This window comes from Myodes glareolus, chromosome 4 (assembly GCF_982192425.1).
Source record: "Myodes glareolus chromosome 4, mMyoGla1.1, whole genome shotgun sequence".
Lineage (NCBI taxonomy): Eukaryota > Metazoa > Chordata > Mammalia > Rodentia > Cricetidae > Myodes > Myodes glareolus.
In genome coordinates, this window is record NC_142029.1 from 94,776,638 (window position 1) to 94,907,200 (window position 130,563).

At 43.2% G+C, this 130,563-nt stretch overlaps 1 protein-coding gene and 1 long non-coding RNA gene across 5 annotated transcripts; both read left to right on the plus strand.

The window, feature by feature from the left end:
• The first annotated feature begins 7,003 nt into the window (after positions 1 to 7,003).
• LOC125416082 (uncharacterized) lies at positions 7,004 to 30,101 on the plus strand. Its single transcript, XR_007236772.3, has 3 exons — positions 7,004 to 7,597; positions 27,749 to 27,924; positions 29,649 to 30,101. It is a non-coding gene; the product is annotated as an uncharacterized LOC125416082 (long non-coding RNA).
• A 12,144-nt stretch (positions 30,102 to 42,245) lies between these two features.
• Aplp2 (amyloid beta precursor like protein 2) lies at positions 42,246 to 108,162 on the plus strand. 4 transcript variants are annotated; one of them, XM_085689771.2, is made up of 18 exons: positions 42,247 to 42,449; positions 78,021 to 78,194; positions 79,279 to 79,402; positions 82,776 to 82,888; positions 84,605 to 84,798; positions 86,632 to 86,843; positions 87,806 to 87,973; positions 90,669 to 90,799; positions 92,237 to 92,311; positions 93,616 to 93,774; positions 94,874 to 95,002; positions 98,532 to 98,631; positions 99,266 to 99,418; positions 100,833 to 100,868; positions 103,304 to 103,395; positions 104,617 to 104,691; positions 105,204 to 105,359; positions 106,728 to 108,162. In XM_085689771.2, exons 1-18 carry the CDS (start codon positions 42,345 to 42,347, stop codon positions 106,827 to 106,829), a joined length of 2,298 nt encoding a protein of 765 aa, XP_085545897.2. In that variant the 5' UTR covers positions 42,247 to 42,344; the 3' UTR covers positions 106,830 to 108,162. The 4 variants fall into 4 exon arrangements, with proteins under 4 accessions (XP_085545899.2, XP_085545900.2, XP_085545897.2 ...); XM_085689773.2 differs by lacking the exon at positions 87,806 to 87,973 and having other exon boundaries at positions 42,246 to 42,449; XM_085689772.2 differs by lacking the exon at positions 100,833 to 100,868.
• The last annotated feature ends 22,401 nt before the right edge of the window (positions 108,163 to 130,563 follow it).

A 130,563-nucleotide genomic window follows, 5' to 3' on the forward strand; every position in this document is an offset into this window, starting at 1 on the left:
TTGCAGTTCTGTCCTTCTAACATACTTAGCCACTCTCTGGAAGTTGGTGACTATTCAGCCATGCATTTTTAATACTTTCACCACGTAATATATTTATGCATGTGTGTGGTCCTGAGGAAAACATCATACTACTTGCATGCTTCAAACCTTTCATCTCTTGTTTCATACAATATATAGTCTACAAGTTGCCGTGTAGGCATATTTGTGGGGTTTGCCCTAGTTGGTTCCTATTTGCTACTTCATACCTCCTCACGTAAACATATAAAATTGCTCTTATTTTCTCTAATTATCTAATATTGAGGTTGTTTGAAACCAGAAGTAAAATTCTGATAAATATCTTTCAGCATACTGTATTTGTTCCTGATTTAAGATTATTCCCTAAGTATAGGAGTCAGAAAATTGTCACACCTTAGAAAACATTTTGCAACATTATGCTTTCCATAAAGATTGTGCAGCTTTTATGTTACACACACACACACACACACACAGAACACACATACACACTCAAGTTTTTCATTTTTAAAGATTTATTTTTTGGTTGTTTTGTGTATGTGTGTTCATGAGTGCAGGTGACCTTGAGGACAAAGGGTCCCCTGAAGCTAGAGTTAGTGTGGTTGTGGGTTTTGCAGTGTGGGTGCTGGGAACTGAATTCTGGTCCTCTGAAACAGCATAAGGTGCACTGAGACATCACTTTGTTTTTATTTTTTGAAACAGGGTCATCTATGCAGGCCTGGCTGAGCTAGAACTTGCTATGTAGACTAGGATAGCCTCGGATTCACAGCGATCCATCTACCCTGCTTCTTAAGTGCTGGAATTAAAGATGTCTACCACGGTGCCCAACTCCTGAGTTCCTCTTTTTTAAAAAATGCTATTATGTATTTTTGTGTCTGTGTTTGTGTGGTGTGTCTGTGTTAGAATGTAGCCATGCCACAGCACACTGTGGAGCTCAGAGGAACCCCTCAAGCATCAGTCCTCAGCTCCCTCAGTATTTTGAGGGGTGTCTTACTGACTGCATGTTGCTGCATGGCATACTCCAGAATAGCTGGCCTGAGAGCGTCTGTGGGATTCTGTCTCCACCTCTGAGCCTGCCATGGCATTTCTGGAATAATAGCATGCACTGTCAATCTGGTTTTGACGTAGGTCCCAGGGAAGTAAAGTCAAGCCATCAAGTAAAGGGTCACCTTGGTCCAGGCTCCTCACTTTGTCACATGTCACTGTGGGATGATATCACTAGCTTTGTTTTCTTTTTTGCTCACAAAAGACTGATACTTGGATTTGTGTTGATCTTTCCTACCGGGTTCTTTATTAATCATATTGCCTCTTTCCTGGTAGCATTTTCACTTCTTTGCCCAGCTCCCTCTAAAAGTTTCTAAGTTAACCCGTGGTCTAATTTGTTAACAATTGTTTTTCCTAGCTTTAAAGGAATGCTTTACAAAAAAAAAATGCTTTTATTTATTTACTTACTTACTTATTTATTTTGTTTTTTCTTTTAAAAACCTATTTATCTTTATGCTATGAGAACTGTGTTTTGCCAGCATGCATGTCTGTATGGTGATGATGGCAGGTCTGGAACTGGAGTTACACACAGCTGTGAGCTGCCATGTGGGTGCTGGGAATTGAACTCAGGTCCTCTGGAGGAACAGCCAGTGTTCTTAACCACAGAGCTATTTCTCCAGCCCCTGGTTTGTTTGCTTTTTTTAAAAATAATTTATTTAATTTTATTTTATGGGTATTAGTGTGAGGCACTGAGGTTCCCTGGAACTGGAGTTATAGACACTTGTGAGCTGCCATGTGGGTGCTGGTAATTGAACCCAAGTCCTCTAGAAGAGCAGCCAGAGCTTTTAACCAGTTAGCCATCTCTCCGGTCCCTATTTTCGCTTTTTGAGACAAGGTTTCTCTGTGTGACAGCCCTGGCTGTCTTGGAACTTGCTCTGTAGACCAGGCTGGCTTTGAACTCAGAGATCTGCCTGCCTCTGTCTCCCAAGTGCTGTGATCAAAGGTTTGTGCTACCACCACCCAGCTTCATTTTTTAAATAGTATACATCTTTTTGTAATTAAAGGGGGTTTAAATCCACTGGCTAACATGGCTGGTCATACACAATAGTATAGGACTTTATAATTATAAAACCATTAATACATTGTTAAATTTGCAGGTTGCATGCTAATCTGAAATGTCTTAAAATTTATAATTCTCATGGTTTCATCTCACCCATATTCTGGAATGTCATGGGTTGGTGGAACTGTTAAAGGTACATCCTTGTGATTTGTGAACTATAGGAAGCCTACCATATCCTATGGAGGCCTTTAAGGGCAATTTCCTGGGAGCTAGAGAGATGACTCAGCAATTAAGAGCACTTGTTGCTTTTGCGGAGGACCCCAGTTCAGTTCCTAGCACTCACAGAGGGCAGCTCACAATCACCTGAAAGTCCAGCTCCAGGGGATCTGGCACCCTCATCCAGCCTCCACAGGCACCAAATCTGTGTGTGTGTGTGTGTGTGTGTGTGTGTGTGTGTGTGTGTGTGCACCCACACCCACCAAACAAAGTCCTTTATGTTTCCTGACTTTGTCCTTTTTGTTGGGCACACAAAATGCCCATGTCTAAAACTTTAAAAGCATAAGAGATTTATTTGAGTTCATAGCTTTTAAGGCTAAAATGTCCAAGCTTGAGTAGCCAGATCTGGTGGGGACTTCTTAGTCGCTTGTGTGGTAACTACCACTAAATACCTAACAAAAGCTACATGAGGAAGGGGTTATTTTGCTTATGGTTCTAGAGGACACAGCCCACTGTGGCAAGGTGTGGCAGCAGAATCATATGGCGATTTCACATGGTGGGAGTGCGGGAGAAGGGGAGGGAGAGGGAGAGAGAAGCAACCTGTGCTCAGCTCAGTTTCTCCGTTGCATTCAGTCCAGAATTCCGGCCCCTGGAATACCATCACCCTCACTTCGGATGTGTCTCCCCATCTCAGCTAACTTAATCTCCATAGTCTTTCACAGACATGCCCACAGCCGTGTTTGGCGGCTGATTTGAAATGGCGTCAAGCTGACAGTCCAGATTAATCATCACAGACCTTGCACTGCACTGTGTCTTCAGAGAGTGTGACTGAGAGCTGGGACAGCGCCTTCAGAGGAACAAGCAGAGGTGTTGGTGGGGTGGGGGGTGTGGGTTCTTCACAGTAATCCACCTCTTGGTAACTAGTCCAGCCTCCCCAAGGTCTAACCAGTTCCCTCGGGATGGCGTTAATCCCTTCTAAAGTCAAGCCTCCAATGACCGCATTACTTCCTCCAGGCTACATATTTGAGGGATTTCTTCACCTTTCAGTACACTAAATACCGAGCACTCAGCCCGCAGCATATGAACCTTTGGGGGTCAGCCGTAGATCAAGAGTATAGCACTTACTCATTTTTTTTGTAGTATTTATCAGACTATACAGCCCTCGTGTGTACCAGACAAGGGCTCTGCCACTGATCTTAGCCCCAGCCCTTTCCTTTATTTATTTACAAACTGGAGATTGAACTCAGAGTCTTATGTGCGCTAGGCAAGCCTTCTGCAACTGAATTATACCGTCAGCTTTAATTTTTATATTTTCTTAAAACAATAACTAGCAAGACAGCCAGAGATACATAAAGAAATCTTGTCCGGAAAACCAAAACCAGCACTCCCCACCCCCCACAAAAAAAAAAAACAAAAACAAAAAACAAAAATGTGGTGGTACACGCCTTTAATTTCAGCACTCAGGAGGCAGAGGCAGGCAGACCTTTGTGAATTTGAGGCCAGCCTGATCTACAGAGTGAGTTCCAGGAAAGTCAGGGCTACACAGAGAAATGACCATTAATAATCTTTTAAGTTGGGCTGGGCATGGTGGTACACTTTTTTAACCCCAGCACCCAGGAAGCAGAGGTAGGCAAACCTCTGTGAGTTCCACTACAACCAGAGGGATATAGAGAAATTCTGTCTTAGAAAAAAAAAAAAAAACCAGCAACAACATTAATGAAGCCGCAGGGCGATCGGTAATGAAAAGTCCCCAGACTATCTTAATACAAAATATACAACTTTAATAAACAGAAGTAAGACTTACACCAGCTTACACCAGAATCCAAAGTATCCGTCCGGATGCAGGAGCCAAAGATCTGAGAAGGAAAATAATCTTACTCAAGCAGCCCGGAAGTACAAGCGGGAAACTTCCGAAATGTGCAACGAATGGAAAAGACAACTGAATACCTGGGCAATCACCCAAAGTCTCGTATGCAATGTTGAGTCAACCAATTTTGGCTAAGGCCTGATGTAACTGACATGCCATTTTTTAAAGGCAAGAAACCTTTTAGGACTCTCTCACCCTGTCTTGGCAAGATAAGACAATCCTGCTTTTATCCATTTACGGATATTTTGTAATTCTGTCAGTGGTCGAGGTATGGGCTTTTTCTTTGCCCAAAGGCCAGTTCTGCCAGGAAGAAGACAAGCTCCATGTGGAGTGTCTTTGGTGCTCAACGTTCTCTCGGGAGTAGAGCGGTGATGCCAGGATTGATTGTGTCTCACTACTATAGAACTATGAGTTAGATTAAAGGCCATTTTCCATAGCTCTTTGAAGAGGTTGAAGATTATACTATCTATACTAAGTATGTACCTAAATAACCTGATTAGCCTAAATATAATAAACATATATGACTATTGATTTTTATCTATCTAACTTGAAGACTAAGAGAATGAACAACTGTGCAATGAGTGAGGACAATGACCTCCAAAGGTAAACAATGTGTATAAATATCTTAATCAGAGGTAGGAATGTAAATATTGTATATATGTCAATACAAATAGAGGTAGAAGCATACTCACATACAATATTCAATATATCAATGTACAAAAATCAACACCAATACAATTTTCTAAAAACAATAACTCACAAATACCATCAATGTACAAAAATCAACACCAATACAATTTTCTAAAAACAATAACTCACAAATACCAATATATTATTATCCCATCACCAATCACATTAACAACAAAATCTTCCAAGTTACTTTCACCATACTGCCCAATATTATGAAAATTGGCACTTAATTTTTTTTTTCTGGTTTTTTGAGACAGGGATCCTCTGTAGCTTTGGAACCTGTCCTGGAACTCACTCTGTAGACCAGGCTAGTCTCAAACTCACAGAGATCCACCTGTCTCTGCCTTCCAAGTGCTGGGATTAAAGGCGTGCACCATCACTGCCTAGCCTGGTACTTAATTTTTATTTCACTTTTTTGTTATTGTTTTGTTTGGTTTGTGTTGTTTTGTTATTATTTGTTTGTTTGGTTTTGTTTTTCCAGACAGGGTGTCTCTGTGTAGCCTGGCTGTCCTGGAACTCACTATATAGACCAGGCTGGTCTTGAACCTGGAGATTCACTTTCCTCTGCCTCCCCAATGCTGGAATTAAAGGCATATGCTACCACTGTCTGACTTATTCACTTTCCCTTTTTTTTCTTTCTTCCTTCTTCTTTTTTTTTTTTTAACAAAAACAAAAAGACAAGGTCTTACTGTGTAGGACAGGCTAGCCTTGAATTTATAATTCTTCTGTTGCAGCCTCCCAAGTGCTAGGATTACAGGTGTGTACCACCATATCCAGCTTCCTTGTTATTTGTCAATGAATTTCTCCTGTTTTGAAGCATAGACACTTGTACTACCTTAAAATAAAGATGACCTTTAAAAAGCAGTCAAGATGTTGGCTGAATGAATCAGTGACTCCACTTGGGGAAGAGTAAAAATAATCATCCATTTGCCATCCTTATTCCTCCACCGCCTAGAATAAAGGCGGAGAATTTAGGAGAAATCTGGGAAGCCGTATTGAATGAGTTTTGTTCTTGACAGGCCAAAGCAGCCGTCAGTCTAACAAGAGGTCTGTGTTGAACCCTTGCTTCTCACTCAGGCCTGGAGCAGATGCTGGAGTGGATGAGGACGGAGCAATGGCCTTTCAAATGGAGGAGGAGGTGAGTAGTGAGACATCAAGCAGCAGGTTGTGAGTCAGGTCTCTTTGAATCTGCTACGGAAAGCGGGTTTTCTTGCACAGTAATTGACAGCCTCGAACTTTTTTTGTTTCTTCCCTTGGGTCAGCCCATAAGCCAGCAGCCATCTCGAAAATGCACAGATAGAGCCGGGGAAGTGTAGTTTAGTGGTAAAGTGCTAGTATAGTATGGATGAGGCCTGGGATTTAAATGCTAGCAGTATGGGTATAAAAATAAAGATTAGAAAAGATGCGTTTGAGACCAGGTAGAGTGGCATGTTTCTATAAAGCTGACACTCAGGAGGGAGCAGGAAAGTTAGGAGTTCAAGGACTGCCTAGGCTTCCCAGTGAGAGCCTGTCTCAAAACACGTAACACATACATAAAATACATACATACATACATAGATTAGGTAATTAAAATTATTATTATTATTATTGGTTTTTCAAGACAGGGTTTTCTCTGTAGCTTTGGAGCCCTTCCTGGAACTAGCTCTTGTAGACCAGGCTGGCCTCAAACTCACAAAGATCCGCCTGCCTCTACTTCCCGAGTGCTGGGATTAAAGGGATGTGCCACCACCACCCAGCTATTAAAATTATTTTTTAAAGACTGATTTACGACAAGGATTTAGCTCGGTAACCGGGTACTTCCTATCACATGCAATGGTCCCTGGATTTGATCCAAAGCCCTGCAAAAGTAAATAACCACACAGAAATGTATTGCTGTTGTCTTATTTGCAATGAAATGGCAAAACGCCATTTTTTCTTTAAGTTAGCAAAGAAAGCACATTAGACAGGTAATTAAGGAGGCAGCGTAGGCATCAAGCTGGATCAAGGAAAGGTGCGTAGAGAGCACCACCGCGAGACTGATTGATTGCCCTAGTTTAGGAATGCTGCGAGGGAGGTCTGACGTTACAAGGCATCACGCCATGCTCCGTGGGAGGACAAAGCTGGACGAGACACAGCCCCTGGTGTCAAGGATGAATGAGAGGAAATGCCAGGCTCTGTGCTTGCTTACCCTAGCATACCTCCCCTAGCGTCAGACAGGAATGAGACAAGACGGGCTTTTATTAAAAATCCTAGTACAGGCAAATCCAGAAAGCGAACATTTTTACTCCATCTTCTCAATCTGACGATGTCATTCCCCGTGTCTTAATAGACTCTGTCTGAATGCCCAGCTGCTGGTGTTTTGACAGATAATACACAACCAGGCGACGGGAGCAGCGCATGCAGAGGTCGCCTTGACTTGTTAGCAGATGTGATTTCAGAAACTACTTGCTGACTCAGAGGCAAGAAGGAAGTAAAAATCTCTGTGGCTGGCCAAAGAACTGCAAGGCTGTCAAAGTCTGAGTGACGCGGGCCTCTTAACAGCGGCCAGCTTGCTCATTTGCCACGTTCATTAAGTCTAGACTGAAGTCTCTACTCAAACTCGGAGAATGAATGAGTCACGTGAATCACTTCCGGGCCTCACACCCTGAACCGCGTGACAAAAGGACTAGCCGCTTTCCCTGGCCCGAGGACCCGTTATCCACCTGATTTGTTACAAGACCACAGTCTGGACTAGAAGAAAGGCCACTGCAGGATCCTCCCGTGCACCACGCCCATCTTTGTTCAAGAAGGTAAACACCCAACCAGAGCTCATCCTGTGGTAGAAAGGTAGAAATGGGCTGTGGAAGCAGGTTAGGTTGAAATGCTGGCTTTGTCAGGGCAGAGTGGCTGCCTGCGAGTTAGTTAACCTCTTACAGACACAAGTTTCTCACTTCCCAGATGAGCGCTCTCTCTCTCTCTCTCTCTCTCTCTCTCTCTCACACACACACACACACACACACACGTCTGCACAAAGAGTTGTGTGTGAATTTCCATGCCTATTCATAGCTAAGCAGCAGACATATGCTAAGTGAAAGAAACCAGACAAAGGAGAACAAACACCTCGAGAGTCTGTTTACATAGGAAAGACAACTTGACAGGGCTGAGGACAGAGAGTAACAGCGAATGCATTGCGGGATCATCCTAGGGAGATGGATGTGAAAGTATACCTTACTAAAAGTGGTGAGAGATTATGCTATATAAACTAGACTGTAATGAAGCCATTAAGGCCGCAGAGTCATCAGCGGGGTGAGGATTTTCCCCACCATGCTTCAGGACCTGAATTCTAGCTCCAGAATCTACACCGTGTGAGGAGAACTGACTCCTCGGAGTTGTTCTCTGACTTCCACATTTGTGCTGTGGAGATCAAAATAATAAAATGTTTTAAAAGAAAAATTAAAAATCTGCTGAGCAGTGGTGGTGCACACGTTTAATCCCAGCATTTGGGAGGCAGAGGCAGGCAGATTTCTGAGTTCGAGGTCTACAGAGAGAGTTTCAGGTTGGCCAGAGCTACACAAAGAAACCCAGCTCAAAAAAACCCTCAAAACAAAGAACTCACTAGTATGTAGTAAGTGCTTAGTACTATAGTGACTAGCCAACACGCTATGAGCATTTATTGGTAAGCAAGCATTACCTTAGCTAATTTTACCCCTCTCTCTTTTTTTCCTTTTCTCCCTTCCTCCCTCCCTTTCTTCCTTCTTTCTTGTGCTGGGACTTAGGGCATTCTAAGCCCATGAACTATACTACTTCAAAAAAATATATATATATAGTTTATATGTATTATTATAATATATAAGTTATATATAATTTTATATGTTATTTAAGTTTATATATTATTTTTATGTGTATGAATATTTTCCCCACACGTATAAGTGTACTTCCTACATGCCTAGCCCCTGTGGAGAACCTGGAACTGGAATTATGGAGAGTTGTAAGCTACCATGTGGATGCTAGAAACCAAACTCAGGTTCTCCGTCAAGAATGCCACATGCTCTCAACCTCTGAGCCATCTTTCCAGTCCCTTATGCTATCTCCTTCTAATTTTTGCCACTTTGGCTGTAATTATTTTAAATATACAAAGACTATTCATTTATTTCTACTTATTTAGTTTCAGATTCCGGAAAGACCAAGACTGTGGTGCTGGCAAATTCAGTGTCTGCTGAGGGTTGCTCTCTGCTTCGCCAATGTTGCCTTGAGGGCTCTGTCCTGACTAGAGAGGCAAAAGGGCCGCTTCTCTCTTTCCATAACCAAATATTTGCACGATCGTTAATCTGTATTTTGCTTGAAAGCACTATGCTTATTCATGAATTTACTAAGTTCAAAGTGCTGGAGGCAGGACTCATGCTGAGTCCTTAGGATCTCTTCCCTAGCGCTGTAAAAAATAAACAAGTGTAACCTAGTATCACCGTGGTAATAGAGAAACAGTAACATTTGCTGTAAGTTGCACATACTATGAAAGTGTATGTAAGATACCCAGAGGGCTAAAAGTTCCCACCGGACACTAAATGTGTTGTCTTGTAAAGGCTTGCTTCCTCTAAGTGACAATGACAGAGACTGGACTAAAGTCTCATGCAATAGCCAACTTTATTTAGAGCATCAAACAATTTATCCTCTGAGGATTCAGAACAGTCACCTGAGTAAAGTATATAATCACAAGGACAAGTCACATGTTACAAAAATGTATTTTTCCATAAAGGCATATGAACAAGTAACACTAGCCAGTTGTAATGAATAATCTAAAGTGGACTCACTCCTGTCTGAGACATCTGGGAGGGGCACTAGAGCACATTCCAAGAACAATTCTGTGTTTTGAAGACACTGAGGTCTCCAGACTCTTGTTTGCTTTGGGTTTTCTCACAAACACTTAGAATTCTCCTCACACGACTCTGCTCTTGGACCGTGTCCAGCAGTGGGTCCCTTGCCATCCTACCTTCCCCTCAGAGGCGAAAACAATAGAGGGGGGTGCCTGTGTAAAGCTTGTCACAAAAGCCGGAGGCCGCTTCTACTTTCTGTCACCAGCACCAGAAGTGTACCCCCCAGCCACTCAGGAGACTCAGGGTTCTGGCTCGTCAGACCTGGACAGGAGTGAGATAGCGTGACTTGGGGGTTCAGAGCTGAAAGTACGGACAGAAAGAAAGACACTGCTGCCTCAGTGAATGAGGTAAGGCCGAGGATGCTCGGTGTGAACCCCAAAGTTTGGATGTGTATATAATTCTATTTGTGGGCACTGGGAACTTAGGACAATTGGTATGTCCAAGCTAGGGTGATCCTCCCAGGTCAAGGAGTTATATGACGGTTAAAGGCCTTGTCCCAATACTTATGTTGGTACTTGTGGTGCCGTCTCAGTTAGGGTTTCTATTGCTGTGAAAAGACACCATGACCATAGCAACTCTTATAAGGAAAGCATTTAATTGGGGCTGGCTTACAGTTCAGAGGGTTAGTCTGTTATCATCATGGGGGGAAGCATGGCAGCATGCAGGTAACTAAGAGTTTTATATCTGGATCAGCATGCAGCAGAAAGTTACCAAGACACACTTCCTTCAGCAAGGCCACACCTCCTAATAGTATCACTCCCTATGAGCCTGTGGGGGCCATTTTCTTTCAAACCACCACAGATGCCTAAGACCAGAAAGGCATCAAGATTCACTAAGAGGGCCTGGAGAGATGACTCAGTGGTTAAGATCACTTGCTGATCTTGCAGAGGACCCAGGTTCAGTTCCCAGAACCTACAAGATGGCTCACAACCCTCTGTAACTCCAGTTTCAAGAGATTCAGTGCTTTCTTCTGGCCTCCACCCGCCCCACGCATGCATGTGGCGCCCACATAATGGCTTACAACCATTTGTTAACTCCAGTTCCAGGAGATTCAAAGCTCTCTTTAGGTTTCCAATGGCACCAGGCGTGCATGTGGTACCCATGCATATGCCCAGGCAAAACCCTCACACATATTAATAAAAATAAATGCATCTTTTTTTTTAAGCCAACGAGAGTGGGCAGGGGAAATCTCTCTGTTGGTAAAGTGTTTGCCACACAGCATGAGGACCTCAGATGAATCCCCAGCCTCATGTAAAAAGCTGGATGCTGTGGTGCTGGTCTGAAATCATTTGGGAATGGAAAGATTGGAGGATCCCTGTTACTTGCTCTGTGGCCAGTTCAGCCAATTGGTGAGCTCCAGGTTCAGTGAGAAACCTGTCTCCAAAAAAAAAAATACTAAGGTAGAGAACAGTAGAAGAGGATACCTAACACTGAATTCTAACCTTCAAATATATATTTATGTGTGTGTGTATATATGTATGTATATATGTATATATACACACACATATGCACACATTCAAATGAACATGAGAGAGGGGGAGAGGGAGAGGAAGAGAGAGAGGAGAGAGAGAGAGAGAGAGAAAGAGAAAGGAGAGAGAGAGGTATTATAGCCAGGAAAGGCCTCATGGCGCTTCTCTAACAAGATGAAATATTTATGGAGGGGATATATTTGTCCGTTTCATAGAAAAGAAACTAGAGAAATTGAGGAAAGCAAGAGACAAACTTTAATTTGTATGTGAGAGGTTAGGAGCCCAGCTCAGTGGTAGAACACTTTCTTAGCGCAAATAAAGCCCTGGACTCCATCTCCAGCACCGCCAACAGCACTGGTAGATTAGACTGGATTTCTTTTAAACATTTTGTTTGTTTGCTTCATTTTGTTTGTTTGAGACAGGTCTCTCTCTATAGTCTTAGCTAACCTGGAGCTTGGTATGTAGATCAGGTTGACATGAATTCATATGTACCCTCTTGCGTCTGTCTCTTGAGTCCTAGGGTCATAGTCATGCATCACCATATCAAACAATTGGCTTTTTTCTTTTAACTACAAGTGTCCTGACATTTATGACTCTGCCCAAGAGGTGACTAGGGAATATTTGCTTTTTCAAGTTAGTAGCATCCGATCAATAGAGAAAGCACCAGGAAACAGAATACTCTTTCCTTCTCAGGATAAAGGCGAGAGACTGAGGGCTACAGAGGCAACATGATGACTCAGGGACTTTTTGCCCTGTGCTTGATTCTGAATGTTCATTAAACTCAGTCAGTGAGGATTAAACGTTTTCAAAAGATCTCATTTTCTGACCCCAGCAGTCTGGTGGCTTCAGTGTTCTGGGACGCTGTCTTGGAATGTGAGGATCTGTTTGCAGACCCCTCCTCTAACCCTGAAGCTGCCAACTGGGGTATGAGAATATAACAGGTTGACCCCAGGCTTCCTCTCAATCTCCATAAACTCTGGTCTGTCTTTCCCAAACTGTGGACATCTGTACCTCCATATGCTTAGTCCAAATGGCCATTTTCTCTTAGTTTATCCTCCTTCCTACCCTCCCTCCTTTCTTTTCATTTGGTTTTTCAAAACAGGGTTTCCGGGAACTCTCTCTGTAGATTAGACTGGTCTGAAATTTCAAAATCTGCCTGCCTCTGCTTTCCAAGTGTTTGAGATTAAAAAGAGTGCACCAGCTAATTTGTCCTCCATTTCTGTTGCTTTTTCTTTTATTGTTTTGTTTTGTTTTTTGAGACAAGTCTCTCTTTGTAGCCCTGGCTGTCCTGGAACTTGCTCTGTAGACCAGGCTAGCCTCAAACTCACAGAGATCTGCCTGCCTCTGCCTCCTGAGTACTGGGATTAAAGGTGTGCACTACCACTACCCAACTCTCCATTTTTTCTTCTCACGCCCTATTTTCTTCTCGGTTACTTATTTTCTTTCTTTCTTTCTTTCCTTCTTTCTTTCTTTCTTTCTTTCTTTCTTTCTTTCTTTCTTTCTTTCAAGACAAGTTCTTGCTGTTTCAGAGGCTGTCCTCTGCCTCAACCTTTCCAGTAGTTGAGACCACGGGGAATTGCTATGTCAGGGTTCCTGCTCTCTTCCTCTTTTTTATTTTGTTTTTACTTTTATTCAGACAAACAAACAACAAAAATAACTACAGAGGCTCACCAAGTAGCCCTGGCAGGCCTCAAACTCAGAGCTCTGCCTGCCTCGCTTAAAAGTGTGTGCCACCATGCCTAGCCCCTAGCCCATTTCTTGACTCTTGCGTTTGTTCAGCGAGGAGTCATTCTGTCCAGCACTTTTGTTCTCTATTGAAGGCAGAAGGGTAAAATGAAAAGTCATAAGGGACTGCGAGGATAGCTCAGTCAGGAAAGGGCTTGCTTTGTGGTCCTGAGAATGACATACACACGTAACCCCAGCTCACGAGAAATGCAGACGAGTGGATCTCTGGGGTTCACTGGCCCACTACTAGACAAGTCCCAGGTCAGGAAGAGCTCCTGTCTCGAAAAATAGAAAACTGAAATGCCAGGTTGTCCTGTGGCCTCCACGTATACACATATGTGAACTCGCTCTGACTTCCTTTGTCTCTGTTTCTGTGTCTCTCACTCTCAGCATGAGTTACCCCAGGATACTGTGTAAGGCAATGTGTTGAGATGCACTGCCCAAACTGACTAGGAGGACAGCATTTGACTTCAGGTTCTGCTTTATGGCTTTAGCCTTGGACAAGCCCCCAAACTTTCCCCACCTTCACCTCATGGTGTTAGGGATAGAACCACGGACCCCATGCATGCTGGACAAATGATCTACCAATATATGTCTTTTACCCTTTTTGAAGCAGTCTGTGTTGCCGTAAACCACTACCATGAGTCTTTCCGTTTTCTGAAATCCATCCCTTATCTAAGTGGGGTTGGTAATATCTGCTCTCCCAGGTTACTGTGGACCTGGAATAGTATAATGTAAAAGAAAACACAGACACACACAGACACACACACACAGACACACACACAGAGACACACACACAGACACACACAGACACACACACAGACACACACACAGACACACACACAGACACACACACATACACACACAGACACACACACACAGACACACACAATGACACAGACACATACACACACATACACACACACATACACACAGACACACACACCATAGTGCTTCTCTCTCTCTCTCTCTCTCTCTCTCTCTCTTTCTCTGTCTCTCTGTCTCTCTTTCTTACCCACTTTGTGCTGGGGATCAAACCAGGGCTTTGCAAATGCTAGCCAAGTGTTCTCTGCCCAGCTAATCTTTTATCCCAAGAGAGTCCAAGAGAGTGCACTAAAAAGTCACCTTTTGTTATTGTCGGCATGGTTTGTTTTTATTTTATTCCTAAGTTGGTTTTTTTTTTTTTAACATTTGTTGACTCACCGCATGTGTGCACCCCACCATGTGTGTAGAGGCCAGAGGACAACCCGTGGGAGCGAGTGTCACTTCTTTCCTTCTACCATGTGGGACCCAGGAATTGAACCGGGTCTTCAGGTTTGGTGGCAAATGCCTTTACCCGCTGAGTCATCTCACTGGCTGGGGAGTGGATTTGATGGGGCACTTAAAAAATATATCCTAATGTATTTTAGCATCTTACAGATGAAAATTAAATGAAAAAGAGTAATTTGGTGGTACATACCAGCAATGTAAACAATAGAGAGAGGCAGGAGTCTCAGAAGTGTGAGGTCAGCCTGGGCTGTACACCACGACTCTCATCTCAAAACAACCCCCCAGCTCTCCAATGCAATGTGATTTATCGTGACTTTCAAAGCACACACATGTTCCCCAGATTGTTCACAGGTGCGTGCATATGTCAGAAGAAGCACTTAAAATGGGTAGAAAGCACCGTAATTCATGTTAATGGCTACTCCGGGAAGGAAGGGGCAAGTGGAGATGGACTGGGGACTTCAGCTAAGCTGAAGGAAGGAAGGGGCGGCGGGAGGCGGGGGGGGGGGGGGGGGAGGGAAGAAAGGGGTGGGGGAGAAGAGGGAAGGAAGGAAGAGGGAGGGAGAAAGAAAGAGGGGAATGTCAAAAGCAAATAAGACAAATGAGGATTTATTAATCCAGTTTGTGTGTGTTGAGTATTCACTGTATGAGCCTATTTTCTGCTCTTCTTGATAAAAAAATAGTATTCTATCCTCATGTGTATGCTCATATGGAAGTGGGACATGGATGTCTTCCTCTATTCTTCCCCACTTCATTGTCTGAGATAGAGTCTCTCACTGGACGTGGAGCTCACCAACTGGCTAGACTGTCTCCACAGCCCCAGCATTGGAATTACAGGTGTGTGCCACCATAACTGGCTTCTTTATTTATTTAATGTAGCTGCTGGGGATTTGGATTCTGGTCCTCATGTTTGTACAGCAAGCACTTTCCCCACTGAGGAGTCTTCATGGTCCACCCCCCCCTCCAGCCCACCTCCTCACAGCACCCCCATAAAAAGTGTTTCAAGGCTGGGCATGATGGTACACACCTGTAACAGTTGCCGTCTGTGGGCAGAAACAACAGCAAGTTCAAGGCTAGGGTTGGGTATTTTCAGAAGCTTTGTTTCAAGAAACAAAACCAAACGCATTTTAGCTCAGTGCTGAAAATCTGGAGGAAACACAGAGGGTTACCAATAGTAACAGCAACCGCCCAACCTAACAGCAATAATCACTGCCGGTGTGCTTGGCATATCCATTATCCATCCTTTTCTTCATTCGCAGACACAAATGCAGTTTTAAAACAGTTGGATGGCTTTATTTTGTGATCCTTGGGCTACCTGCTGGCAGCTGGGTTAGACTGCCTTTGGCCCAGGTGTCAAACAGCAGGCTTCAAACAAACAAAACAGTTTTCAACCCCTTTTATTATGGAAGTTTCTGGTTCGTAGACTTGCCCTTCACGAAAGATCTGCTGTGTAGTGTGTAAATATTTAATTTAATCCACATCCACTTAGGCCTTCTGGTGTTTGTTATTCATTTATATTTCACCATGCTACATAGTGCCAAATTTATCTGCCTATTCACTCCATTCCATTTCTTTGAAGAAAGGGAGGGAGGGAGGGAGGGAGGGAGGGAATCAGAGTGGTTTGTTGGTGGTGTAAGGATACCAAATATTCAGGCAATCAACTACTCTCTTTCTATTGTCTGCTTGGCTTACAATTAGATGTGCTTTTCCTCCTACCTAAATAATAAATGGGGATATATTTTTCTCTTTCCATTCTTTTGAGTTTTTAACAATCGACTTGCTTTTCTTTGAATGCAAATCCAAAGTTAAGTTTTGAAAACTCAGTCAAACAGCCTGGATTTGGCGCCTAACATGTGGGAACCTTCCCTGGCCAGGATAGTAGTCACTAGCTAGCGACTATGTAAATTGAAGCTCGTTAAGACTAGAGTTGCTGGCCCTGGTGGCACCCACCTTTAATCCCAGCACTCGGGAGGCAGAGGCAGGTGGATCTCTATGAGTTTGAGGCCAGCCTGGTCTACAGAGCAAGTTCCAGGACAGGCTCCAAAGCTACAGAGAAACCCTGTCTTGAAAAAAAAATAAATAAATAAAAGAAAAGAACCTGTCTCAAACAAACAAAACAAAACAAAACAAAAAACTCCAACAAAACAAAAAACCCCCGACAAAACCAAACAACAACAAACAGAGCTGAAGGTATAGTTCAGTGCTCAGTGGTGTTGTTTCTTGTCAGTATGCCAAAGAATTGGGTGTGACCGCTAGCACCCCAAAATGAATAAATGGGTGGAAGAATTAAGACAAAATTCAGCTCTAAACCACACTAACTAGTCCTACTTCCTTTTTTTTTTTTCTCTGTGTAGCTTTGGAGCCTGGAACTTGCTCTGTAGACCAGGCTGGCCTTGAACTCAGAGAGATCTACCTGCCTCTGCCTCCCAAGTGCACCACCACTGCTGGCTAGTTAATCCTACTGTTTTTCTTTCTTTCTTTTTTTCCCTCCTTTATTGGGATTGGTGCTAGGGATTGGCTGTTTCCAGGGCCTTGCACATGCTGACTACATGCTCTACATGAGCTGCCTCCCCAGAGCATTCAGCTTCCACCTCGCTTTGGAAACCTCTGCTGACTCACTGTGGTTGAAGAAGATGCAAGGAACGTGAGGGATGACGGCAGAGCCTACCGGAGTCCCCTCTGATCTTTCCTAGAGAAGGCTGTTTGTTGCTGTTGCTCTCTCTCTCTCTTTCTCTCTCTCTCTGTCTCTGGAGTGACACAGGATGCCAGACCTTGAGCATGGTAGTTAAGCACTCTACCTACCACTGAGCTAGATCCTGGGCCCATACTTTGAAATTCAGACTCTGATCTTTTCTCAAGCTAACAATTCATGGTGTGAATTTTCTCTTGTGAGTCTGGGCATCAGCAAGCAGCAGAGCAGAGTTCCTAGTCAGCCTGAGACCAGGAGAGGAAACCGCCAAACTCTGTTGTTTACCCTGCTAGGCAACATCATGTTATACATCATGTATATTAAACGCATGTTTGAGACAAGGTCTCACTATGTAGCAGAGGATGGATTTGAACTTGCGATCTTCCTGCCTTGCCTCCTGGACGCAAGGATTGTAAGCGCACCCCACCATACCTGCCTTTAAATGTGTTTCTCATTTTTTTAAAAAATTTGCTTATTTATTACGTATACAATATTCTGTCTACGTGTATGCCTTCAGACCAGAGAGGGCACTAGACCTTATTACAGATGGTTGTGAGCCACCATGTGGTTGCTGGGATTTGAACTCAGGACCTTCAGAAGAACAGGCAATGCTCTTAACCACTGAGCCATCTCTCCAGCCCCTGTGTTTCTCATTTTTGACATGTATTTAACTTAGAGTGCATGTACACGCATGCAGATGACTGGGCCTGGGCGGAGCTCTGAGGACAAGTTTCAGCCCTCAGGTCTCTCCTTCCAGCATGTGAATTCTGGGGATCAAATTCAACGCTGATGGCCAGGATTGGCAGCAGATATCCTTACCCTTAAGCCATCTTGCCCGTTTTTGATACACATCACTGTAGTCCTCACTGGCCTGGTACATGCTTCAGTCCAGGCTAACCTGGCTAACAAAGCACACTTCCTGCCTCAGTCTCCTGCGTACTGGGATTACAGCAGTGTGTCACTATGTCAGACACTAAATGGATTCATTGTTGCTATTTTTCCAAGCACAGTCTCAAGTAGTTTGAATGCCCAGGCTGTGTCTTGAACTACTTTTTGTTTATTTGTTTGGTTTTTTTTTTTTTTAAACAGGGCCCCACTATGTAGCCCTGGCTGGCCTCAGATTCACAGAGATCAGCTTGTCTCTGCCTCCCAGTGCTGGCATTAGGACATGTGCCACCATGCCCAGCTGGGTCTTGAAATCTTTTGTTTTTTGCTTTACAAGACAAGGTTTCTCTATGTAGCCTTAGCTGTCCTTGAACTTACCCTGTAACCAGGCTGGTCTCAAACTCACAGAGGTCTGCCTGCCTCTGCTTCCTGAGTGCTGGGATTAAAGGCATGCGTCTTGAAATTTTAGTCATCTGCTTCTACCTCCCAAGTATTAGGATTATAGGTGTGCACGGCCACACCTAGTCCTCTACGTGCACTTTTCACTTATGGGTAATTTGTTTGTATGTTTGTTTTTGTTTTTGCAGTTCTGGCTATCAAATTCAAGACCTCACAGACACTAGGCAAGCATATCACTATGGATATGCTTATCCATATCCACTATGGATGGATTTATATGCCTACCTGGTGTGGGAGAATTATCTGTATTCTGTCAATCATGTATTTTAATAAAACATTGATTGGCCAGGCAGGAAGTATAGGCAGGTCAACCAGACAGGAAGTAAAGGCAGCGTGATGAGAACAGGAGAAGGCTAGGAAGGAGGAAGCCCATTCTTCCCATTTCTGCCCAGATCACCAAGAAACAAGATGTAACCTGCCCAGTTGGAAAAGGTACTGAGCCACGTGGCTAACATAGATGAGAATAATGGGTTAATATAAGCTACAAGAGATAATAAGAAGACTGAGTTAATGGGCCAATCAGTTTATGACCTAATGTAGACTCTGTGTGATTTTCTTTGGGGCTTGCCGGCTTTGGGGTACTGGGCAGGACAGAAACCCCAACAAGCAGGCCCCTTCATGTTACACCTGCCCCAGATGAAACTTTCAGTTTATGTTGGAGTTATGGGGACACATATTGTCAAAGTGCATTTGTATTTCCTTTCTGAAAAATAAATGAGTGATTCTCATTAATGCAGTGTATAGAAAGCAGGAATTGTCCAGTAAGTGTTCCGTGGTTTTATACGGCCCGTACGTGGTTCTAGTACAAAATCATTCCTGGTAGGGCATGTGCTACTGAAAGAGGGTAGACATCTTGATAAATTAACACCTGCTAATCTTCGCATTGAGGAAAAAAAAAAGTAGCAAATGAAATTTCCAGTGAAAACGTCTTTCTAGAATTCAGGAGGGGTTGTAGTTGTAGCTCAGGGCTAGAAGGCTTGCCTAGCCAGCGTGAGGTCCTGGGCTCCATCGCTAATGCCTGGCAAAACCAAAACCAAACTAAAGCAAACTAAACTGCTGGCACTCCCTGTGACCTCTGTGAGGCGCTATTTAATGTTTTCATTCTCCTGTAATTTTCCGTCGGCTTTCACCAAGGTGGGCTGTGTTGCCATTTGTGAATGACTCAATATGCCATTTAAACCTTAAATCACCTCATTTTATTAGAACACCTACAAAGTTTTTATGATTTCAATTAATAAAAGTATATCCTTTGCAATAATTGCCTTGGACCGTAAGCGCCAAGTTAAAAACACTCAGGAAGTTATGTAAAACCGTAAGACCCTTCAGCAAATGACAAATGTGTGCGTTAGGCACTAAGCCATTTCAAATAATTTTAAAGTCACTTTCACAAAATACTCTCAGCCAGAGAGGTCAACTGAAGAAAGAAAATGCTGTGCCAAACTGTAGAAAAAGCCAGGCTGGGGCTCCACCAAGATTGGAGTGGAGAGGCAGTTGAGTAAACAAGGCTGTCCAGAGTGAGGCCTCGCTCTGTAAGGAGAACTCAGAGATGTAGGTAGGCGGTAGGCGTGCTCTCAAATCTCAGATGGCACAGGGCTGCAGCGGGAGACAGCAGTCACCGGGTAACAGAATCCCAAACCACCAAGGTCTCTAATTAGCATGGTCAACTTGTGAGGAAGAGAACAGGCAACTGCTTCTGACTGCCCACCACCACCCCACCACCCCGCCCCTGCACCCCCAAAGACACTTTAGTGCACACCTGCAGAGTTTCTGAGGTAAAGGAGAGAGATTCAATTGATGTAATACACGTCTTCCTCTGAACTGCACACCAACACTAGGGTGTGTGCCTCACCACGTCCTCCTCGCAGCCCTCTGGGGCTGATCATCACCAGCTCCTCACCTTTGCCTCTTTGTATTAGCAATAATGAGCTCGGGGAGCGCTTCTGAGAAGCTGTGCTGATTTTAATCAGCCACGCCGAGTCACTAGTCACAAATAATCTCATTGTGGAAGATATTTTTATGGCCGCACTCCGATCCCCCCAGTAAGAACGGTTGTGTGCTTATAAAAAGCACATTCCCAGGCCTCACCCAGGACCCAGTAATCAGAATCGTTACAGAGAGGCACCAGAAATCGGCATTTTAATAAGTTTTCTTTGTAATTCTTTATATACATTAAATTTTGAGATTGAATATATGGAAGTTTTTTGTTTGTATGTTTTTCTTTTTTCTTTTTCCTTTTCTTTTCTTTTCTTTTCTTTTTTTTCTTTTTCTTTTTTTCTTTCTTTTTTTTTTTTTTTTGCGACAGGGTTTCTCTGTGTAACAAGCCATAGCTGTCCTGGAACTAGCTCTGGAGACCAGGCTGGCCTCATACTCAAAGAGAGCCACCTGCCTCTGCCTCCTGAGTACTGGGATTAAAGGTAGGCACTACCACTGCCCAGCCTGTTTTTGTTTTTTTCCGAGACAGGGTTTCTTTGTGTAACCTAGCTGTCTTGGAACTCACTGTGCAGACCAGGCTGCCTCTGCTGTGCCCCACCCCCACCCCCACCAGTTCACATACACACACACCCCCACACACACACACATGAGCACGCACACGCATGCACGCACACACGTACCCTGCCCCTCCGCCCTTAGTGCTGACAGTAAATGCCACGACACCACCACCACCCGGCTGGATGACAGACATTTTAGAAAAGTTTTTTAATTTGCTTTTTACTCTATAGAATCAGGTTTGAAATTCAACAAAATCTCTGGATCAGAATAAAGAAAAAATAGTAATTATGCAACAGTTCAGGGCCAGAAACAGCAGCTGTAGGCACAGTTTAACAGTATAAGGACTTCTAGAGAGTTCAGGGAATTGGCAAGCCCTGGGCGATGATTTAGCTCTGATTTTCAAGCTAGCGGTAATTTCAAATCCCATATTCCATGGACTGAGGGTTGCTCAGTGGTACAGAACTTGCTTACTGTGAAGAAGGTCTGGGGCTCCATTCCTAGCACCACAAAACGAACACAACTGTGTTCTAGTAGTTGGAACTGTCGGTGAGTTTACATGTTTCCTTTGTGCATGTGTGAGTATATGTGCGTGAGTGTGTAGGTTTGCATGCCTGGCCATAGTATGACACTGAGTGTTTCTGTCTATCACTGTTTGCCTTGAGGTGGAGCCTCTTTTTTTGAGACAGGGTTTCTCTGTGTCGCTCTGGCTGTCCTGGAACTTGCTTTGTAGATCAGAAAATAGAAATTTCTATCCTATATACTACAGAATGGATTTTATATAGGTAGATTAAATGAGAACGCAGTTTATAAGCAATAAATTTACAATCATTAAGTCTAAGGAGTAGAAACTTGTATTGTTCTTCTACTGACTAATGCTTTATCTCAAAAAAAAAAACCCACAAAACAAAACAAAGCAAAAAAAACCCAAAAACATTCACTAATCCAATATTATCCTCTGTGAATTAGGGCCATGTCTGGGTCATGAGTGAACTCTACTGTGGAGCAATGCATTCATTTTCTTTGGATTGGGTTAACCATGTGGTGATTTCCAGTAATCGTGGCGTCTTCAGGACCATTCACAAGCACAGACACAACTGAAACTCCCGGCCCTCTTGCCGTTTGTTTTCTTGGTCTTTTGAGACAGGGTTTCTCTGTGCAGCCCTAGCTGTCCTGGAACTCACTCTGTAGACCATACTGGCCTCGAACTCACAGAGATCCTCCTGCCTCTGCCTCCTGAGTGCTGAGATTAAAGGCGTGTACTACTACCACCCAGCCTCTCTTGTCATTTTTCTTCACATTGTTTCTTTTCCGCTCTTCATTTAATGTTATTTATTCGGTTTTTGAATAAGTCATCCATTAGGAAATGTCAAAACATATACAAAGCTACAGAAGAGAACATCACTTTCTCTTTCTCCTGCCCATTTACCTAGTTCCCACCCCTACGGTTGGATTAGAAAATCCCTACGGTTGACTTCATGTGTATATTTTCCAACTTAACTTTATTTATACACAGACATAACTGCATATATTCTCCTATTTTTTATTTCTTCTCTCACACATGCTAAGCAAGGACTCTGCCACTGAGACTCATCTCCTAATTAAAAGTAGCTACTGCACTTACTTTGTTTTGTGCGTGTGAATGTGTAGAGGTCAGAGGTCAGCCTGTCAGAACTGATACTCCCCTTCAATCACATGGGTGGTAAGGATGAAACTCAGGTTATCAGGCTGACAAGAAGTAAAGAAGTCCCTTGTACCCAAAGCCACCTCACTGCTACTCCCCTTTCATCTTTTAACACAGTGGCAGCATCCTATATACAAGTTCTGTGCCTTTCTTGTTTCGTCTAACAATAAACCTTGGAGCTCTTTCTGTAATAGAACCTTCTAATGTTTTGAAGTAGGGTCTTGCTATGTAGATCAGGCTGGCCTTGAACTCTGGCTCTTCCTGTCTCAACCTCTAGACGTTGCTAGGAATGCAGATGTGTATGTTCCACTGTGCTCCTGCTCTTCAATCTTTTCTTAAAATTATATCTGAGGTGAGTTCATTATAGAGATGTGTCATCATTCGTGGAAGGCTTCCAGCCTTTTGCTTTCATTACAGAGCATGAGCTTCACTCATTAGGACTCATTGTGTGAGTGTGTCTGTAGGGTAAATCCCACCTGGCTTGTTTTCCAGCCTCTGAATAGTTTGGTTGAGGCTATCCCAAAGCTATGCACATCTTTCTCCTATCAGGAAGCAAAATTGTACACAGTACTCTACAAGCAATCTCTACAGTCCTGAATACAGGAAGATTACATTCCTGTCCTTTTGTTCTTACAAATCAGCTCTGCCAGAATTATAAAGCAATTTTAAAATGGCCTAATAACGACTCCAAACTAAGGCTTATTAAAAATAATGGCCTGCCGTTAATGGAAGGATATTACATTTCTGAACAAAGTGATTTTCAGTTTTCTTGGACCACTAAATTTTAGACTTCTTTTATTCTTTAACACATGTTCCTTTTATTGATCCCCTTCTTAGCGGAAGTGTTTGATTAAGGCCAAAATTGCTGAATACACAATAATAAAAGCAATTATAAACAAAGAGCATAATGGGAAATACTATAACTGTCAAGAACGCATGGTGGCTCAATGTTCTAATATAGAGCATTTCATCTCAGGCTGGAGAGATGGCTCAGTAGGTAAGAGTTCTGGATGATCTTCCAAAGGATCTGGGTTCTAGTCCCGCCGTCCAAAGGGTGGTTCAGAACCACCTGTAACTCCAGTTCCAAGAAATCTGAAGCTGCTTCTGGCTATGTAGTCACCAGGCATGAATGGTACACAGGCACGCATGCGGGTAAAACACCCATGCATAGAACATTTCTAAGTCTTTAAAATTTTCGTCCCAAGTGGGTGGAACAATGGCTCAGTAGTTAAGAGCATTTGTTGCTCTTGCAGAGGACCCAGGTTCTAGTCCCAGTACCTGCATCTTAGTTCACAAAGGTTTGTAACTCCAGTCCTTGGGTATCTGATACCCTTTTCTTGCCTTCACAGGCACCTGGCATGCATGTGGCACACATACATACATACATACATACATACATACATACAAAACACCCATACACATAAAATAACAGTAAATACATCTTAGAATATTTCATCGTATTATCAGATCATATCTTCCAATTTAAAGCTTTAAGAAATATAATCACAATAAAAATGTAGAATTTTTACTGTTATCTTTTGGAACAGAGTCTCACGGAATCCAGGCTGGCCTTGAACTTGCTGTGTAGTTGGGATGACCTTGAACTTCTGGTTCTCCTGCCTGCTACCTCCCAAATGCTGGGATTACAGGTGTATGGCAACATATTAGACATCAAATAGAGAATACTTTAGTCCCTGAAATAGTCTGTAATCTATCAACATCTAAGGCAGTGTTTCTCAACCTGTTGGTCTTGATCCCTTTGGCAAACCTCTCTCTCCAAAAATATTTACATTACAATTTATAATAGTAACAAAGTTGCAGTTATGAAGTAGCAATGAAAGTAATTTTATGTTTGAGGGTCATCACAACATGAGGAACTGTGTTAAAGGGTCGACGCATTAGGAAGGTTGGGAATCATTGGTCTAAGGTATCAGCAATTGCTTGAAAGTTTGAAAATTTCCAGTTTTTCTTAAAAAAAAAATTTTTTTTGGTGGTGTCTGGCTGACCTCAGATTCACACGCCTCTCACCTCAGTCTCCTGAGTGTAGTATCAGCTCTACTTTATTGCCAATTAATTCCCAATGATTCACTAAGCAGCAGAAAGAAATAAAACTAACTCTAAAGTCATTTTAAAGAATTTATGGGACCTTCTCAAAACAAACGCACTGATTTACTTTGCTAAGAAGCAGAACTTCCACTAGGCATGGTGATGCACTTCTTTAAACCCAGAATTTGAGAGGCTGAGGCAGAAGGATCTCTGAGTTCCAGGCCAACCTGGTCTACAAAATGAATTCCAGGAAAGCCAGGGTTACACAGAGAAATCCTGTCTCAAATAAATAAATAAATAAATAAATGAATAAATAAATAAATAAGTAAATAGGTAGAAATTCCTTAATGGAAAACCACAATCAACCTCCGATGTTCACTTTAATTAATTGTCTCGGTGTGACGTTCTCAGTTAGTACTGTGTGTTTCTTCTGTCATCAGGCCCAAATGACCTTTTACCATGATTGCTCCAACAGGAGTGAAATAAGACTTGGGGAAAAAGTATCTGCTGGCAGTTCCTCAAGGGAATGTCTAAAAAGAAGGTTAGTGGGTTGAGAAACTAAGGCAGAGTTCTTGAACAGCACGTAAAGTAGCTGGATGGTTGTGTTTTTGTCCATCCATTATAATCAACACAGAACACAATGCATGGAAAACAAGAGAACTGGAGACTGAACACCAGAGAACGGCTTATCAGGAATAAACAAATTGGGGTTGTAGATGAGGAACTGGATGGAAAGCCATTCTTTATCAATTTTTAAAGACATAAACCCTCCCATTTCTGACACTGCACCCTTTGTCACTGTAGGTTCAAGTCAATACCTAGGGAAGCAGCCAAGAGCCTGAGACGAAAACCCACACAAAAGAATAACCCCCCTTTGCAAGGATGGGCGACTGCCCCACACATCAATCTTTATGGCACAACGGTGCTAGAGCCTCATTTTCTCTGGTGACATTAACTTGGTCGTGAGAAATCCCACTACCACATATCTTCACCTAACGTGTGTAGTTCTCCGTATGAGTGACTCATTCTTTGTCTTTCTGCGCTCTGTGCAAATGAGTTTTACCAGATTTGAAAGGTGGCTCTTAAATCACTGGGGCGGTTTAAGAAGCAGCTATACATTCTAAACTACGTGTATTAAATTTTCACTTGTCTTCATTTCAAAGTCTCCCTCCCTCCTTTTCCTTCTCCCTGACCCCGCCCTGTGCATATGTGAATATATTGTTTATGTGTACGGGTAAGAACTCACAGAGGCCAGAAGATGTCAGGTGCCAGGTCTGTCAGTTGCCACCTTACTCTCTTGAGACAAAGGTCTCTCACTGAACCTGGAGCTAGGCAGGCAGTCAATAATCCATAATCCTCCTTTCCCCCCCACGCTCCCTCCAGCATGGGGGTTCTACTTTGTTTTTTGGTTTTCACTATGTAACCTTGACTGTCCTGGAACATACTATGTAGACCAGGCTGGCCTCAAACTCATAGAGATCTTTCTGCCTTTCTTTCTCTTGAGTGCTGGGGTTAAAGGCATGCACCACTAACCCAAGTACTTCATGCCCAGTTTTTTTATGTGGGGGCATGGACCTGCACTCAGGACCTTATGCTTGGACAATTAGTCCTAAACACTCAGCCATCTCCCCACACCTTTTTTTGTTTTTGTTTTGTTTTTTTTAAATTTTAAGATGCCCGTGAGTGAGCCCAGCACTGAACCATCTCCTCAGCTCCTCTCTGGCTCTTCTTCTTCTAAAGGCAACCTTTTACTTTTTATTTCCATTCTAAATGCTTTTTAATTTGCATCTCAAAAGCGGGGAAAGTATGTGGTGGTTTGAAGAAAATGGCCCTCCAAGGGAGAGGCACTAATGGCAGGTGTGCCCTTGTTGGATTAGATGTGGTCTTGTTGGAGGAAGTGTGTCACCGTGGAAGTGGGCTTGAAGGTCTCAAATAAACTCAAGCCACGCCCAGCAAGACAGTTCACTTCCTGCTGCCTGTCGGAACCCTCAGCTACTTCTCCAGAATCACTTCTGCCGGCACAATACCATGTCCCACCTTGATGATGATGGACTAAACCTCTGAGCTGCAAGCCACTACACTTAAACATTTTCCTTTATAAGAGTTGCCATGGTCATAGTGTCTCTTCACACAATAGAAATCCTAACTAAGACAAATTATTTTATCATGGAACTATAACACATTGTCTCTGCTAACAAAGTTCACGAACGTTCTTAGGGTGAGAATTGGGGAGATGGCTCAGCAGTTCAGAGTGTTTCCCAGCACCTACACCAGGTGCCTCACAGCTGCCTGAACTCCAGTTCCCGGGGATCTGATGGGTTCTTCTGACTTTTGCAAACACTATTACTCATATGCACAGTCATTCCCTCTACCACATACACATAATATTTTTTTTAATTCACAAGATGAGCATAGTAACTTAGATGTGAACATAAGCACCACACCTCTGCTTTGCTGACAATTTCTGGCAGAAGTCTAGACATCCCAAAATGAGCAATAGCCAAAGGCGTGATGGTAGTGTTAGTTACCATGTGGTTACCAATGCCTCTCCTAACCTACAGCTCACCTCTGTTGGAGCAAAATCCATCTTACTGTAGCTGAACTGGAAACAGCTTAAGCCTCTCCTGAAGCTCCACCGTGTACGACGCACCAGCAGATTTAAAAAGCTGACGTTGGAATATGTTCCTGGCCCACTGGATGCTGAACTCTTTTTATCTCAAAATAGTATAGCCACCATCAAAGCCTCTGTAGGGCAGGCATCCAGGGGCTGATCTGAGTGCTGCTGACTGTGTGTTTGAGGAGGTGTGCCAGAAAGCCTGATGCTGAAGCAGTTCTCCTCAGCAGTCAGTACACAGGGAGCCAAAGGAAGCCCCTCCCCCTGCTACCAGCATAGAAACCAGGCCACTGTTTAAGAGTAACACTGTAGCAGGGTGGTGGTGGTGCAAGCCTCTTTAATCCCTTCACTGGGGAGGCAGAGGCAGGTGAATCTCTCTGAGTTCAAAGTCAGCCTTGTCTACAGAGTGAGTTCAAGGCCAGCATGGTCTGCAAGAGTGAGTTCCAGGACAGTCAGGACTACACAGAGAAACCCAGTCTCGATAAAGTAAAAAGGGGGGAAAAAAAGGAAGAAAGAAAGGAAGGAAGGAAGGAAGGAAGGAAGGAAGGAAGGAAGGAAGGAAGGAAGGAAGAGGAAGAAAGACTAACACTAAGGAGGTTTAGAATAGGCTTTCATGGCTGATTTTGGTTGTCAGTTTGACGCCTGGGAAGAAGAAATCTCTAGTAAAGAATATTTTCCATCAGATTGGCCTGTGGGCTCATTTGTGGGATATTTTGACTGCTGACTGACATAGGAGGGCTGTGACGTGTTCTTCTGACACCTGCAGGCATCTGCACACATAGGACAGACAGACTTGGACTGCATTAAAGAACAAACCCAAACTGGCCGAGCAATATTCCTTCATGGTTTCCAATTCAGTTCCTGACTCCTGCTTTGAATTCCTGCCTCGAGACTCCTGCTTTGAATTCCTGCCCTGCCTCCCTCAAAGATGGTCTGAAACCTGTAAGCTGATATAAACCCTTTCTTTCTTCCCCAAGTTGTTTTTTTTTTAATCATGCTGTTTTTCACTGCAACAGAAAGCAAACGAGGATAGGCAGCAAGAGTCTAGTCTAATGTTTGAGAGGAGAGTTCTAGAGAGAGGCAGACCTGAGTTCAAATTCTGGGTTTCATTTACTTTCTATGTAATGGAGAACAAATTCTTTCATTTTTTTTTTAAAGCCTCAGAGCATTGTGTGAGTATGAAGTTTGCCATTAACATTTTGTCAGTTAGTTCAGGGGCTGGAGAGATGGCTCGGCAGCTAAGAACCATCCATATTTACTCACCTTGCAGAGGATGAGCGTTTGGTCCCCAGCACTCGCGTCTAGTGACTCACAACTGCCTGGAACTGCAGTTCCTTGGGCACCTACACTCACACATGAGCGTACTCCCTCAAAAAGCCACAGAGACGATTAAAAACACAAAAAATAGGGGGCTGGAGAGATGGTTTGGGATGAGACCACTTGCTGTTCTTGCGAAGGACCCAGGTCTCGTCCCAGCACCTACACTGTGGCAAAACACGCACACACATTAATAAGAATAAAATCTTCTAAAAATTCTAAAACAACTATTTCAAAAAGAAACTGGCAATTAATATTTCAGTTTCTCAGATACCTTGAGAATGAGGTGTTCGCCACGTGGGCCACTGTGAGCATTATGGCTCCAGAAATCTGTAACTCCACTGTGAGTTGATATGTGTCTTTAGTTCTTGATGACAAAATTACGTGTCTTGAGATTGTGCTTTTTATGTAGGTGTGGTGGTAATGAGATAAAATCACATGCTACCACAACAAACAAATAGCAAGAAAATCAAATTTGTGTGTACTAGGCTTTGTTTTCCTAGTGAACTATATTCCCAGTCTACGTCTGTATGTAACAGGAACTCACTATGTAGCCCAGAATGGCACTGAATTTATGACTCCTGAATCAGTCAAAGTGCTGGATTATAGTCATATGCCAACAGTCCTGGTCCAAAAGTATATTTAATAACCCCAAAGACAGGAGGATCACTGGCGTGGTAGAGGTAACTGATGTGTTTCTCTGGCCTATATATGTGTACATACCACACACACGCACACACACACACATACACACACACACACACACACACACACGCACACACACACAAACACGCAAGTAAAATTGGACTGGAGAGATGGCTAATTGGTTAAGAATGCTGGCTGCTCTTCCAGAGAACCTGGAAGTCAGCATCCATATGGTGACTCACAGCCATCTGTAACTTGAGTTCCAGAGGACCCAAAATCTTCTACTGGCCTCCAAGGGCATCAAGACCATGTACATAGTAAGAAGACATACATACTGCGGGCAAAACACCCATATACATACAATAACAACTAAAATGTACCTGCTGACCAATAGGCCAAATTAAAAAAAAATATGTACTGACCATTCTATGCTTTATCTTCAAGTGGAAGATTTACTAAGGTAATTTAAAGCCCGGGAGTTTTGTAAACTCTACTTAGTCCGTGTATATTCAATGATCACAGAATAAACTAAGAAATAAGGATCACAGGAGTGATCAGTTAGACTAATAAGTGCCAAATTAAAGGAACTATTGAGATAGTGTGAGGAACATGGTCTGTCGCCTACTTAGCATCCTTTCCCAAGGCATCCTTCCTGTTTGATAATTCATTCATTTATCTACCCTTCCCCCACACCATTCCTCCAGTTCCCAAGAGGACTTAGATGGCTTAAGACACGGAGTACATTTTATTTCCACCTTCTCCTCCTGCCCCAACCCCTGGATATCGATTGGGGTGAGCATGTGACCTAAATCGTTCAGCCAGAAAATCTTAGGACTTGTTCAGAAGGCTGTGAAGAAGCTCTCTTTTCTGCACAATGCCCTGTGAGGATACAGCACGGGACCTGAGCCCGCACACGGCCTGCCACACCAGGTGCTGCCCGTCACATCAGAATTACAAAGAGGATCCAATAAAGATGGAAATGGACGGCTGAGATGGCTCAGCAGGTAAAGGTGTTTACTGCCAAGCCTAACCCCTCAGTTTGGCTCAGGGACTCACATACTGGAAAGAGAGACCCGCTGGTGACCTTCACATGCCCACCATAAATGAGCATGTGCTCTCATGCATGTGCGCACACTGTAATAAAATATAGTCATCTATTCATTTGTGTACTTATTTAATGTATTTGAGTATTTTGCCTGGGTGTGCCTGGTGCCTGAAGAGGCCGAAAGAGGGCGTCAGATTCCCTCCAGAACTAGAGTTACAAATGATTGTGAGCTGCCATGTGACTGCTGGGCATTAAACCCGGGTCCCCTCTGAGAACAGCAGGTGCTTTTAAATGCTTAGCCGTTTCTCCAGTCCCTATAATAATTGTTTTTGATATGAAAAAAAGTCCTGATTGGGATCAAGCCTGGTTTCTTCCCCTTTAAGTAAGACTTTTCCAACAAGTATATGAATACTGTTTCTATCTCCTTTTTCCTAATACCAAGTGTTATGGTTTAAATAAAATGCTGCAGGTCCCCGAGTGGCAGCAGTGGGCAGTGGGTCCTGAGACCATAGCAGGGCCACGAAGGCAACCAGTCCCAGGCAGGGATCCCCTGAGTGGCCTGCGGACCATGAGGCAGGAGCCACAAGGTGGGTGAGAGACTGAGAGCAGCAAGTCCCAGTCAGGCAGCCTCCAGGCGGGTGAGAGACTGAGATGGATAGGCATGCCATGCAAAGTGAGGTTGGACATTTACTTAGTGGGCTATGGAAGGGAAGGGGAGAGGGAGGGAGAAGGGGGATGAGGAAAGAAACAGGAAGGGGGGAGAGGAGAGGAGCCACAGCAGCAGCTACCTCTTTGGGAAAAAGATGGAAAGGGAAGGGATTGGGCTGTAGGCAGGCAGGAAGATCTGGCTGCCTCAGCAGTGGACAGGGGAGGGAGTGGGCAGGGCTTGTCTCTTAAAGGGACAGGACAGACCATCACACTGAGGATTGAACCCGGAGTTAAACCAATGAGATGCACCTTAGCATGCATTCTTGTTTAAGTCAGTTTGAGTAGATCTTTCTGTTATTTATACTGAAACAGCTAATGAGACAGGGCTAGCTATCATCCTAATAAATTCATCCCAAAAGAGTTATAATGGCTGGCATGAGAAAGTTCCAGAAAGAGTTACAGCGAGTACATTGATGGCAGCATTAGTATTTTAAATGGAATTTATAGCAACTACCCTATGTACTTAGCAATGGATTGTTAATAAAACAAAGAGAAACAAAAGAGAAGAGATCCATCTCTCCCGATATTAAAAGAGTAATACGTGTTCATTATAGAAAATATAATATATCGAGGTGTCTAAAGCAACTGTTTATAATTTTACTATCTAGAAGATAATATGTTGGTTTATTTTCTTCTAGTCTACTTTAAATGCATAATTAAAAATACTCTATGTAGGCAATTTTCATTATGTTTTAAAATAGTTTATCATATCTCCTGGAGTCTGGTGACTCATTCCTGCAATCCTAGTACTAGGAGGCAGAAGCAGGAGGAACAGGAGTTTGAGGACAGCCTCACCTATACAGTAAGCTCAGAGACAGTCTGGGTACATGACTGTTATGCCCGGTCTGTGGGTACCCCAAAAGACCACTAGGGAGACCGACTCACCGAAATGCAAAAGTGGAGTTTATTGTATGCACGTTACAAGCCGGCAGGGACCTTGCCAGCACAGCAGCGAAGGGAGATACCCCACCCTTCTAGAGGGCACTATTTAGAGGCAAAATCCAGAAAAGTTATATTAGCTGGGTGTAAGGTGATGGGTTCAATACTGATTGGCTGACATTTGTCAAGGAGTGTCCTGGTGAAAAGCAATGGGTGTGTGCTGGCAGGTGATCCTATCTACAATTGGTTGGAACATTAGAAATTTCCTTTGGATGGTCTGTTCCTGGGTGGTGCCTGGGTAATCTCAGTTTGTGGTCTTTCTCAGAACCAGGTATTGCCTTATGGTGCGGTACAATTCTGTATTCTGTCAATTATGTTTTAAATAAACGCCGATTGGTCAGTAGCCAGGCAGGAAGTATAGGTGGGACAACCAGACAGGAAGTAGAGGTGGAGCAATGAGAACAGGAGTATTCTGGGAAGAAGGAAGCTCTTTTCCGAAGTCCTGTCTAGACATCAAAGAAGCAGGATGTGACCTGCCCTGCTGAAAAAGATACTGAGCCATGTAGCTAACATAGATAAGAATAATGGATTAATATATGTTATAAGAGCTACTACGAACCCTGAGCTAATGGGCCAAGCAGTGCTTTAATGAATACAGTTTCTGTGTGATTATTTTGGGGCTAAGCTAGCCAGGTGCCAGAGTAACAAGCAGACCCTCATGTTACAGCCTTAGGGTAAACTACTGAGACTCAGGCCTCTATTGAGCTTGTCATGGCTGGGTCCTACAATAACAGTACTTGTGTCTATGGAAACTAAGAACTAGGAAGAGAGTTTACTTTCATAGTGCTTGCCATGTCTGCAAGAGGCTCTGAACTCAGTCTTCTACTTCAAAAGAAGGAAGTAAATAACTAATCTCTCAAATGCATTTATTATTGAACATTTGTTCTCATCTTAGATTATTTTCTTAGGCTAGAGTCCTGGAAATGAAGTGAGTACAGGGTGCATATGGATATGAAACTACATAATGTATACAAAAGAAATCTGTAAATTGAAAATCACTGTTCAAAATGAGCTATTATTGATCTTTTGCCATCTCTGAACCCTAACTTTTTCTACTCTCCCAGACAATGATATATGACTTCCTGCCATCCTGTATCAAGCACTTACTAAGAACTGTGTACAGAGCTAACCGCTAGCTAAAATTCCTTCCCTTGGGTTGAGATAAACAAGGTCTACCCGGTAACAGTCTCCTCCTAGACTGAAACATTCCATCCTGCAGGGAAGCTTTTTAAGCAGCTCAAAATAGCTTCAGGAAGTCCCCGAAAGTGATCAGATTCACTAGGCCCCTCCCAGTCAGAATTGGGGGGGGCGTGGAAGCTGAGAGCCCCACCTCAGACAGAAAGAAGCTAAACCCAAAGGAGACTCCAAGATCAGCGCGCTGCCTGGAAGGGCTTTAGACCCACCCAGGTACCTCTCCAAACTGCTGAGCTGCTGGCAGGCTGTGCAGTGTGCTCCAGGTTCCCAGCTGTGTGAGCCATCACCCACGCTGGGTGGGGGGTGCATTAGTGAGGCTGCTATCTTGGAGTCATTTCTGCTCCTGTAAGTAACCTCTCACCCATACTCCTGTAAGTAATCCCAATTAACACTCATTGATTCATCAAATTGGACTTCGGTGATATACCCATACTTTGGTCTGTCATGGGTTCCCTATCTGGGGTAAGTAAATGTACATTGCGGTTTTTTTTTTTTTTCCCGGAAAAGGTATGTCATACAATACCTCCCTTCTTCCCCTTCTTCCCGTCTTCCTAGTCACTCTAACTCCTCTGCAAGGCCGTGTGCAATTAAGGCAGAGCTGAATAAACAGGAGGTAGGGAGTTGCTAGATATTCAAGGGAGGGTCGCCTGACCCTTTCCACCCTCCAGGAGGGGATGTAAACATTCAACAAAGGCAGCTAGATAATTCTTTTGCAAACTGACTTAGCAGAATTCCCCAAGATGGTAGTTGCTTGGTTAGGGTAGTTACACACAACAGCATAAGCACTTTCTCCATCATCATGTGTAATGTTTATGAAAGAAACCCTTGCTTAAAAGGTGATATCATGGGGCTGGAGAGATGGCTCAGCGGTTAAGAGCATTGCCTGCTCTTCCAAAGGTCCTGAGTTCAATTCCCTGCAACCACATGGTGGCTCACAACCATCTGTAATGAGGTCTGGTGCCCTCTTCTGGTCTTCAGACAAAATATTGTATACATAGTAAATAAATAAATAAATATATATATATATATATATATATATATATATATATATATATATAAAAGGTGATATCATTCTAGTTTCTAAAAACAAACATCACTTGGGAGGCAGAAGCAGAGACAGGAAGAGCTCTGTGAGTTCCAGGGCAGCCTGGTCTACAAAGTGAGTTTCAGGACAGCTAAGGCTGCACAGGGAAACCCTGTCTCAGTGTGGGTGGGGGGGAGAAAGAATGCCAACCTTGATTGAGATACATACAGCCAGGAATGACAGAGCAGGGACAGGGGTTCTGAACTGACCTGAATCTAAAGTTCATCTGCTGTCCCACTATGCATCACACAGCTCTCAGCTCACCTGAACACTTAGCCCTTGCATTTCTTCTGCATCCCCGAAGACACAGACTAAGGGCAGCTTCTAACTCCTGTCATTCCTGTCTCCACCCTGCTTCAGATTCCTATTACGTGGTCTCTAGGTTACAGCAATCTCTTGTGCAATCTCTCTAATCTGTTCTTTAGCACAGAATGATCTTTCTAAACTGCACATCTGACAGCCATTTAATGGTTTTCTATAGCTGTCAAAATTAAATGGTAAAATCTTTGTCCCTTGGGGTTCTTCTTCTCCTTCGTCCGCGTGTTGACACACTGCTTCATGTCCCGTGTCGATGCCTATACAGATGACTTTGTACTTTTTAAATTCCACATTTTAAGGTCATGATTAGAAGGTTAGAAAGTACGTAGAGGTATAAGGATAACCAGAGTATCTGGAGACATCGTCATGGTCAAAATAGTTAAAGAAGGGGTCATATTTATATACAAAGGAAAGGCTCTGAGAGTGAGGGGCACGTGGAGAATGACAGCGCCTTCGGAGGTATGAGGAACATCTGCTCAATAGAAAGACAAAAATTTGGAGGCTGGGCATGTAGAATACTTGATAGAAGACGTGCCTAACACCCACAAAACCCTTGGTTCAGGCCTCAGCACTACATAAACCAGGTATGGTAGCACAAACCTGTGGTGCCAGCCCTGAGATAATGCGGAGACAGGAAGATAAAAAGTTCAAGGTCATTCTCAGCTACATAATCAGTTTTAGCCAATTAAGGCCAAATGAGACCCTATCTCAAAATAAGAGACATATTTCAGTAGAACTGTGGGTTTTTTCACCTTTTCATTACATATGTTGTAGCTTCCTTGTTTTTCTTTAGAGACTGGGGTCTCAAGACATTACCCAGGAGAGTCTTGGACTTCTGGGGTCAAGTGATTCTCATCTCCCGGTCTCCCTTCTGACAAGATTCCCAGTGTTCACCTCTGAGCCCAGCTTCATTATGGATATTGTAGAAGGGATTTCTGCACCCGATTGAAAGATGGCCTAATGCTTTCAGTTAGGAATATTCTTAAGACGAGCCTCTCCACCGACGCAAGTAATTCCAATCAGACCAAATTAGACCGAATCGATGCCCACGTTTACTGCAGTGCTCCTGGGTGGCTGGGAAAGCGTGGTGGGGGAAAGAATAAAGGGGAGGGGGGACCACGCAAAACCCCAAACCACGCATTCTTTTTCTCGGCAGCCTAAAGAGCCTGTGGGAGTGGTCCTGACCCTCCCTGGGGATGGGTCAGTGCTTGACAGGCTTTTCTGGAGGTGGAGTCCAGACCAAGGCAACTCCTGGGGGAGGGGCCTCGAGATGGAGCTTTGTGCTCCATTGGCACCCCAAGGATGAATGCCAGGGGCTGGGGTGACGCTTTCAATCAATCACTTTCAAATTCTTTGATTTGGGTATCTCAAAGTGAGGGCCTTCAAGTGTCATATAGAGATGACCATTGATACCAATTTACGGTGGAGGCAGCTCCTGCCTTCGAGATTTTCATCAGCATTTTACATTTCTGCACTGGAGGCTGAAGATCATTCTAATTCTTAGAATTAGATCAAAAAAAGAACCCTAAGAAAATGACGTTATTATGGACAGCTGAGAAAAACAATCACAACACGGAGGTAGAACAAAGCAAGTAAAGTACAAGCTCACCTTCTTTCAAGGGGACTTGGGAGCAGCATCAGATGAAAGAAGCCAGTCAGGCTGGCTTACCCACATGGACCACCCCCCCCCCCATCACTAGCAGCTGGAGGCAGTTTTTCTGTAGAGCTCACAAACACTAAGCTTCGAGGCTGCCCTTTTGCCCCAGTCTTTTTTCTAAAGCATCAGTGAGAGCCCTAGCAATCTTGTCCAAGATGCCTTAAAACCCAACCCAAACCAAACCAAATCGTTTGCTTCAAGCCTGCAAGCCAGCATCTTAGTGGAACAAAACAGCACATTCATTGCATGTTTTAAGTGTTATTTATCTTCAGGCATTTGATCTTAGACATACCTACATATCTAGGATATATTTCGACTCTAATTAGTGCCAGCAATGTTATCGTTGAAAACAAACAATAGTCACATGTTTACTCTTGGGCCTCAAATTTGGGGCTATACCCTGATAAAGAGCACTTGCTATTTGTCTGGTTTGACAAATCCTTGTTCTAGTTTAGAACAGCAGGAATTAGAAGACAGGCTTTGTAAATTAAAATCGTCACATCCTAATTATCCACTCCTGTGGTAAAGCTGTGACTCACATAAGGCCAAACCTGCTAAGACCAAACCTGTTCTACTTCAAGTAGCTCCATTGTTTCCCCGAGAAGTAATTCCACCTACTGGGCCTAGTGGCAGAGCGAACACTGAAGCCTTCTAAGCTGGAGAGAAAGATAGGCTGGCTAGATAACTTTCGAACACCTCCCGAGTCACGTTTTTAATTAGCAGTAATCACTCCTGGGAGAAACCTCATTGGCTGTGATACCGTCAGTGTACAAAGCTCTGAGTCATCACTATAGAGGTTTCTCTGTTTATTATTAGAAGTGTGATTTTACAGGAGATCACAAAGCCGTATTCAAATGTGAGAGAAAAGAAAGGCAAGGCGTTGATAGATTTTCACATGCCCACTGAGGGATTTATCCGAGTGTCTTTTTGACAAATCAAAAACCAAGCAGGGAGCATCTCTAAGAGATGGCTCTACTTGTTAGCGCTTCTCACTGAACAGCCACTTACATCTCCTACAAGTAGCTTTTCTCTTTACAAAGAAATGACTGACCAGTGATCACGTCTCCAAGGTCAGCAGTCCTGTTCCCGTCTTCATCCTACTTGATTTTGTCTAGTTTTCTATTCTCTGCTACCCTGCCTGACATTGATTGGCTAGAAAAATAACATCTTTCTGATCTTTTTTTCTGCTCCTCTTGTTACATTGCCTATTAGCTCTTATGGATTGAAGTGATGAACTTTGTGTAGGTAACTCCTCAAATTCTAACCCCGACTCCAACATCCCTCTGGGCATCGTCCTCCAAGTACTTAAGGCTTCTTGTATGGGCACCGTCCCTGGGATGTCACATCATCTGCCTCCCATATCATAATCACACTTTTTCTATTTCTGCCAATGACATCAGCAGCAGCACATTTTCCTAGCTGCTCTGTTTGGACATTTGAAGTTCTGTTTATTCCCCCTTCTTTACCTCCACTGTATACCATGGTTTCTCAGGCAGCAACTGGACAAGAGTTTCCTTTTGTCCTTGTCTCCATCCAGTCCCAGTGCGTCTCTATCATATTTCTATGTCCTTATTCCTTCCCCGGAGTTACAGCCTCTACTTGATTCCTTATGAAGCTGTCACATTCGTTCTGGCTTAAAAAGGCCAGCTCTGGGGGAGCTGGAGAGATGGCTCAGAGGTTTAGAACACTGGTTGTTCTTCCGGAGTTCAACTCCCAGCACCCACATGGCAGCTCACAACTGTCTTTAAGGGGATCTGAGGCCTTTTCCTGGTGTGCTGGTGTGCATGCAGACAAAGCACCAGTATATATGAAATACATAAACAAATGAATCTAAAATAAAGCTCTTATTGCGTTATTTTTGTTTTGTATTTTTTGTTTGTTTGTTTGCTTGTTTGTTGAGACAGGGTTTCTCTGTGTAGCCCTGACTGTCCTGGAACTCACTCTGTAGACCAGGCTGGCATTCTTATCTATACTTTCTTGGGTAAACAAATCAACTCTCCTGTCTTCACTATGTATTAAAAACTCTCCTCTCCAATACAACGAAATGCTCATATACTCCCTGACACATTCCCTGGCTTCCCAGGGCCACACTTGGCTTGCATTGTTTCTTCCATGCTTCTTGTTCTTCCCTGACATGGCTTTTGTACAACCTGTGTGCATGCTCACTGTACATGCCCAGGAAATCTCTTGTACCCTCTCTTTTACACTCTCTGGCTGAGGTCCTCAGCACAGGTGTGACTAACTTCCTCCTCCTTCACACTCTCATCTTAAGAAACTTCAGTTTTCCTCTTAGGTTGGTTATGACTCCCCACCCGGCACAATACTTATGCGTGCTTAATTTTTCTTCTCTCTGCCAGATTTTAAAGCTCAGTAAGTTAGACATCAATTCACCAGTTTTATGGGAATGGAACCTAGGATCTCATCCATGCTAAGCACACGCTGTGCCACTAGCTATGCCTCTGACCTAGCAAATATTCTTTGAATGCTCATTGAGAATAATCCCTATGCTAGACTCTGAAGGTAGCTCCCTTCAAGAGTGTGTGGTATCAACAAATGGTGTAGCAGGGGTAGGTGTATGTCTTTGGAGAGACACTAAGGTGTTCTAAATTCAGCAAGGAAAATGACAATGACCAAATTACCCCAAAGGAAACAATATATGAACCAAGTCTTAAATACTGAATCAGCCAAAGAAATCAGGAAGAGGACAACATGCAGCGAGAAGCAGATGTGTGAAGGCTACCAGCATTAGCCAAGGAATATTATTACTCATCTACATTTCCTTCCCTTGCTGCAATGGCCCCAGCAGCAGTTAAACAGGACTATTCCATTAGGAACATCCACAAGCATGATTTGTAATGAAACAACAAGGGCATGCAAGGGATTATCAGAAAGTAAATTTTTCTTACCCTTTTTGTTGTTAGCTGCTCTATAATAAAAACCGTGGTGGCAACATAGCTATAGCTTAGTCATAGAAAATGCTTTCCCAAAGAAATAGGGTCTCTATGTTGCTTGAGGTGCCCTTCCTGCAGTTGCAGAGCCAACGGATGCCTTGCCTCAGCCTTCCGAATAACTGCAAGGACAAGTGACGCCCCCTATGTTCAAGTTATGTATGGTAATTTAATGTTCTAATTTAGAAAGCTAAAAAAAAAAATCCGCAAGTTTGTTTCCAATTAAAATTATTTTTCCGAGGTTGGTAGTACAGGCCTGCAAAATCACAGCACTTGGGAAACAGAAACAGGACTGTCCCAAGTCTGAGGCCAGCCTGAACTGCAACAAACAACAATGTTGTGGGGCGTTGTTGTGTTATTCCTGTCCACCATATCCAAGAATTGAGAAACCCATACTTTGGAGCACCAATTCTTTTCTTTTCTCTTTTTTTCACTTATCAATCCATTTTTTAAAATTCTTAAATTCCTCTCACTCTTACATTTCTTAGAGACAAACAGAAATAAAATCCATGAGCCAAAAGCCCAAGCAACACTAAAAGCAGGGGAAAGCTTATAAAACTTAGTATGGATCCCAGCATTAACAGCTGAACAGAGAATGTGATTTTCCTTTAAATTCTTAGCAGATGATAAAGTGTAGAAACTGGACACTTATGGATTATTTCAAGTCTAGAATCACTGGCCAGAAATCACACAGTTGAATCATGGGAAAACAGCAGGAGGAGGTTACAAGCAACCCTCATCCTCTACTGGTCTAGCTGAGTGCTGATCCTTACTTAGGAGGACTAGTGGTTTGGAGGCTGTAGCTGAAGACAGAGTATCTGCAAAAAAGAAGCGTGCCTGGTGTGCTCGGAGTCCTGTGTTCGGTTACCAGAGCTAGAGTAAATAAAACACTAGTGAATTAATTTCCTAGGAAGCTTTATAAATATATGCATATTTTGATTCCCTTAGATCATCTTAGCCTTAGAGAGTCAGAATTTCTGAGGTTTGGGTTCTTTTTTGGGGGGGGGTGAGGTGGGAGTTCAAGATAGGGTTTCTCTGTGTAACGGCCATGACTGTCCTGGAACTCACTCTGTAGATCAGGCTGTCCTTGAACTCACAGAAATCTACCTGCCTCTGCCTCCCGAGTATGTGCCACCACCTGTGGCCCACGGAAGTTTGAGTTCTTTGTAATAAAGATCTTAGTTGATTCTGGAAAACAGTTTCATTTGGGAGCAGCAGTCATGGACAGTCTGCATTCTCTCTATATGTTGGATACATGCATGACAGATGAATGAAGAATCCTGATAGAGTTAGAAGTAGAACCATGACCCCTGGGCTTTTCTTTTTCCAAACAAAGAAATGCACATGTCTTAAATGTACTCGGAGGATACTGTTTTAAGAGAAAGTCTGTCTCTTATGAAAATAGCATAAAAAGTTTATCTTAGAGCCTTTTACTTTTGTGCACAAAAGATAATAAAAAAATAAGATCTGGCACTCTTAAACTTTGGTCATTGACACAAATATAATTTGGGACAACAATTTATCATATGAGAGCTTCAAGACCAAGTACACTCCAACAGCATCACTTAATACAAACATTTTAGAGTCCAGAATATTGGTGAATGTATCAATCACTTTTCATGAACACTTTTTAGTATTTAGAACTTAAAATATAAATAAAGTTTTTTTTCAGGACCAACTTGTTTTAAGCTGAAGACCCATAAATCATTTCCTATATTTCATTTTCTCTCCCACACATTGGATGCCATTAACTATGTCTTCGTAAAGGACAGAGAGACAGAGGAAAGAGGGGGAGGATCCCAAAAGGGGTGGGCAAGCTCTTCAGTGCCCTTATCTCTTCTAAGGGCTACTAATCCCATCATGAAACGCCCCCCATCCATGACCTCAGCTAAACCTAGTTACCTTCCAAAGGCTTCATTGACAAATGTCACGACATTTGTTCAATGTATAAATGAGAGCGACAGCAAATTCAGCATTAAACTCAAGCCAGATCTATGGCCGCTGGATTGAATAACACAACACTTATTGGATGATGTCCCCATCTGGAGAGGCACTGGGCACAACACACAAGTCTTGTCAGTGATGTGAGACATAGAGACCTAGCTCAAGGAGGTGGGATACATACAGCCCTCTCAGCATTTTGAGGTGGGTGAAAAGACATCTGCATGAAAGAATGACGATGTTTCCTGTAGGTGGATAATGGAGGACCGCGGGGATAGAGTAGGAGCAGGAAGGGCTGTGCAATGGAAAGGTGCCTGGCATCTTTGGAGAATGAGGCAGAGCCAGTTTCACCACAGCGGGACTGCTCACGTTGGCACGTAGTTGCAGAATGCATCTGTAAAATACAGGGTCCTTACTGTCCTGCTCGGCCCACCATGGACACTCTCTCTCAGGAACCCGGTTCTCTATTTGGATGAAGCTAAAGAAATGAGTCCAGGTCTCTGCAGAGGGTGGTACATAAATCACCCGCTACGGAAAGGAAACAAAGCCAGCAGAGCCCTCGTGATGGGGAGGACAAGGTGCCAGTTGTGAAATGGGGCAGCAGGCCGCTTTCCCAGGAGCCGAGATGCTGAGAAGCATGAAAAGAGAGAGAAAGCGGGTCTTTTGCTTTAGAGATCTCAAACTGAAGAAAAACGATGCCAGAAGCCTATCCTGATACATGAGAAGAGGGGGGGGGGGCTTGTGTCTCAGTGGTCCCGGCGCCCCTGGCCTCGGTGGAAGGCCCCTCTGTGCGGCAGGGGCTGCGGCGAGGCAGAAGGAGCTGGGAAAGGACCTAAGGAGCAGAGGTCAACAGCGTGCAGACACTGCGCTGTTCAGGGGCGAAGCAAGGGCGCAGCGGTCTGGAGGAAGAGCACACCCCGTGAAGCGCTAGGGAGATCAGAACGCTGGCTCTCATTCTCCCGGGCCTCGGGGATGGTCCTCTGTAAACCGTCCTGGACTCCCAACAATTCATCCTGTTTTTAATTAAAACATTTCCAGAACCCCCCAAAGAGGGCGGTACCCAAAGGAATATGGAAAATACCCCGCCGAGGTGGGGGAGTGGGGTTTGCTCGAATCCCGAGGCTGAGGGCGGATGAAGCAGAGCCACACGGACGAAAATCGCACAGGAGCCTTCTGCCCTAGGAGCAGCAACCCACAACCCGCCCCGGGAACACTCGTGCTCCCCCCGGCCTCGGGTCCGGAGCGGGGGCGGGGCTGGCCGCTGATGGGGGCGGGGCCATGCGGGGGCGCGCTCTGGGCGGGGAGGGGAGCGGGCGCGTCCATGCCCTGATTGGACCTGGGCTGGGCAAAGGGCGGCATCTTAGGCCAGTTATGCGGATTTGTATTGGACCCTGCTGAAGAGGGGCGTGGTTTTGTGAAGTCAGTTCCGGTTGGTGTAAAACCCCCGGGGCGGCGGCGAACGGGCTTCAGATGTTTCTGGGTCGCGGTGCGGAAAGCGCTCTGGTCTGATCGCGCGTGAGAGCGGGAGAATCCAGCGCCACCAGCGCCACAGCTACCCGGAGAGGGATGGCGGCCACTGGGACCGCGGCCGCTGCGGCCACCGGCAAGCTTCTTGTCCTGCTGCTGCTTGGGCTTACAGCGCCCGCCGCGGCTCTGGCTGGCTATATCGAGGTGAGGACCAGGCGAGCGCAGGAGTGGCATGTCCTCCGGCCGCCGGGGAGCGCGGCCTGCGGGCGGGTGTGGGTCCGCGGGCGGGGGCGCGGCGCGAGGTTCGGCGCTGCTGCGGGTGGCCGGCCCCAGCCCCCCGCCCGCGCGCCTCAGCTTGGCGCAGAGCTTAGCTCTGAGGTCGGGCTGCCTCCGTCGCCGCAGAGGCCAAATGAAAGGCGTCGGGGCTGCGGGGCCGCCCCAGCCCCCTACCCGCCGGCGGCGCCGCCGCATCCTCAGGGACACCGCACCGCGCGCCCTCCCTCCCTCGGGACGGTGCGCGCCTCGGCCGTGCGCCTTGCGGCTCCGCGGCGCTTTAGATGGGGGCGGCCGGCGCGCTGTCCCTGGTCCCCGCAGCGGTCGCGGGGCCTCGGCTTCGGGCTCGCACCTGGCAGCCGGCGCGCAGCCTTGGTTGTCCAGGTGGACCTGGCAGCGGGGATGCGGCTCCAACCCTGGCGAGCGGCCGAGATGCCGGGGAGACGCCGCCGGGACAGCGGGACGCCCTGCGCCCTCCTCCGCCTCCCAGCCGGTTGCCCAAGTCTGGCAAACTAGGGAGCCGGGCTTTTCTGCTCCCACGAACGATGAGCCTTTAGGGAAAGTACCCGCCGACACATCGGAAAAGCCTTTCAGGAGTACTTTCCCGGGGTCAGAATCCCTCGGGTTGCTCTGCACCAGAGGTCACCCCTGTTAACATCTTTGCTTGCCCTGGTGAAGTGCCCGGGGTCCCTGGTGGTTGGCGGGGAGTTCAGGGCGCTGGAAGAAGCGGGTGTGGACCGCGTACTGCGGCGTACTCTGCACCTAGCCTCACCGCAAGAACCTCTGTCGCCGAGGGAGACTGGGACTTTGTTTACCCTCTTTCACGAATTAGGGCTTGAGCCGTCGGGCTGGAATGTGTGTTTCTGGTGTAGTTTATTTCTTAGTGCCTGCTCGTTTTTAAAAACCACCGTGGCTTTCTGCATGTTGAGCTAACGTCAGAGATTGCGTTTGATTAAATAGGGATTACCTGAGAACTTTGTGAGTAAAACCCCAGCTTAGAATGTATTCATTTCTACAGAATGTGTAAATATGTCTTTGGGTAGAAGAAATCTAATGAGGAAAAATCCTCCTGGTGGAACAGTTCAAGAAAATCTTTGTATACATCCTGCTTAAAACTTTTTGGCTGAGGTGGAGGAAAAGATGTTAAGTGTTAAGTGGAAAATAGCTGATGTTCATATACGTGAACTTTTAGATTATTTTACCCTCCACACAGTAGGCAGGCGGTTTCTGTGATCCCGGATAAGCTGTCTTGTGGAAACAGCTACATAAAGCAGGGTAAGAAGAGAAGGGGTGAGGGGTAGGGAAATTGAGTTTTATATATTAGGTGGGACGTAATGGGTCAGGGTGTCAAAAACCATTGTTCACACTCAGCCTCACTTCCCAGTGGTGTGAGAAACCTCAGGCATTAGTGAGTTCGCAGCACAGGATTCACCAGTTTTAAAGAACCCATTAACACGTCTCCAGGGGAAAATACCATTATCAGGGTTTGTTGTTACAGGGATTCATTTTGACTGTTAGCCACACTGGTCAGTTGAAAAGTCTGGCTAAACAAAGTAAGAAACATTTGTGCAAAGCGCTTTTTAAATGGTGTTTTTTGGAAACTTCGTTTCCTTGGAACTGTATTCATTCACACTGTCATCTTTTCAAGTGGTCTTTATTTTTTGCTGACTGGCTGAATTTTATTCACGTGTGTAATTTGTGCTTGGTATTAGGCAAAGGATTGCTAAAGCCTTAATTTAGATGAGAATGGCTTAAATCAGGATGTCTTTGAGAAGGCCCTTATTGAGATTAGCCAAAGGGATTCTCGCCAAATCCCTGATCAGGTTGCTTGGCACAGAATTATTGATTGGCGAATCTTTACTGTTGCTTGGTGGTGACTAAATTAATCTTTTACACCTTTTTTTTTTAATACCTCTCTCTGTTCGGTGCATTTCCTTTCATAAATCCCAGGGCAAGTTCTCTTGTGTTTAAAGTCCCACTTAGGAACCTAAGGATTTGTGCTTGTACCCAAACTGTTCCCTTTACTATGGATGTTGAAGTGTCTGAGAGCCAGAACTTGATTGCTCTGCTCCATCTGAAAGCAGTCTTTGGCTGCGCAGTGTCCAGGAAAGCTCAAGTACAGCAACCAAGGTGGAAAGACTCTGGAAGGTGGTGTGGACTGTCGGAATCTACCAGGGTACTGCTTCTGTTACAGCTTTACTTTAAAAACACTGCTGGCAGCAGAGAAACTCACTGAGTCTTACCAATCGGTCCTCTTTTATAGAAGGGAATTATTTCATTTCTCTCTAAAACTGAGCAGTCACATAGTGTGACTGGCCACCAGTGATGTAGAATCCTGCTTGCTGCATGCCTTATATGGTTGAGTAAAGAATTCTTCATTGAAGTGTATATTTGCAATTTTGAAAAAAAAATCCTTGAAATATTTTAAAAGGTTTATTTTTATGTTTACATATGTATCTTTGTTGAGTTTAAGGCATATGTGTACACTTGGAGGTCAAAACAGGTTGTTGGATTCTCTGGAGCTGGAGTTACAAGTGATTGAATGTGAGCCACCTGATGTGCATGCCGGGCTCCAGATTCAGGCCCTTGGGAAGAGCCGGAAGTGCTCTCAATCACTGAGCCATTTCTCCAGTCCCTCTTTAAAATATTTGTAAGAATACATTCATTTATTTATTTTGTGTATTGAGGCCCACTTGTGGCTGTCATAGGAGAAAGTGTGGGAAATACTTCTCTACTTTGACTGTGGAGGTCCTGTAGAACAAACTCAATTGATCAGGCTTGGCAACAATGCTTTTATCCACTGAGGTATCTCACTGACTGGGAAAACAAACTCTGAAGAAGCTTCATTTTCTGAATTTGCTTTGAAAAGTTTATTTTATGAGATAAAATGCCAGTCAGGTATTTTCCTATGAAACTGTAGCTTCTGAATTGAGATGCGCTGTGAAGTAACATATTCAGTAGGATGTGAAGACTCAGTATGAAAACTTACAAGTATATCAACTTTTATATTAACCAATTAAAATGCATTTACATTACTTTTCAGTTTCTTTGCTCTGATGTGACTGCTAGAGAACTGATTGCCACCTATGTAAGCCCCTTCATAGTTCTTGTGCACAGGTGTGCTCAACTGCTCACGACTGGTCCTGCACGTTGTCAGCACAACTGTCAAATATATTGCAATTCTACTCCCACCCCATAGTCTTGCTTCAAGTTGTTGACATGAGCCCTAGTTTTGTGGGGTTTTTTTGGGGGTGTGTGTGTGGCCTCTTCTTTTTAAAGCACAATTTTGAATGTTATTTTTTCCCCTTACTAACATTTTTCTTCAGTTCAAATTGTATTAGAAATGACCCCCAAGCTTACAAAAATGCAAAACTGTGCAAACAGCGCTCATGAAATTTACCTGCACTCAGCATCAACATTCTGAATATTTAGAATTTGCTTTCACATGTGGGTTGTAACTCAGTGGCATAGTGCCCAGCACCCTGTGGAGAAAGGATGGCTCATTTGTTCTGTTCTCGTTATTGTGTTTGTCCCTGCTATGCTTGAAAATCAGTTGCATACGTTACCCACCCTCTTTGCCGCGGTACAGTGTTCTGTGTTCTGTGTATATATCAGTTTGTTGGTTGATCTGAAAGGCTAATATGCTTTTGAACTATTGGTATTAGTATGTGAAAGGTTGTGTAACTTTCCAAATATAAAGTTCAGATTTTTAACTTATTCTTAATGTTTTGAATTTAGGAAGATCAAATATAACTTTTCAAGGTTCTTTACTCACTATTACTGAAATTCTTTAGGGTTTTACCCTTTTTTGTTGTTGTTGTTTTTGTTTTGATTTTTTGAGACACGTTTCTCTTTGTAGCTTTGCAGCCTGTCCTGAAACTCGCTTTGTAGACCAGGCTGACCTCGAACTCAGAGAGATCAATCTGCTGAGAAGTGCTGGGATTAAAAGTATGCGTTACCATCGCCTGGTGGTTTTTTGTTTTTTTTTTTCCTTAAAAAAAAAAAAAAAAGACAAGGTTTCTCTGTGTAGCCCTGAAACTCATTCTGTAGACCAGGCTGGCATCGAACTCACAGAGATTCTGCCTGCTTTTGCACCTCTTTAGTTGAGTGCTGGAATTAAAGGCGTGTGTCACCACTGCTTAGCCAGTTTCACATTTCTTGCTTATTTTAGATGTAGGTGTTGTTACTGTTACTTTGCGTTTCAGACTGGCCTAAATCTCATGATCCCCCTGACTCAGGCTGCTGAATGCTGGGAGTACCAGCACATGCCACCATACCCAGCTTGCATTTTATCCTCTTTAAATCATCAGGAGAAAATTTGTATAGGTGGTGTGTACTTAATGTCTAGATGTTAAAAACATAACAAAACAAAAAAAATAGTCTGAAATTATACCATTCAGGGAAACCTGGAAAAAAATTTTGGTGATGTTTACATTTCCAGATATATGATGTATAGAAACTTTGCAAAAGTGGCACATTCTGCATATTGAAACTGGTATCAGCACTTATTTTTAATTCTCTTAAAATGAGTTACTTACAGAAAATAACTTTTCTGTGTGACTAAAGCTAGGGGCTAATCTCTGTTAGACTGCAGTTGCCATGGAAGGGCCAGTTGAGAAGAGAATTCTAAATTGCCTCTAATTTGATTTTCATGTTGTTTTTTAGTGTGATAAACTAGATTACTTCAGAGCTTAATTGAGTTTAGTATACTGTACCTTGATTTATAACTTAAATTGAAAAGTAGACCATGTAGGTGCATTCAGATAGGAAGGGATTCCAGTTCTGTGTATCAGGTATAACAAATAATTACTTTTGCTGAGGGAATAATTTTTTTTAATACCATAGCCATCTTGAAGTGTTGTAGTTTTGAGAAGTGAGTTTTTGTCTTTTTTTTTTTCTTTTCTCTCTTTCTCTCTTTTTTGAGACGGTTTCCACTATATAGTTTTGACTGGCCTGGAACCTTGGTATGTAGACCATGCTGGCCTCAAACTCACAGAGATCTGTCTCTGGCTGTCCAAGTAATGAGATTAAAGGCATGCTACCACGACCAGCTGAGAAGTAATTTTTTTTTTCTGGTGAGAAATGAATGTTAAGACCTAAAAGCATGCTAGAAAAATATGCTGCTCTGATTCGTATCTCCAGCTGTTTTTATTATTTAAATGAGGTTGTCTTAAACTGTATTTGTTTTAATTATTATTGCTATTACTGTATGTGTATGTGTGTTTTTGCCTGGATGTACATTTATACCTTGTTCATACTTGCACTCGAAGATGCCAGATTAGGGTTCCAGATCTTTGGGAACTGGGTGGTTGTGAGTCACTTTGGATGCTCGGGATTGAACCCATGTCCTCTGGAAGAGCAGCAGTGCTGTTAACTACTGAGTCATCTCTCCAGCCCCTGTAATCTGTTTTTAAAATAGGAAGCTTAGAAGCTGACTGTTCCTTTATTATTTGTCTAGTAGTACTAACCGCTTATTGGTTCTGTGCAGGATGCCAAATGATGCAGTAGTGGAAGCTGCATGCATCTGTTGCTTTCTGCTGTCCAAATGCACTTGCATGCATTTTCAGGATTTCATTGACAGCATCAGGTAACTGAAATAGAGAAAATACTGTATCAAATGAGCGATGCTCCCCACACCAGTTTTGTCTGGTGAAATAGGTATTCTCACTACCATCCAAAAACTGAATCCAGTAGATTCCAGGGTTTGATGGTCAGTCTGGCCAGGGCATGAGTCTGTCTGTTTTATTCTAAGTCCACTGTTTTTCTCCCCTAATGTTTCTGGCTCTAGGTTTCTGTAAATTCATGCAAATTATATTATAATATAATTATAATACACACCAACCTCAACAACTCTTTAATGTCATTATATTATGGAGCTTTGCCATTTTATATTTTTCCGTTGATTATAAAAACCTTTCAGTAATTTTTTTTATAAAGTGCAAACTCTTTTATAGTAAACTTGTTTTTTTATCTTTGTGTTCTAACACACACACACACACACACATATTAGCATTATTCACTGTAGGATGGTGTATCAGAGTCGGCGGTGTGGCTTTATTCAGGAAAGAGGCTGTCAGCTTAGGATGTATTTTACAAATCTTGGTCAGTGAGCTGTGTAAGTAGTAAAATTGAGGTTCAGAAAGAAGTTATTTAAATTTTGGCATGGGATAGCTGTAAAGCTAGTTAATTGAGCAACTCATCAGCAACCTTTTTACTCCGCCTTCCTGAGACTCAATTCTCTGAAGATGGTAGTGTCCAGAGGACAGAGTTGTCTTGTGTCTCCCTTTGTGGCAAAGAAACATTTCCCAGTTTGCTGGCAAGAGACTCCTTAAATGTCACTGGCCAAAATTAGTATTGTTTGCTTTGAACCAGTGCAAGGCTGTGTAGAAGAAGGATAGGTTAACTTCAGTAGTCTCTGATCCCTTGGACCTGCTTTGGAGAATAAAGCAGCCTTCAATCAGATTGTACTTGGTTTGAAGAGATATTGATGGTAGCAATCCAGTGTCTGTTACAAACGGTACTCTCCACTTGGGAAGCTCTGTATGTGAGTTGTCTTAAAGAGAAACAAGTATTCCTACCTACTGAATTACTCTGAGTTAAAAGTTAGCAGATGAGATGTAATACTTTGTTTACTGATGCAATGCTCCTCCTTATTTGAACCTACTGTGAGGATTTCGTGAGGTAAGAATGTGGAAATCACATGTCAAAGTGCCCACTCACTTGCTGCCCTCCCTAGCAAGGCTTTCACAAGTCTTTTGTTGTTGTGACATTTTCTGAGAGAGCGCCCCGGTCCACCTGTGTGCACGTGTGTGGGGAGGGGCGGGCAGGAATCAGCTCTCTTTCAGCACATGGATCCCTGGGTATTATACTCAGGAGCAAGTGCCTTTACCTTTGGACCATCTCAGTGCTGCCCCTCCCCCCCACTCCAGGTCTCCGCCCAGACTGGACTTGAATTTCCTGTGTAGCAGAGGATAACCTTGACTTTTTTTGTACTGGTTTTTTTCTTTTGGGCCACCAACCAGCTTCCACTGAGCTGACATGGAGTTATGAATAGTTATGAATAGTTATGAATGTTCGACTTTAGCTTATGCTCGTTTCTGGCTAGCTTTTTTTTTTTTTTAACTTAAATTAACCTGTTTCTCTTCACCTACATTTTGCCTCGGATTTTTACCTTTCTTTCTGTATGTCCTGCTCAGTATCTGCTGGCTGGCAGCTGCCTGGCTGGCCCTGGGCATCTCCCTTTCTTTCTACCTTGTTCTCTCCTCTTGATCTCAGATTTCTCCTATTTATTCTCTCTGCCCCGCAGTCCTGCCTATTCCTCTCCTGCTTAGCTACTAGCCTTTCAGTTTTTAATTAGACCAATCAGGTGCCTTAGGCTGGCAAGGTGAAACAGCAGCATAGTTAAACAAATGCAGCGCAAACAAATGTAGCACATCTCTGCATTGTCAACAAAGGCAGCAGAAACAAATTTAACACACCTTTGCCTAGTTAAAAATATTCCACAGCCCCCCCCCCTTTTTTTTAAATAAAGAAACCAAGTCTCATTGTGTATCCCTATCTGGCCTGGAGTTCCTTTGTAGGCCAGGCTGGCCTTGAACTTAACAGAAATCCACTTGCCTCTGCCTCCCCGGTACTGGGTTTAAAGGTATGCAACACCACACTCAGTTTAACCTTTGACTTTTGATTCTCTTGCTTCTACTTCCCTTTGCTGGACACTCTGAACGTGGCTGGCAACGAAGGCTGACTGAGAAGCCAAGGACAGTGGCACTAGATTTTTATTCTACTGCATGGACTGACTTTGTGGGAGCCTGGTTTGTTTGGATGCTCACCTTTATAGACCTGGATGGAGGGGGGAGGACCTTGGACTTCCCACGGGGCAGGGAACCCTGACTGCTCTTAAGGCTAGAGAGGGAGGGGGAGGGAAAAGGGAGGCGGGGAGGTGGAAATTTTTAATAAATAAAAAAAAACAAACAAAAAAATAAGTGTGTGCCACCAGGCCCGGTTTATATTGTAGTGGGGTTGGAACCTGGGTCCATGACCATACTAGGCACATACTCTACCAATTGAAATTTGGGCCCAGCTGTCCCTTGCTTATTTTTGAGCTTTTAAAAGTTGCAAATATACAAAAGAAAGTAGATAAGCATATTGTCATGAATCACTTCCAAGGTCAAAAAAAAAAAAACCCACAAAACACACCCCCTTTCTGTCCTCCAGAAGTAGCTCTCCCCAGTATTAGGTATTTATGCTTTGCAGTCTTAGCAGATGTCCTCATTGACATTTCCTTTTTCATTTTTTAAGATCCATGTAAATGGAATTACTCAACATATTCCTTACTATTTGGTGTCTTTAACTAAACTTGTTTTTGAGAGTTGTTTGTATTGAACAGACATGTGGCTCATTGGCTTCTGTTGCAGTATTGTCTGAATAAACCACAACTTACATTGCCCTTGGCAAGTTGAGTTGTTACCACTTGGAGTTAAGATGTGCTTTTTACTGAGAACATTTTTGTTTTCTCAGGCACTGGAAATTGAACCCAGGGCCTCTAGCATGGCTAACCACATGCTCTACCACTGAAGTAATCAATCCACCACAAAGGATTTATTTTTAAATTTTTTATATGCATGAGTGTTATTTCTGCATATGTGTTTTGTGCCTAGTGCCCTCTGAGGACAGAGGAGGGCATCAGGTCCCTTGGAACTGGAGGTATAGCTAGTTATGAGCTGCTATGTGGGTGCTGGAACTAGAACTGAAGGTCTCGGTCTGGAGAGATGGCTCAGAGGTTAAGAGCACGTGCTGCTTTCCCAGAGGGCCTGGGTTCAATTCCCAGCACCCACATGATGACTTACATCTGTAACTCTAATCCCAGGGGACTCAACACCATCTTCTGGTGTTCTCAGACACCAGACATAAAGTGGTACGCAGGTATAGATGCAGTCAAAACACCCATACACATAAAATAAAAAAAAAAAATTAGAAATAGAACTGAAGGTCTCTGCGGAAACAAGTGCTCTTAACCTCTGAACCATCTCCAGCCTACCTACCCCTTACTCTCTTAATGCTTTTGAAGAAGTTCTGCTTTTTTCCATTAAAGTATCCAGTGTGTTGTACAGAAAGTGAGCCCGCTGTTTACTGCCAGTGTTGGCTGTTTTCCAGTTTCTGGTGGTGTGGTGGTGGCGATGGATATTGGTCCCAGGACTTTACATGTGCAAGACAAGTGTGTTGTGGCTGAGACTGTCTCAGACCTGTTCATTTTTTGTTTTGACTCAGGGTCTCGATAGGTACCCAGTTTATTCTTGAACTTGTGATTCTCCTGCCTCAGTCTCTTGGTGCTAGAATTGCAGACCTGTACTCCACAGTGTCTCTTTATTAAGTGCCTTTATTTTTGATTCTGTTTTAAATTTCTGTTTTATTGTCCTCTCTACTCTTGTGCTAAGTAATAAGTTTCACATTTACTAGAACAAGCCCTTTGCAACTTGGTTATTTTATCTGTTTTTCTTTTTTAAAGCCTATTTCTTTGCATGTTTACCACATCACCAAATACATACCTGTTGGAATTTGTTTGGAATTGCACTGAGTTTATGGATCATTTGGGGAAATTTGACATTTCTTCCATCACTGTTGATAAAGTAAAATTGTCATTTTGTCCAATAACTTTGCTTCTGTCCAAATTCTAATCATTTACTTAGGAATAGATTTTGTGATTTGTGACTGCCCTATGTTCAGTCCATATAAGCTTTTTTTTTTCTTAATTGCACTGGCTAGAAAACTCTAGTAAATGTTTTATATAGGTGAAAAAGCTAGAGTTGGTGGAGTATCTGTTATCACTGGTCTCAGAGGGAAGCAGTGTTTACCATTTATATGATATTTAAAGATCCCAGATAAGAAGTCTTTGACTGTAAACTTACAAAGATGTTTGGTATGAATGGGTGTTTTGCTGTGTGTGTGTGTGTGCGCGCACACACACACACTATGGGTGTACACGTGCACTATGTGTGTACATCATTGTCTGCAGAAACCAGCAAAGGGTGGAACTGGGGTTATACACGGTTGTGAGCCATCAGTTGGTACTGGGAATCAAACCTGGGTCCTCTGGAAGAGCAGCTAGTGATTTAACCACTGAGCCATCTCTCTAGCCCTGTGAGTATCCTTTATTCTCCTTCCCTTTTCCTTCCCCCCAAACTGTTACAGTCTCAAAGTCTTCCTCTTTCCCCCACTGTTTTGTTTTGTTTTACTTATTTTTTTGGATTTGTTTGCTAAAATTTTGTTTAGGATTTTGCCTTCATGCCCCAAAATGGGTTTGACATATAAGCCTTCTCATTTAAATATATTGCTTAATTTTCAGCTATGTGGCGCTTTTTGGTTGTCTTTGTTATTTTAAACTTAATTGTATTATGGTCAGAGTGTTTGGTCTATTTGATGGTTGCCTTTGAAATTTCTTGAAATATCATTTAAATTTTTTTTTATTTTATGTGCGTTGATATTTTGGCTGCATGTGTGTCTGTAGGAGGGTGTTGGGGCCTCTGGAACTGGAGCTACAGACAGTTGTGAACTGCCCTGTGGGTGCTAGGAATTGAATCCTGGGCCTCTGGAAGAACATCCAGTACTCTTGACCACTGAACCATATCTCTAGCCCCGAAACATGTATTACAAGTTGTATATTTTGTTTATACATGTTCTAATCTTGTTTTCATGTTGTTTGGATTATTACAACACACATACACATACTGTTTTGTTTTTTGAGTCGTGATTTTTCTGTGTAGCCCTGGCTGTCCTGGAACTTGGTCTGAAGACCAGGCTGGCATTAAACTCACAGAGATCCGCCTGCCTCTGCCTCCCAAGTGCTGGGATTAAAGGCATGCGCCACTGCTGCCCTGCATATTTTAACTTTCTGTAACTGAAAAATGCATATTTAAAAAATTCTCATTATTAGCCGGTGGTAGTGGCACTCTCCTTTAATCCCTTTAATCCCAGCACTCGGAGGCAGAGGCAGGCACATCTCTGAGTTTGAGGTCAACCTGGTCTACAGAGCTAGTTCCAGGACAGGCTCCAAAGCTACAGAAAAACCCTGTCTCGAAAAACCAAAGGGAAAAAAAAGTTATTGTGTGTGTGTGTGTGTGTGCATGTGCACATGCACGTACCATGTATGTCCAGTCCAGGTGCCCGAGGAGAGCACTAAATCCCCTGGCATCAATGCTGAGGCACTTGTTAGTCACTGGATATAGGTGCTGGGAGCCAAACTTGGGTCCTCTGAAAAAATACCAAGCATTCTTAACCACTGAGGCATCTCTCCGGCCACACCACTGTTATGTGGTGTGGAGAATTGTCTGTATCTGTCAATCATGTATTTTAATAAAACGCTGATTGGCCAGGCAGGAAGTATAGGTGGGTCAACCAGACAGGAAGTAGAGGCGGGGCGATGAGAACAGGAATATTCTGGAAAGCAGGAAGCTCCCTCTGCGATTCCTGCAGACCACCGAAGAGGCAACATGTAAGCTGTCACACTGAGAAAGGTACTGAGCCCTGTGGCTAACATAGATAATGATAATGGATTAATATAAGTTACAAGGACTAATAAGAAGCCTGACCTAATGGGCCAATCAGCTTTATAACTTATAGAGATCTCTGTGTGATTGATTCTCTGGGACTTGCCGGTTGTGGGGTACCGGGATGGACAGAAACCCCAACAAGCCGGCCCTCATGTTACAGTTGTGATTTATTCCCCACCCCCATTTTTTTTAAACAAGTTTTGCTTTCTCTTTCTGGAAGAAAAAAAACTGCCTTCATACTTTAAAAACTTTTACTTAGTAAGTTTTTGCCTTTACCGGTTTTAAAAAATACCAAACACGTGTATATATGTGCATACATGTATGCATTTGTATGTACAGACATATGCTAGAGGTTAGCTTCAAGTATCATTTCTTAGAAGCTGTCTACTTTGCCATTTATCTATCTGTCTATGTATCTATCTATTTATTTATTATGTACACAGGGTTCAGCCTGCATGTATGCCTACAGGCCTAAGAGGGCACCAGATCTCATTATAGATGGTTGTGAATCACCATGTAGTTGCTGGGAATTGAACTTAGGACCTCTGGAAGAGCTGTCAGTGCTCTTAACCTCTGAGCCACCTCTCCAGCCCATCTACTTTGGATTTTGAGATAGGGTTCCTCCCTGGGGCCTAGGGTTTACAGTTCAGGGTTGTCAGCAAGCCTCAGGGATTCTCCTGTTTCTGCTCTGCAGTCCTGGGATTACAAACCTGCGCTGCTACACCTGCCCACTCCCCCTCTGGTTTTTTGAGACAGGGTTTCTCTGTGTAGGCCTGGCTGTCCTAGAACACGCTTTGTAGACCAGGCTGGCCTCAAACTCACAGAGATCTGCTTGCCTTTGTCTCCCAAGTGTTGGGATTAAAGGCATGCGCCACCTTTAATTCTCCACTGCCCAACCACACCTGCTGACCTTTTTATATGAATTCTGGTGTTTCAACGTGTGTCCTCATGCTTGCAGAAAATTACTGAAAGCAAGGTTCAGCAAGGAAAGCTTAAAAGTAACCAGAGAGTCTCTTCAAAGAATTTAACTAACCGTCAATACCCAGAAGTGAAATATGATCTTTCAGATGATAAAAGAGCTGGCATGATGTCTTGGTGGGTAAAGTCCTTACTATACAAGCCTGACAAGCTGAACTTGACTCCCCAGAACCCATATTAAGTTGGAAGGGGAGAACCAGCCCTACAAAGTTGTCATCTGACCTCCACAAACATTCCACGACATGTACATGTTTTCCATCATACACACAACAGCCTTAATAATTTAAAGTGATAAATAGAAATTCTGTTACCAACCTGTTGTAACAACAGTGATGGATTAGCAGGTAAAGGTGCTTGTCACTGAGCTTTTGTGACCTGCAGGACCTACATGGTAGGAGACAACAGACTCTTGAAGTTGTCCTCTGACCTCCATGCCTATACTATGGCACATACACACCCATCCACATTCACATAGCACATACATACACAAATGTTAAAAACTTTCAGTTACACTGGTACCAGGTGTGGCAGCTCTTTTATCAGAGTCCATTCCTGGTACTGAATGCTTCAGATCACATACGTAAGTCACTGTTGTCTGAGCCATCTCCCCAGCTCCTTTATCAATATTTTGTTCCTATGTTTCTATTCTTTTTAGTTTTTCAAGACAGGGTTTCTCTGTGTGGCTTTGGATCCTGTCCTGGAACTTCCTCTGTAGATGAGGCTGGCTTTGAACTCACGGAGATCCACTTGTCTCTCCTCCTGAGTGCTGGGTTAAAAGGCATGCACCACCACCGCCCAGCATTTCCATTATTTTTTGTTGAGTTTTGCTCTTAAATATTTTTCTTTTTTTAATTAATTTATTATGTACACAATATTTTGTCTGTGTGTCTGCCTGCAGGCCAGAAGAGGGCATCAGATCTCATTTCAGATGGTTGTGAGCCACCATATGGTTGCTGGGAATTGAACTCAAGACTTTTGGAAAGCAGGCAATGCTCTTAACCGCTGAGCCATCTCTCCAGCCCCTTAAATATTTTTCTACTGTATATTTAGGTGTGATTTATTTGTTTATGCATTTATTTATTTTTATTTTTAAGATAATCTCACATAGCCCGGGATGACTTTGATCTTACTCTGTTGCTGATCCTCATTCCTCTATCACCTGGCTTTTAGGCATGAGGTCTGCATGTGGAGCTCTTTGAATATGTGTGATTTGGTGTCTTTCGTTACTTTTTTAGAAAGTTTTCGGCCATTATCTCTTAAAAAATAAATACCTATTTAAATAACTGATTCTGCCTAATTATCTCTTTTCCTATAGGACTCCAAAAAATATCTTAAGACATTGCCCCACTAAATTGCTGTTTCCTTTTCTCTTTGTTTGAGGCAGGGAGTCATGTAGAGCAGGCTGGTGTCATCATCTCTGCTGCTACAGTGAGCTTTGTCCTCCTGCTTCTGCCTGTTGGGTCGATGCCACAGTGCCTAGCTTGTGCCTTGCTGTGGGTGAACCCTGGCCTGGTACATACTAAACAGGCGCTCTACCTCCTGACCTCTCTTTCCAGTTCTATTCATGAAACTGTCTTCGTTCCTTCCTTTCCTTTCCTTTCCTTTCCTTTGACAGGATTTCTCTGCATAGCACCGGCTGTTCTGAAACTGCTCTGTAGACTAGGTTGGCCTCGAACTCTGTCTGCCTTTTATCTCCTGAGTGATGGGATTGAAGTCATATGCCACCACAGCCTTGTTCATCCATTGAATTCTTAATTCCAGTTTTGTAATTGAAAATGTTATTTTTAGGTCACAGTTTGTCTTAGTTAGGGTTTCTATTACTGAGATGAAACACCATGATCAAAAAGGAGGTTGGGGAGAAAAGGGTTTATTTGGCTTGCTCTTCCATCTTGCTGTTCATTATTGAAGGAGGGGAGCTGCTTGCTGGCAGCCCAGGGATGGCACCACCCACTATGGGCTGTGCCTTCCCCAACTGATCATTGATTGAGAAAATGCCTTACAACATGGTGGCATTTTCTTAACCGAAGTTTCTTCCTCTCTGATGACTCTAGCTTGTGTCAAGTTGGCACACAAAACCAGCCAGCACACAATTGAAATTTCCAATATTGTGTTTTATCTTTGAACATGTTTTGATGCCTTGGGCAGTCTGTCTGAAATTATGGTATTTGTGTGTTGGGGCTGGTATTCCTGTGAATCTTTAAGTAATTAAGAAAGTAGAAATGATTAGCAGTCTTTTGTTGGTTGGACAGTTACAGTGTCTGGTATTTTTCGTGTATCCACTGGAGCAGGACAGGAGTTAGGATTATCTGTTCTACAGATGTGTGAGCTGAGGTGAGTGCACATAACTAACTTAACTGGTCCGGACGAGTAAGTGTGAACTCAGCTCTGTAATTGTGCTGACTGGAGGACAGTTGGCCTTTGAGGTAGGGTATCTCAAATCAGTGTGAATACCAAGACATTTGGATAAGCCTAACCATTAGGCCTCATCATTTAGGCGATCATTAGTCATATAAAATGAAGGAAAAATATGATTTTTCAGTTTTCTTACCAAATCACTAGCATGTTAGAAATTCAGGTTTCCCATAGTAGCACAATACTTCTTGAACCTGTGTGAAGTACCTCAGGTTATACTTGCTTCTTAAAATGTCTTGTTATAAATACCTAGAAAGGACTGGGTTGCTGTAGCTCAGTGCTTAGCATGAGCTTAAGTGTGTGCTAAGTGGTGTTTGGGTGCATACATGCCTGCAACACATGAAAAGTTTTTAAAAAATAGATTCTTCTCAAGTGATTTTTGTGATAATTTAATTCCTTAATGATAAATCTCATTAAGGAAGAATTATGTAGTCGCTATGAGCAATTTAAATACTGATAAGCAAAACAAAAACAAAAAAGTAAATTGCCGTCCAGAAAAATAGCCTATTTTGTTTTCTGTCCATTCTTATTTCTCAAATAGTAGAGTCCCCTTATATTTTTGCAACTCATTTTTTCCAGTTAACATATTGAGTAACTTTGCAGGACATTAAATGTTTTAAAGCATCGCCTGGTTTGAAATTACTTTTAATTGACTCACTCTCACCCTCTGGAAATTTTGGAGCTGAAATTTTAAGTGGACAGTACTCACCCTCTGAAGTGCCTTCCATACCCTCAATTCTGATTCAGATGCATAAACTTCGCATAAATACATTGAGTGTATTTTTAGAGAAGGGCTTGCCACCATCAAGTAGTTGGCTATATTTTGATGTATTTTACACATATCTTATGGGTGTGTGAGAACATGACAGACAAACGTGCTATTTTTAAAAAATACCAATGAAAAGCACTTGGTTGATTGTTGCTTTTTTGGTGCTTTCTAGATGGAAATCTTGAATTTGGTGGTCATGCACAGTGGGTACATTATATAGGGATACATTAAAAACTGTAAATTTTCAAGCATCCCCCCCCAAACACTTGAAGTAATTGAGATTTGATAATCTACCAGCATGCTAATGGCAGAAGACCTAAATGATGAACATATCTTTGTAATTTGACCATGTGGTGTTTTGTTTTGTGTTGGGAGTGGTGACCAAAGGTTGGTGTCTTCCTCATTCACTCTCACCGCAGTTCTGAGACAGGGTCTCTTACTGAACCCGGAGCTCTCAAATTCAGCTAGTTTGGTTGGTCAGTGAGCTCCAAGGACCACCCCTCTGTCTTGATAATTCGATCGCAGATAGCTGCTACTGTGCCCAGTTTCATGTGGGCCTGGGTTCCAAACACAGTCTTCATGATAGTGCAGCAAGTGCTCGCAGCTGCTGACCCCTCTCTCTATCACATATGTTCCTAACGTTTCTCTAATGAAAATAGCATGTAGTGGAATTTTACAGTTCTTTAAGCTATAACTAAAATTTTTAAAGAATATCTGGAGGACTGGAAAGATGGCACAGTGGTTAAGAGCATTTAGCAGAAGACCTGAGTTCCAGTCCCAGCACTCACATTGGGAGACTCACAAACACTTGCAGTCTAGTTCTGGGGGACTTGACACCCTCCTTTAGTCTCTGAAGCCATCTCCACACACATGGTGCATGTACTGAGAAGCAGGCGCACACCAAATAAAAAAATGCATTTGCATTTTCTTTTAAAGGACTTCTGGATTTGACTGTTTAAAAGTTGAAGGTGTTGGCGTGGTAGTTGGTTCATTTGAAGTTCTGCATAGTTAATCTTTGTTAGTGAGCATGAATTGAATTTCTGTGCAAGGTGTTATGACAGAACATAACTGAAGGCACCATAGTTCCTGAGATGAGTGAAAAATATGATTCTGTGCGCAAAATGGCAGTCAATGCCTGTTCAGTGTTTTAATATGGGATATTTTAATCTATCTTATCCCTCTTTCTTTACTGATTATATAGGTTTATTTCATAATAGTTTACATCTTAGCCAAAAGATACAAAAATTCTTTAAATCATTCAATTCAAAATTCCACATCATTGTGAGTTTGTAGTTATATATATAAAATGGAAATTTTATAATTTTAAAAGTTAACTTTTTATTGTTGGTAACATTTAATGTGAGATCTGTGGATATGTATTCATATATTGGCACATGTATGTCTGAGTGCACATGTGTGTAGTTATCGTCCTTGTTCCTCAGGCACCTCCATCTTGTTTTTTGAGACAGTGTCTCTCATTGGCTTGCCAAATAGGCTAAGTTGGCTGGTCAGTGAGCCCCAGGGATCCGCGTGGCCCCCACCTGTTCTGTGGCATTTGTAATGTATGCTACTGTCCCTAGCATTTTTTATGTGGGTTCTGGGGATCAAACCCAGGTCTGTATTCTTAGGGAATACACACTTTGCCTGCCAAGCTTTCTTGCTAACACTCTTAAAATATTAAGCACACAATACACTGTTAAGTATTAGACAGAGTTGTATAGTGGATCTCTAGAACTTATGAAGAAACTTATAAAGAAACTTATACCTGTTGAATAGTAACTTTTTCTCCCTCCCTTAACCTCTGGTTACCACCATTCTGGTCTCTTTTTCTCTGAATTTTACTACTTCAGAAGACAGTACTCTAGGAGAATCATTCAGTTTTGACCTCTCACTGGTTTATTTTATGCAACAATGTCTTCCCTGCTAACTAATGTTGTTATAAATAAAGACATGGTTTTCCCCTTCCAGTTCCATCTGTTCCCACTCTTCTCCTCTCCCTTTTGGTTGTTTTACTCCTGGTTCTCCTGCCATTCAGTTCTGGGATTACACTTAAATTTATAATTATCTCCTGTTTGCTTTTCCTTGCCAGGCATTGAAAAGGGGCTTTGTGGGCCCTGGGATAGTGGGGTACACTGTTTTGCATGTTGGTGCTACAGTGGGCACTGTCCAGATCATGCTCTGATTCCCTTGGCCATGTAGCCATATGTGGGATTGCTGGGTGTTTGGCAATTCTGTTTTCATTTTTGAGAAACTGCCAAACTGTTTTTACACAGTGACTCTACATTCCACATTCCCATTAGCAGTGGGCAAAGGTCCCTGGTTCTCCACATCCTTGACAATGATTCTTTTCCCCTCAAGAGTCACTAGTTCTCAATAACAGGCATTCTAACTGTGGAGCTGCATCTTTGCTGTGGTATGTGTTTGTTAGTATGATAGCTAGTGGTATTGAATGTCCTTTCTTGTTGGCTTTCTTTGAAGAAATGTCTTTTCAAAATGTTTCTCAGACTAGACATTTTGATGCTGTTGAATTGCAGGAATTTTATTTTATTTTATCTGGATGTGGATCAGAGCAGTGATTTGCAAATACTGTCTCATGTCTTTTCACTCTTGATAGTGTCCTTTGATGTACAGTTTTTAAATTTGGTAAAGTGAAACCTAGAATTCTGTTTCTTCCCTGTAATTAGCTGTTTTAATGTCATATTTGAGAAATATTGTCATGGAGTTTTTTTCTTAAGATTTCTGAGAGTTGTAGCTTAAAGCTTACATGTTCCATAGTTTTGTGTTAATCTGTGTGAGAATGTGTGTACATGTGTGCCTGAAGAAACCAAAGGAGGATGTTTAGTCCCTTTTAATGTGGGATTCCCCTCTGTATGATATGAATATGTCTTATTACCATTGGTTAGTAAAGAAGCTGTTTTGGCCAAAGGCTTAGTAGTGTCAAGCCAGGAGGGAAATCTGAATAGAGATATAGAGAGAAAGTAGTCGGAGTCAAGGAGACACCATGTAGCTGCCAAAGGAGAAAGACACCCTGCCAACCAGAACCTTACCAGTAGGCCACAACCTCGTGGTGATTCACAGATTAATAGAAATGGGTTAATTTAAGATGTAAGAGTTATCTAGGAATATACTTAAGCTGTTGGCCAAACAGTGTGTAATTAATATAGTTTCTGTGTGATTATTCGGGTCTGAGCAGTTGGGAAATGAATGAAAATTTCTCTCTCTACACCCTTCCTCTGAGACAGGGTCCCTCTGAATCTGAGCTCAGTGTCTCAGCTAGACTGACTGACTGGCACACTCCTGCCTCGTCCTCCCAAAGCTGGGTTCCAGGTGTGTGCAGCCATGCTCCAGCGTTATGTGGGTGCCGGGGATTAGATTAGATTGTGAGTCCTTTGCTTTCCCAGTGAGTGCTCTCACTCCCCATGCCCTTTATTTTATATGAAATGTAAGGTAGGGTCCAGTTTCATTCTTAGAGGTTGCTGTCCACTCAGGACCATTTGTTTTCAAAGAGTTTTTCTTTTCCTGTCACATGGTTTTGACATCTTTGTCAAGAATCAGTTGGCCATATATATGGTTTATTTCTGAACTGCTCCTTTTCAAGGTTCTGAGATCCCATAATGCCCTTTACGCTGGCCTTTTCTGTTTCTTTAAAAAGCTCTTGAGATTTGATAAGAGATTGCACTGAGTCTGTAGATTGCTTTGGGTCGTAGTGTTATTTTAACAATATTAAGAGTTCCCATCTGCAATTGTCAGAATTATCTTTCAGTCTTGAGAGTGAATCTCTAGGGCCTTGCACATCCTAACCATACACGCTGCCATTGAGTTACATCCTTGGCCCCAAATGCTAAGGTCTTTAAAGTTAATCAGTATAGTAATTTTGTAATCGACAGAATCAATCAAATTCTAATTTATACTTTGCCTTTTGGGTTTGCCAAATTTTGTTCTTTTAGATCATCAGTCCTCTTTACTCTAAAGTCTTGTATGTTAAATTTAGGTCTTAAAAAAAGAAGAAAAGAAAAGGAAAGGAAAAAATATGCAGCCTGCAAACAGAGTGTGGTCTTGTACTTATGTTATTTTGTCCTTACCTTGTTAGACTTAAATGTATTTAAATTCTAGGTACATATTTTCATTTTCAAGTAATAGGAGTTTTAATGCAAAAAATTCTTGCCAGGTTTTGAAGAAATGAGGCTATCTGACAGCATGAGCCAAGTAGAAACAGGCTTCTTTTAGTCAGTGAAGAAATGCTGTGGTTCATCTCTCTTGTTTTCTATTTGTTATGTATAAGGCATTTGATTTTTTTTTCAACTTTTGTTAAAAAGGAAGAAGGAAAAGTTGATTTAGACATTATCTCACGCTGTGAGAGATCTGTTCCAAAATGTGCAATGGATTCTTGAACCTGCAGAGCCCTGAACTCTGTTTTTTCCTGTACACACACACACACACACACACACACACACACACACACACACACACGCACACATCTGTGATAAAACTTAATTAATAAATTAGGTGCAATAAGTTATACTGGTAAGTAGTAAGCAGGATAAGTTTTAACAACGCCGTGAATAAGTTAGCATGAATGTATCTTACTGAACTGAACTTGTCCCTTGTGATAGTGTGTGATATGGTATGTGAAAGGAACATTTTATGGTGTGCATGCTTGGTCCTTGGTTTAATTGATACCAAAAAATAAGTGAATGGAGGGAGGAAGAAAGAAATAAGTAGGCTTGAGTTGCTACCATCACCGCTTTTGTTCTAGGTGGAATAAAGGTTACTTAAACACCTGCTGTTACGTAAACACATTGCTGGAACAGTTTAACTGAGACAGCTACTAAATGACTTATGGGGTAGCAACATAGAACAAAGGAATGGTTTGTGCCCTAGGCAGAGAGAAATTTCATTTTGTAACTCAGAATGGTAAGCAATTCAGAATTTATGAATTGTTTATTTCCAGAATTTCTCTTGTAATATTTCTAGTCCACAGTCTCTGTAGATAATGGAAACCATGGAAAATGAAACTTCAAGTAATGAGCTGCTGGTAGTTTTTCTCATTCTGCAGTTCACCGCATTGTTGAATATGCTAGACATGGGCTACCCTGAGCCATAATTTACAGCAGAGCCTTTGGTGACTTTTTAAATCCCCCTCCCACCAATATTTCTGCTTAACCTTGCATGTTTTTTGTTTAGATCAACCTAGTTAGCTTTAACTGTGAAATTAGCACAATCTAGTGTCACCTGAGAAGGGAGTCTGTTGAGAGATTGCCCAGATCAGATTGCCGTGTGGGCAGGTTTGTGGGGGATTGCCTAGATTGCTAATGAATGTGGGAGATCCAGCCTTTTATGGACAGCTGGTCCAGGCTTTTATAAGAAAGCTAGTCAAGCATATTCTTGGGACCCATGGTTTCTTGCTGTATTTCCTAGGCTGTGTGTTCCAAGGTTATAGATAGTTCTGTATGGTTTCTATAGATAGTACCTGCCTGCGTTCAGGTACGTGCTTCAAATTCCTACCTTGATTTCCCTCAATAATGGACTGTGATCTGGAATGGTAAGCCAAATAAATCCTCACCTCCCCAAGTTGCTTGTTTTTTTGTTTGTTTTTTGTGGTTTTTTTTGTTTGTTTGTTTTTGTCAGTGTTTTTAATCATAGCAGAAGGAAACTAGAACAAATCTTACTCCCTTTGTCTTACAGAGACTATTAGAGAAATGGTTATTTGAGGCTTTGCTACCTTCTTCAGGGTCTACATTAAAAAACATCCTGCTGGGTATTATTATTTTGAGCGATTAATCTTGTGCATTGATAAAAGTTATAGAAACTGAATGGTGTTCAGTGTTTTATAAAACAACAGAAGTAATACTCAGGACAGATTAAAATATCTTTAGTATTGATTTTAAAAGATTGAATATACAGCATGGCCTCAAGCCTCATGAACTCCTCACCAAGCAGAGCCATTGTGAATTTGTGGATATGATGTGTGTGGGTGAAGATACTGAATCTGCATTAGAAAATGTACCAATGAGGCCACCATCATAGACCATTAGTGCCAATTTGAACCAGGACTTTTTTATTTCTACTGTTTATGATGATAGGGCCTTATAATACTGAGAAAAAAATCAATAGGAGTGAACTAACTGAAAGAAGAGAGGAAGAAAAAGAAGCTAGAGACTTGGTCTAGGAAACCTTAAGGACTGGAAACATCAGACTGCATTTGGGAAATTGTGCAGGCCAACTAAGAGCTAGGTCTGGTGACAGACAGAGGCCACAGCAAGGCACACTAGGTTGAAGGTAAACAATGCTAAATATTGGGAAGGTCGGGAAAAACAGGCCTGCCCAGAAGGCTCTTATCTTAGCACCAGTGCCAGAAGACCTCAAATTCTGAGGGAAAATGTAATTTCCAGACAGAACTTACTACTTATGTATATTACCCAAAAGTGTGCACATAAAATAAAAGCCCTTTTGAGATCTGTTATGTTTGAAGTTTTTTTCTATTTTTAGGTGTTTTTTGAGGAAACTGTGAGCTCCTAAAACGGAAGTTAGTCAAGAAAGACAAAAATAGTGAGGAAACCAGAGGAAAGAGGAAGGAATCTCAGGACTGATGACCTCAGGCCTAGAGAACAGTGGGTCCAGATGGAGTAGGGAGGTGGAAAGTGGGAGGGGTGTTGGCTTCAGGAAAAAAGCAAAAGCAGCAGACCTCAGTGTGTGCACTGTATGCTGTTCATGGGCCTTTCTGGCAGTTTCAGGTCCGTGTATGGGACACCAAGCAGATAAAAGGAGAGATACGGTTGGTAACTCCAGTGTGGCGATATGAATAAGAATGTCCCCAAATGCTAAGTCATTAGAAAGTCACTACTATTTGAGAAGGGTTAGGGGGTCTGGCCTGGAGAAGTGTGTCACTGGAAGTGGGCTTTGGGGTTTTAAAAGCCCATGCCAGGCCCAGTTTTCCCTCTTCTGCTATCTGCAGCAGATCAGATGTCTCTGTTCCTTCTCCAGCAGCTGCCTGCCCGTGTACTGTCATGCTCCCTGCTGAAACTATAAGCAAGCCCCAAATTAAATGTGCCCTTTTATAAGAGTTGCCTTGATCATGGTGTTTCTTCACAGCAGTAGAACACTAGCTAAGACATCTAGGGAGAAACAGATACCCAAGTATGGGCTGGAGGCATGGCTCAGTAGTTACGATCACTGTTTGCTTGTTGAGCGCACCCAGGTTCAATTCCCAGTACCCATGTAGATGGTGGCTTTCAGTCATCTATAATTCTAGTTCAGGCAATCTGACATCCTGCTTTCACCTCTTGGATACACACACATGCCATACAGAAATACATGCAGGCAAAACACCCATATGTAGAATAAAAATAAATCTTTAAAAAAAATTGTAATCCACAGCACACATATGTATGTGCTGGAAATGAGTACTGCTTTAACCAACAGGGCAAGGGAATAGATACTTTAAGATAGTAAGTGTGATGGCTTAAGAGTTCAGAACTTTTAAAGTGTACAGCCAGGGAGGTGGCTCAGTGGGAAGTGCTAAGGGGCTGACAACCCAACTTCAATATCCATGACTTACAAGATAGAAGGCCTGACTTCTGTAAGTTGTCCTCTGACTTCTACATGTGTCATGGCACAAACACCTTGTCCTCAAATGAAACATGACATTTTCAAAGTAAAAAACAAAATTTTAATGTCTTGTCTGAAAGACCAAGAAAATGCTAAGAATGTGTTAAGAAAGGAGGTAAACAGCTACCTCTGAGGACTGTATATTGCTCCTGCCTTGTGTTGTGTGGCTTTTCAAACCGTGCATGTAAAAAGGTCCTTTGGAAAAGATTGCAGCTTTCAAAATTGAAACTTTCCCTCCTGCATAGATTTTTATTTATTTAGTCATTTAATTTTCTTTGTTTATTTTTTCTTTTTTTTATTAATCAATTCATTTATTTTACATACCAACCACAGTTTCCCCCTCCTCTCCTCATGTTCCCTCCTCCACCTCCCTTCTCCCTACCTTGCTTAGTTTCTTTTAAAAGATCTTTTTAAAAACAGATATGTGTGTGTGTGTGTGTGTGTGTGTGTGTGTGTGTCTGAGTTCACATACACACAAGTGTGTATGTGGAGGTGAGAAGAGAGTATCAGATCCTCTAGAGATGGAATTGTGGTTGTGAGCTGCCTGATGCAGGAGCAGCAAGTACACTTTTCCATCTCTTGAGCACATATTTCTTCTTCGTAGGTCTGCTGATACACAAGCTAATGTTGTGCTGACCCAGGAATCACTGTTGACTGTACTTTAGGGAAATACATAAAGGGAATCCAAGAGCTCAGAATTTAGAGCCTGATTCTCTTCTGGGAATAATTGATGGCCTGCTATATTCTAGATCCTATTACTAGCTAGAGATTAGAAAAAGAGTGTCTTAAATTGTAGCTCCATGAGACGGGCATGGCTGGGGAGGAACCTTCACTTGACTAGGACTGCCAGGCAGCCTGAGGGTGTCGTGAGAGCACATCTGTTTGGGGATGGCTTGAGAAGAGGCACCATGGCTCAGCCCAGCAGTGAGAGTGCTCTCGAGTGTGTGGGAAGATGGGCTCAACCAGGAACTGTTCACTGTTGGCCTTGCAGGCCGTACTTGCCATGCTGTTCTTTTGGAACAAACTACTGTTTCTGGGACCCAGAGTTGGTGGAGACAGGATCCGATCTAGCACCCTGGTGGCACCTGACTAACAGAACTAAAGTGCTGTTGCTCTTTCTGCTGAGTGGGTGTTCACTGTGTATTCATCCTTACTTGTTCCTTTTACTTTAGTGTAACCTTTCCTGCTCCCTTTTATGCATTTGCTTAGTAGGTAGGTGACTTGTACCATGAAAGGCTAATTAATGGCCCATTCGGCAAGCAGTAAACACACTGACTTTTGGAGTGTATTAGCTTTATTACTTTATTTTTTAAATTGCTGATAATTACAGTAATGTACTTGGGCATTGGTCCAAGGCAGGAAGAATTATTGTTTGACAGCAGATCTGGTGCATGCTGATAGTGCAGTCTATTTACTTTTAAATTTAAATGCTACATAAACCATAAGAAAGATGTCTTTTGACTTGCTTTGAACTTGAGGGTGGAGCAATTTCATATTTTTCTTATTCTCACAGTGTCAATGGACATTAGAAGTTAAAATTTGTTAGTCAAGATTGATATGTCATATTGCTTGCACTTAGGAAAATACTTGACAGAACTGTTTAAACATTTCTTCAAACTTCTTTCTGTCCTATAAAAATTATTTAGTCATTAAAATTTTTATTTTTTATTTTTTGTTATAAAAAAAAGGTATAGGTGACTCACACAAGAATTTCTTGCCACTCAGCATCATACTCTTAGAAATAAAGAGCTAGCTAGGGCTGTGACTTCCAGTATTTGTTGTTTTTTTTTTATATTTTTAAGCATTTATTTTGTTGCCAGCAGTGTACATGTAATAACCAGAGGACAGCCTGACTCTGTTCTATCCTTTGATCATGTGGACCACGGGGATCAAATTCTGCTTCACAGCAGTGACCTTACCACTAACTAAGCTGTCTCACGAGCTCAACAAGGAAGTTTTGGGTAGATAAGATTGCAACTTTACATTATAAAAGAATATATTTTAAAAGAAAGCTACTTGCTTACCAATGTTATCATTTTATGAGTTTAATAACAAAATGTGAAAATAAGAAAGGTATCTTAGAATTCAGGACACTTAATCTCAAAAGAAGACAGCGAATCTATAGCCATACTTACCGTACCAGTACATACACTAGTACCGGATGTGTTCACCTCCCACTACCTCCATCTTTTTGTTATGGTGCAGTGCTGAAGTTTGAACCCAGAACTTGATGCAGTCTAGGCAAGCATTCTGCTATTTAGCCACACCACCACTTTATATTTCTCACTTTTCAGGATGTCGTTAAACACCTGTTATGAACCTTAGCTCCTAGTAGGTATCTGGGAAACTTCTGCTTTAAAGCATCAGTAAAAATGATCCTAGGGACTGAAGAGATGGCTACTCTTGTAGAAGACATCTATCTGCAACCATGTGGCAGCTGAAAACGGTCTTTAACTCCAGTTCCATGTCAGTCCCCAAAATGCCCTTTTCTGACCTCTGCGGGGAATGTATGTGCATGCTACACAGACATACATGGCAAGCAAAAAACTCAACACTTGAAAATAAATCTTAAAAAATATTTACTAATTTTAATTTTTATAAGCATACCTTAATTCCAGCACTTGGGAGGCAGAAACAGGCAGACCAGAGTTTGAGGCCAGCCTGGTCTACAGAGCAAGTTCCAGGACAGCCAAGGCTACACAGAGAAATCCCATTTCAGATCTCCCACCCTCAAAATAATCCTGTGTATGAAATCCTAAGTGTTTCCAGCTATGTGGATTAGTTTTCTTATTCTTTCCCAGCTGTATTAAAGGGAATGTGAACTGGTATGGAATCAGTCTCAAGTCTCTGACAGTCTATTCATATTTGAAGTCCTGACACTGTGTTGTTACATATGTTTTAGCTAAAAGGAAATGCTGGAAAGTTTCTCAGCCTTGGTAACATTTCCAAGGTAAATATTCATTTTAGTAAAATCATCTGTAAGTAGAATATTTTAAGAAATTTTGTAAGAACTTAAAAGATGCTTACAATTACTTGATTGACAGTGATTTGAATCCTATAAAAACAAAACATTCTAGAGCATCAGATCAGCCAGAGGCTACTTACAATGTAAGAGGATTGCCAGGCTTGTGTTTGGGTTTCTGTAGAAAATGCTCCATCATTTCTATTATATGACTCACTAAGAATAATGTAGATTGAATGTATTTCATTATGAAAATTTAATCCATAGCATTTCCTGGGTGTTTGCTACTTAAAATCATTTTTCCCTTTAAGATGTAAGTAAATCCATTCCTGTACATTTTCCCGAACCTTGCATATGCAGCTCTTAGTAACAGCCTAAGTAATGCTAGTGCCAAAGAGTTAATAGAGTAAACCCAAGTTTACACGATTTAGGTCATATTATATTAATACATAAGCCCCTTGGCATCCTGATTCCTACAGTTAGCTGGCATGCTTTGCAGAGTTTGGCAAATGGCTGTTGTGTCACAGAGACAAATATGATTCAGTGAATTTCCAAGTGGTATTCCTTGAGAAAGTAGACATTGATTTGTTACAGACTGAACAAAAGCCTCACCCTCTGAATTGGAGGTTTCTCTCTATTGTATGAACTAAAATTCATTTGTGTTGCACCAAAGTAAAAATTACTAAATCAAGAAGGATAAACTTCCTGTAAGATTTTTGTAGCTAATGAATAGATGGAATGATATCAAGAAAACAGATTGAGAGTGAATATGACCAAAATACTTCTTGTGTATGTTTGAAGCTCACAAAAAGGTAAACAAAATCATAAAGATTTAGATTATAGTGCTGTTGTTAATATTGTGTGTGTGTGTGTGTAGTGTAGTGTAGTACTTTGTAGAGGTAAGATGACATCTTTGTGGAATAAATCTCTTCCTTCACACAGGTTTCGGGTTTTAAACTCGGATCATCTGGCTTGTGTAGCAAGCACTTTGCCTGCTGAGCCACCTCACCGGCCCCTGTAATAGCTCAGTCTCAGATGTGCTGTGGTGGTAGTAGTAGATTCATCTTAACCTCACTTCTGGTTCAGCTGGAAAGTGGTTCAGAGCCACGAAACCAGCAGCTTTTGGTAGTTTTCTTTAAAAATGACAGGGGCTGTTCACATAAATATTTGGTGACTGAGTTCCCACAAAATAAAGTATGGAGCAATAATGCAACCTTTTTTAAAAAATCCATTTTTAGATTTAATAACATAAAAAAATGAAATGTCTTTTAAACCTGTGTCATACCAGCCTGTGCTTTGGCAGGATAGATATCATGTGGGGTCCTCCTGTGTTCTTCACTTGAGTGCCTCTGATTTAAGCCTAGTTGTGTATGATTGCAGAAGAGTGAACTAAATCTTCAGGAGCAAGCACAGTGATAATGGTGCTTGTTCTGCAGTAGGCATTGGCTTAATGCTTCTATGAATTATCTTAATTTAATCCCCACCATGGGCCAGAGAGGAAGAGTAGGTATATTAGTAGCCTTGTTCTACAGATAAAGAAATGTAAATCCTGATAGTAATGGTCACCAGCACTTAAACTCCTTTTGTATGATCAGCAATATTTCAAGCACTTCGTTTTAAATTTCATTTTAAAATCATGGTTTATTGTAGGTCTGTTATGTTTCTCTGGTATACGTTTTACATAAGCTCATGCAATATCACCCATTTTTTTTTTAATGATATGTGTGTTTGTGGGGTGGGAGTAGACTTGCAGAAGAGCATGGATGTACACTTTTAAGGAGATCAGAGGCTCACCTTTGGGTGTTAGTCTCAGGAATTAACCACCCGCCCCCTTTGAGACAGGATCCCCCTCTCACTAAAACCTGGGACTCTGATGGAACCAGTTCACTTTGATTGACCCCTCCTGTCTGCTGCTATTACAAGCCCCTGCTGTTGCATAATCTTTTTCATGCTGGCTGACAACTCACATTCTCAGGCTCACACAGCTCACCATCTCCATAGTCACACACCCCACCACAGTCTCACTGTAACCCGTAGTGGTCTTGAACTTGTAATAACCCTCTTTATTCTGCCCTGCCCCCTCCCGCCCTAAGTGCTAGGTCTAGAGGTATAAGTTACCATGCTTGGCTTAGCTTTTAGAAGTGTTCTTTTCCAGTTTTTTATTTTGTGTATGGATATTCTATGTACCGTATGTATGCATGCTGTCTGTGAAGTCTGTGGAGGTCAGGAGAAGGCATTGGGTCCCCTGAAAGTGGAGTCCAACCGTGAGCCACCATGTGGGTGCTGGGGAATTGAACCCAGGTCCTCTGGAAGAATAACTAGTGTTTATAACTGTTAAGCCATCTCTCCAGTCCTCCTGGCCTGTCATTTTAATAGAAAAAGTGGACTTAGGGGGATAGGTAACCTTCAGAGGTAGTACAAGTAGTTGGTGATGGAACTGGACTTACAGTCACATACTTAGCTACCATCCATGCTCCACTTTTGAGGCAGGGTGCAGTAAGAATGCTGTTTATCCAAGACAGGTCCCTATTGGCTGTGTACACCTGGAAATATGTTTCTTAGGCCTCCTGTGTTATAACAACTAGGCAGGAACAGGAAACAATTTTAAGCATCAATATATTTTCTACAGCCTTTTTTTAATGAAAGACTCAGTTTCCATCTCCTGTAAAGTGAAAGTCAGGCTTCTATTTGATTATGGTGCTTGGATTTTTATCAATATAATCTAGTTGGACAGATTACCATGTCCCTATAAAAAGCCATGGAGACAGTCTAACCATTTTCAGTCTTGGAAACAATACTTCATTTCTGCTTTAATATTCAAAGCTCTAATAACAGTGAAGTTATTTGTTTATTTGTACAAACTATTGTCTCTGTAAACAACACCTGATGGCTGATATGTATCATTGTAATAATAATACCTTTTAATATTTTAATTTTTCCCCTGTACTCTTTCTAATTAGAATTAAGCTGAATATAATAAAGCCAAGAACTTTGAGATGTAGCCTGAAGAAATGGCTCTGTGTGTACTATGAAAGCCTATGTCCCCAGTTCCAACCCTGAATCCCATTTGGTAGAAGGTTGGCCTCTGACCTTCACATATATACCATGGCATGTGCATGGTAATAAAAATTTCTATTGTAATGACATCATTAGAAGAAACCGTTTGTTTTCACTTTGTCTTGTTTGCCTGCTTGTATGTGTATATTGGATCACCTGAGGTTACATAAGCTACCATAATGGGTGCTGGGAACTGAACCCAGATGCTGTGTAACAGCAGTAATGCTCACCACTGCTGAGCCACCCATCTTCCCAGCCTTCCCAGCCTTATCAGATGTTATTTTTAAGAACAAGGCTTTTTTTCCCTCGTATTTCTTAAGAGTTCTGCTGTTTTGTCAAATAGTTGAAGTGTTTGAAGGTTGAACTTTTCCTTCTATGCTGTTGGAGAGGATGCTGTGAAGGTTCTGAACTAGTGGTTCTCAACCTGTGGATCTTGATCTCTTTGGGGGTTGCATATCTGATATTTATTTACATTATGATTTCAGAATAGCAAAATTACAGTTAATTAAGTAGCAACAAAATAATTTTATGTTTAGGGGTAACCACAACATGAGGAACTATATTAAAGGGTCACAGCATTAGGAAAGTTGAGGACCGTGGCGCTAAACCAGTGTGTCAGTTACTCTTCTTGATGCTCCTGTCAAGTTCTGACAAAGACAAGTTGAGGAAAGAAGGGTGTATGTTTTTGACTAATGATTTGAAGGCAAAGAGCATCATGGTAGTAGGTACCATGTGGTGCTAAGAGGAGCTCTAGCTGGGGCAGCAGGAGTTTGTGACTCTGGATTGCATTGCCTTCTCAGTCAGGAAGCAGAGGTGAATGTGTGCTATGCCACTTCCTTTGTTTTCAGCCTGAGACCCCTGCCCATGAAGTATGTACCTGTGGTAATGACCTCACAGACATGCCTAGGGGTGGTATCTTCTAAGTGATTCTAAATGTCAAATTGACAGGTTTAACCACCATATTCACACTTTTAACAGCAACCAAAGTGAATAATCTATGTAATATCTATGATATACTGTATTAGGATGTTTGCTTTTTGGCTATTGAGTGTGCTCTGAAAATCCTTACCAGTTTCCTAAAAGAACTGTAGGATCTTTTCATTCCTTTGCTCCTTTTACTCCACCCCCAATCCCTAGTTTTGAGGAGGATCTGGCTGTGTTGCCCACTCTTTCCTCAAACAGTCCTCCCACCCCAACTGTCGCAGTAGCTGGGCTATAGGTGCGTGTCCCCAGACCCAGCTTGTGTTGTCTTTTTGACAGATTGGATTTGTAAATTGAAACTATGCTCTCCAAAGTGAAATCTAGGAAGTTTTTATCAGGATTAAACACAAATACACTTGTTATTTTTATGGTGCTGGGCTCTATCTCACTTGTCATGCATGCTGAGCAGGCGCTGTTTTGATAAGCTACACCAGCTCTCAAATATTCATCTTTTGGCCTTAAGTAAAAGTTGACAGTACTGCAGAATTCTGCTATGCCTGGCTGTGGACTTAATGTCTTACATAACCCACAGAGCACGCACAGGAGCTTGTGTTGGCACAGCTTATGCAAATGATTGCTCTGGTTTCCCCCGTCGATGTCCTTTTCCTGTTCCAGGATCCTGTTCAAGCTCCCACACTGCATTCATTCGTTGTTTGCCTGGTCTGTGCCGATCTGTAACTGTTCCCAGTTGTTTTCCTGACTGGCTTCCTTAAATGTCCGGTTGCTGACGATATTCACACTAGTGTCCTCTTACCGTTCTCACTCTGATTGCCTTCCTTATTGTAGTTAATCATAGTTTGAGAGAAATTTTTTCCTTCCTTACATTTTTTAAAAATTTTCGTACAGTATAATTTAATAATATCCTTTTCCTCAGCTTCTTCCAGATCCCCCAACCGACTTCACGTTCTTTCACGTTCTTTCTCCTGAGACAAATATCTTGAGGTATGCTAAGAACAGATTGTATTTCACTTTCTTTTGATAAGAAATCTTTGAAGACTTTGTGGGCATATATTTAAATTGTTAAATTTTTGAGACAGGATTTCTGTATATCCCTGGCCATCCTGTAACTCCCTGTAGACCAGGCTGGCCTGGAACTCAGAACCGTCTACCTCTGACTCCTGAGTGCTGGGATTAAAGGTTGTTAGAATTTGAGGGTCACAAAGTATTTTTTTTTGTTTTGTTTTTGTTTTTAACTTTTCTTTATGTTCATTGGTGTTTTGCCTGCATGAATGTCTATGTGAGGGTGTCAGAAGCCTGGAACTGGAGTTACAGACAATTGTGACATGTGGGTGCTGGAAATTGAACCTGGGTTCTGGAAGAACAGCCAGTAAGCACCCTTGACCACTGAGCTGTCCCTCCAGCCGCTGGGTCATGGAGTTTTATTCAACACTAGAAGAGGAGTGAAAATGACATAGACTCTTCAATATTTGATTGTTATTTAATTTTTCTTTTTAAAGATTTTAAGGTGTAAAGGAAAGAACATTTGAATGAGAGTGTCTTATCACTAGCCTGTAAGCCTAGCTGGATGCAGCAGAAACCTGCTTCACTCGTGTTTATGATAGCTGAGCTGGGTGGAATGGGCCTAGAGGGCACAGTGCCTTTCCATCTAAGGAATCCTCATTCCCACAGCTATAGGAGAAAACCCTGCCCTGGGAAGATGGTACATAGGCTCTTTATCAGGCTGTAGGGCCAGATTTGATTTGGGGGCTTTAGTGAGGAAAGAACTGCTCAGGCTTGAGCTTTGATGTAGGAGAGCTGCATTGGTCCCGAGCAGCTTTGAGAAGGGGGGACAACTTATGAGCTCCACCCAGGGGTTGGGCTCTTGAAGCGATATTACGGACAGACGGACTGTTGCAGGCTCAGACTTACATTTTGTACATTCACACTATTAGGAGCACCTACTGCTGGGTTGAATTCCTTCCCTTGGATAGCTAGCTGAACTCATTCTCAGCCAAATTAATAAATGGCATTGCTTATTAAGACTGAAGCATTAAGTAAAGTGAGGCATTGGATAGGAAAGCAATTGATGCAGTTTGTTTTCAAAGCCCTGAAAGTGCTGCCGTGTGCATAGATCGCAGGGACTGGCTTAAGTGCCAACACGTGGGGGCATTAATTTTCTTTCATAGAGGATTCTAAGTTCACAGGATATCAGAAGTGCTGACTTGGCAGTGAAGTCCCATTTGTAACATGTTAGATTAGGAAGCAGATTGATTTATATGTTGAAGTAATGGATCAAGGCACAGTCGGTGCTTAAGAAAATGGAGAGCACATTAAATAAGAGCATTTCCAAGTAAAGAAATGCAAACATCATAGAATGGTGACCCTGTCACACTCTAGGTGAGGTTGGGGTATGTTTGATTAGTTGATTCTTAGATGTGGCCCACAGAGGCCTTTTATATTTCAGAGGATACTGTCTTGAGAGTCTCTCATGACCACAAGGATTAATCTTTCTGAACTCAGAAGTGAATCACTGTATCCTATTAGCTGTCTGGATTGATTCCAGTTACTCTTTCTTGGTGGTAACTGATGGGAGGATCTGGCTGTTTTGCTCTCCTTCCTGTTGCTTTAACCTCTGATACTTTAGACTCTTTAGGGAAGATAACACTGACCATCTCAGTGCAGAAATCAAATGCACTTACACTGATGTATTGACCTCCGTGGTTGACCCATTAACTGAGCATTTATACAGTTGAAACTTTTGTGGTCTTGTAGCCAACAACTGTAATGAGTAACATGTGGAACGCAGTCCTGGCTGATGAATGCACTAGAATGGACCGTTTCAATGTCGTGGCTCAGTGAGCTCACACAACTAATCAACACTTTCTTATCTGTGATCATTCTGGGGACTTAAGGGTCAAATGCTGTCCCCTGTCCTAAACCCTATTTGTTTAGTAGCTGTCTTCAATGTTAAAGGATTCATACACGATCATAAGTAGTTGAAACATTAAGAACTCTTAATCTTTAACTCTAGTTCATGTGTAAATTGAGGAAACAAGTTATTTCAAATTTGTTTTTTCTCCTTTTTTAAAAAAAATTAATTTTATGTGTTTGGGTGTTTTACTTGCATGTATGCCTGTGCACTGTGTACATGTTTCGTACATGCAGAGTCCAGAAGAGAATGCCCGTTTCTCTAGAACTGAAGTTACAGTTGGTTGTGAACCCCTATGTAGGTGCTAGGAGTTGAACCTGAGTTCTTTTAACTGTTGATTCATCTCTCCAGCCCTTTGGTGTTTCTTTCTTTCTTACTATGCTTAATTTATACATTAAATTGTATTATGACCTGGGAAAAGCATATATTGAGTTCAGCGTACTACATTGTTTTAGGTATTCCCTGGGAGTCCTGGGACATGGCTCCAGGGATAAAGGACAATCCCTTGTGTAACAATAAATGCACAGGTGTTACTCAAGGACACATTGTTAGAGAGAAGCCTTGCATGCTGGGCATATTGCAAATAACCTCTTCTTCGTTCTCCATATTTAATCTGTCACCATGTTTTGCTGTTTTCTCTCTGTGATCTTGAGTCTTTTACTGCACACCACTGTAGCCCAAGCTAGCAATATCCTTCTGTTGGACCGTGCACTTCCAGTGGTCCACCCCTTCCTCTGCTTGCTTACAGTTCATTTTTACTCTGCAGCCAGAAAAGGAATTGGGAGTGATAGCTCTGACTTAAAATTTCTCAGCACTTCAAGTGAGATCCTTCTGCTGCCAGACAGTGTAGACCTGGTGCTAGTGCACCACACTTCATCCACACTGCCGCACAAGCCTCACTTTTTTCTGGAAACTTCCTTTATTAGCTCTCTGCTCAAACTGAGGTCATGTTCTTTTTAATGTTTTCTCAGTGCTGTGTTCTTTTCCTCTGTAGGACTGTGAATCTCGTCACTTTTTTTGTATAAGTTTTGACTTGACACTAGATGGAGTACTGAGGAAGCAGGGGCACCACTTTTTGCTCATGCTTGTATACTGAGCCTTTAGCACTTTGTTAATACAGTTGCTTGAAGAAGATGTTTTTGCTGTATGAGTGAATAAGTAAATTATTGGAAGTTTTAACAGTTCCCTGTTTTCATGTTTTGTGTGTGAAGGAATAGGTAGCTTGTATTAGAACAGACAGCAGTCAGATTCAAGGTCTTCCAAGTGGGCAGCAGTAGGGTTAGAGTTCCCATTAGCTTTTCACTTTATATACACTCAAAGGTCAGTTTTAAATCCTTGCGTACTTCCTGAAACAAGAATTAGTTTATGTAAAAGTACTATAGGCCTACCATCCCAGTCACTCAGGAAGCTGAGGCAGGAAGAGAGTTCAAGACAAGCCTGAGTAACCTTGTCTGAAAATAAAAAAATGTATAGATGAGGTAGGGATTTAGTTCAGTGATAGAGTTCAGGCCTAACCTGTGTGATACCCTAGATTGAATCTCCAGTACCAGAGGGAGAAAGAGAAAAAGTAAATACCTGAGATTATAAGACATTTTGGAAGAGATAACAAATAAACAAAAGTTGATAGTGAACCATACCTCTTCCTGCCAACTTCACTTGGAAGCAGACCAGTAGAGGCGCTGTTAGAGACTGGCTGTCCTTCCTGATAATTCAGACACTCTAATTTACAGTAGCTTGACCTGGAAACCAGGAGTCAGTCGGTATAAACCTGTTTATATTTAGGAATTAGTTTCCATAAATACAAAGTTGAATTTCCTTTGGTTTGTCTTAAAATGCTTGCTTTCAAACATTTGCAAAAATGCAAGGTACTTCAGGTCTATGTAGTTTTTAGTAGTTATTTTATTATGTTTTTTTTTTCTTCTCCCAGGGTGGGTGATGGTTGAGTGGATACAAGGGCCTTGACACACACAGAGGTCTGAGGACAACTTGTAGTTCATTCTCTCCTTCCACCACATGGATCCTAGGGATCAAACTCAGGTTGTCAGGCTTGGCAATAGTGCCTTTCCCTGCTAAGGCTTCTTGCCAATTTGGTGATTCTGCGTTTCTAGATCACATAGGAATATTCCTACAGGAGTCATACTTTAGCACCTTCTAGCCACCCTTTGGTTCCTTTTCAGCTTTTAGATCTTGAAGTATAATAAGTAGAGCGGTACCGGGTAGTTTGCTGTAAGAGGTTGGTCCTGTATCAACTATTAAAATGCCTCTGCCTGTCTGCATATCTTCTGACTAAACCTGAAGTGTCTGGTTTCTCTTTTGATAGGCTCTTGCAGCCAATGCTGGGACAGGCTTTGCTGTTGCTGAGCCTCAAATTGCGATGTTTTGTGGGAAGCTGAACATGCATGTGAATATTCAGACTGGAAAATGGGAGCCTGACCCAACAGGTACCAAGAGCTGCCTGGGAACAAAGGAAGAAGTTCTTCAGTACTGCCAGGAGGTAAGAGTGCTGTCAGAAAGTGAACACTCCACTTCTTTTCCTGGGTCAGGGCTGCATGTGTTCCCCCTGCCCAAGACCAAAGTAGTAAGAATTGGAACTCCAATCCCTTTTGTTTCTAAATTTAGGTATTGCCGAGGTTTTACTTGCTTCTGTTTTGAGCTCAGTTCTAGAAAGTTGTAGAAAGTTGGTAGGAACCTAGTTCTGTTTTAGGAAGATGAAAAGCAAAATATGTCATGTGTAGAATTTGTGGTTTTTGCTTGTTCATAGAAAGCTGCCAGTGTTGTGAAGGAGCCTCTAGATATGAGTCAACTTGACCCTTTGCTTCAGTAGCAAAAGAATGTGAGTTTGACTTCTCACATGTAGGACCAGGGTGAAGTGTGGTTTTAACTCTGTTAGCAGGTACTTTATAGACTTGCCTCTGTCTTTCACTTAAGAGCTCAGCACTGTACACACATCCTGTGTGTGAACTTGATACTGAGTCAGATTTGTTTTGGGTTGAAAACCTGCATTTGCCTTACTTACAGACTCCCTTTTTAAATGCAGTCCATGGGAGGAGTCAGAAATATAAGCTATCAAAAGAAAAATCAGCCTTCATCCTGTCTGTTCTCACCCAAACTAGAGGGAGCAAATGCAACCTTACATGCAGAACGACAATGACAAGTGTGTGGCCCTATGCATCTGTGGAAATGCTCAGGGATCAACTGTATCATTGGTGTCAAAGGACCACGTGTCTTTCCAGATGAGTGTGGCTAAGACTGACAAGGTCACAGGCAGATTTAATGACCACTTTAGAACATGCTGTGGCAAAATATGCAAATCAGATGATTTTGTTCTCTGATTGGCTAAGACTGATGGTGTTATATCAAAACAATTTTTTTGACTAGAGGAAATTGGGTAATATTTGTTTTAAATAAACAGTGAGAAACAAAAAGAAAACTAATAGTTTAGTATATTTTTATTTTTGGCACTATAATGTAGAATAATGTAATAGCATTTAAGGTTGATGGAGCATATGGGTGGAGGCAGAAATATCCATTTCCAGGCAAGTTTATTGTGTGAATTTGTTGTTGCTGTTCTTAAACAGATATATCCAGAGCTGCAGATCACAAATGTGATGGAAGCTAACCAGCCAGTCAGTATTGATAACTGGTGCAGAAGGGACAAAAAACAGTGCAAGAGTCACGTCGTTATTCCATTCAAGTGTCTTGGTAAGTGTTTCGGTTGCTTTTTAGACATGTCCTCTCCAGCCTGTCAGCTCCGTTCTTGGCTCACAGTAAAGTATCTACATCGGTTAAAATGGAGTTATTGGAGGGATTTCCCGTGGGTACCTGGTGCTTCCCTGTGTTGATGGTGGACTTCTCTGGAGGATGAGCCTCTTCCAGGACACCAAAGAGAAGCCTTGCTTCCAGAGCACTATAGCTTTACTCTTAATATTAACTATTTGAAATCAGTACTAAGAAAGATAGTTGAAATAGCACTAAAGAAGACAACAAAGGAAAAGGGTCCCTTGTTCCCTACAGTTCATCTTGTTTAAACTGACTGTTAGTCAGATTGGTGGTAGTTCTCAGGAGGAAGGAAAATGATTCATGGCATGTGGTCAGGTGCCAGGGCCAGATGCAGTGTGATCCCATCATTCTGAAGCGCTGGGGCTTTACCCAAGTGTTGTCATGTTATTGCTGGTGTTAACATTTAGTGCCAGTTTGAAGAAAGCTGCGAATGACAGTGTGTTCTCAGAAATAGGATTGTTACTTGGTGAATGTAGTCTTCTTAGCCCTTCCCTACCTTACCTAGTGAATAACTACAGTCTGCGTGATTCAAGAGCAGAGTGGGTGGCGAATGCTAGTAAGGATGGCACACTGGTAGTTGGTCCAAAATAGTATGAACACAGGCAAGGGAGGTACTAACACTGTCAACCAGTGTGACTTGTTTAGGTGATATGTGGTATATTTAATCAGAAAGTACAGTTCAGTCTTTTCCTGCCTCAAAGTGAGCCTTCTGTTTATCTATAAAACATGATAGAGTGACTCATGTGAGGCATAATTGTGATATTCCTGCTCTCCTGTTCAGTGGAGTTTAAAAAAAAAAAAGTGTTGTGAGAGCCAGTTGTCATGTATAGGGAGACTAATTACTGCTGAAATTTAGGATTAAGTCACATACATTATTCTTCTCTATTGCTGTGAAGAGACAACATGACCACGGCAACTTGTATAAAAGAAAACATGTAATTGGGTCTGGCTTAACAGTTTCAGAGGTTTAGTCCTTTATCATCATGGTGGAAAACATAGCAGCACACAGGCAGATGTGGTGCTGGAGAGGGGCTGAGAGTTCTACATTTGGATCAACAGGCAGCAGGAAGAAAGGGCCTGACTTGGACCTTTGAAACCTCAAAACTCACCTCCAGTGGCACAAGTTTCTCCCAACAAGGCCAAGGTTCCTCATTCTTTTCAAGTGAAGCTACTCCCTGATGACTAAATATTCAAATATATGAGCCTGTGGGGGCCATTCTCATTCAAACCACCAGAACCCTCTTGGTAGATCAGTCACTCCCCTTTTCTTTCTTTCTTCCTTCCTTCCTTCCTTCCTTCCTTCCTTCCTTCCTTCCTTCCTTCCTTTCCTTCCTTTCCTTCCTTTCCTTCCTTTCTTTCGTTCGTTCTCTCTTTCTTTCTTTCTTTCTTAATTTATTTAAAAAAAAAACCAAAACAATCTTTTTTTCATTTTAAATACCAATTCAAGTTCCCACTCCCTCCCCTCCTCCCATTCCTTTCACATACCCCACCCCCTCCCCACCCCACTCCCCATCCATTCCTCAGAAATTATAGGCACATTGTTTTGGAGAAGGTCCAAGGCCCTCCCTACTGTACCTAGGCTGAGCAAGGTATCCATCCAAAGAGAATGGGTTCCCCAAATGCCAGTACGAGCAGTAGGGATAAATCTTGGTGCCACTACCAGTCTGCCCTAGCCATACAACTGTCACACACATTCAGAGGGACTGTTTGATCCTATGCTGTTTCCTTCCCTGTCCAACTGGAGTTGGTGAGTTCCCATTAACTCAGGTAAACTGTTTCAGTGGGTGTCCCCATCATGGTCTTGACCTCTTTGCTCATATTCTCATTCCTCCCACTCTTCAGCTGGACTTTGGGAGCTCAGTTCAGTGCTCCCGTGTAGGTCTCTGCCTCTGTTTCCATCAGTTGCAGGATGAAGGTTCTGTGGTATTTAAGATATTTATCAGTCTGACCTCAGGGCAAGGCCAGTTCGGGCACCCTCTCCTCTATTGCTTAGAGTGACTCCCCTTTTTTTTAACTGACAGACAGAGGGTAGCTTGAAAGACTGGTCATGGTTCTGCATAGGCTCGCAGAGCTAAGCCAGAAATATTTTATTAGTGTGCCGTGTCCATGAACTCTGTCACTCTCTTCTTTTCTTTTTCTTTATTTTTTTTTGAGACAAGGTTTCTGTGTGCCACCCTAGCTATTCTGGAATTGACTCTGTAGATGAAATTTGCCTCCTTTTTTAAAAAATTGCATTTTTAATGATTTATTTGTTCTTATTTTATGTGCATTGGTGTTTTGCTTGCTTGTATATATGTCTGCATGAGAGTGTCAGATTCTCTGGAACTGGAGTTACAGACAATTGTGAACTGCCATGTTGGTGCTGGAACCCAGGTTCTCTGGAAAAGCAGCCAGTGCTCTTAACCACTGAACCATCTCTCCAGCCCTGAAGTTTGCTTCTTAACTCAGAGATCTGCCTGCCTCTGTCTCCAGAGTGCGGGGATTCAAGGTGTGCACCACCACACCTGGTTTACTTTGCTTGCTTTCTTATTATGCTCTGCACACCTAACCTCAGGCTAGCTTGTATGCTGTCCCATATCCCTTACTATATAGCTTTGCCCTAGCAAAGAAAGTACACATAGCCCTATTTATTTTATTCCACTTAGATCCTGTATGGATGTATGGATGTATCAACATCACCTGGAAATCCACTAAAGAGAAAAGAATTAGCAGTGAGCACCTCTACCCTTTAAAGTCTTTAAAATGTAGAATATCTCTGAATTTGGATTTGTTTTATTAGAATTATATTCAAATTATTAATTTTGGCAGAAATACTGCAGGTGGTACTGATATACTCTTAGGACATTGTAGGTGTCAGCTTGTCCTTAATTGGAACATTGTCTCGATCACCAGGTTTTGGTAGTTTCCCATTGTAAAGTTTTCTTTTTCTTTTGTGATTAATCACCCACTCAAGATTTTACCTGGATCACTTGTTCTAATGATATGTAAAAAAAAGTTTTAGCACACTGGTCATCAGGAATGGTTATGTGTGTACTTGTGGTGATTGTGGAGGGCAGTCCTGCTTACATCTTTCCAGAAATGTGTTGCTGTAGTTCCTGCACAGGTTTGTAGCCAAGAAATGTTACTGGCAGGGTCCCTGGTGGGATGGGGAGTTCATCTGGTGCCTATATGTGCTTAAGTATGCCTGGCCGTGCAGCTGTCTTTGCACACCTTATTAGGAAGATCTGTACTGAAGGATGATTGCACCCGAATTACAACCAGATTTGCTTCTGACAAAGGCTTTTCTTCCCTACAGTGGGCGAGTTTGTTAGTGATGTTCTGCTAGTTCCAGAAAACTGCCAGTTTTTCCACCAAGAGCGAATGGAGGTGTGTGAGAAACACCAGCGCTGGCACACCGTGGTCAAGGAGGTAAGAACACTGCAGGAAGGAAGCTGCCAGTCCTCAGAAGAGACAGCATTCTGTTCACCCACAGCATGTTTTTTCAGCTATGTAGCTCTAGCTGGCCTGGTACTTCATAGGCTCAGGCCTACCCGGAACTCATCACAATCCTCTGGCCATAGCCTCCCTCTCTCTGGAATTCAGAGGAGTATGTACTGCCACACTTAAGTATTTCTGTGTTAAATTAAAATATCTAAAAGGAGGCTGGAGAGAGAGGACTCAGTGGTTACAAGTGCTTCCTGCCCTCCCGGAGGACCTGTGTTCGGTTCCCAGCATCCATATCAAGTGACTCACAACTCACCAGGTCCCTGAGGTCTGATGTCCTCATCTGGCCTCCATAGGCACCTGCATATATGTGGCAAACACATGAATAAAAATAATTTAAAAAATAATTGGGAGAATAGATGTTTTTAAACAGAAGTACAGCATGAACAAGTCTGGTTCCTAGAGGTTTTTTTTTTTCTTTCTTTTTTTTTGTGTGTCTTTTGTCAGTCTAATAAAAAGTTCATAATGCACACAGTAGACAAAGATCTATAGAATGTCTAACATATATAGAATGTTTGCACATCAACAACAAGCAGTTAATAGCCCAATAAGAAAATACTAGACTAGAAATTTCATAAAATAAATCAACAGATGGTTATAGTCTTGGGGGATTCCATCTACAGAGTCTAGAGTCTCCATTCCAAGTTTAACTTCTTGCCTGTTGATCCCAGACACTAAGGCAGCCTAGTGCTGGTGAGCTTTGTGTTTGTTTAGTTGGCCCTGACAGCAGCAAGATTTACCTGATAGATCTACTCCAGGACCTGTGTGGTTGCTATGGGGCCCAGTGTGCTCAGAATCTTTGACACCAGCAAGGCCAGGATACAATTCTGGCCAGATCCTAGCTGTTGAGAGGTATGGAGAGACCCTACTTGGAATGGCTTTGGCTCAGGTACCTGAGTCGAGGAAATGTGGCTTCATTGTTCCAGAACTATATCTAAATGTTGCCAGATGTCTTCTAAGAGGACCACCTCACACAATGTTACAGTAGAGCAGAGGTTGTGCAGTGACCCCGCCAGAGCCTCAGGAACCATGCTGCTTGGATCATGTTGGTGTTCTGGTTCTGAACAGATGCAGCCGCAATGCCTCTGTCACTCTACCTGCAGCTCAATATTCACCCAGCCACACATCACCTGGAACTTAGCAAATGGATTGCCAAGCCCACTGGCTCCCAGGTTCCTAGAATAAGCTGTTAGTGAGCCAAGGAGATAAAGTGGTAGCTGAGCTCTTGCACAGCACATTTGAGCCTTGGGTTTTATTTATTCTTAGCACTGTAAAAAAAGGAGCAGAAATACTTTAGTGATATTTACTCCTTCACTTGGGCTGGAGTATAGCTTAGTAAAAGGACAATTGCTTAGCATGTGTAAGCCACAGAGTGAGCTGTTAAAAGACAGTTGATAGTGTATGCTGTCAGCAGGGCTCCTAAGAAGGCTTCCTGGCCCCTAAGGTCACTGTAGAACTAATCACCTCTAGACAGCCTAGAGGTGTGTGCATGCACACAAACACAGCAAGGCAAGCTTGGGTGCCATTTCATTCTTGTGGTAGGAAGGAATACCCTCTCTTACTCTGATCCTTCAGTCAGATTTGTCCTCCAATCATTTTGTCTTATGAAATATCCTGATGTGGTCTGTGGGTTTCTTGTAGGCATGTCTGACTGAAGGGATGACCTTATATAGCTATGGCATGCTGCTGCCCTGTGGGGTAGACCAGTTCCATGGCACTGAGTATGTGTGCTGCCCTCAGACAAAGATGGTTGACTCTGATTCTACCATGTCCAAAGAGGAGGAGGAAGAGGAGGAGGAGGAGGATGAAGAGGAAGACTATGATCTTGATAAAAGGTAAACTGTTGTTTAGAGTGTTGATCTCATTTTTCCTAGTTTTGTTTGATTGGGGGCTGTGGGGTCCCCTTTTTCGTTGAGGTCCGTTGGCCACAAGTCTGAAATGACATAGGGGCGGAAAAGGCGACCAAGAGCTTTGTATAGCCTGTGAACACAGTGGAATTAGCCTTCCAGGAGGCAGCTCAAATTCATTCCAGAGTGCAGGGAGATATGAAGGATGGGGACAGTGGCTGGGGCATCACCTAACTTGCATTAAACAGCACATTCCTATCATAAGGCTCCAAGTACAAGTCTTGGTTATCATCTGTGGAAGCATGGTCCTATCCTAAAGCTCCTGGCACAATGACTAATTACCATGTGGGCACCAGGGGAAAGCTGCAGGGAACTGTGTAAAGGTGAGTCAGATGTCCAGACCTAGAGACATTTTCCAAATAAGGTCAGATAGAGAGTAGGAAGCCCCTCTCTCCCAAACTTAGGGGAAAAGGGGTCCTCCATGTTGCTGAGCTCAGAAGGAGCTGCCAGGCCATGGTAGACTGCAGCCTCTGCCTAACAGGGCCTCCCAGTGAGGGTGTCAGGCACAGCTGTACATTTGTGAGACAAGGATCTCTGTAGTCCTAGCTGGCAGCGAATTCCTTATAGAGACCAGGCTGGCCTTAAACTGGAGATCTGCCTGCCTCTGCCTCCAGAGTTCTGAGATTAAATTCTGTGATACCATGGCTGGCCTATGTTTTTGCCCTTCTGTAAAAGTGGCTGTTGGTCTCTCGTTGTTGGATAATGTAAGGTTGGTGTCTTAGCTGGATTTCTGTTATGATAAAACACTAACCAAAACCAACCTGGGGAGGGAAAGATCTATTTCACTGCACAGCTTCTCAGTCCTTCATAAAGGGAAGTCAGGAACCTGGAGGCAGGAATTAAAGCAAAGACCATGAAGGAGTACTGCTTACAGGCTTGCTCAGTTTGCTTTCTTATGCACCCCAGGTCCATTTGTCTAGGGTGACACCACCCACAGTGGACTAGGCCTTTCCAAAGCAACCATTAATCAAGAGAATGCCCTGCAGAGTTGCCTACAGGCAATCAGTTGAGGTTTCTCTTCCCAGGCAAACCCTGGCTTGTCAGGTTGACAAAACAACAACAAATCTCAACAACCAGGATAGTGAGCGTCTCCTTGTGCTGATTCAGCGTCTCCTTGTGCTGATTCATCCAGCCTGCTTTTTAATTTAACCATAACCTGAATATATGAATCATCGCCATCATCATTGATGGGGTTTTTCTGTGTTGCCCTGAGTGTCTTGGAACTTGCTCTGTAGACCAAGCAGGCCTTGAACTCTGAGATCCAACTGCCTCTGCCTCCCAGTTGTTGAGATAAAAGGTGTATGTCATCACTGCCACACCACATTATTTTTTTTAAAGATTTATTTATTTTTTTTTACCGTGTGAGTGTTTTGCCTGCACACATATATGTGCACCACTTGTGTGCCTGGTGCTCTTGCAAGTTTGAAGAGGGTGCTGAATCCTCTGAGACTGGAGTCAGAGATAGATGATTGTGAAGCTCCATGTGAAGCTGGGAATTGAACCTAGGTCCTCTGCAAGAGCAACAAGAATTAATGAACCATCTCCAGCCCCTGGGCCGCATTATCTTCCATAGGTTAATGCAGTCTGTATTCACTAACTTCCCTTTTGCCAGTAAAGCTGGGCCAAGGGCTTTGATGTCACAGTTACATGTGAGATGAGCTTATTTCCTGTCTCTGTTTTCATGTTTCAGAATAGGGAAGGGAATTGTGCTTTGTGCATAGAAATTGCTACTAATCTTCCTTTTTGGCTTATGGCCTCCAGTGAATTTCCTACTGAAGCAGATTTGGAAGACTTCACAGAAGCAGCTGTGGACGAGGAAGATGAGGATGAGGATGAGGAGGAAGGGGAAGTGGTGGAAGACCGTGATTACTACTATGACTCTTTTAAAGGCGATGACTACACTGAGGAGAACCCAACTGAGCCCAACCGCGATGGCACTGTTTCAGACAAGGAGATTGCTCACGATGTTAAAGGTAACTCAGCATAGTGCCATGGCCTGACATCCACATGGCTCTTTCCTTGGAGGTTGTGTTGTTTTCCTCACTCACCGTGGGTAAGTCTCAGAAGGCAAAGCAGCGTCTGCAGCAGCAGGAATGCAGCTTCTCTAGTGTGGCAGTGGAGCTGTCAGCATGAGCAGCTGGGCAGGTCCGAGACGGGTTCAGAGTGGAACCAGAAAGCAGAATTTGGCATGACAGAGCTCCAGTTAGAAAACAGGAAGCAGCCACTCTTAAGGACTCTTGATAGCTTAGAATGTGCTGTCGTCCCAGGGGCAGCCCTCACCTTAGTGCAGCTTTCTAGAAGGGAGTGATTGCTTGGTTTTTCTTTACCCGTGTGTTCCTGTCTGTAGACTACCCTTTCTGGTCAGGCTTTTGTAGAGGGTAGGATAAAATTGAAAAAGGAAAGGCTGTGATAGTTCCATAGCCACTTACGTATAATCACTGTTGATTAAGATCTGAAGAATTAGGACTCCACTGGAGGCAAATACTTGACTTGTCTAGAAGTATGCAGTTTACTTTGGAGATGAAGACTGTGTAAACGCCGATCCTTTCAGGCGCGTAGTCCCTGCTGCAGGTATTACACCTGAAGTGACCTTTCTACTCACATTGACTCCTTTGATCCTACAAGCAGCCATCAGAACAAAGCAGGCATCTGTCACCACTGCACAGATCAGAAGTGTGAGACTCACAAGCAGATCCTTTATGTCAGCCTGTGGTATTAATCTAGACTCAGTACAGAAACCCAGAAAAGTAAAATTATCTTTCTCCTTAAATGTCTTCATCACGTGAAAGTGATGCCGTCTGCCTGTGTTGGGGAGTGAGGTTAGTCAGGGCTTTTTAGGCCAGTTGTTCCCACCTTGCCCCGGCTGGCCTGTAGCACTGTGAAGCATTTGAAGCACTGCCTCTGCCCTGCTGACACTCTGACCATTTTCACACAGCTGTCTGCTCCCAGGAGGCGATGACGGGGCCCTGCCGGGCTGTGATGCCTCGTTGGTACTTCGACCTCTCCAAGGGAAAGTGCGTACGCTTTATATATGGCGGCTGCGGCGGCAACAGGAACAATTTTGAGTCTGAGGATTATTGTATGGCTGTGTGTAAAACGATGAGTAAGTCCCGCCTTGTGCTGGCCCTGCGCAGCAGTGCCATCCTGTCCAGCCTTCTGTCTATCCTGCCGTCCTTGTGACCGCATCTGTGTCATGTTTATGCTGACTCGGGTGTTTGCTGTCAGTCGTTTCCCCATCTTTGTGCTTTCTAGACCAAGGCTTTGTCTTACTGTTGGCAGTTGTGAGCTCAGTTTTTGGTGTCCCGTGCTCCCTATGTGTCTACTGATGGTTGGTAGTGAGTAGTAGTGTGCCCGCCCTGGTGCAGTGTTGGCACAACCAGGGTCTTGTTCTTTCTTGTGGGCCTTGGAGTTGATAGGCTGTGGGGGTGGGGTTGGTGTCTTAGGGAAGGCATCTGTGTCCTCTGGTCATCTGTTGTTGAGAGGTACCATAGAGCAATTCCATGATAGCACTGAGGGCTGCTCAATCATGTGCCTTGGCCCATGCCTCTTGTTCTGTGTCTGACTAACCTGTTGCTGACCCCTGTGCTGCATGCTGCCTGTTAGGACAGCCACTATCAAAAGCAGTGACAGCAGGAATACTCGTGGGATTCCAGAGTATTGAAATACCCCACTTTTTGCACTCTGGTGGAGAGTCGTGCCCCACACCTCTTGACTTGACTTTGCCAGTCTTGTGACCACATGGGTTTTGCAGGGCTCTAGGAAGTGAGTGCATTTCTGATTGTGTGGTTTTGGGGTCAGAGGAAGGGCAGTGCTTCAGCTGAGTTGGACTTATGTTAAACATAGGGAACGATTTTCTTCTCTCGTAGTTACTACTTTCTTTGTCAAGATCCTGTCTTGTATCTTAATTTATATGCTAGGAAAATCCTCAGGCCAGGTAGTTTCCCTTGGTTCCTGCTCTGGAAATCATCCTGCTGCCTGTCCCTGGTGTTTGCTGTAGCTTCTGATAGTTTCTCATTTGAATATCTTCACAGACTGTCTTCTTCGTCTTCCAAAAATCTATTATGGTGTGCTTTATTGCTTCCGTTCCAGCAACACTAGGGAAAGGCTGTTTGTATTTAGTAGTCCTGAAAAGGTTTAAAGAAAAATGGACCATGGGAACTTTCATCCATAAATTTATTTAGGAAAGATTTAGAGATAAGAATTTTTGTAATGTTTACTGCTTTTAAAAATGATTCAGCTCAGGATATACAAAACATTATTTGGGGCTACTGCTTAAGGAATTGAGGCCCTTTGATGATCTCAGTGAGTGTGGGGACACTCTCTCTACCCAAAACTCATACAGTACTTTGAACAAGGTGAAGTTAATTTCCTTTGCATCAGGAGAGCTCTGCTGAGAAGCAGTTGTATGTGTACTTCAGGGTCCCCAGCTGGAGAGCTGTGACTTATGCACACCAGGCTGTCTGTGCTCACGCTCTGTCTCTTAAGGGTGCTGAGCTGAGTGGGTAGGCTGAGCCTGTCATGATCTGACCTGTACTTCATGTCTCTCGAAGGAAGTCTCCAGAATGCTGTGCTTTTCCTTTTTAGTTTCTGGGAGTGATTGGACCCGCTGTTAGCATTCTCCCAGCCCAAAGACTGGAACCGTCTTCACAGCACGAAAGCCTTGATACTTCTGATGTGTGTTGCTGATGACTGTGTACGGAGTGGCACAAATGATTTGAAATTCTTCACTGAACTTTGAATAAATGCTAGAGGGATATGACTTATTAAGAAACACACTGTAATTTAATTCATTTGAAAATTGGGTACTGAGATCCGTCTTCAAATTATGGAAAGATGAAGTATCACAAAATTACAGTTACAAGGTGTACTAAATTAAAGGGGGCATGGAAAGTGGCTTCTGATGAAGTTTGTGGAGTGGTCAGCTGATTTCTAGCTTTTTTTTTTTTTAAATAGTTTCACACTTACTCCATGGGCTAAAACTATGTATTACCACAAAGTCAAAGTGAACTTGCCCACCAGCCCATTGTGCACATAATCACTTGCCTTGGGGGCCATAACAGCTCATGCCTAAGAGCAGTGAGGTAAGAGGTTTCTGTTTTAATGGGTCTGTGCTCTGGAGAACACCTGGAAGCAATCCTTAGTCAGTGTCATGAGTTGAGTAAGACCAAAGCATCTTCCCATCAGTAGAAAGTGTTCTCATCAAATAAATGAATTTAGTTTAACCTTTGTTAGCCTTGTTACTGGACAGAGGACTAAGCGTCCTTCAGTGATGCTGAACTAGAGTGGTTTGAACTTTCTCCACTCGGCCTGTATGCAAAGAATGCATACTTGAACCAGTTTCCCCAAATTAAGGCCCAAAGAGTGCCATAAAAAAGACAGGAAACTGTTCCTTAAAACTGGAGAGCTTTGTGGAAATGTCTCCATGAGGGCTGATTTTAGCCCTGGTTTCCATTTAGATACCATTAGCAATAACAGTAGGGTGGCTTGTTTTAGGTTTTTAGGTTTCACTCTGAAGGGGGAAGATTGTAGAAGCAGCTTTTTTGACCTGCAGTCCTAAGTAAATGCTTCCGGAGTTCTGAAGATGCTAGCACTTTGGGCTGTCAACAAATTACTGTATTGACATGGACTGACATGGTTGGTGAATATTACGCAAAGAAGATTGCCTACCGCAATCTAACAGTGGCGTCTTGGCAGGCAGCAGCACCCTGCACTTTCTGACAGAGCCACAGACAAATCTAGTCCATCCTGTGGCTCCTGTGCTTGATTATCTGCCTGCCTGACCTCTGACTCTGTTTCAGTCCCCCCGACTCCCCTGCCAACCAATGATGTTGATGTGTACTTCGAGACCTCCGCGGATGACAATGAGCACGCCCGCTTCCAGAAGGCCAAGGAGCAGCTGGAAATTCGGCATCGCAATCGAATGGACAGGGTAATGGTGTTTGTGTTGTTTGTGGTACTGGGAATTGGATCAGGACCTGATGCACACTAGGCAAGTACCCTGCAAGGCAGGATTTTTATACTTGGAGGAGAGGAACATTGCTGGCTAAAATGCCATGAGGTTCTGGGGCACTGGCTCCAGTGGATGAACCCTTTTCTCCACCTTCTCCCTCATGTGATGAAATTACTTTCAGTGGCGTTGCACTTCTGCACACGCCCTGTACTAGTATGTGCTTGTTACTCTTGCTATTGCTGACTTTAAATTTTTATTTTTAAAGATCCAAATTTTTTGTCACTGTCAAAATTGAAGACTTGGATTATGAAACTGTGAAAGTAGATTAGATGAAGTAAAACAGTCATTAATGCTTTCTAGTTGCAGAAGGAAGAGCCTAAGTCTCTGGAATGTTTATTTACTTGGAAACATTCTAAAAACTGAAGCAAGGAGACCCATAGTACATCCTCCTCATGATCATTCATAGTCTAACCATGGCCTTGCCTGGTGTCTTAGGCTATAGCTTAGTTTAAAGAATGCTTTCTTAGCATGCATAAAAGCCTGGGCTCAGTCTCAAGTGCCATACAAAGCAGGCTAGGGGGCACTTGTTATCCCAGCACTTGGAAGGAGGCAGCAGGAAGACCAAAACTTGAAGGTCATCTTTAGCTACACTTGGAGCCTGAGTTACGTAAGATTGTCTCAAAACATCACAGACTCTAAACCAACAGCTGGGGAGCCTGCATGGGACCAAACTAGGCCCTCTGCATGTGGGCGACAGTTGTATGGCTTGGTCTGTTTGAGGGCCCCTGGCAGTGGGACCAGGATCTACCCCCGGTGCCTGAGCTGCCTTTTTGGAGCCCATTCCCTGTGGTGAGGTGCCTTGCTCAGCCTTGACGCAGCAGGGAAGGCCTTGGTCCTGCCTCAGCTTGATATGCCAGGTTTGTTGACTCGCCATGGAGTCCAGGGAGGAATGGGTGTGGGGGGGAAGACTGGTTGGTATGTAAAATGGATAAAAAAATTTAATAATTAAAAAGAAGAAGCGGAAGAAAAATTGTCTCAAGACAGCAATAACAGAAGGAATTGGTTGCTAGGCTCGTGTTCCTCATACTTTATACACTGGACTTAATCTTAGTAAAAATGCTCATTATCAGTTTTGATAAAAAGTAGGTATTAATCTTAGTTTTTAATGAAGGGGGAATAAGCATAATAATAACTTGATCAAGGTATATAACAAGGAGATAAGGAATTGAAGTTATGTCTGGGGATGACCCAGGCCTAGACATTTTTGAGCAATAGTCTGACCTCAGAGATCATGTGATATGGTTTCCTTTTGCACAGTTTCCGGCATTGGATTCAGTACCCATCAGTATTTTTAGAAAATGGAGAAGTTGTTTCAGAGGCTTATTCTCTAATAAGTGTTTTTGATCTTTTTTTTAGGTAAAGAAGGAATGGGAAGAGGCAGAGCTTCAAGCCAAAAACCTCCCCAAAGCAGAGAGACAGACCCTCATTCAGGTAGGATGTTTTCTCAGGGCAAAGGGGACAAAAGATCCAGTGTGACTTGCTAAAAACACAGTCAGGGCCAACTCCCAGGGAGTTTGAATTTAACACCTCCTCCTAGTCAAGGACTTAAATTACAAGGAAGTTTGTCTCTCTCTCCCCTCTCTGCCTCTTCTCGCCCTCTCTTTTCTCCCTCCCCTCCTCTCCCCTCCTCTCCCCCTTCTCCCCCTTCTCCCTCTTCTCTCCTGTCTTCCCCATTTAGTTTTCCCTAGTAGTATTGCTTGTCTGTAGTAGAAAGAGACCAAGTCCTCACCACAGCACACCTAATTGGTACAGGAAGTGACTTTGGCTTTGCTGTTGTTAATTCTGCTCTCCTGGCAAAAGCCCTCTGTCATCTTGTTCATGAGCTCTGACTTGTTTTTCGACGCTACTGGATTAAAAAGAACCTGACTCATTTGACAAGCCAGAAGGCAGAAAACACAGCTCTTTAATGCAATTTATCCCTAACTTTGTAAAACTGAAACCTCAAAATCATAGCAACAGATTTGTTGCTATTGTACCCTCTTCAGTAGACAGGAAGCAATAGAAACTTCCTATTCATAAGACTGATTTGGGTTTGAAAAATGGATTGTGTTATTGCTTTAATTTTTTGTGGGTGGGAGCAGTTTTGGGAGTTGAACAAAGAGCCCCCCACCCTCACCCAGACTAAGCACACATTTTAAAATCAGTACATGTCAGGTGAACTCTCTCCTCATCACTGGTATATTTCCTGGAGGACCTTGCCTTCTTTAATCAGTCGCTCAAATTCTCAGAGTTTTGATTCTTACATAAGCAAATTTTATCTTCTATAGGGATATTTGATTCAGCAACCTTAAACTGCCAGTGAACATGGCCAGACAGCTCACAGATAATGTTCTCTTTACAGCTCCAGTAGGTGTGACTCAATGCGAGCTAGCACATTCCTGAGCTATGCTTCAAAATATGTCCTGTTAGTTACTGGATTCAGGATTTAGAAGTTGGTGTCTTGTTAGAGCATGGAACATATGATAGTGAGCATTGAAAAGCCAGATGTTAAATTGCAAACCTCGTCATTTCAGCTCAGAAACTCAGTTTCTCTAACACAGAAACATCGTTTTGTTTTTTTTTTTAAATGAATGGAAGCATCCTAATAGAAATCAGAGGTGATGTCGCTCTGAATCTGTTACTGTATTATAGACACAGAGGCACTAGGCAGAGAAAAGCACTGGATCCTGAGGGTGCTTGCTTAGACTTCCTACTGGTGCCATGAGTTCACTGTTGTTCCTCCTTTCTTGGCTTAGCATTTCCAAGCTATGGTTAAAGCTTTGGAGAAGGAAGCAGCCAGTGAGAAGCAGCAGCTTGTGGAAACCCACTTGGCCCGAGTGGAAGCCATGCTGAATGAACGCCGGCGGATAGCTCTGGAGAATTACCTGGCTGCCCTGCAGTCCGACCCACCTCGGGTGAGTTGGCGGTCAGAGCAGAGTTATAGACAGGTCCTGTTCTTACTGTTGCCTGTGTAAAGCGTGTACTAAATGGAACTCCAATGTTCTGCATACAGCCTGATAAAAAATTAGATTTTTATGACAAGTTTTGACAAAATTGAAGATAAAGATTAAAAAAGAAAAGGAACCGAATCTAGTCTCTGGATGTGTGAGCTTCGTACCATTATATCACGGTGTGCCTGCATATGCTACCTGTGATATGCAAGCGGACAAGCATAAAGTCAGGGGACTTAACTGTTTACACAATTCTGAATTTTCTGTGGTACCTTACTTTCAGAGAAGGAAAGCATGCCTTCTTTGAATATACGTGTTTGAACCAATTCCATCCAGAGTAATATTATGCAGGAAAGGGAAAGGTGTGGGCGGTGGTGGTGCACACTTGTAATCTGAGCCTTTCAGAGGCAGTGGCAGGGGAGTCTCAAACCTGGGGCTGGTCTAGTCAACAGACAAGGAAAGGGGTAAAATAATTCATAGTGGAACTCTTGAATAAGTGGTCTCAAGCTTTCTCAATGCTTAAATCGAACCTGTCTTGCTTTGAGAGTGATAGAAAGTATTGGACAGGAAGCCAGTGAGGTGACACAGAGGATAAAGACACGTGCTGCTTAAACCTGACGACCAGAGTTCAATCTCCAGAACCCACATAAAGCTGGAAGAAGAGGGCAAACTCCACAGAATTGCCCACTGACCGCTACATGCATGCTGTGATCTGGCCTCCCCCACTCATGTACTTAGGTATACACACTATTAATTTGATAGAAGGATATTTGTGTCTTTCTTGATTAAGCCATTGAAGTGTCTCTCTCTAGAGTGACACAGAAAACCACCTAGCTCACAATATAGGTGTTAGCCACACCAGGAGGGGAAAAAGTAATTCACAGGAGGACTGTGAGCTGAAAAGTCTGGAACAAACATAGTTCTTTTTTGTTTTTGCTTTGTTTTTGTTTTTTTAAACCAAGAAAGATAGTTCTTTACTTGTTTCCAAGCTATAGCTTTTATCTTTAATCAATTTTGAAACTTCCGTTTTCCTTACCTACTTTGCATTCTCTGGTCTTGGCAGCCACATCGTATTCTGCAAGCTCTGCGCCGTTATGTCCGTGCCGAGAACAAAGATCGCCTGCACACCATTCGTCATTACCAGCATGTGTTGGCTGTTGACCCGGAAAAGGCTGCCCAGATGAAATCCCAGGTAAACGAGACATTTCCAGCGGTGCCGAGACATGCTGCTGCTTATGCTTGTTGTTAGTTGGGTTTTTCCAGAGTTACTCAGAGTAAGTGAGTTTCCAAATCAAATTTTCATGTCAGTTCATTTCTGATTCAGCTTGTCACCGATTTGGTATGTGAAACCCTTTTCTAGGCAAGTGCATTGTGCAGGTCTTATAAGTTGTTCTTGGCTCAGTGGTAGGGCAGATGCCCGGTGTGTTTGATGAGCCTCAGGATTTGATCTCTAGAGCCTCAAAACAATACTCCACCTCCTGTGATATCCAGTGAAGTTTTTATTCAGACAGACACATTTCTGAGTTTGTCCTTTGCTGAGCCCAGTTTACTCCACTGCCGTTTGTACAGGTTTTTTTTTCTGTTTCTTCTTCTAGCTCTTGTCCATACACTAGTAATTCTCATGTATTCGCAGACTGTGAACTGTGCAAAGGACTGCAGTCTGATGGTCCCTTGGTTTTCTGAGGACGGTGTAATAGCATCACCATCCTTATTTTACTGTCCTGTTGTAACCAGCCGTGCAGACTGAGAGCACTCACATGCGTGGCTCTGTGCACAGTGCCCTCCCAGAAATTCTTCTTCCCAACTTCTCATAGTAAGAACATAAAATAAGTTAGCCAGAAATCACCCTCTTTGTTGGGCAGAAGTTTGTGTTACCATCTACATGTTAAAATTTCACATATAATCTAATGAAGTTGGATCCCTTGAATACAGCTCAGAGACCAATACAGATTAATTTTGTTAACTATGAAATGAAGAATTACTTTCCTCCAAGGTGCAGAGTTCACATTAGAAGTTGGACATTTGAGAGAATTGAAGAACTTCGGTGCCTGAAGAGTGGGACTACAGGAAGGGATATTTCTGAGGCCCCAGGAAGCAAAGCACCTAGTATAGGTCTGCTGTTAAGGTTTCATTTCACACTAGATGGAGTGGAAGAGGGCAGACACCAAGAGTTCTGGACTGCCTTTGAAAGACAGGCGGAAAAATGAATCTTGTCAGGATTGGATTGATTTGATCCAAATCTTTTATTATATTTTTGTTGTATCTTATGGGGGGGGGAGTCAGGGGGATGAAAAATAAAATTAAGTTTATATGGTATATATCAAATATATTTTTGGAGTGGGTTTTTTTTACTATATATAATATGTACTATATTCTAAGACTATAATGGAGAGAATCTTGTTTTGTTTTGGTGCCAAAGATAGAACCTGGAGCCTTACACATGCTAGGCAAGTACTCTACTGCTGAGCTACATATTCCTGGGCCTGATTGGTATATAAATAATTTATTAGCAAATTCCTGAGACAAAGATCCACAGCAAATAAACTGAGAAATAGAATCATCCCATCCTAGCAATTGTGAGGAGAAACCCAGCTCTGTGGGAACTATAAGTCTGTTCTCAGTTTGTGATGTCAGCAAAACAGAACCACGGCATTACATTGTCTTTGCCTGTTCCTGTGCTACCTGAGCATTCAAAATGTAAACACTCAGCTCCTTATGTGATAAATATCCCTTATCCAAAATATTTAGGACCAGAGGTATTTCTGATTAGGGATTAAAAAAATTTTTTTTTGCTCTGTATGTAATAAGATAATCCTTGGAATTGGAGAGAGACTCAGGGGTTAAGATCACTGAATACTTTTCTGGAAGACCTGGGTTTGATTCCCAGCACCCATATGGCCACTCACAATCATCCGTAACTAGTTCCAGGGGATCTGATGCCCTCTACTGGCCTCTGGAGGCACCAGGAACAAATGTGGTATGCAGGCTTATATATAAGCAGAACACCTATACACATAAAATAAATAGATCTTGTAAAATATTTTTTCTTTATCCCGACCCACATTTAAACCTGAAATTGGTTTATGTTTTATGTGTGCCTTATAATCTGAAAGTCATGTCGTGCCGTATTTCTAGTACTCCTGTGTTTTGAACTTACCACTCAGGCTCTTTAGCTCGAAGGTTTCTGTAAGGACTGATTCCTACGATTGCACCCTGTGGTTCTTGTCCTCTCAAAGGGCTCCTTAATTCACCTGAGGAAGTATAGTGGTGTCTACACATGCTTGGACTCTGGGCCGCTCATTGCAATTCCATTTGCATTTTTTTGCCAAAGCCTTCACGCTTGAGTTTTCCCATCAGTTTGATTGGCAGAATAGCAAATACAAAATTAAATTGCTTTCATCTTGCTTTTAAAGGTCAGAAGCACATCAATCTACAGTTAAAAGCATCTTTAATTTTTTTTCCATTTCAACCCTTCATGTTAACGTCTTCAGGTCCACCTAGTCCACTAGTTGTGCGTGCCCTCTTTAGAAGAAGTTGAGTAAGTGCAAACTTAGGCTGGAGAGGATAATGTGGCCATGAGTTTGTTGAGCTGCTGGTGCAAAACTCCACCGTGTCTGTGAATCACAGTCACCTGTCTTTTCAACCTTGGATGCTTTTGTTGTTACATTGGATTAACAATGTTTGCATTTAGAAAAGTAGTGAACTAGCATAGATAAATGTTTCTTCAACACTTAAGAATGGGTGGTGGCGCACACCTTTAATCCCAGCACTTGGAAGGCAGAGGCAGGCGAATTTCTGTGAGTTTGAGGCCAGCCTGGTCTACAAGAGCTAGTACCAGGACAGGCATGAAAGCTATAGAGAAACCCTGTCTTGAAAAACGAGAGAGAGAGAAATAGAGAGAGAGAGAGAGAGAGAGAGAGAGAGAGAGAGAGAGAATGGGTTATTTATGCCTTATCATGAATTATTTTAAAGAACCATAATTTTAATAGAAATACGTTAATTTTTGTCATAACCATAACAATTTTAGGTAGTTGCTTCACCAAGCCGAATCTATGAGCAGCCCTGCCTTCCTGCCAGTAGTTTCAGTGTATGTTTGCCTACTCTGCTTTGACTAGTTGAAAAAAGTGACTGGCACTTTCCCCCTCTCTCAAACTCAGCAACAAAAGGTCTAGCACCCTATAAACCAGGGCCTTGACTCAGTAAAGTTAGTGACAGCTGGCTTGTATAAAAATCAAGTCAACTGACTAGTGAGCATTGTTTTTCTTTTTCTTTTTTCTTTTCTTTTTTTAATGTGGATGAGTGTTTTGCCTGTGTGCATGTGAGGTGCCTGTGGAGGCTGGAAGAGGATATTGGACCCCCTGGAACTAGAGTTAACAGCCAGTTGTGAACTCCCATGTGGGTGCTACAGATTGAACACTGGTCTTCTGCAAGAGCATCAAATGCTCAAAGCCATCTCTTCCAGCTCCTCACGACCATATTCTGAAAATGAATATTTGAACTTGTAGCCTTCTCTATAGATAAATGACTGTCACTCACACTATGTGCTGTCATGCTTTAGAGGTCAGCTAGTCTGGCAAGGAAAGTAATAGACTTCTCCTTCCAGCTGTTTTGCTTTGTTTAGTAGGAAGTAGAGCCTTTGGGTCTCTGGAACTATGTGGGTATTTTTCCTCCTGACCTTACAGTTTTCAGTGACAAGATCTCTCCCCATCCTCCACTCCTAGGTGATGACACACCTCCATGTGATTGAAGAAAGAAGGAATCAAAGCCTTTCTCTGTTGTACAAAGTTCCTTACGTGGCTCAAGAAATTCAGGAGGAAATCGGTGAGTACTAATTATGTCAAGGCCAGACTGGACTTTCTTGTTGAGGCTCAGGAGTGATGGCAGGGTAGAATGAAATAAATAAAGAGTAAGCAAGGCTGGTGAGGCGGACATTAGCACACCATGGCTTCAGAAAGTCTAGAATTAACTGGACGTTTCCATGACAAGACTGAGAAGTCTCCAAAGACAGATGTACTGGCCTGGAGCCACAGAGCCTTGAATTTCATTGACCTTCACTCTTACTAGCGGAAGAAACTCAAGAGTGTGAAATTGCAGGGGCCTGGGACGTTTCCTGTTACCAGTTTACCCTGTATGTCATTCTGTCAACTCAGTGTTCCAGGGCAGAATGGTACAGCAGTAAACTATCTACTTGAATTCTTGTTAATGGCAGCAAAGATAGAGATAGTGAGATCGTCCAAAGATGACTTATCTAGAGATGGACCACGGGTCCTGTACAGTTGGACAGTTGGCAGGAGGTAGATGTAGGCAGAGGTTAGGCAGGAGGTGGGTCAGACTGTGTCTATTGCCTGGTCCTGAGTTCTGGGATGACAAGAATTGACCTATTTCAGAGTGCTGGTCATGTACCTAGACATGCTTCTTAGAAGCTGCTTATCTGCTCCCTGTTGTGTTTTGTTAGATGAACTCCTTCAGGAACAGCGAGCTGATATGGACCAGTTCACCTCCTCCATCTCAGAGAGCCCTGTGGATGTCCGGGTGAGCTCTGAGGAGAGTGAGGAGATCCCGCCGTTCCACCCTTTCCATCCCTTCCCATCTCTGTCTGAGAATGAAGGTATGTATGGTCCTCAGAGCCATCCCTAGGAGCAGAGGAGAGGAGAATGAAATTAGAAAATTGGAATACATTTTTTAAAAATCTGGTTGAGTTGGGGAGGTTGTGTCGTGTGAGAGGGCAGGGAAAGGGAAGGCATGGATCTCCCAAGCACCTGTTGTGTGTGGGCAAGTAATACACTTTGATATCAGGGAAATCAGAAATATTTCTCACATGTAGTAGATTTCTTACACTTTATAGCAAGCTGTCTCTGTGGTATTCCTTTGGGTTATAGGACATCATTGTCTTTCCTAACAGTCTGGGGAGGCAGATTGGGGGAGAGGCTGGAGAGGTGCCCAGGCTCAGGGTCATGTCTCTGATGTCAGTTGGATGAGAAACTATATCCTTTGATTCCCAAGCATGTTTTCCTTTATTCTCTTGCTGGTTCTCAGAATCTAAAATTATGAATCTGTACCAAAAATAAACAAACTGCTGAGACTTGTGCCCTAAGACTAGTTTGTATAATCAGCTTCTATTTCCTGCTGCTGATGATGGTAAGGGTGGTAATGATAAAAATGGCCCCTGGCTTTGGAGTCTAAATTCTGTGCCAGCTTTAGTTAAGCATTGGACTTGGATGCATTTCATTCAGCCCTCAGAGCACTCTTTGAAGGTAGATACTGTGGGTGTCTCTTGTGGAGATTCTGAGATTTGAGCAGATTAAATACTTGTCCAGGGTGTCATGCAGCTTAGATTCTAAGTGGAACTGGATCCACACTGACAGTTCAGTTCCTACAGCTTTTGGGATACAGTCACATAACTGATTAGATACAGTAGCCTAGTGCAGCTACCAGACCGGTGGGAAGATGTGCATCCAACCCTGCCTTTAGAGTTTAACAAAAACGCCTTCATAACCTGTTAGCTCAGAGGTTCAGCTGCAGTGCTCCTGAATACTTGGGAGACTCGGGGTGAAGTGGTGTCACCCTTGCTAGCTCTCACTCCACAGCTCCCAAAGCTCCATGAGACTAGGGTGGCTACACATTGCAGCTTCTCTAGGCTTTTGTTTGGGATTGGGGCATTATGGGCAAAGCTCAACCTAATAGTACCTTGTCTCTTTGTCAATGAAACACAATCAATACTAACTTCATTTTTTTTTTTTGCTGTTTTCTAAAAATAATAGTAGTTTGTGGGGTAAACTAAGTAATACGGGATTCTTCCATAATTTCTCTTAAAAGGTCCAATCCTGACTTCCCACTTATCTCTCTCATCAGGGATGCATCTAGTGATTTCCTGTTTAGATTATTGTTGGCTTGTTTATGGGATATTATTTAAGGAAAAATGCCTTTTGTTCACGTTATAGAGAGGAACTTAGAAGGAAACCATTTTCTTTCTTAATCTCCTTTTGTGCTATTTTGTTTTTTATTGTTTTCCTTTCTGCTAGACTCTCAGCCGGAGTTGTACCACCCAATGAAAAAAGGTTGGTTTGTCAAGATGTTCCCTTAAGACCTCCATTCCTTTTCACTTCCCTAGTGTGTTGGAAGTTTCATTTTATGTTTCATACTACCATCTGACGTCCCCACCTCATTTCTTCAGCCATGGCCGAGCGGAGCTAGAGTAGCCCTGCCTCCATGTTACTAACGAGCTCCCTGGCTTTCCTCGTGTGCGGAGTCTAGTCACTGTGTGACCACCCAAACTTGGCTTTGGGGATTCCCAAGAAACAGACACTTTCTTTGTCTGGGTAAATGTCAAAAAAGTATGTCAGTTTAACAAAATTGCTGTCTATATGAGCTAGTCTATATGAGACTGTGTTTAATTTTTATAGTCAGGTAGACTGTAAATGTCCCTCTCTCTTTTTCCCCGTTACTATTACCAGTGGCCCTCCCCGCTTTTAGCTGTCTTTACCGTCCATTTGTGCCACTTGTCTCGTGCTCCTGAGTTGCAGTGTTCCTTAACACAGCATGCTGCTGCTGAGAGAGGTGGAGACAGGTGGGCTGTAGGTGCAGCGAGTCCCCAGTCTTCAAAGACAGTGTGTGCTGTAGACAGCCCTATACTGACTGCATTATCCTCATGCTTACCCACCAAATCCCTCTTGGGCAGGATTTTTTTGCTCAGTTTTATAGATCAAGCAGTTGAAAAAGTCACTCAGGTATTGCTTCCTAAGTTGGCAAGATTAATAAGTAGAGGATCGAGGTCTGGACCCAAGACTGTCTTCACAGCCCACGTGCTTTTTGCTGCCTGAGTTGCTAGTGACAGCTGAAAACCCCCCAAGTGGTAGATAGTCCCCTCTCTTGAGTCATTGGCAGCAGCGCTTGTTCTTCATGTATTTAATGAACTTACTCTCTTAGCGTTGGTAGTCTGGTCATGGGCGGACCAAGTGAGAGTCCCTGGCTCAGAAGCTGGTGTCATAATTTATGTCATATTTTATTCTCAGAATCAGTAAGTAGGATCTAACTCTTCTAAGTTTCTTTGCATGTTAGTGTTAATCCAGCTGTGTCTCTTCTTCCTCCACGTCGCTGTGCTAACATTCCTCACAACTGTATGTTTAGGTGTTAAGTCTACCTGACTTCTGCTTTTCTACTTAAAAAATGTCTTGGGACAATATAGCTACTAACTTTGGTCTCTTGAAGTCACTTGTGTGCATTATGAACCCAAACTGAACTTAGTCAGTGTTAAAAAAGAACCACGGGCTATATCACTGAAAAGCCCTAGACAGCCTGGACCAAGGCCAACCCTAAGTTGTGCTTTTCTTTTGAAGGGAACACTTTAGAGAAAGATTGCATCACTCTGGCTGCAGTGTAATGTGTTAAAAATTTAACTAGGCCACAAGTTCAGTAGCCGCATGGCCATTATTAATCTCCTGTTGGTCTATGTTAAGAAAACAAGTTGTGAATGAAAAACTTCACTATGACTGGGCTTGACGTTATTGCCTGCCTTTGGCCGCTCCTGGACAGCAATGCTGAATGTAACTCCCATTGGATCTACTCACTAGCATGTCGAGTTGGTTACCAAGTCTCTATAAAAGGTTCAAATCATAGATATATGCAAACTAAATATGTTGTTTTTAATAAGAAGCTTGTGATAGCTAGGAAGCATATGCTTGAAAGTAAAACTAAAAAGGGTTTTTCTCTCTATGTCTGTGCTGCGCCCAGATTTGCTGTGGTCATATTGTGGGCTGCACACGAATGATGTTGGGTCAACCATTTCTGACCTTGGAAAAAAGACAGCTACTATTCTTGCTCTTTCCACCTTGATTAAATTTTTTTCTGTTGACGAACTGTTTTCTTCCTGCTCACCTGGGGTTACTATTTAGGATCCAAATCTGAGGGATAAAGCATCCAGTGAGAGACAGGGGATAGATAACTACAAAACGATTCTAAATGCTACAACCTGGAAACGTCTTCCTAGAGAACCTGAAACTTGAAGGGCAAAGAGAGGACTTGAGGGTGGAAGGTGGCAAAGGTTGACATTTGAAGCAGAAATAATTTCTTGTGGAGAAAGCTATTCTGCTCAAAGCACACATACAGGTAGCAGTCCTTCATCTGTGCAGTAGAATCTGGGTACCAAAGAATTGTGCTGTTGGGTAGCTAATGCTCATTACAGTCATATGTAAGGCTTGGGACATGTTTTCCGTCCTGGAACTCCCCCAGACTCAGCTTCTCCAAAGGTTTGCATTCCATCCCTTCAGTGGGAGACCAGTAAGCACCCTGTCTTCCTTCATCAGTCCTTTGCAGTGCTTGTACCATTCATCCCTGCAAAGCACAGTGCATCCTCAAACATGCCAATGCAGCGGCATAGGGGGTCGTGGGGAGTGTTTGTGAGAAGCTCTCTGGCCCAGGCAGGGATTTGCTGCTACTGAGAGACTGGCCTGAGGTGGGCTGCCTGGAAACTCAGCTGTGAACATTTTCTACACAGGATCTGGAGTTGGAATGGCAGAGCAAGACGGGGGACTGATTGGTGCAGAAGAAAAAGTGATTAACAGTAAGAATAAAATGGATGAAAATATGGTGAGCCATTTGTCATTTGCATAGCACATTCCCTTTGTACTCTGGAGCAAGTGGCATGGTGGCTAGTACTTCCAGGTTAATGTGTGTCCCAGTTTTCCACATGGTAGAAGAGAAGGACCCAGCTGCTCCCAAAGGTTGCTTTTTCCTGGTTAGCATTTGCATGAGAGAACCAGTGAAGCTGCTTTTTCTCTTGAGTAGTGTACCTTTTACTATACGGTAGGGGACTCATGTACAACTAAAGATATAACTGACATCGGAGGCTGTTTTCAAGTAAGTAAAAACTTATTAAGTGGAAAACTGAACAAAATTGAGCTTTTTGTTGTTTTCCTTACACTGTTCTTATTCTTCTTGTGTTCTTCTGGTGTTTTCTGACTACTTACGTTTTTTTGGTTGCTCTCAGCTAAATTTGATTTTTTTCTTTTTAAATTACTACTCTTGGGGGGCTGTGGTCACTTGCTTGCTATGGTGTGCATGCAGAGATCAGAGGACTCATTTCTCCTTCCGTGTAGATCCCAGGGACCAAACTGAAATTGTCAAGTTTGGTGGCAAGCACATTTTCATGCTGAGCTATCTAGCTGGCCTGAGTTTAGTGTAGTTTGTTAGCTGTCTGTCCTGAGCTTTGTCTCTGCCACAGTTACTTTGTGGGAAGTTCAGGTAAAGAATCTGACTGGAGCTGGGCAAGTGGCACATGCCTTTAATCCCAGCACTTGGGAGGCAGAGACAATGAAAATCTGGTCTACAGAGTGAGTTCCAGGACAGTCAGGGCTACACAGAGAAACCCTATCTCATACTCTCCTCCCCCCTCCCCCCGGCAAAAAAAGCCTAACTGGACTGGCCACCTCGCAGCACCTTTGCACACACTTACCCTCCTCCTGTGCCCACACTTACCCTCCTTCTGTGCCCTCCTCCTGTGCCCACACTTACCCTCCTTCTGTGCCCTCCTCCTTTGCACACACTTACCCTCCTCCTGTGCCCACACTTACCCTCCTTCTGTGCCCTCCTCCTTTGCACACACTTACCCTCCTTCTGTGCCCTCTTTGCACACACTTACCCTCCTCCTTTGCACACACTTACCTCCTTTTGGAGGGTTGGTGAGTACATTTGGATCAGTGTGATCAAAGAAACAGCTTCCCAACACCATATACAATAGAAGATAAATGACATTTATGTTCATTTCTCTCCCATTCTCTGAGTAGATGCTAATAATTGTGACTATTTCAGGTCATTGACGAGACTCTGGATGTTAAAGAAATGATTTTCAATGCTGAGAGAGTTGGAGGCCTAGAGGAAGAACCGGTATGTGTTTACTCTAGAATGGAAGGGTAGTGTTCATTCTTTTTTCTTTTGGTCATCTTGGTTCAATAGAGATAAAAGAAACCTGGTACTGGGCTGGAGAGATGGCTCAGAGGTTAAGAGCACTGGCTGCTCTTCCAGAGGTCCTGAGTTCAATTCCCAGCAACCACATGGTGGCTCACAACCATCTATAATGAGATCTGATGCCCTCTTCTGGACTGCAGGCATACATGCAGGCAGAACACTGTATACATAATAAATAATTTAAAAAAAAGAAAGAAAAAGAAACCTGGTACTAAGTTAATAAGGGACCTCTGTCCCGATTTCCCTCTTTTCTGAGTAAGAATGCAAAGAAATGAAAATTTCCTTGGAAGTTAGAAAAGTGGGCATCCTCCCTGATCTGGTTGATATCTGTTTTTAAACAGGCTGAGAGGCTCGTGGTCCTCCTTGGGTTCCTGAGTCGGGTTGCCAGGTGGTCCCTGGGACATTGCTTCTTATATGCTTTCTTGTTTTAGGAGTCTGTGGGACCTTTGAGGGAGGACTTCAGTTTGAGCAGCAGTGCCCTTATTGGCTTGCTGGTTATTGCCGTGGCCATTGCTACCGTCATCGTTATCAGCCTGGTGATGCTGAGGAAGAGGCAATACGGCACTATCAGCCATGGGATTGTGGAGGTGAGGACTTTAGCCTAAGCTGATGAGGATCTGCACTATTGATGGGGGCGGGGTGAGTGGTTAGGACTGGATCTTTATGGAATTCAAAGATTTGGACTTACCTTTTGCTGGGCATGCTGCCATCATCGATTGTATCACTCATTAGATTATTAGGTTACATTTGGAGATCAGCCATTGCTGAGTTGTGAGTGTCACCAACTTTCAACATCCATTTGGGTTTTAATCAGTTAAATGGGTCAATATCAGAAGTTCATAACATTTTATGCTTCAGAAAGTAGAATAATACTCTATCCTTGGTGTTTCTCTCTCTCTCTCTCTGTCTCTCTGTGTGTGTGTGTGTGTGTGTGTGTGTGTGTGTGTGTGTGTGTGCGCGCGCGCACACACACTCGCATGCATACTTGCTTATGTTGGTGGGATCAAACCAGGAACCTTGCGTGTGCTAGGCACATGCTCTTTTATACTCTCAGATGTGTATCTCTTTTGTACTGGTTGGGGGTGGGAACAAAAAACTGCTGCAGGCTGTTCCTGTTCTGTCTCTGTTGGTGCATAATTGGAGTAGTTTGCTGCTCATTCCTTTTAGTGGATGGTGGAAATGTTTCTTGCTCTTCGGTTACATAGCACACTAAGGAATATGAGGCACTGTTGAGGAATACTGTGAACACGCAAGCCTGGCTGCAGCTGTAGCATTCCATCTGGCCCCTTTCCTTACTTCATAGCTGAACATGACAGGACTTGCTTCCACTATCCCAAAAACTAAGTGTTGGTCACTTGTCACTGTGGCTTCTAAGAAGCTAGTTCTTTAAACTAGTTCAGCAACTGTGTCACAGTGCACCCAGTTCCACTGAAATTTCTCAGCAACCTGAAAAAGGGAATACTGCCTTTTACATTTAAAAGCAAATCATAAAACCAACACAGCAAAAAAAAAAAAGTCAGAACCTAAAGAACTGACTTGTCTAATCTTATGTAATGGGGACAGCCTCCGTATTGGGTTGTCATTTTAAATTACTCTTTTTCGGGGGAGGGGGGGTTTACACGATTTGCATATAGAAATCCAAGGACATTTAGAAGTCTTTTTTCTTCCGTGTGGATCCCAAGGACCAAACTGAAATTGTCCAATTTGTCAGTGGTCTGTTCTCTCACTTGGACCAGGTTTTCAGAGCTTCACTTTAGAGAGAAACATTACCTCTCACCTCTTCCTTTCTCCCCTTCCCTGTGTCCTTGATACCAGCCCTTGTTTGCTTTGTCCAGTAAAAAAGGACGCTGGGTTGCTTTGAGTCCCGCGGGACTGCACAGCAAATAGCCTGCTGTCCTGAGGCTCTGCAGGGCTCTCCAGTATACCACAGTGACCTGCAGCCTTTGTTCCTACAGGTTGACCCGATGCTCACCCCAGAAGAGCGTCACCTGAACAAGATGCAGAACCATGGTTATGAGAACCCAACCTACAAGTACCTGGAGCAGATGCAGATTTAAGGACAGGATATGTGTGACACCTTGGCTGGAGGCTGGTACAGGTGGTCCAGAAGAGGTTCGGCATTTGTGCCTGACCACTGACCACCAGTGGTGCCAGAAGGCCTCATTGTACATCCTGCTCTCCTGATTGTTAAGACTATAAAGTACTACTGTAGGATTGCAATTTCCATTCTTTTAAATGGGTAAAAAAAATGTTAATATAACAATATATGATATATAAACCTTAAGTGAAATGAAAAAATGATCTATTACAGATATCTGATGGATGTAGTTTTCTTTTTTAAATTAGAAATGCCACTTCTATTGTATTGTCTCACACATGCTCTATATAAATGGGAAATGTTGATTTTTCGATGATAGACTATATACACAGATTGTTCACCTTACGTCAGTCAGTTCTTTAGGCTCATTTGCTGTGCTGGTTCTATAATTTGTTTTTAATGTAAAAAGCAGTATTCCCTTTTTCAGGTTACTGAGAAACTTAAGTGGAACAGAAGTGCATTGTGATACAGTTACTGAGCTATTTTAAAGGTATAGTTTCTTTGGAAGCCTATGTTTCCCGTGCTGGTGTCTGGGTGCTTCTGGACCAGCTGTCACCAAGCAGGGCCAAGGCACCTTGAGCTAGCCCAGTGCATACAAAGATCCACTGTGCTTTCCTTCAAATCCAGTTCTTCCACAGCAACTAGCCTGTAGTTACTACGTGCTGTTCTTCCACTCCTGATTACTGTGCTTTTTGCTGTCCACTTTCCTGTACCAAGCGTGTCCTGATGTGCAGCACCTGCTCTTTGGACATCTCCCTCCAGTGCACTGACCTCTGCCCTCCTTTGTGCCTCATTCCACTCCCCCAGTCTCCCAGCCCCTTTGCTATTCACTCAGAGAATACCATAATAAATACGTGGCTGAGGACCCAGGAGGGCTCACAGGAGGCTTCTTTATATGAAAAGAGAATGTTCTGGGTCGTACATGAAACTGGATCTGTAGACACTGTGGAAATCTTTGAAAATTTTTGTTCCCGTCCCATGAATTGTAATGCTTGTGTATCTGAAGTTGATGCTCATCACCTTTGGACTTTGTTGTTTTCCTCTCAAGGTTCTGGTAACCTGTTGTGGGTTTTCTTTTGTTTTTGCTTTGTTTGGGGTTTTGTTTTGTTGTTGTTGTGTTTTGTATTTTTCTGTGATTTTTCTCCTCCCCTTCCTCCCTTCCCCTTGGCCCTAGCCATGCCTCTTCCCACTCACTATGCACAGATTGAAACTTCACCTACAAACTTCTTAGTATGATCTGTGGAGAATGTACAGAACCTGACCACATCAATAAACACTTTAACTTCCCCTGAGTGCCTGTGTTACTGATCATGGCATTGTTCTGTGATCATGGGGCTTTCTGGTCCTGCTTTGGAGATGAAGGGCATCTTTTGTGAAGAATTATAGCCTGCATTACAGAGGCCATATTAAGTCATACCAAGAACTTCATTTTCACTAAAGAAGAAGAAAGTGGTTGGAGAGATGGCCGAGCAGTTAGGAGCACTAGCTGCTCTTCCAGAAGAGCCAGGTTGGGTTCTCAGCTCCTGTACGGCAGCTCACAACTATCTGTAAGTCTAGTTCCAGGGGATCTGACACCCGCTTCAGGCACACATGGTATGTTACATACAAGCAGGCAAAACACTCATACACATAAAATAGTTTTTCCCCAGTCAAGAAAGCTGGGTGTTGTGGCTCTAATCTCAGCGTTTGGTACTGTTGAGTTGAAGACCTGCCTTGACTACATAGCAGGACACTAACTGGGGGGCAAAGTCAGACTGTCAATACTGACCAGAAAATGTTTATAGCTTTTGTTTCTGAGTTTAAGTAATTGCCACTAGGAGGCTCACTCTGCTAATCACTTACATGTTAAACTGCTTACAGGGCTTTGTGCCCTAGCACTGTTAGCACCAGTTTTTAATGCTCGTCAATACATGAAATACATTGACTCCATGGAGTGGTCAATACATGTTATGATACATGTAGTTATTAGGGTCATGCTGCATATGTCTGCATGCAGGCACACATATGAGCAATCTTTCTTGGGACGCTGGGATAGGGGATAGGGAGCGACCACTGTATGAGTTCTAAGCCAGGAAGCACTTTGGGTGAGTCTCTGAGCACTCCTGTTCTCTGTGACAGTCAGCACCTTCTGGCTGCCTCTCCTGTGATGTCCCCTTAGTTTGCTGCCCACGGGAGTCACCAAGAGGGAGCTCTATATTGGGAGTGAGTTTCTCTCAGAGCGCTCTAAAGAGGTATCACTGGACCCTCTCTGCAGTCTGGAAAGCGACTTTGCCATTCATGATCTCATTCCAAATACAGCAGATCAGCTTTGTTTGGTGCCTATCAAGGAGTGTGTGGCTTGGTTGCCTTTGCGAACCAACCCTGTCCAAATTCCATCCAACTGATTGGCTCTCAGAACTTCTCAACAGTACCCTGTTGATAATAGAATAGTCCTGGGAGACACTCAGAGCTCATGAGAGGGTTGTGCCTGACCCCCATGAATTGGCACAGTGGAGATTGGATCAGAACACAAGAATTAGTGCAGCCAGGCCCGAGTCTCTCTCACTCTGTACAGATTTGCTTTGCACTCGGCAGGGCATGCATGGACTCATTTAATTGAATTCTCCTTAAACTGTAGAGGTAGCTGTATTATGGTGGCCATATAGTGATTAAATTTTCTGAGGAAACACCCACAGAAATGTAAATCAGGAACTGCCCTTTGACCTCACCCTAGGAGGAAAGCTCCCTCATGGGCACAGAAAGAAACTTACTCATCTCTTGGTTTCTGCTTCGATGACTAAGCAGTGACTTCTGGAGAATGTGGCCCTACCCACCTTGCAGTGAGCCTCAGGTGCTGGCTGCTATGTAGGTGTGAAGGTCCTCAACTGCCTGCCAGCTCTTGACTGCAAATCAAGACCAGCAACTGAAGTTTCTGCCAGACCCAGGCATGTGGATGGTCTGTAGGGCTTCGTTTGCTGTGACAACGGATACTCTTAGTTTAGAAGACACAGGTTAGTCTGTAATGGATCCCTGAGATTTCAGAGGGCCCAAGGGGGCACGCTCATAGGAACATACTGTCAGACTCATAGGAGAAGTCATAGACACGGACAAAGCGGAAGGAAGTAAAGGGGACATGGTTTTAGTTTACACGATTACGGGGTCCCCTGCACCTAGTGGTAGAACCCAAGTCTGGTTACGAACAGTGGGCTCTTTTCCAGGACCCAGGACAAAGCAAAGTGGTCTTTATGAAACCGAGAGACCAGTGTCTCTTGCCTTTCTGCCTGTGAACTCGGGATATCTTTTCTATCTTCTTCGTGCTCCAGATCACAGACTTCATTAGTCACTTCTACAGCCAAGCAGCCCAGAGATTAGACATAAAATATATTTTCTCTAAAGTTTTTGAAATGGATTAGAAATGGCTTGAGAAATCTGTAGATTTCTGGCCAAGAAAAATCCAGACCTGGATAACAATTTTTGTTTGCCTTAGTTTTTTGAGACAGGGTTTCTCTGTAACAGCTCTGGCTATCCTGGAACTCACAGAGATCCACCAGCCTCTGCCTCTCGAGTGCTGGAATTAAAGGTGTGCACCACCACACCCAACTTCAGGATAACAATTTTGAAGTCAAGTGTTGGGTTGCAGTTTTGGATACCTGTAATGCCAGCACCTGGGAGGCTGAGTCACGAGGGTCTCTTCAAGTTCAAGGCTAGCCTGGTTTACACGGTTACTTCAAGACCAACTTGGACTACACAGGAGACTCTTAAAAAAAAAAAAAAAAGGTGTGTGTATATATGTTTGTACATATGTTCACGTGTGGATGTATATGCTTGTACAAATGAAAGCCAGCATTTGATGTGTAATGTCTTCCTCAGTTTCTCTCTCCACCTTTTAAAAAAAAATGTGTGTGCGTTTACGTTGTATTTGTGTATATGTTTGCAGAGGCCTGAAGAGGACGTGAGATAGTGGGGAGCCGGAGTTGCAGGGTTTGCGAGCTGCCCAGTGTGGGTGCTGGAAACGGCTCCTGTCCCCTGGAAGAGCAGCAGCTGCTCTTGTAACTGCTGAGCTCTGGCTCCAGCCCAATCTACATGGGGTTTGTTTGTTTTTGAGACACGGTTTCTCACTGAACCTGGATCTCCCCTATTTGGCTAGACAGATAACAAGCCCTAGCAATCCTTTACCTTCCAGCACGAGGATTGCCGTGTGTGCCGCCGCACCCCGCCTTTTTGTGCAAACCCTGGGCACCAAAGTCAGACCATAGCAAACATTTGACAACCATTTTCCCACCCCCACCTTTTAAGTCTGAGTAGAACTGAAGGAATCAATGAAATTTTTTAGTAAGCAGAACCATGCAAATATTTACATAGTTATTTTTAAATTATGTACATACCGTATCCAAAATAGAAACCTGGAAGACAGAAAAGAGATGAAATAATTTTTCCCAAATAATTTACTTAAGAGGAAGATAAAACCTTTTGGTTTTTTGTTTGTTTGTTTTTTGTTTTTGTTTGTTTGTTGTTTTTTTGGATAAAACCTTTTGGATCCAGTAAAATACCGACTGCTACATGCATGCCTGTGGGAGGGGGGGCAGATAAAGCTACTTAGACCAGGCTAGCCCCCAACTCACAGCAATCCACTTGTCCCCACCTCCCCAGTACTGATATTGCAGGCATAGTGCTGGCACCACACCTTGCCAGAGCGACTCTTGTGCTCACTCTCATTTGTGTGGCAGTGCACACTCACGCTGTGCATCCTGTCCCCATCACTGGTCATTGTTACTCGGGTTGCTGTGGTTTATATCTACTGCCACCTTTCTGTCCTAGGAAGTGACTTCCCTTGTTTTGGTGGCCCAACAGGTAACAGGTTAGCTGGTTTTTTGTAAGCTGTTCCACTGTTGGAGTGTGTCTGATGTTTTTCTTGTAAAAACTCCCTGGGGCTTATGTTTTTTACTTTAATTTCTTTGTTTGGGATCAAACCCAAGACCTTGTACACACGAAACAAATGCGGCTCTCGGAGCTTGAATTACATTGCTTTGGATGACCGCAGACAAACACGTTGTTCACAGGATTCATCACAGCGATGGTGACCTCGGTCACCCGGGTGGCCCGGTGCTGTCAGATTTATCTACTTTGAAGTTCCTTTACCCCCCCCCCCCACAGTGTTGTCTTTGGGAAGATAGTGTTACATGTATGTAGCCCATACTTAGAGTGGGGAGGTCAGCACTTTTGTTATGGCTTAAAAAGGGATGAGGTTGAGACAGGGTCTCGTGTATCTCAGGCTGACCTCGGATTTGTTATGTAGCCACGGGGAAATATTTTATCTGCCTGTCTGTCTGTCCATCCGTCCGTCCATCCATCCATTCATCTATCTATTCATCTATCCATCTATCTATTTATCTATCCATCCATCTATCAATCATCTATCTATCCATCCATCTATCCATCTGTCTATCAATCATCTATCAATCATCTGTCTGTCTGTCTGTCTATCTATCTATCTATCTATCTATCGCATGCCAATCCCAGTTCCCCCTCCCTTGTCTCCTTCCACTCCCCCACTTCCCCAGCACGGAGTATTTTTAATTAGGTTTTTAACTGTTCCTCTTGCCTCCACATCCAAAATACTAGAATTATAGGGATGTTCTGTCACACCAGGTTTATATAGATCTGGAGAACAACCTTGAACTTTGTGCTTGATTGGTGAGTACTCTGTCAAGTTTGAATTCTTAAAGGCCCATTTGGCAGGCTTGATCTCCAGCATGTGATACTGTTGAGACCTAGGAGGAGGAAGTTAGATCATTGGGGAAATGCCCTTGGGAGCTGCACCCTTCTGGCCTCTAGGAGGTGAGCAGACCTCCTTCCACTGCAAGTTTCCCAGTGTGATGGGCTGTCTCGCCACAAGGCTGAGTGACCACAGACTAAAGCTGTGAGCAAAAATAGTTCTTCCTCCTCAGAAGCTGCTCAGTTGGTATTTTGTCACAGTGACGGCGTGCTGACTGCTCAGTTGGTATTTTGTCACAGTGATGGCGTGCTGACTGTGCTCTCTCTTACTGTTTTTTAGCTTGTGTTTTGACGCCTTGAAATAGAGCAATTGGAAGACCTGGTCCTAAGGTCAGGTCGTTGCAATGCTATACTTAATGATCATCAAAACTGAAAGAACATTCCAGATTGTGGTAGTGTTTCCACAGGTATCGTATGTCAGAACTCAGACACATACACATTTTATTGTGTATGAGTAATTGTGCGGTATGTTATCTGCCTTCCTGTCGCTGTGATAGGTGCCCACACACAGAACAACTTAGATGGGGGTTTCTAAGTTGGTTGGCTCACGGTTCCAGAAGTGATGAAGTCCACTGTTGTGGGCAAGGCAGTCAGGAAGCAGAATGAACAGGAGTGGAGTCAGGCTATAAAAGCTCAAAGCTCAGCCAGACATGGCTGTCCACGCCTTTCATTCTGACACTCGAGAGGCAAAGGCGTCTCTGAGAATTCGAAGCCAGCCAGAGCCACATGGTGAGACTCCATATCAGAAACAAACACTCAGAGCCTGACCCTAATGATGTATTCCTCCAGCAGGGAAGTTTCCGTCACAGTTCACAACATCTGAAAGGTTCTGTAACGTTCCCACACAGCGCCACTAGCTGGGAGTCAAATGTTCAAACACTAACTGCAACGCTGTCTTTATATTTTTTAAGTCAAAGCATGCTGGCGCTAGGGCACAGTTGGTGGATTAGCATTCATGAGAACCTGGGTTCCATCACTGGCACCGCCGCCTGAGTCAGACAAGCGCCTGTATTCTCAGCACTTGGTGGAGACAGGAAGGTCAGAATTTAAGGTCCTCCTTAGCCATGTAGGGGGCTCGAGACCCTATCTCAAACGAACAAACAAAATGAGGTACCTCACAAAGGCTACTTAGACTAGAAAGGGATGACGGAGAGATGGCTTAGTGGCTAAGATCCCAGACTACTCCTGCCGAGGATCCAAGTTCAGTTCCCAGCATCTACGTTAAGCAGTTTGCAACTGTTTTTAATAACAGCCTGGGTGATGCAACACTTCTACCCTCTGTAAGCACTCAGATACACACATGTGGACATGCACACAAAGAATTAAAAATAATACAACCTTCTTTAAAGGTTTGAAATTGCCAAAAGACTCACCCTATTCCCCGTGTCCTCTCTGCTTCCTGCTTGTGGATCAAGGTGTGAGCTCTCAGCTGTTCCTGCTACTGTGCTTTGGCTCTGGCATTTGAAAGCGTAAGCCCAGTTAAATGCTTGCTTCTGTATGTTGCCTTGGTCAGGGTGCTTTGTCACAGCAATAGGAAAGTAACTAAACACCTGCAAACTCAGCCAACTTAAACACTTGCCCCGTCTTACCCACTCCGCCTTCTTTCTCCCAGCATTCAGTTTAGTTTCAACCCCAACCCAGCTCTATTCTACCTTATCCAATAAGAGCAACACATATACAGAAGGACTTCCTACACCAATCATGGGCAAGTAACTGACAGCCAATCACAATAAAAATAAAGATTCTACACTTGTTTTTATGTTTTGTACTATTCTCCAACAGAGTTTCACTATGTAGCTCTAGCTGGCCTGGAACCCACCAATCTCTGTGTCTCTGCCACCACACCCTGGAACACTTAAAAAATTTTTGTTGTTGTTTTCTTGTTTTTTTTTCTTGTTTTTTTGTTTGTTTGGTTCTTTTTTGTTTTGTTTTTTGTTTTGAGACAGAGTTTCTCTGTGTAACAGTCCTAGCTATCCTGGAACTAGTTCAATAGACCAGGCTGGCCTTGAACTCAAAGATCTACCTGCCTCTGCCTCCCAAATGCTGGGATTAAAAGTATGTGCCACCACTGCCCAACTAGGGACACCTAATTTTTAAACCTTATTAGTGATGCTAGCCTCATTAGTTATATCTCCAGGTCCAAGACACATTTTTATATACACATACTCTGCTGTCCATGAGGAATAAGTTCCAAGACCCCTGTAGCTGCCTGAAGCCACAGTACCATCTCCTTTCAGAAAGAGCTTCCTGCACACACATACCTGTTTCTCTGGTATGGATCTTTTATATCTCTCCAAGGCCACATGTCCCCAGGTTAGCAGTACTGGGAAGTGAAGTCTAATGTCCTGGCGCTTGAGCTGGATTTTGGAAACCTAATCCCCACACTGGATGGCCTAACCCAGTCTTTATGCAGGGGTAGGTCCTTAGTCCTGTCTCAGCTTGATGTGCCATGTGTTGACTCCCATGAGAGGCCTGCCCATTTCTGAATGGGGTCAGAAGAGTAGTTAGCAGGGGTGGGGCAGGAACTGGTCAGTATATAAAATAAATGAAAAAAATAACTAAAGTCCCAATAACAACAAAAAAGTGAGATCTAGTAGGAAGTCCTCAGGTCACTAGGGGGTGCCTCTGAAGGTGGTTGTGGGGCTCCAGCTTCCCCATTTTTCTCCTTGGCTTGTCATGGTTGAGCAATTTTCCTTTTTTTTTTCTTTCAGTTTTCTGCCTTTTTTCCTTATAAGTTGATGTCCAGTTATTTGAGTACTAGAAAGCTGCCTAACATAGTAAATCTGAATTTATTGTGTTCGGTAAGAGACTGGCAAGAATAGGACAGTTATAACTGCTGTAGTAAGCTATGCAAATGTTCTCTCAGTGCTGGGCTCATCCTTCCTCCTGAGGTGATGTGACGTCATGCCGTGCCTGTGTGGTCAGATGAAGTGAGGTAGATGCTGCGGGCACCGTGACACTGTGGGTAAGGGTTACGTTAACATATGCACTGTGATACAATGACAGTTGCTCTGATAATTGCAATAGCTACTAAGTAACTTAATGGGAAAGTGGTATAGACAGCATTCATATGTGGGCCATTGGATGATTCATGGACTGGGAATGTAGCTAGATTGGTAGAGTGCTTGCCTAGTATGGAGGAAGTCCTGGATTCAAATCCCAGCACTGCATGAACCAGTGTGGTGGTAGGCACCTGGAATTACCAGCCCCTGGAGTGGTAGAGAATCTGCTCATTTACTGCTGTCAAGATAGCTCCAGGGTCTTTATGATTTGAAAAATATGTAGGAGCTGAAGAGATAGCTCAGCAGCTAAGAGCACTGGTTGGTCTTCCAGAGGACCCTGGTTCAATTCCCAGCACCCACATGGCAGCTCACAACTGTAACTCCAGCTTCAGGGGACCTGACACTCTCACACAGACATACACATCAATGTGCATAAGATAAAAATAAATTATTATTTTTTAATAAAAAACAATAATAGTTTCAGTCTCAGGGTATCCAACACACTCTTCTGGCCTCTGCAGGGGTTTTAGACATGCATGTGATGCACAGACATGCATGCAGACAAAATGTGTGTGTGATGTTAATATGTATATATGTATACGTATATACATATGTGAATATATTTGATAATAAAAATTGTAAAAAATTACTTGGCCATAGTTTATTTGTTCGATTAGTTGGTTTTTTTGAAACTGTGTAACAGTTCTGGCTGTCCTGGAACTTCTTGATAGATCAGGCTGACCTTGAGCTCACAGAGATCAGCCTGCATCAGCCTGTCTCAGCCTCCCGAGTACAAGAATTAAAGGCATGCCCACCACCGCCTGACTTGACAAGGTCTTTATCAAATGATAAGCATCTTCACCTAAGGACTGATTGAAGCATGTGACCGGATGACTCGGTGGACTTTGATTTTCATAAAAGCCTACGTGGCACTGTGGACCAGGCAGTAGGCTGGGCATAGCTACACACTGTAGGAAGGATGAGTCTAGATGTCCTGAGGAGGTAGACAGGGCAGAAGAAGTCAGAGAAGGGGCGCATGGACTAGCCCAGGGTGTTCTGAGAACAGATCCCAAGTGAACACGTCAGTGTGTTCACATTGCCTTTGCAGTGACAAATGCCTAAGAGAAACCGCTTCAGGAGAGGAAGGGCTTATTTTGGCTTCTGGTTTCAGAGCTTCTAGTTCAGCAGTTCTCAACCTTCCTAAGGCTGCAATCCTTAAAAGAGTTCCTCATGTTATGGTGAGCCCAACCATAAAGATACTTTGTTGCTACTGTGTAACTAATTTTGCTACTGTGTGGATCGTAGTGTAGCTATCTGATATGTGAGCCCTGTGAAAAGGCCTTTTGCTCCACAAAGGGCTTGAGATGAGACCCACAGGTTGAGAACTGCTTTTCTAGCCCATGGTCTTTTGACTGCTGGGCTTTGGGTCTACAGCAGCATAGTACATCAAGTGTGTGATAGAGGAAAGGGAAGGAGAGACAACAGGGCTGGAGTCCCAGTATTCCCTGAGGGCATGTCTCCAGTGACCTAACTCCGACTGTGCTCCACCACCCAAAGGGTCTCAGACCTCCTTAGAGCACCACAGGATGAGCCCACGATTCAGCACAGGGGCCTTTGGGGACATTTGCAACCCAAGCCATGGATCCAAGAGTCCATCCGCATCTATAAAGCTTTGAACTTGACTCTGGCTTTCAAGTTGTCCTATTTGTAGAGTTTACACCAACTGAGTCCTGACTAGACAGTTCTTGGCTTACATGGCTCACTGGCCACAGACCCAGTGAGACATGCCTGGAAGAGATTTTCCAAAGGTTCAGGGAATCTGCTTTCCGAGAGTCAAGGAGGAAACCCCTGGTGGCTGCCGTCCAGATTTTGAGTTCTGTGATGACCGAGTGGCAGGAGCAGTTAGATTTGATGAATCTTGTTCCTGGCAGTTTCGTCCCCTCTTGCCTTTCTGGTTCTCCAAGACACCATGTGACTCGCTTAGAATCATTTCATTATCCCCAGCTGTGAAAAGTGAAATAAGAAGAATTAAGTGAGGTAGGAGGTGGGAAGGCAGGGCAGTAAGTATGGGGAGGGATAACTACACTAAAGACTCCTGGAAACACTATATAGAAAACTAATACTGTAGAAGCTTCCTAAAATACGTGCGTGCAGACATACCTCTCTGTGTGTGTGTGTGTGTGTGTGTGTGTGTGTGTGTGTGTGTGTAAGAGTTACCCTATAGCAGGAAAACAAAGCCTTTCCTAGGTACCATAGGCTATCAAAGGAAAGACACAGCGTGCCAGTTGTGGTGGCACACACCTTTAACCGCAATACTTGGGAGGCAGAGGCAGGCGGATCTCTGCCCTGGTCTACATAGTGAGCTCCAGGCTAACCAAGGCTACTTAGTGAGACCCTGACTCAGAAGTGAAATAAAGGCTGAGTGCCAGGCATAGGTTACATATTATCCAGTGGGATTCTGTAGGCCTCCCAAACTTTATAGGCTATTGCCATTCTCTTGTTTACCTTCCAGAACTTGATGGTAAAATCCTATTTTTACCCAGACACAGAAAGACAATTATCACATGGACTCACTCATAAGTAGTTTTTAAATATAAAGCAAAAAAAAAGGCCACAAATCACAATACCAGAGAACCTAGACAACAATGAGAACCCTAAGAGAGACATACATAGATCTAATCTACATGGGAAGTAGAAAAAGATAAGATCTCCTGAATAAATTGGGAGCATGGGTGGTGCAGGAGAATTATCTGTAGTTTGTCAATCATATTTTAAATAAATGCTGATTGGCCAGGCAGGAAGTATAGACGGGAAAACCAGACAGGAAGTAAGGTGATGCAATGAGAACAAGAGCATTCTGGGAGGCAGGAAGCTCCCTCTGCCACTCCTGCGCAGACTACCGAAGAGGCAGCATGTAACCTGACCAGCTGAGAAAGGTACTGAGCCATGTGGCTAACATAGATAATGATAATGAATTAATATAAGTTACAAGGACTAATAAGAAGCATGACCTAATGGGCCAATCAGCTTTATAACTTATAGAGATCTCTGTGTGACTGATTTTCTCTGGGACTTGCTGGCTGTGTGGTACTGGGTGAGAACAGAAACCCCAACAAGCCGGCCCTCATGTTACACATGGGGACCTTCCTTGAGAGAGGGTCCAAGGGGAGCGGGGAGGACGGGAGGAGAGCAGAGAAAAATGTAGAGCTCAATAAAAATCAATAATAAAAAAGATCCCATTTTTAAAGGTATCGCATACTTAAGTCATAGGACACTGAGAAATCAAGCTGGTACTGACTTAGAAACTTCATCCCTATTGACTAACTTTCATAGGTACTATGTGCATTACTCGGGGAGAGAAGTAATCAATAGTCTTACCCAGATGTGAATCTATGAATTGCAAAAATGAGCAACCTGGCATATACCAACTGGTGCAATAGTGGCATGATTATTATGGGAGTAACCAACTGCCTTTTGATTTGGATTTCAGACCCACTCCACAAGATGAAATTCATATGTGGCATCATTCACAGGGTAGATCATGGGCTCTAGGGGACAACTACGGCTAATGATTACTAAATGGTCTTAGTATTAAACCCCTAGATGAGTGCATCTCCCAACCTTCCACAGAGAAGCTTCTTCTGCAGTAGCTGGAAACTAACATGGAGACACACAACTGATCACCATGCACAGAATAAAACTTCAGAGTGCCCAGCTCTAAACGGGACATCACCCCACCCCTCAAGTGTAGTGATACTTCATTTGTATTTTAATAAATAAAGCTTGCCTGAAGTTCAGAGACTAAAACAGCCACACAGATCAGCCTTACGGACCAGGCAGTGGTACACATACCCTTAATCTCAGTAGTCACACTGGTTTGCCATAGAAACCGGACAGTAGTGGTGCATGGCTTTAATCCAGCAGTTGAGAAGAATATAAAACAGGAGAAGACAGTTCTCACACACAGTCTCATCCTGAGATTCCTGGAGGCAGGATCACCATTTCGGACTGAGGTAGAGATAAGAGCCAGTGGCTGGCTATTTTCCTTTTCTGATAGGTTGAACCCCAGTTTCTGTCTGCGGGTTTTTATTAATCGTGCTACACTCAGGGCTCTGAGATCCTGGTAGAGGAGTGGGTATAGCGATTGTAGGATCCAGAGGCAGTGGAGGCTCCGAGATCCTGGTAGAGGAGTGGGTATAGCGATTGTAGGATCCAGAGGCAGTGGAGGCTCCGAGATCCTGGTAGAGGAGTGGGTATAGCGATTGTAGGATCCAGAGGCGGTGGAGGCTCTGAGATCCTGGTAGAGGAGTGGGTATAGCGATTGTAGGATCCAGAGGTGGTGGAGGCTCTGAGATCCTGGTAGAGGAGTGGATATAGCGATTGTAGGATCCAGAGGTGGTGGAGGCTCCGAGATCCTGGTAGAGGAGTGGGTATAGCGATTGTAGGACCCAGAGGCGGTGGAGGCTCTGAGATCCTGGTAGAGGAGTGGGTATAGCGATTGTAGGACCCAGAGGCGGTGGATGACGATAGCCAAGAGCGGTTTCTGGACACAATGGCGATTGCTCGTAAGGATTCACCACAGTTGTGACAAGCATGCACAAGACTTCAAGATCACACCAGGCGAAATGAAAGTCAGTTCTCCTCAGCTACACAGCCTGAGAGTCTGCCCATGCTCAGTAGATGGCCCTACATCTATGAACAGATTGTCAGCATTAAGTGGATTTAATGGTTAGAAGACACGTGGCATTGGGAATAGGAACTACTGGGGAGGGGAAACAGAAGAACAATTGCAAGGGTGGTCATGAGAGATGGATTTGACCAAAACACGCTATATACATTTAAGAAATTCTCAAAAAAAAAAAATCTTAACAGGGAAAAAATTCCTGCCCCTGCCCCCCCCCCTTTTTTTTTGCTCACATAGTGCTCTGTTGTTTGTCAACTGGGGTGTGGGCAAACTCCACTAAGGACAAGTTCTCTGACCTCCTGGAAGAAATTACCTGTTGCCTTTATCTTTAAAAACTAGGTTTGGCCAGGTGGTGGTGGCACGTGCCTTTAATCCCAGCAAATCTCTGAGTTCAAGGGCAGCCTGATGTACAGAGCAAGTTCCAGGACATTTGGGGCTCCGTAGAAAAGCCCTGTCTTGAAAATCCAAACAAGCCGAGCATGATGTTACATGCCTTTAATCCCAGGACCCAGGAGGCAGAGGCAGGTGGATCTCTCTGAGTTCGAGGCCAGCCTGGTCTACAGTGTGAGTTCCAGGACAGCCAAAGATACACAGGAAAAACCCCGTCTCGAAAAACAAAAAAGGAAAGAAAATACAAACAAACAAAAACCAAAAAAAAAAAAAACAAAAAAAAAAAAACAAGGGCTAAGGAGCTGGAGAGATGGTTCAGCAATTAAAAAATTAAAAACACTTACTGCTCTTTCAGAGGACCTGGGTTCAGTTCCCAGTACCCACATAGTGGCTCACCACCATTGTAGCTCCAGTTCCAAGGGATCTGATGCTGCTTTCTGAGTCCTGTGGTCCCCAGGCACACACATGGTGCATGTAGAAAATGTATGGCAGACAGGACACTGAAAAAAAATTTAATAATCTAAGAAAAAATAATAGAAATATTTAAAAGTAAAAGGCTAAGGTTAAAAACCAAAGTGAGGGTGGGGACTGTACTTACCCAGCATTTCCGAGACCTCAGGTTCAATCCTCAGTGAGGCTAGAGCAGCAACAGTCATGTGAGGGATCTCTGTGAGTGGGGAAAAGATACAGATAGAACAAGTTAATATTGTGTGGCCCTACATCGTAAATGGAGGTCTCAACTGGAACACAAAGAGTACTTTATTTCTTAGAGGTCTCATCTTCCTGAGACCAGGGCTGTAGTCCAACGTTACAGCACATGGTTCAGCATGAGTGTGGCTCTGGCTTTGGCCTCCAGCATCAATAAATAATAATAATGATGATGGTAATAATAATAAATTTTAAAAATGACCTCCTACCTTTCTAACTGAAAACCCAAAAACAATGACCGAAAGACCAAGGCATATGCTTTGTGCCCAGATTAAGACCTTAACATTTATTCTCTACATGACATCAAGATATATTAAAGAAATGACTAGTGGGTAACATGAGCCATGAGCACAGTCAATGTGTAATGTCATACCAGGAAGAAAAGATATATATGTAAAGATGCCTGGGATTGAGTCAAAGGAGTCTTGGCAGCTGAAAGCAACTCCCGTTGGTCGAAGAGGGCGTTCTTGAAACATACAAATGCTCAAGGATGTCCGTGAACCAAGTTTAAGTCCCCAGCATCCTCTCCTATAAAAGCAACAGATTGCGCTAGGAGTGAAGCTCAGTGGTGTATCATTTGCCCAGCGCATAGGAAGCTCTGGGCTCAAGCCCCAAATCTGTGGAAAAAACAAAAACAAAACAAAACTAATTAGTCTGCAATAGATTGGGTATAAAGAGGTCCTCACTAGCTGTGTATTAAAGGCCGGATCTCTGTTGGTGCTGTTGAGAGGCAGTGAAATTTTAGCAATTGGGCCCAACAGGAAGTCATCTGGTCTCTGGAGGCATGCCCTTTAGAAGGATTGTGGGACTCTGGCTTTTCTCTCTCTCTCATCCTGAGATGAGCAGTTCTAGTCCATTACATGTTTCTACCACACATCCCATGCCCCTGCAGGCCCCAAACAATGCGGACAACTGACCACATACTAAAGCAGCACATTGTCAAAATGCAGCCGCCTTCTTTGTAAGTCAATTGTGTCTGGTTTTTGTCACAGTGCCATAAATCTACTAAATTCCCTTGGAAGATACCAAGAAACCAACCCTTTATGCCCTTTTAATGAAGGAAGATATGAGCAGAGGTTTCCTTACTGTTTTTCTCCCATCCTGTGTGTGTGTGTGTGTGTGTGTGTGTCGTGCATGCGCAGATGTGCAAACACTGGTGTTATCATGAGGTAACTAAGCAGATGTAGTGAAGATTTACTCTCTAAGTATTCCCACATGTCAATAAACAGGAATGATGAGTTCAATATTACTGTTTCCGCTTCCTAATGAATTTAGAATTGAAGCATGGAGCATACACTAGGAGACAAGAGACAACCAGATTAGAACCCCATATTAGAATGCTAAACAAAGCAAAGTAAAAACACTCCTTGTAGGTGGCTGGAGAGACGGCTCAGTGGTTGAGAGCGATGGCTGCTCTTCCAGAGGACCCTGGTTCAATTCCCAGCATGTGCATGACAGTTCACACCTGTCTGTAGCTCCAGTTCTGGTTCCTCACACAGACATATGGAAGCAAAACACTATGGGTATTTTCCTTTGTTTAAAAAAAAAAAAGAGGGAAATGGTGTGGGAGAATTATCTGTATTCTGTCAATCATGTATTTTAATAAAACGCTGATTGGCCAGGCAGGCAGTATAGGCAAGAAAGCCAGACAGGAAGTAGGGGTGGAGCAAAGAGACTGGGAGTATTCTGGGAAGCAGGAAGCTCCCTCTGCCACTCCTGCGCAGACCACCGAAGAGGCAGCATGTAACTTGCCCCGCTGGAAAAGGTACCAAGCCATATGGCTAACATAGATGAGAATAATGAGTTAATATAAGCTATAAGAGTTAACAAGAAACCTGAGCTAATCAGTTTTATAACTTATAGAGATCTCTGTGTGATTGATTTCTCTTTGGGGCATGCCGGCTGTGGGGTACCAGGCGGGACAGATACCCCAACAAGCCGGCCATCATATTACAAATGGCGCCCAATGTGGATAACTGAATCCACAGAAAGCCTGAAAAAGCTTGGGAAAGAATAGAGTAAAGCATGGCTTCTTGGTAGCAGCAATTTCTCGGGTCTGCTCTGCTTGCTAGAGGCAAGCAAGGCTCTCATCTAAGAGAGGCTTCCTGACTCAGCTTTAGCTGCAAAACCCTGCAGCTCTTTTAAGGGGTCCTGCCACGAAACACTTAAATGGTGTTGACGAAAAGCTGAACGCATCCTTTTCGGTTGTCAGTCATAGCAGGAAAAAAGCTGTGCTGTTTTAAAATGCCGGCTTTCTGGGCTGTCCTGCCAGGGCAAACTCTGACTCTTTCAGGCAGGCAGTCCGACTGAGTGTGGTCTGTGAGCAGAATGCTGCAGCTTCCTTGCTGGCAGGGATCTTGAAACGCCTGTAGAGTTGTAACATAAAAATGGCTCCAGCAGTACCTCTGCCATGAGGCTGGAAAGCTAAGGAATGGGCTGGATCTAGCCATCAAAGCTACAGCTTTAATCCTCTCCTTAGAGACTCATGTGGCCAGAAAAAGAGAGATATACAGTAAAGAGAGTTTCAAAGAGGAAGAAAACCTCTAAATGTTTTGCAGTGTGTTAGAAAAATATATGCAGGCTAAAGGTTAAAGTCATTAAAAATAAAAAAGAAAGAAAGGGAGAAATAGGGTGTGGTGGTACACACCTTTAATCCCAATGCCTGGGAGGCAGAGGCATATTGACCTCTGTGAATTCAAGGGGCAGAGGTAGATTGACCTCAGTGACTTCAAGGTGTGGTAGCACACGCCTTTAATCCCAATGCCTGGGAGACAGAGACAGACAGGTCTCTGTGAGTTCAAGGTGTGGTAGCATACTCCTTTGAGCCCAGCACTGGGGAGGCAGAGATAGAAGGATCTCTGTGAGTTCAAGGACAGCCTGGTCTACAGAGTTATTCCAGGACAAAGATATACAGAGAACCTGTCTTAAAAAGTAAAAATAAAAGAAATAGAGGTTAAAATAAAGATGGAAAATACACAGAGAATCTTGATACTGTATGCTATTATGCTCTCTTTAAATTGTTTGAATGCTGAGCAAGGAGCAACAGCTGCTAAAAGACTTTTGTTTATAAATGCTGCTGAACTAACCCAAGATAAGTATTTTGAAAATACCTTGGCTTCAAAACTGAAGTCAAAAGGTATATTACTTTGGAGAAGAGATTTTGCTTTTGTTTCCACAGAAAATGAGAGGCTATGGATTCATTCTGAGTTAAGAAAAATCAGCTTTGATCAAGGGAGGCCACCCGAGAAATCTCCGATAGGAACAGATGGCTCAGATGACAGAGTTCTACATCCAGAACAGATTTGAGACTGCTGCCTGAGATGATCAAGACTCACAGGATACTCCAGTCAGGACTTGATGATAATTTTCTTTAGTTCCCCATAAGATTATCAGCGCCCCCAACCAGCAGGAAGTAGCCTGAATTACTACGCCCACATTCCCAACAAATGGACTATGGGTATTTTCCTATTTAAAAAAAAAAAAGAGGGAAATGGTGCAGGAGAATTGTCTGTATTCTGTCAACCATGTATTTTAATAAAACGCTGATTGGCCAGGCAGGAAGTATAGGTGGGTCAACCAGACAGGAAGTAGAGGCGGGCGATGAGAACAGGAATATTCTGGGAAGCAGGAAGCTCCCTCGCCATTCCTGTGCAGATCACCGAAGAGGCAGCATGTAACTTGCTCAGCTGAGAAAGGTACTGAGCCATGTAGCTAACGTTGATAAGGATAATGGAGTAACATAAGTTATAAGAGCTAATAAGTAGCCTGACCTAATGGGCCAATCAGTTTATAATCTTATGGAGTCCTGTGTGTGATTTTCCTTGGGGTATGCCAGCTGTGGGGTATTGGGCAGGACAGAAACCCCAACCAACAAGCCGGCCCTCATATTACACACCAATGAAAGTAAAATAAAAATAATTATTTAAAAAAACGCATCAAAAACACCCCCTGTGAAATCAATTTCCCCCAAAACAGAAGCAAGAGAGAAACATTTCAGTAGGTTGTCCTCTTCCCTTAACACGAGTGCCACGGAGGCAGAGAATGTTCACACAAACAAATGGATAAGAACAGAAAATAAGCCTTGGTCTGGTAAGTTTCTGGACAGGCTGGTTTTTAGGGAAAACCAAGATTCCTGCAAGCCCAGTGAACAGACTACAGAATGAAAGCCTAGACCATGAGTAACATGGCAGCTGCAGGACCGTCTGCACGGAAAAAGTGGGAGCCCTCAGTGAACACATCATAAAGGAAAAGTTAAAAAACAAAACAAGATGAAGCAGAGCCAGACATGGTGGTGTACACCTGTAATCCCAGCACTTGGGAGATGGAGGCAGAAGAAAGATGAATTTGAGGACAGCCTGTCTAAAAATAATAATAAATAATAATAATAACAAGATCCTGTCTTCAAAAAAATGACCAGAGTATTGGTACAACAATTTCTTACACTGGTAAGAGAAGAGATCGCTTTGGGGACGTGTGTGGTTTGCGGTAAAGCTGATGAAGTTCTGCAGGCTGTCAGGCATGGTGGCAGGTGTCTTTAATCCCACCTTTCAGGAGAGAAAGCACGTTGGTCTCTATGAGTCCCAGGCTAGCTACACAGTGAGACTATGTCAAACAAGCAAGAAAACTAACTAACTGACTAACTCTACAGGTAGAGCCCAGCCCTATCCTGAAAAAGAAAAACGAGACCAGACACTGATGCAGGCCTTTAATCTCAGCACTCTGGAAGCAGAGGCAGGTGGATCTTTGTGAGTTCAAGGCCAGCCTGATCTACAGAGTGAACCCCAGGAGAGGCTCCAAAGCTACAGAGAAACCATGTCTTGGTTTTATTAAAGAAAGAAAGAAAGAAAGAAAGAAAGAAAGAAAGAAAGAAAGAAAGAAAGAAAGAAGGAAGGAAATGTTGAAGAGAGAGCGGGCCCTTTGTTCCAGCCCGCCCAGCTAGCTTACACCCGAAATAATCACACAAAAACTGTATTTATGTAAACACTGTCTGGCCCATTATCTCTAGCCTCTTATTGGCTAACTCTCACATATTAGTTTAACCCATTTCTATTAATGTGTATCGCCACTTTTCTGTGGCTTACCGGCAGGAGTCTAACCAGCATCCATCTTGGGCAGGAGAATCATGGTGTCTGCCATACTGCCCTTCTTCCCAGCATCCTGTTCTGTCTTCCCCACCTACCTGAGATCTGCCCTATCAAAAGGCCAAGGCGGTTTCTTTATTCAATGAAAGCAACACAAATACAGAAGGACCTCCTACACGAAAGAAAGAAAGAAAGAAAGGAAGGAAGGAAGGAAGGAAGGAAGGAAGGAAGAAAGAAAGAAAGAAAGAAAGAAAGAAAGAAAGAAAGAGTTTAAGCATCAGTATGCCACAGGTAGAAAAGTCCACACCTGGGATGGGGTGCACATGCAGTAGAAATGGTAGCTAACATGGATAAGATGACACTCAGCTGTGCATGTAGCTATATAAGAAAAGTAAAGAACCTTGTGGGGCTGGAGAGATGGCTCAGAGGTTAAGAGCATTGCCTGATCTTCCAAAGGTCCTGAGTTCAATTCCCAGCAACCACATGGTGCTCAAAACCATCTGTAATGAGGTCTGGTGCCCTCTTCTGGCGTGCAGGCATAACACAGACAGAATATTGTATACATAACAAACAAACAAATAAATAAATAAATATTAAAAAAAGAACCTTGTGGTTAGAGTTTGGGTCCTACCCTAAAGATAGGATTATGCATATGCAAATATTCCTACATCCGTTCTGGGATCAACTATTTTAGATGAGGGAGAGAGAGGACCTGTATTTTCTCACTTAGCTGTCCATCCAAGGAGTGTTGCTGTACAGTAGCCAGTGGCGGGTAGACAGTATCCATCTTATGCTATCTTCTTCATTTTCACTATAATTATTACTGAAAACTCAGATACCAGAAAATTGGAAAGCATTTATTGACCTTTTTTACATAGTCACCTTTTAGTAACCATGACTCACTGTGTGTGCTAGAAAGACAGATGCTAATCCCTGCCTTTGAGAGTTCTGTGTTTTAAGAGTGACTGGATACTCTGTCTTTGACTGTGATCCCAATTGACTGGACTTAGGATGGGGAATGTGGTTCCGTGGGTGGAATGCTTGTCTACCGGGCAAGACAGCTGAGTTTGATTCCCGGCATCACAAAGGAAACACACGGATTCGAGTGGAGCAGAGTGTATAAAGCGGAGCCTTCTGGGAGGAATGTAGAGTTTATGGAGGAGATGATGGTAACTTGGGCTGGGGCAGATAGGTCGCGAGCATATTTTGGAAGTAGAACTATCAGGCCAGTGATTTGTGCATCTATTGTTTGTGGGCGGGTGGGAGAGGTAAAGGAAGGCGTCAGCAAAGCTTCTCAGCAATGCTTGTAGAGCCGGGTGACTGGAGAGATGAGATGCCCTGTCCTGAGCCGCAGACAGACGTGAGACAGTGCTCAGAAGTGCTTCTCTGCTGCAAGCAAGTGGCTCATAGCCCGTCTCAGGTTTTTAGGACTTTCTATTTTTAGCTCACAGAACTACATAGGTGTCTTACCCATAGAAGGCACTCATGTGGCTATTTGAACACCATGCATTCATTACAAATCCCGAGGAAGAGAGGAGGCAGCCAAAATCCTTCCTAGGGATCACTGTGGGGGATCAAGGTATTGAGTACACTGAGGTTGTTTAGCCCTATGCTAATTAAGTTCAGTCCATTTGACTTAATCGTCGTAAAATTACAATATGCTTTTGTTTCTAAGTTGTAAGTGAAGAAACTCAACAACAGCCTGAGCAAGGGCTTAATGTAAGGATATTCAGCTTCACGGACGACTGTCATCGCTCATTCTGTTTTGCTACAGCGTTTCGAGAGTCCTTATGTATTGCAGGAAGACAAAAACATGCGACAATTTCCGGGAGAAGAGCTTGGCTATGCCTGGGGAAAACGTCACGGATGTGATGTGCCAGGTGAACTGGGGTCTCACTGCGAGTAGGCAAAGTGGTTATGGTGAGCAAGGGAAGAGCTGGTGGCAAATGGGGTGGTTTGTCTGAGCCGGGGCTTGGAAGGGAGCAGGCTGAGTTAGTGTGGGGACACTTACACAGTTTGTGCTTACAAGGTGCATTTTACCACACAAGGCAACTTCCACAGGTAGGAGCCATAAGAAGTTGTCAGACTGATACCCCTTCTCACACCAGGGAATGCGGAGACACTCATGAATGAGGGTTCTCCTACTGTTCATTTTATGGCTCTCCCACACCTGTTTCAGGTTTCTCCTCTTCCTTGAAGGAGTGGCGCTCAGACTTCTTGGTCCTGTTGTCTTCCACAGTAACAGAGTCATGGTGACTCTAAGCTTGACCTAGGTCTCCACGCCATGGCTCCACCTTCCCGTATCATCACCAGCCTAGGTAGGTGGTTTCGTCAGAGTCAGGCCCACATATGTCCATTTTTTAAGTGCCCCAAAGACATGCATGAGCTGGAGAACTCCTTGAAGGGTCCTAGGAATGTGAACTTGACTTTCCCAGCAGGCAGTGTGCCCTGAGAAATCCAGGGGCAGATATCATAGCTGCTTTGGAGTGAGCTGGTTTTGGATATGGGCGGGCATGGTAATGCAGCGGGGAAGGCACGTGGTAAAGGCTGACTAATTGGGCTGTGAGTTATCCTAGTATAGTGAGAGATGGCAGAGGCTGAAGACTGTGTGTGTGTGTGTGTGCGTGTGCGTGTGTACGCGTCTGTGTGTGTGATCCTGGGTATCAAATGCATAAACACTCATATGATAGGTACTCTATCTCTGAGTTACATCTCAGGTTTGGGGTTTTAGACTGACTGTTCTTAGGGTTCTTCATTGGCAATTTAGAGACAAAAGTATTTAACATCATGTATACTTTTTTATTTTATTTTGTTTTATTTTATTTATTGAGACAGGGTCTCCCTGTGTAACCTGGCTGACTTAGAGCTCAATATGTAGATAAGACTGGCCCTGTGTGCCACCACACCCAGCTTATATATACTGTAAAAGGATTAAACCAAACAGTTCTAAGACGTCAGGCTAAAGTTTGCTCTGTCCTGTTGTAGGTCACATAGATGTCGTAGGCATGCACATGGAGTATGCATAGCACAGGGAGGTGACTCTTCCTCTGGGTTTACAACAGATTTGTGGCATTGCCTTACCTTCAAACGACCACATGGATGCCTTTGGCAGACAAGATGTCCATTGAGCCCCCCCCGTCCAACACCCCCCCCCCCCCCCGCGAGACAAGGGATGAAACTCTAGCCACACGGGAGAGACTATGAGTCACCCTTTCACAACAGAATAGCAGGTTCAGTACAGAGAGTACCTTTGAGTCTTTGCTGCCTCCGATCTGGCTAGCTTTCAGTCATTTCCTAATTAAAGAGTGCTGTGCCAGTCGTAATCCAAAGCAGGGAGTTAGTTCTCAATATCTTCCATTTGGCTTGGGAATGCGTTGTATGCAGTAGGATGGCAGATTTATTTTCCTATGCATTAAACGGACATAACTCAGACTTGGAGGGGTCAGGTCAGTGAGACACAGCAATGTAATGATAGAGGGACAGACAGACCCAGTTCCGGCTCACAGGGAAAGAAGAGGCTTGTGGTGGGACTTGATCGTCCATCAAGATAGGACAAGTCTATGTCGGTAGACACAACTCTCAGCTCCTATTGGTCTAATGTCACCAGAGTTGTCACATATCACTTATATCTGGAGTCAGCAGGGGACTCTGCTTATTGTAGCTGCTGCGCTGCACAGACTCACAGAGATTATACTATTTTAAGAAGATGGGTGAGTTCTGGATGGAAACCTGAGACTTGTTGATTTCAAAGTAGGGGTTGCAGTTTTATCCACTCTTGTTTCCCAAAACGCAGGACAGTGTTTAGCGCACGCCGCAGACTCAGCAGTTTTGGTTACCGGGAAGGACTGCAGGGTACCAGCGGAGAAGTACCCAGGTGGTTGCTAAAGCAGACCAGGCACGGGCACTTCTGCTGTGTCTTCTGGGAAAGCAGGTTTCCTTATTGGAGGTGAATTGTCCAGAAGGAAAGTGTATGGGCCTGCAGGGTGACTCAGCCAGTTAGGACTCTTACTGCCAAGCCTAACCTTTCCTAGAACCCACATGGTGACGGGAAGGGACCTGAATCCTTGTGAGTTG

Excerpts from the sequence above, each read along its gene's own strand:
- Aplp2 (XM_085689771.2), top strand. The coding sequence starts at position 42,345 with ATGGCGGCCACTGGGACCGCGGCCGCTGCGGCCACCGGCAAGCTTCTT. Across the intron at positions 87,974-90,668 it reads GGCTGTGTGTAAAACGATGA|TCCCCCCGACTCCCCTGCCA; the intron begins GTAAGTCCCGCC and ends ACTCTGTTTCAG. Across the intron at positions 92,312-93,615 it reads AGAGACAGACCCTCATTCAG|CATTTCCAAGCTATGGTTAA; the intron begins GTAGGATGTTTT and ends TTCTTGGCTTAG.